Here is a 120530-nt window from a genome sequence, read left to right as displayed (position 1 = left end):
AGTTGGGAAGGGCAGTTATGCCCAGCCTCTCACCCCTGATGTACATAGAGTGGCCTTGGGTCTGAAACATTTCCTTGCAAAGAGGAACCCGTGTTGGGCAGATCTCTTTGGGAATATATTTTCCTGTTCTGAACTTGATGTGAGCTTTGCTTATGTGCGTGTGCTGTATGGCACCTGCCAACCCTACTGCTATGTCCACTCCCAACGAGGTGGGGGGACCTTTGCCTGCAGCGTGAGAGGAGTCGTCTCCCTGTGTTGGCTGTGGGCTGAGAGCCGCTAGCCCTAGGGCAGGTGGTGATCTTAACACTGTCTCTTTGTGTGAGCAAAGTGTCGTTCCAGCCAGTGCCAGAATGAGTCATGTCTGTCTTTGTGACTCTGACACCTACACATCACACACTAGCTTGACATCCTGGGATTCTCCTGGTCGTAGACATTGTTAGGCTCTTTGCTAACAGGTGTCACTTGTTTGACATACCAGTTTTATACAAAAACAGAAACTTTTAAAAACTAGGATGGAAATAAGTTGAAGGCAACATATACAAAGGATTGTAATGAGAGGTTTGAAATAAAGCAATGACAGTGGGGATGGACAAAAAATAGATCTTCATATAACAGGATGGAGATGGGATGAACTGAATAGTGCTTATGGTTATGACGTGCACAGCTAAGTGGGTGATGGTATTTTTGATAGAAATATGAGAGGAAAGGCATGTTTTGGGGAGAAGACTATTGAGTTCTGTTATGGGAATATTGAGCAAGATTTGGTACAGGCTGATATAGAAAACAGATGATGTGGTCATCCCAGGTAGTTTTATTCAGTGTAGTAGAAGCATTGGTTTACTTTGGGTATAGTGTGGTGGAGATTTGTGAATAGAGTACAGAGCTAAAGCTGAATGAGCTCTTTGATGTTTGGTTCCCTACTTGATGCTGTACATGAGAGTTCTCATTTCCAGGAGTGCTCAGAGTCCTTATGCCATTTTATAGGACTCTCCAGGTAATGCTGTTTCAAGTTGCAAACCATCCATTTCATTTTCCTAGCTGTCATGGAAAAAAACTATATAAAAACATATATGAGATTGTTATTATTTCTAAGATTCCTTTTTTTTTTTTAGAGACAGAGTCTTACTTTGTTGCCCAAGCTAGAGTGAGTGCCGTGGCGTCGGCCTAGCTCACAGCAACCTCAAACTCCTGGGCTCAAGCAATCCTTCTGCCCTTCTGCCTCAGCCTCCCGAGTAGCTGGGACTACAGGCATGCACCACCATGCCTGGCTAGTTTTTTTTCCTATATATATTAGTTGGCCAATTAATTTCTTTCTATTTATAGTAGAGACGGGTCTTGCTCTTGATCAGGCTAGTTTCAAACTCCTGACCTCGAGCAATCTGCCCGCCTCAGCCTCCCAGAGTGCTAGGATTATAGGCGTGAGCCACCGCGCCCTGCCTAAGATACCTATTTTTAAAAGACTTTTCCATGCTGGGTATGGTGGCTCACGCCTGTAATCTTAGCACGTTGGGAGGCTGAGACAGGAGGATTGCTTGAAGCCAGGAGTTGGAGACCCTACCTCTACAAAAAATGAGCCAGTTGACCCACACTTCTAGTCCCCCTGCTACTTGAGAGGCTGAGGCAGGAGGATCACTTGAGCCCAGGAGTTAGATTGCTGTGAGCTATGATGATGCCACCCACTGTACTATAGCCCTGGTGACAGTGAGACCCTGTCTCAAAACAAAACAAAACAAAAAACAGAACAGATTTTCCCAGATTGTGTCCTGTTACCTCAGGGGACTATATAAAGTTGAGTTCACATCAGTATTTGCAGGATAAGAATCTATTGTGAGAGGAGCCTGAGCTTCGTCTTGAGAAAATTTCATTGATTTAGGACTCCTTCTATTGTAAACTCATCTTAAGATTCCATCTAAGAAAGACACTACGTTTCTATAAAAATGCTTTCCTATCTCATTCTAAGATGCATTACCTATTTCAATTAATTTGGACTAGTTATCCATAGTAGCCTTAGAGAGGTAAATCATTAGACCATAAGATGTTATATGGCAACAGAAGATTAGAATATGGAATCTCTAGATTGCTGAATTTTCTTTTTAACACTAAGAGTTTGACTTTTTTTTTTTTTTTTTAAAGAAACAGGATCTTACTCTTATCTCCCAGGCTGGAGTGCAGTGGTGCATTCATGGTTCACTGCAGCTTCCAAGTCCTGGGCTCAGGTAGTTCTTCTGCCTCAGCATCCCAAGTAGCCACGACTACAGGTGGGTGCCACTGCACCTGGCTGATTAAAAAAATTTTTTGTGGCGATTGAATCTCACTATATTGCCCAGGGTGGGCTCAAACTCAGCATCTGACTTTAATTAATCAAAATTTCCCACAGGCTGATACAGGGAATTTTTGGAGGCAAATAGAATTTGTAGCTGCTTTAAAATTAAACTATAGTGTAAGACCCTGGCAGTTTCTGACATAAGTCATAAACACCCATATATATTTAATTAACTCATTGTATGTCACTATCCTTGTTATATTATTGCTGATTAATCAAATGTAAATGTCTTTTTTAAAAAAATTCAGGATGGATGCAACCTTGAAAGAACTGACTAGTTTAGTAAAAGAAGTCTACCCAGAAGCTAGAAAGAAGGGCACACACTTCAATTTTGCAATCGTTTTTACAGATCTTAAAAGACCTGGCTATCGGTAGGTAACTTCTCACTTTTAATTCCTGTAATCTTTTTGTTTTTCATGTTTTAACTGATGGAGATAACTGCTTTAATGAATCTTGTGAGGGGAATATGGATTTATATTATCATAATCATATCTGATTTAGCTTAATATAGTACTTACATTTTTGAACTGTGTTATATAAGATGATGGAACAAATCCAGTCCCCTATTTACTTCATAGTACCCATTAGTTTTCATTGATCTGTGGATCATTAACAGTTGATTTTCTTTTCTGCAGAGTTAAGGAGATTGGCAGCACCATGTCTGGCCGAAAGGGGACTGATGATTCCATGACCCTGCAGTCGCAGAAGTTCCAAATAGGAGATTATTTGGATATAGCGATTACCCCTCCAAATCGAGCACCACCTCCTTCGGGGCGCATGAGACCCTATTAAATTCTATTTACTATTTCTTGAGTTTATTTTTTGGTCAGTTATGTAAAATAAACTTACATGTTCTTTTTCCTCCTCTGATTATTGCCATTAAGCCTTTAAATTCTAAACAAATTATAATGCATCTATTTAGGAGTTTAGATTTGGATGTGCTATGGTATGAATATTAATAGAAAATCCATGTGTTTCAAGCCTTTCTGTAAACTATGAAGAAAAGTGCTCTTACCATTCTGTGTAAAACTGTATTGTTAAATACATGTGTGTACTCAGCCTGAGTGTGAAAGTTAATGGAGGCATGGAAACAGGGTTTAATCTCATGTTGGAAGAGGGTATGTTTAAGGCCAAAAAGGGCACAGCAAGAAAGCCTTGAGATTGTATGAAATCAAGTGTGACTTTGTCAGATAGACTGTTGCGTGCAATTAGGAAAAGGAGCTGTGAGAATGAGGCGATGTGGCAGCAGAGGTGTTCTGGAATGGTGGAGCTGAGCCAAACTGAAGCACCTGTTAGGAGAGATTGGCCTGCCTTGATCAGGGTACTGTGACATAAAAGGTTACAGAAAAGAACAGGTACCACAGTGAGGGGTTTTCATGTTTTAGAAATGGGGGCAATAGGGCATTTTGAAGGCAGGAACCAGTATAGAGGAAACAGGATTAGAACACAGGGTAAGGGTGGAAAGGTTGGAGAGATGGATTAAAGACAAATCTTAAGACCAAGTGCAAAGAGCCAGGGATGAGGTCAGATTGAGTAGGAGATATTCACACATCCTGCTGTGTGCTGGGGCTGGTGTGCATCCAGTTTGAGAGGCAGTATAGCATAGCAGTTAAGACCTTGGGGCAAAACAGTTACATCCCGATTGTACCAGTAGCTCTGCAACCTTGGACAGATGACTTGGATCAAGTCTTTATTCTGTAAAATGGAGATAACAGTTTGTGGGATTGTGAAGATTATTTGCAAAGGGCTTAGAGTAGTGCCTGACAGATAAGAATAACTACTGGTTAATGGCCATAAAGTGGAGTTCAGTCAAAACTGGAACCCTGGCTTTCATGGAAATACTATACTTCTGTTTTGAAGTTTATAAACAGTATGGCAGTGTGTACTGAGCCTAATTACCTTTAGTCTGTTACAGTAGAGAACTGAAATTGTATATCCCAAAATGAAAAAAATGTGCTAGCAGTAATAAAATTGTACTAGATTTATCTTGTGCATACAAAAGCAGCCATTTAAAATCAAATGATTCTGTGGAATTGGTGTCCCTCTTACCAAGTCAGTAACAGACCAGACTGGATCTTGTGCCTCTGCTGTGCTGTGGTTTACCCCCAACCCTCAAGTGGTTTAATTCATTCAGACTAGATGGATTTGAGTTCTATGTGCCATAAACTTAATTTAAACCTAATTTTCTGGAAATAGCCATTATTTTTCTATTTGTGGGGGTGGGATGGGGAAGGACTATGATTTACTCTGCAGATCGAGGGTGGGAACTTTAATAAAGTACCTCCATAAGCCAGGGTTTCATATGGTGGGAACTCTTAGCAAGGGCTTCCCTGTAATTCCAAGTTATTCTCCCATTAGTTTAAAGTGGTTTTGCTGGTTTGCCAAATTCACCCTTTGCTTGGTTCCAACATGGAATGTTTCCTTTAAAGATTTCAATCTCCCACCAAAAGTATGTGAAAAATACCTAGTGAATTTATTATTGATATAATGCTAAGAATCAAAGGACTTGTACTTAGTCCTTGTTTACCTCTGGCTTTGGTAAATAAGTATGGCTGATAACTGCTGTTTCCTCAGATATAAAATAGAAATAGTCACCATGATAGCATCTTGTTCCGTGCTTTAGTATCTGCCCTGATTGCCTCAATTGCTCATAGTATTTTGAAGTTGACGTTTTCCCTTTGGTATATGTAAGTTATAGTATATGAGATTGCCTTTGTCTTTTCAGTGTTCTCAGTATACAAATACTGGGACAGTTAGACTCTAGTCATGGACTCAGGTGATGTTTCAGGTACCAGTTTTATGCATGTGTGCACATGCAAGCATGTGAGGAACAGATATGAATGGGGAAAGAAAACTATTAAACTGTTAGGCTAGGTTTAAAATTCTCTAAATTTTCAACTTATTAAATAAAGAGTTGAACTCAGTCTCTATTTAATCAAATTCCACTCGTTTTTGTGAAATTGAGAAGACAACACTCTAAAACCAAGTTTATAATTATGATTTTATACAATTATGCTTAGCTGTGTCAAATACAGATGGTCCCTGACTTAACAATGGTTTGACTTCTGATTTTTCAGCTTTGCAGTGGTGTGAAAGCAATATATATTCAGTGTGCTTCTTGACTTAATGATGGGGCTATATCCAGATAATGTCATAAATTGAAAATTATTGAAAAGTAGTAAATGCACTTTTGACTTTGGATATTTTTAGCTAATGATGAGTTTATTCAGACTCATGACGCCATGACAAGTTAAGGAGCATCTGTACTGGGCTAAGGAACAATTTTACCATGTATTATCTCATTTAGCCTTCATGACTGATATATAACTACAGTTTCCATTTATAAGTGAACTTGAGGCCTCGGTTGGTTAAAAAGTCAGCCCAGATAGAGCCATACTTTAAATAATAGTTCAAAAGTGGAGGGGGGCAAGGCATTGAACGGAGGGAACCATAGAGGATGGGTTGAAACATACATTTCCAGAAAGTGTTCTTTCATACTTAGTTTCTTCTATCCTCAAGTCATTAGTTTGGCTTCCACCTACACTACAGTGACATTGCTCTTACAGTGACATTATCCCCTACAATTATAAATTTCTGCCAAGATAAGTAGACCTTTATCCAGTTTTTGTACAAACCAAAAACACCTTTTTTTAAAAAAAAATGATATAGTCAAGGTTTCCACTTTGGTAAGGGCAGCCTTATTGTTCTGGTTTGTCTTTTATTGCTTAGATGCAGGTTACTTTTGCCAACAGCTGTAATTTCCTGGAATCTGCAGTGGAACAAGCTTGAAGGAAGTTACATTTATTTTGTAAGAAAGGATTAATCACTACTAGGCAGCTGTTCTGTGAAGAAAAAGTCATGGATTCTCACCGCCCCCCCCCCCAAGAAATCACTAGGGAGAATAAGCTAAAACCTAAAAGCAGTTTTAATACTGAATACTAAAAAGTAATTTTAATAAGCAAAAATTCTTAGCCTGAGAATGTTATGCAGACCTGATTGTGGAAAGGTGGTTATGACATACCTACCTCATAAAACAGTTGGGTGGTGTCAATGATACAGTGCTTAGGGGAGAGCCTGATGGACAGTGAATTTTCAATAAATGTCAGCTGATTTTAAAAGAAAAGAGAAAAAAAGACATTTCTAGCCCCTTTGTACCTTTGTTCAGAATTTCCTATCCTACCCAGGCCAGCATGCCAGCCCAGTTACAACCAACTGGGAAAATTTCACAGGTAGGATTTGGTGAAATTAGAGCAATTTAAGAATTTAGGTGAACCTCCTGAGGGATTTTCAAAACTTGTGTAAAACCTGAAGAGAGTAATTATTGAAAACTGAATTTGAAGTATTCCTGATTATATTAACTCCCCTCACACTTTCCAATACTTTGGCAGGAAATATGCTAAATTGATGCTTTATATTGTTAGGTCATTAAATATTAAATGTCTGATTTCAGATAAAAAGTAGTTTATTATATCTCAAACAACCAGTACAATCAAAGTATGTACCTAAACTATCGACTGTTTTGCCTTTTTTTTTTTTTTGAGACAGAGTCTCACTTTGTTGCCTAGGCTAGAGTGAGTGCCGTGGCGTCAGCCTAGCTCACAGCAACCTCAATCTCCGGGGCTCAAGCAATCCTCCTGCCTCAGCCTCCCGAGTAGCTAGGACTACAGGCATGTGCCACCGTGCCCGGCTCATTTTTTTTCTATATATATTAGTTGGCCAATTAATTTTCTTTCTATTTAGAGACGGGGTCTCACTCTTGCTCAGGCTGGTTTTGAACTCCTGAACTCAAGCAATCTGCCCGCCTCAGCCTCCCAGAGTGCTGTTTTGCCATCTTAACCGTAGCTTGTTTATGCCAGCAGCAGAGAAGCCTGGAGAGTGAGTGGTGATGAAATCACAAAAGGTGTTTTCCACAGCTTGTTGAGAACTGAATATTTTTCCTCGCAAGTTGTCCAAAACCTGGAAGAAGTGGTAGTCAGTTGGTGTAAGGTCTGGTGAATATGACAAGAGTTTCCAAGTCCAGCTTCAGTAGTTTGAGCAGTGTTGTTTCTGTGACACGTGATCTTTCAAGAGGATTGGCCTGTTTCAACCGACCAGTCTCAGCTGTTTCATTGCAAGCATCCTCATTTTATCCCAACTGGGGGCAGTAGACATCAGCTGTAATCGACTGACCAGGTTTCATGAAGCTGTAGTGGTTAATACCAGCCGAACCACCAAACAGACACCATTAGCTGTTTTGATGAATATTCAGTTTTGGACTGTTTTGGCAGTTCATCTTCATCCAACTATTGTGCCAAACGCTTGTGATTTTTCATCACATGTAACAATATGGTGTAGAAATGGCTCACCTTTATGTTGTGACAGCAAAGAAAGGCAAGCTTCATGACGATTTCTCTTCTGATGTTCATTTAATTCATGTGGTACCTAGCTGTCCAACTTCTTTACTCTGCCCATGTGTTTCAAATGGCCCAATGTTGTTGGAATAGTAACATCCAACCTTGCTGCTTGCTATTTCACACGTCGTAGGTTGAGATGGATTTACGTCCACTATAGCTTTCATCTCATTATCCACCTTGGTCTCAGGGCTCATTTTCAATATTAAAACCACCAGAATGGAACTTCTCACACCATCGACGTACTGTGCGTTCATTAGACACATCCTTCCTGAACACTTTGTTGATATTTGCAGCTGTGTTGCAATGGTTCCACAATGGAACTCATGTTCAAAAATAACGTGAATTTTTGACTTATCTGTGGTTTCACAAAAATTGCTCTAAAAAGAAATTTGAAAGCTAATCACAAGCCAAAATGTGTGTTTAAAAGAATGAGGATGTACCTTCACAAAAAAACAACCAAAAAAAATTGAAGAAGCGTCAAAGTGAAATGTCAGACTTATCAACGTCAAACTTATTACTTAAGGAAATGGGACATTGCATACTTAATAACCTAATATGTACCAGATGACATGGAACTGGCAATACAGAGACCAATCTGCACAGACACAGATACTTCCTCATAAAGTCTTAGTCTAGTTAGGAAAGATGGCAAAAGGTAGAGAAGAGTCACAAGAAAGGAGGATAAATTGCTACTCCAGAGAACACCATATGGTGAGATAATGAAAGGCTTTCTGGAGTTGGCGTTTGCACTTGCCCAACTCCTAAAAGAGGAGTGGGATTTGTATTCCAGATACAGGGTACGGCACGAACAAAAGGAATGACAAATAGTGGAACGCTTCTTACGTACTGACTTTTGGTAGGAGTTCAAGATGAAGAGGTAGGAGTGTCAGATACTATTGCAACAATCTAGGCGAGAATCAGAATAGTGGCAGAGGGTAGAGGGGAGGAATATTCCAGGGATGTGCAGAGACCACCTGGAGGGCATGGCAATCACAAGGCTCAGGCTGGGAAATGGGACACGGGAGAGGAAAGCCGATCATTAAAGCCTCAATTTCCTCACCTGAAAAAGCTTACCTCAATGACCTAACGAATTAAGTAGGTTACAGCTGAGGTAAGTGTAAAGCATTTAGAACCATGCCTGGTACAGTAAGATCTCAATTGTTTGACGTCATCACTAATTCAGCCACTAGATACTTTAAATTGCTAGGTACCAGAGTAATGAACAAAGCAAGCAAACAAACAAGGGCCTTGGCCTTGCCCTCATTGAGCTTGCCGTCCAATGCGGGAGCTAGGTGAACTAGATAAATGTAATAAAATAAATGTATTTTATTACAAACTGTACCAAGTGCTATGAAGGACAAGAATAGGGTGCTGAGAAAGAGAGACGACTTATTTTAAACTGGGAAGATAGATAAAGTTTTTGATAAAATGACATTCAATCTGAGACCTGAAGATAATCAGCCAGGACTCTTAAGGGAAAACTCCAGCTTGCTTAAGCACGAGGAGTTTCTGGATCATTTAATGAACTAGTTGGCATCAGGCCCAGCTGATCATTGGCCTCCAACACAGCTGTTGCCTCAACTGAGAGGGGAGGCTCCCTCTCACGCAGGCTTCCCATCCACGGTGGACGGTGCAGCCGCAGCTCCAGGTGTGCCACTGCAGCTCCAGAAAGGGGGTGCGCTGCTCTTCTCCAGCACTGGCCCAAGGTCCCAGAATGGGCTGGGATCCCACACCCATCTCGGACCGGTATAGTCAGAAATTGTGATGCTACTTGGTGGAGCGTGGATCCGGCCTGTAAGTTGTTAAGGGCAATAGTATAGGGCAGATAGAAACACCAGGTGTCCACCACTTAAGGATGAGAGGGAGAGCCAGTGAAGCAGAAAGTAGTATTCTAGGCAGAGAGCAGCGTGTGCAAGGCCTAGAGGCAGAATGGTGGTGTGCCCAGAACCCACGGAGCATGAGGGAAAAGCAAGCTGGGGTCAAACTACACAGGGCCATGTGGACCATATTGAGGATCTTGGGTTTCATTTTAAGAGCAGTGGGAAGACATGCTTGAAAGATCCCAATGTTTGGAGTTTGAGAAGCTGGAAGCATCATGGATCTAACAGAAACTAGGATCAGGCTGGGCTTGGTGGCTCACACCTGTAATCCTAGCACTCTGGGAGGCTGGAGGATGGCTCAAGTTCAGGAGTTCGAACCAGCCTGAGCAAGCTCGAAACCCCATCTCTACTAAAAATAGACAGAAATTAATTGGCCAACTAAAAATATATAGAGAAAATTAGCTGGGCATGGTGGTGCACGCCTGTAGTCCCAGTTACTTGGGAGGCTGAGGTAGAAGGATTGCTTGAGCCCAGGAGTTTGAGGTTGCTGTGAGCTAGGCTGACGCCATGGCACCTTAGCCCGGGCAACAGAGTGAGAGTCTGTCTCAAAAAAAAAAAAAGAAAAAGAAAAGAAAAAAAGAAACTAGGATCATAGGAGTAAGGTGGTAAGGGTCAGGGAAAGATGAAGTTTGGACAAATGAATTTCAGGGGTCATCACAAAGCAAGTGCCTACAGGAGCCCCTGTAGGCAATCAGAAATGCTCAAGTTTTTATTGCCCATCTTAAAACCTCCTCTTTGCTCCATAACCCCTGCCAGATGCTGCCCCTTCTCTCTCCTCCCTTCTTTAGCAAAACTAGCCAAAGGAGCTGTCTAAAGCAGTTGTTTTTACTTCTTCACCTATTTTCTCTTCAGCCCACTCCAGACTTCTATCACTAGCACTCCACCCAAGCCAACTGGTGTTGTCAATAACACTGACTTTGCCAAATCCATCGGTCAATTCTCAGTCATCTTTTCACTTGAATTCTCAGCAATACTGACAGAATCATCACTCTCCTTGAAATATTTTTTTCCTACTCCACTGGCCTTTGCTAGATTATTCTGCCTGTCTACATCCTCCAAATCTGGGAGAAGCCCAGGACTCAGTCCCTGGTCCACTCCCTCCCTCCAGTCTCTTCCAGTTCTGGGGACTCACATACACTTATGGTTATACAGTGAAAAGGTGATGTAAATTTTAGAATCATCAGTGCATATAAGGTTGACTTGAGCTTTACTTTGAAAACTATCTTGAAAATAATTTATTTTACATTATATTTAAGAAAATTATACTTACAATACTTACAACTACACAGTAATTCCTGGAACAAGGACTAAATTTTGTTTTGGTAACAATTTTCTGACAGGATTGATAGAGCGTAATGTGACAGGTCATTCATTTGACTCAAGACACAATCTCAGGCTGGGCGTGGTGGCTCATGCCTATAATCCTAGCACTCTGGGAGGTTGAGGCAGGAGGATAGCTCAAGGTCAGAAGTCCAAGACCAGCCTGAGCAAGAACCCCATGTCTACTAAAAATAGAAAGAAATTAGCTGGACATGGTGGTGCATGCCTGCAGTCTGAGCTACTTGGAAGCTACCTGTTAGATTAAGCAGGATTGCTTGAGCCAAGGAGTTTGAGGTTGCTATGAGTTAGGCTGATGCCACGGCACTCTAGCCCAGGTGAGAGTGAGACTGTCTCAAACAAACAACAAAAGAGACAGTCATAAAATGGGTAATCTTTATTGCTTCAAATTTCCCAAAGCTAAGCCTTTGAAGGACTTTGTCATGATACTTATCAGTTTCTTCCCAAATTTTAAACTGGTCTCAACAGAACACTAGATCCTTATTATTTTCCCATTGGCTATAATTTGACAGTTCTTCAACAGCACTGTCATGAACTTAATTACTTTCCAGTTGTGCTTAAACTGGAAGGATCTCAGGCTCTATGGACTGGGCAGTCTGAAACTGCCACGGAGCTGCAGAGAGGCTCCTGGCCACAGCTGACAGTCCACCGGAGTGCCCCTGACCCAGGACAAGCCATCGAAACTTCCACAGAGGGGTGGCCAAGGTGGAGAGCAGAGGCTGAGAGGGCAACAGCCATGGGTGGGAGGAGCTGATGGGAAAGAACAAAGCCAATAGTAAAAAGCTGGGAGAAAAGAGAAGAAAAACACACAAGCTGACAACAGTGAGTCCCCAAGTCCAACTGTCTGGGGCCTCCTCTCACCTCCAACTATAGTCAGTGCATCACCCAGGCCCAGAAATCCCCCTCTTTTCCTAAGTTTAAGCTGTGTTTCTGTCACTTGCAAACAGCAATAGTCGTAAGAGTGTTGAAATAAAAGGTGTAAAAGGCTCTGGGACAATCCTGAGGGGAGACGAGGGAAGGCCGAGCTGGCTGGCAGCAGTGACCGCCTGGCTACGGGAAGGTCAGGGTGGCCTCATCTGAGCAGCAAACAGCAGCATTTATACTTTTAAAGTTATTTGTCCTACTTCCTGATATTATTTAAACCATTCTGTTAAATTAAGCAAAATAATTTAATATCAATGAAACAGTAATAATCCTAAAAACTGAATGAATGAACCACATGTCAACAAGACTGAGGTTAAACCAAATCAAAACATCACAACAAGCATATGGTTACACCAATGTCCATGTTCCTCTCTGAAATGAGTTGGTTTGAAAAAGGGGGAAAGAGGTAGGGGAATGGGAATAACAAAGTGAGTCCAGCCCTGTTTTCATCTCAGCTGTTCAGTTTCTGTAATGGATGAATGCAATAGAAGTTCTGCAACAGATACAAATAAAAAATATCAATTAAGTATAACTAAAAGCCATCAACAAAACAAATGACAACACTGTAGCTATATATTTTTAAATCATTGAGAATAGATACTGGTATCATCAAACTCGGGAGTCATCAAATTTGGGAGTCTGTGATTCAGGGATCACAAAGTCTGTATCAAAAGATAAAGACAGGCTATTAACCTAAGCTGGCAAATGTCAATTAAAAACAAAATGTTTACTACCATTCAAATGTTAATTTTTAAATGTTCTTCTCAAATAAGACACAAACTTTCTTTTTTTTTTTTTTTGAGACAGAGTCTCACTTTGTTGCCCAGGCTAGAGTGAGTGCCGTGGCGTCAGCCTAGCTCACAGCAACCTCAAACTCCTGGGCTCGAGTGATCCTTCTGCCTCAGCCTCCCGGGTAGCTGGGACTACAGGCATGCGCCACCATGCCCGGCTAATTTTTTATATATATATCAGTTGGCCAATTAATTTCTTTCTATTTATAGTAGAGACGGGGTCTCGCTCTTGCTCAGGCTGGTTTTGAACTCCTGACCTTGAGCAATCCGCCCGCCTCGGCCTCCCAAGAGCTAGGATTACAGGCGTGAGCCACCGTGCCCGGCCCACAAACTTTCTTGATAAAGTAACATACTCACCAGTTTTCTTTGTTGCCAACACCTTGGATGTTCTTTCCTTCATATTTGAGGAACCCTTTGTGGGGTGGCACTGCTTTAACTGCTACTGGAGTAGTTAGGTTTGAGTTGTATTTTGATAAAATCTAAAACAAAAAGCAAATTCTTTTTTAGCAAATCACATAAACATAACTTAAATTTGGAAAGTGTTATAAAATGTTTTAAGAAAATTCAGGGACAATTTCAAGATATGGGTTATTTAAAACACTAAGAATTTTTTAAACAATAGTGCACACAGATAGTCAACAGCAATGAGAAGATGGAGATATTAGAAATTTAACTTTGATGTGAAGGACTGATTTCTAAGGCCTAAAATACACTCTGAGGAGTTAGAGGTAAAGAGGAAATGACCCATAAAGGTAATATCACTAAAAATATGAAGAAGCCCCTAGCTTGTGCTCAGCTCAGAAGAGTCTTAGCCAGGTGGTCTTAGAATGGTCCAATAGCTTAGAATTTAGATTTTCTCAATACCAAAACTAGCACATTAGCCCAATAATAAATAAGACAGTTTATAAGCATTTCAAGTACTTACTATAAAAATCTAATTTTGAAAAGAATAGAAAAAATAAAATAAAATAGCCTGGAAAAATAACCTGGAGAATATTTTCTGGAATCGTAGTTACTTCTGGAGGTGTAGGTGTTCTGAGCAGATTCTCATAAGAAGAAATCATGGGAGAAGAGGGATCTGCAAGATTCTCAAAGCACTTGTCTGAATTTAAAATTACAGAAGTACAATCTTTAACTTCCAAATCATCTGATGAACTATTTGTTTTTGATAGTGAATAATTTGTGGATACCTGTTGAATAAAAATAAATCATTACGGTAGTATAAAATAATGTAGTAAATAAAAATTGTTAGTTATTTGATAGTTGTTGGGTGCTGTATGTAGGCCCCCAAATGACCCTCTCTCTCCCCCGACTAAGTTCTAAACAAAATCAAGAAAAAGAAATGGTGTAAGGACAAAATACCATCTTCGTTACTAATGAAGACTGAGTTAGAGCTTGATGTCACAACTAAGCGGATGTGTTGCCTGAGCCCAGATTTGGACGACTCTCCCACCCATCTGAAGCAGCACCACGCTGGCCAGAGGAGTCACCACAAGGATGAGTAGGTTACCTACGCCCTCAGCAGGCAGGCGCCCTCCAGAGAAAGGGAAGCAGATCTGAGGCAAGCTCAACTTGCAGTTTATTCATGCTAAATGGACTAACTGGGTAAGTCACCCATCTCCCTGCAGTCAAGGTTAATAGGGAGGATGGGAGTGTCGCATGAGCAGGCCACCTTCCATGTAAACTGAAACCTGAGAAGTAGATTAATTGTAAATGACAAGTACCAGCAGGCAGATGACCTGAAACTTCAATTGATAAACAACACTGTTTGTCTACAGCTGCACTGTCTAATATAGCAGCTACAAGCCACATGAGGCTACTCACATGTAAATTTAAATTAATTAAAATTAAATAAAATTAAAAAATCATTTCCTCAGATACACTAACCACATTTTAAGTGTCCAGTAACTACATTTGATTAGTGGCTACTATATAAGTGCAGATTATAGAATATTTCCATCATTACAGGAAATTCTATTGGAGACCTTAATATAGTATTGGTTGTCTACACTATTGGTCATCTTAAATGTTCCTACAGACTTTAAAGAGGGATAGGTTTTGATTTGATTAAATTGGTCCATTAATTTGGGGGAGGGCATATAATCACCTTAAATCTATTACCCAGAGATAACTACATATTGGTGTCTTTCTATACATTCCTTTTCCTTAAAATATGTGTGTATATATGTGTGTGTGTACATATGTACATGTCATTTCCATGATTAAATATTACTTGAAAACATACTTTTTATGTTCTCATCTGTTTTTCAAAATATGTGAAGTAACACCAGATCTCACAGCTATGCCTTATTGCACTTCGCTTCTCTATCACTTGACATTTATATTGTTCCCCATGTTTTGCTCTTACAAATAATGCTATTCCTTCCTCTATAACTTCCCTGTTACAAATCTTTGTCCAAAGTTATTTTAGAACAAATTCTGAGACATGGTTAAAGGGTATGAAAAAAATTGTGAAGCTCTTGATCTATGCTGCCAAATTACCCTCAAAATATATTCCTAAAGTCTTCATTAGTGTAAGTCATTAAAACAGACCAAGTCTGGAAGCAATACTGTATCTGAGTTGTTAGGAGCAAGATTAGAGTTTTCAATTTTACAGAAAGTTACCAAAGCTGTGCTGTTCTTTGTAGAAGGAATTTTCAAACCAGGAGTGCAGAATGTAGGTGCCAAGGGGGAATTTGTATACTTGACATCTAGAAGACACATACAATGGTCATGAAAATAAAGATGAGACTATAGCTGAAATAAGATTTTAACTTTTAAGTTATAAGCTTTGTCAATGTAATTTTTATCCTTTATTTATTTATTGTTTAGAGACAAAGTCTCACCCTGTTGCCCAGGCAGAAGGGCAATGGCACGATCACAACTTACTGCAACCTTGAACTCTTGGTCTCAAGTGATCCTTCTTGCTTCAACCTTCTGAGTTGCTAGGACTACAGGCATGTGCCACCATGCCCAACTAATTAAAAAAATTTTTCTTAGAGATGCAGTCTTGCAGTGTTGCCCAGGCTGATCTCAAACTCCTGGCCTCAAGCAATCCTCTCACTTCAGTCTCCCAAAGTACTGGGATTATAGGCATAAGCCACCAGAATTGATAACATGAGTCCTTGGTTTAGAAAAAAAAAAAACAAAAAACACAACAACAACAACAAAAAACTACATTATACGCCAAGTGTAATTTTAGCATTTTGAGGCCAAGGCAGGAGGATGGCTTGAGGCCAGGAATTTGAGACCAGCCTGAGCAAAAGTGAGACCCCACCTCTACCAAAAACAGAAAAGTTAGTTGAGTGTGGTAGCATGTGCCTGTAGTCCCAGTTACTTGGGAGGAGGCTGAGGCAGGAGGATCTCTTGAGCCCACAAATTGGAGGATGCAGGGACCTATGATGACACCACTATACTCTACCTGGGGTGACAGAATGAGAGACAGTCTCCAAAAAAATTTAAAAAAGGAGAAAACTATTAGAATGTCTAAGGTGACATTTTTGTACCTCTAAGGTATACTATTTTTGTACAAAGATAGTCTAGCAAGAATATAACTTGAGAAGTAATTTGATTTTTATACTTACCACTTTCTTCCAACCGCTGGATTATGGGGCCAGGAGTAGCAAAGTAATTATCATTGGTCATGGATTCTGTTTCTATGGCCTTCTCACTGGTGTGATTCATAGTAAAATTATAAGATTAAAAAAATTAATCTTGCTATATATCATCAAGTTTAGACTAACATTCAATCCTGTTTTATGAAATAGCAGTCTCATGAAACAAATATTTTTTTAAAATATGTAATTCATGGCTCAAAAAGATTAGGAACCATTTTCTATTGATAGTCTTTTTTTTTTTTTTTTTTGAGACAGAGTCTCGCTTTGTTTTCCCAGGCTAGAGTGAGTGCCGTGGCGTCAGCCTAGCTCACAGCAACCTCAAACTCCTGGGCTCAAGCAATCCTCCTGCCTCAGCCTCCCAAGTAGCTGGGACTACAGGCATGTGCCACCATGCCCGGCTAATTTTTTTCTATATATATTAGTTGGCCAATTAATTTCTTTCTGTTTATAGTAGAGACGGGGTCTCACTCTTGCTCAGGCTGGTTTCGAACTCCTGACCTTGAGCAATCCACCCGCCTCAGCCTCCCAGAGTGCTAGGATTACAGGCAAGAACCACCGCACCTGGCTTATTGATAGTCTTGATTTAGAGATGTGGGTTAAGAAAATGTGACTTACAGGACAGTCATTAAATTCAACTCAGTCAAAAGTAAACATTGTGGCCAGGTGAGGCAGATCACACCTGTAATCCCAGCACTTTGGGAGGCCAAGGCAGGAGGATCACTTGAGGCTAGGAATTTGAGGTTACAGTGAACTATAATTGCACCACTGCTTTCCAGCCTGGACAAAGTAAGACCCTGTCTCAAAAAAAAAAATAAAAAATAAAAAAAATAAAAAAGGGAACTGTACAGCTCATTGCTTCAAAATCCTGAAGTGGAATTTTATAAGCAGTATACAGTTATAGATTAAGAATTAAGAATTTAAGATTAAGATTAAGAATTAAGAACTTAAGAATTTTTAGACTAAAAAATTGATCCTGTAATTACATAGATGTCTGGAATATAGTAATAAAGAGAAGTATCACTGAATACTACAAGACAGTTCAGGATTGATTTTCACTTATAAATTTCCAGTTTTGAATTGAAACATAATGACCATGCTGTCCTTAACACCTTAAACATTTTTAAAAAGTGTGTATACGATATGGCACATATACAAAAGAATATATACACAAAGTATAAATTTTTAAGAAAATTAACACCTCCAGATCCACTCTCTAGCTTAAAAAAGAGAATATTATAATACTAGTACCTGTGTAGTTCTTTATGGAATCGTCCCAGCTAGATACCCCTCTCTGCTGCATAGAGGTTAATTTCTTCCTAGATTTGCTTGGTATTTGTAACTACTTATCTATGTATTCTTAATATTAATATAATTTTTGCTTGTTTTTGAACTTCAGAAATATAAATAAAATCAGAGTGTTTTATATATATACCATTACACACTGATCATTTGCCTCGAATTCATTCTTTTAAGTAAAATTTCATAGACTTTTACATACACTGCCAATTTTCCGCAAGAGCGAGACCCCATCTCTACTATAAAATAGAAAGAAATTAATTGGCCAACTAATATATATAGAAAAAATTTGAGACAGAGTGGGCGGATTGCTCGAGGTCAGGAGTTTGAAACCAGCCTGAGCAAGAGCGAGACCCCATCTCTACTATAAAATAGAAAGAAATTAATTGGCCAACTAATATATATAGAAAAAATTAGCCAGGCATGGTGGCACATGCCTGTAGTCCCAGCTACTACGGGAGGCTGGGGCAGGAGGATTGCTTGAGCCCAGGAGTTTGAGGTTGCTGTGAGCTAGGCTAACGCCATGGCACTCACTGTAGCCTGGGCAACAAAGCGAGACTGTCTCAAAAAAAAAAAAAAGTATGTATTATGTGACATATATACATATTCATTTATTTATTTATTTATTTAGCTACAGAGTCTTGTTAACTCCTGACCTCGAGCAATCCGCCCGCCTCAGCCTCCCAGAGTGCTAGGATTACAGGCGTGAGCCACCGCGCCCGGCCATTGTTTTATATGTCATAAAAACTTTTCCTACCCTTCGTCTCAAGTGCTGGCCCCGCCACCTTGGAAACCCCAGCGCCATGAAAGATGTATTTTAATTAAAAGACATGGAGAAGATTGCTCCCAAAGAGAAAGGCATTACAACTATGTCAGTAAAAGAAGTCCTTCAAAGTTTAGTTGATGATGGTATGGTTGACTGTGAGAGGATTGGAACTTCTAATTATTATTGGGCTTTTCCAAGTAAAGCTCTTCATGCAAGGAAATGTAAGTTGGAGGTTCTGGAATCTCAGTTGTCTAAGGGAAGCCAAAAGCATGAAAACCTACAGAAAAGCATTGAAAAAGCTAAAATTGGTCGACAAGAGATGGAAGAGCGAACTAGGCTAGCAAAAGAACTTTCTTCATTTCGAGACCAAAGGGAACAGCTAAAGGCAGAAGTAGAAAAATACAAAGAATGTGACCCGCAAGTTGTAGAAGAAATACGTCAAGCAAATAAAGTAGCCAAAGAAGCTGCTAACAGATGGACTGACCGAAGCACCTCACATGGTATTATAACATAAAAGAATTACAACTTGGAGTACTCCACCTGGGAAACCAGAGTCTACCATGGACACAAAAGAATATCTCGGCAGCTGGTTCTATCACAGAAATTTCAATGAACATCAGGAAGAATGACATAACCCATCATAGCGTCTTCCAACTCAAGCAAACAGGGTGGGGCTGATTCACACAAGTACCACCTACCATCACCAGAATAAACTTGGGGACTTAACTCACTACACATTGTTGAGAAGAGGTGAAGACAGCAGGTCAGAGGTAACCTGAGACCTGCTAGAATACTCCATAGGCAACTCATAACCAGCACTCCTCTCCCTGGCACATTCAGGGATTGATCTTCAGGCACCTGGAGACAGGCCCATAAATCAGGTCAGCTCCCCTAGGTCTTGACTGAGAGGCCAGATGAGAAGGAATCAGTGAAAGAACTCTAGAAACGAAAAATCAGAGTGAAAGGACATCCCCAAAAGAAAACAAAAACTCCTTACCAATGGATACCAACCAAAATGAAAAGATTTAAACGACAGATGAAGAATTCTGAATGTGGATCATAAGGAAGCTCAATGAAAAACAAGAGAAAATAGAAACTCAACACAAACCATACAAATAATGCAGGAAATGAATGGAAAATTTAAGTAAAGCAAATTATTAAAAAAATCAAACAACTTCTAAAAATGAAAAATTCATTCAAAGAAATACAAAACACAGTGGAAAACTTTAAGAATATTCTAGATCAGGCAGAATAAAGAATCTCAGAGCTTGAAGAAAACACTTTTGAGTTAAGTCAGTCAAAGAGAAGAACCTGGCCGGGCGTGGTGGCTCACGCCTGTAATCCTAGCATTCTGGGAGGCCGAGGCGGGCGGATTGCTCAGGGTCAGGAGTTCGAGGCCAGCCTGAGCAAGAGTGAGACCCCCATCTCTACTAAAAATAGAAAGAAATTAATTGGACAACTAAATATATATAGAAAAAATTGGCCGAGCATGGTGGCACGTTCCTGTAGTCCCAGCTACTCAGCAAGCTGAGGCAGCAGGATTGCTTGAGCCCAGGAGTTTGAGGTTGCTGTGAGCTAGGCTGATGCCACAGCACTGTAGCCCAGGCAACAGAGTGAAACTCTGTCTCCAAAAAAAAAAAAAAAAAAAAGAGGAGGAGTAGGGGGACGGGGAGGAGAAGAAAAGACTAATAGCTAATAAATATGAGAAAATGAGGAGAAGGAGAGGAGGAGTAGGAGGAGAAGAAAAGACTAATAGCTAGTAAACATGAAAAAATGCTCAACATATCTAATCATCAGAGAAATGCAAATCAAAACCACAATAAGGCCGGGCGCGGTGGCTCATGCCTGTAATCCTAGCTCTTTGGGAGGCCGAGGCGGGTGGATTGCTCGAGATCAGGAGTTCGAAACCAGCCTGAGCAAGAATAAGACCCCGTCTCTACTATAAACAGAAAGAAATTAATTGGCCAACTAGTATATATAGAAAAACTTAGCCGGGCATGGTGGCGCATGCCTGTAGTCCCAGCTACTTGGGAGGCTGAGGCAGGAGGATTGCTTGAGCCCAGGAGTTTGAGGTTGCTGTGAGCTAGGCTGACACCACGGCACTCACTCTAGCCTGGGAAAACAAAGCGAGACTCTGTCTAAGAAAAAAAAAAAAAAAACAAAAAACAAAAACGGCCGGGCTCAGTGGCTCACGCTTGTAATCCTAGCACTCTGGGAGGCTGAGGCGGGCGGATTGCTCAAGGTCAGGAGTTCAAAACCAGCCTGAGCAAGACCCCGTCTCTACTATAAAAATAGAAAGAAATTAATTGGCCAACTAATATATATATATATATATATGAAATTAGCCGGGCATGGTGGCTCGTGCCTGTAGTCCCAGCAACTCGGGAGGCTGAGGCAGGAGGATTGCTTGAGCCCAGGAGTTTGAGGTTGCTGTGAGCTAGGCTGACACCAGGGCACTCACTCTAGCCTAGGCAAGAAAGCGAGACTCTGTCTCAAAAAAAAAAAAAAAAAAAAAAAGAATGGAAAAACAAACATCACAAGTACTCACTATTAAATTGGAACCAAATGATCCACACTAATGTGCACATATGGTAGTAAAATTCAATGGAAATCAGGCAAGTTGGAGTGGGGACAAGGGGATGGGTAAATTCACACCTAACGGGTACAATACACACTATCTGGGTGATGGACACACTTACAACTTTGACTCAAACTATACAAAAATAATTCATGTAACTTAAACATTTGTACTCCTATAATATTCTGAAATTTAAAAAAAAATTACAAAAACAAAACAAAAAAAACTTTTCCTGCTTGGTCATTGTTCAAATCATACAAAATTTTGTATATAATCAAATCTATCCATATTCTTCATTATGATTTCTGGCTTCCGTGTCATACCATAATTTTACTAGTTTTCTACTGTTAGATATTTTGGTTATTTCCATTCTTCCCTTATTAAAAATAAGGCTATAATAAATGTGCCAAAATGTTTATTGAGTTTTCCTAGAAATAAAATGACTAGGTAAAAGGTTTTGAACATTCAAAGAGCAACCCTTTCCACGAAGCATTCCCAACAGCAGTATATGATTTTATTGTATTCTCCTAACAGTTAAATATATTCTTGCACTATTTTAATAGAGAAAACTTTTTTCACATTTATTAGTTATTCATATTTAACTTCTATGAGCTGTCTATTCATGTCCATTGTCTAGTTAACTTTTGGAGTGTTAGCAGTTCCTTACTAATATGTGTAGCAGCTGTTTGAATGGCATTATACTTGGCATATTGGTTCTATGTATTTTCTTGATTGTTTTTTATCCGTTATACAGTTTATGATCCATTTTATATTCCTGAGTGGAATATATTGTTAAGATGTCTAATAGTGTCAAATTAATTTATAGGTTTCTTGCAATTATAAATATACTGGTAGTTACAGTGTACTTTTTATTGTTTAAATGGATAATTTATCTACATTTTCTCCTACTTTTAAAATAATTTGTCTGTCTTTTTTTTTTTTTTTTTTTTTTTTTGAGACAGAGTCTCGCTTTTGTTGCCCAGGCTAGAGTGAGTGCCGTGGCGTCAGCCTAGCTCACAGCAACCTCAAACTCCTGGGCTCGAGCGATCCTTCTGCCTCAGCCTCCCTGGTAGCTGGGACTACAGGCATGAGCCACCATGCCCGGCTAATTTTTTATATATATATCAGTTGGCCAATTGATTTCTTTCTATTTATAGTAGAGACGGGGTCTCGCTCTTGCTCAGGCTGGTTTTGAACTCCTGACCTTGAGCAATCCACCCGCCTCGGCCTCCCAAGAGCTAGGATTACAGGCGTGAGCCACAGCGCCCGGCTTGTCTTTTTGATTTGTCTATAATTTTTTTTTTTTTTTGAGACAGAGTGTTATTCTGTTGCCCGGGCTAGAGTGCCGTGGCATCAGCCTAGCTCACAGCAACCTCAGACTCCTAGGCTCAAGCAATCCTCCTGCCTCAGCCTCCTGAAGTAGCTGGGACTACAGGTGCAAGCCACCACTTTCGGCTAAATTTTTCTGTTTTAGTAGAGATGGGGTCTTGCTCTTGCTCAGGCTGGTACTGAACTCCTGAGGTCAAGCGATCTACCTGCCTCAGCCTCCAGAGTGCTAGGATTACAGGTGTGAGCCACGGCCTCTGGCTGTTGGTCTATCTATAATTTATTTTGACATGAGGTAAAGATTACTTGCTTTTTTTCTAAACAGTTAACCAATTGTTTTAGTATAATTTACTGAATAATGTTCACTTCAAAATACCTTAAGTATATATTATTAGAGTCTGTTTCTGAGCTATTCTGTACAGTTTTATACCGTTTGACTTCCTGGAGTTTTAGGTATTTTAATATCTAGTAGATCAAGTCCCTTATTACTGTTACTTTTCATTATTTTCTTAGCTATCCTTACTTTTCATTCTTCCAAATAAATTTTAGAATCATTTTATCAAATAACCTTTTCTGTACCCTATGGGGAGAAAAAAACCTGTGGAAGCTTTGTAATTGTATGATATCTATAAACATCTTAATAATAGTCATTCCATTGAGGAATATGATACCCTTCTTCATCCTAATTTCTCCTGTATATGACTCAGAAATGTTCCTTGACTGGTGTGGGCATTTTACTTTTTTATTGAAAATTTGAATGATTTTTTTTCACTATAATTACCAACTAGTTATTAATAAAATATAGGAAAGTTAAAATATTTATACAACTATATAAAATATATCTTATATCAGCCTTTCTTGAATTTTATTATTTCTAGAAGTTTTTCATGTGATTTTCTTGAGTTGCCTAGGTATAAAACTTGGCCTAGAAATATAACACAGAAATACTTATTTCTGTTTCCTATCTCATTACACTGGCCAGAGCGTCAAGAATGATGCTAAATAATAATGGTGACAGATAACTTCACTATGATATTAGAAATTCATAATGTTTATTATGTTAAGAAAGTATCCTTCTATTTAGAGTATGACCAAGCATTTTAAATGAAGAATAGGTGTCAAATTTGATTAAATTCTTCAGTAGCATCTATTTAAATTAACTTCTTTTTCTTAATGAATCACAGAAATAATGTATTTTATGAGTTCCCAAATATTAAACTATCCTTGGATAGTTTCTAAGCTTAACTTGCAAGTTAGCCATTACATAATACTTTTAATATGCTATTGAATTCAATTTTAAATATTTTTTTTTTTTTTTTTTTTTGAGACAGAGTCTCGCTTTGTTGCCCAGGCTAGAGTGAGTGCCGTGGCGTCAGCCTAGCTCACAGCAACCTCAAACTCCTGGGCTCAAGGGATCCTGCTGCCTCAGCCTCCCGAGTAGCTGGGACTACAGGCATGAGCCACCATGCCCGGCTAATTTTTTATATATATATCAGTTGGCCAATTAATTTCTTTCTATTTATAGTAGAGACGGGGTCTCGCTCTTGCTCAGGCTGGTTTTGAACTCCTGACCTTGAGCAATCCGCCCGCCTCGGCCTCCCAAGAGCTAGGATTACAGGCGTGAGCCACCGCGCCCGGCTAATTTTAAATATTTTAATTAGGACTTTTACATAAATTAGATTGGGCCATAGTTTCCTTTTGTGGGCCTTGTCAGTATTTATATCAAGGTTATATCAACCTCATTAACTAAAGAGTTTTGCCTCGTTCTAGTTTTAGAAAAAGAACTTTGTTTTTGAGCACTGTGTTCTAATAAAACTTTATTTTAAAAAATAGGCCGGGCACGGTGGCTCACGCCTGCAATCCTAGCACTCTGGGAGGCCAAGGTGGGCGGATTGCTCCAGGTCAGGAGTTCAAAACCAGCCTGAGCAAGAGCGAGACCCTCCCCCCTCTCTACTATAAATAGAAAGAAATTAATTGGCCAACTAATATATATAGAAAAAATTAGCTGGGCATGGTGGCGCATGCCTGTAGTCCCAGTTACTCGGGAGGCTGAGGCAGCAGGATTGCTTGAGCCCAGGAGTTTGAGGTTGCTGTGAGCTAGGCTGACGCCACGGCACTCACTCTAGCCTGGGCAACAAAGTGAGACTCTGTCTCAAAAAAAAAAAAAAAATAGGCAGAAGGCTGGAGTTGGCCTGTGGCTGTAGTTTGTAGACCCCTTTTCATTATTTCATTATTTTTATATCATTTTTTTTATCACAATCTTAAAGCAGTTTATAATTTTTAAAAATTATAAATTAAAAATTAAAAATCTATTATATCATTATTTTTATAATAACTTGCTCTTAAAGAAGTTTATAATATTTAATCCATTATATCTCACTGACTGTGTGGTAAACAGGATAGATATGGTTATACTCATTTTACTGGTGAGAAAATGGAACACGGAGCTTTTATGAATTTGAAGGTTCCTAGGCCAGTTATTCGTACGTGCACTAAAACATACGTCACCTTCTCAGAAAAAGAACATTACAGGCAAGGTGAGATGCTGCACACCTGTAGTCCCAGCTATTTGGGAAACTGAGGTGGGAGGATCACTAAATCCCAAGAGTTCAAGGCCATAGTGCCCTATGATCATATCTGTGAATAGCTTCTGCACTCTAGCCTAGGCAACAGAGACCTCACCTCTTTTAAAAAAAAAAAAAAACAGAAACAAAAAACTTTTCATATAAGATGAAACTTACATGTTCTGAAATTTTGAAAGGATTCATCCAGAAAACCATCTGTGCTCAGAGCTTTTGGAAGCTGGTTCTCTGATAACTTTTTTGGTTTTCTTATCTGATTATTGGTCTATCTAGGTTTTCTACTTAAAGTCAATTCTGATTATTTTGTATTGTTTTCCAAAACTTTCATTTATCTAAAATTTTTAAATTTCCTAATACTACACCCTATAGTATTGTCTTATAGCTTAAAAAATAGCCCTTAGTTCCTAATTTTGTCATTTGCATGTACGTTTAAATGAGAACCAGTTCTTAGATCAATTGTACTCTTCTAAAAATCTTTTGCATTAACATTTTTATCTTTAGTATTTATTTCCTCCCCCTTTCTCCAGAATTGTGGATTTTTCTCCCCTCTTTGAGATGAATGCTTATTTTCCTTTAATAATATAGTTTTTAAAGATAAGGATTTATCTTATTTATTTATTTAGATAGGTCTTGCTTCATCACCCAGGCTGGAGTGCAGTGGCATCATCATAGCTCATTGCAACCTCTAACTCCTATTTTGAAGCGATCCTCTTGTCTCACCCCTCCCCCCCACCCCCAGTAGCTGGGACTGTAAATGTGAGCACCCAACCAAGTCTTTATCTTTAGATACTTCTTGGCTATTTTGATAAGTGGTATTTTCTTTTTTGTTATTTTCCCTCAGACCTTGAAGAAATGAAATAAGTGGAATTTTCAGTGTAGCTCTTATGGCATTAATTACCATTTAAAAATTTACATGGTAATCACCCTCAAATCTCTTTTGTCTAGCACTGAATTCGTCACTGAGCTTCAAACTCATATTAAAATACCTAAGCTTAAGAGATAGTAAAAATGTCTACATGCACCTCAAAATCAACATGTAAAAACATAACCTTTTCCTCCAAGCTGTGGACATTCTTGTTTCTCCCAGCATCATCTCAAAAAACAAAACAGAAATCTGGAGTTTATCCTTGCTCTTCTCTTCCCAAGTCTGCATATCAAATCAATCACAAATTCTTACTAATTTTATTTCTTTAATTTTATCCACTTTTCTCTATTCCTACAAATACCATCTTTAGTCAGGCCCTTAGCACTCCTATATCCTCTCACCTGAGGAAACCAATAGCTTACACTTTACAGATAGAATTGACAATTCAGGGAGGTTTGAAATATAAAGTATCTGAAAACTTTCTAGGGGAAAGATATTGTCATAAACCTTATATTTCTTCTAGGAAAAAAAATCAATAAATGAAGTATTTAGAAAGCTAGATTAAATGAGCCTTTTAAGAAAGCTGCTTACCTTTTCTTATTCTTCACGTTTTTAAGTCCCATTGTATAATCTTCATTTAAACATATAGTATATTCAGAGATACCAAAGTGCTCTAATTTAGGAGTTACACACTCAAAATCATCCATCTTTAGTGCACATTTTGGAGTTTTTAGTAATTTAACTGGTGATTCTCTGGTAGCTGGAGTTATAATTTTGGGCTCTTCCTTCTGGTCATTTATTGCCTGCTGAGGTTTTGGTAGAACTTGGGATATCATGTACCGCTCAAGTCCAAAATCTGAAAGTTGCGGACTACGTGGAGACTTCTCAGAAACAGAATTGCTAGCAACAGTAGGATCACACAGATCATCCTTCGCGTCAGGCTTTTGAAAAATTTCACACTTAGACAACTCTGGGTTAGAGTCAATGACTTCTTGCTCACACACTAGGAGGAAAAATCAAAGAAGTAATATTCTGGTCAAACATGAAAACAGAAAATCTCATGTTTACAAAAAAATCCCTAGAAAATAGCTTCATCTGAAATTTCCCAAATCAGCAAAAGGCCTGATTCTGTAAAAACTTTTATCTCAATTTTCCCTTCAGTAAATGTCTGACACATACCTCCTGTCCACTCATATTCCACTTTGATTGTACATTACAGAAGGAAAGCAAACTAAAGCGTTAAAAGATGAAAAATTAGTATTCACAAATCAAGGTCCATTTTCCTTACTGCCTCAGTGAATGTAATTTTACCAGTCTATCTTAATGTTTTCTTTAAGTATTTTATCATTTTGTTTCATTTTATGACATTAATTACAGTGTGGAATTAACTATGTTCCAGATTTAACACCCCATATACTCATAATTTTTAGATTTTTAACTGTCAGATGCCTAAGTTAGAAGGGCATCTAGCAGGAAAACACTGCTATCCAAAGATAAATTTTTATCCTAAGTCAGTCTGGAACACCCTATCAAAAGCCTAACTGAAAAAATAACAGAACATTTGAAAGATAAGTAGTTTCTCCACCTTTAACAGGTTTTATACTTTGATTTCATGGTTTTTAGCCCTTGGAAGAGTTTCTGATTCGCCTAATTCTGTTTTGGCACTGTGCTTTCTGTTTATTTTGAGGAATGCTACAAGAATTTCCAAAAAACTACTGATGTATTTATATAGCACTATCACTGATGAGATTAATAAACTAAAATCATTACCATTATCACTACTCCATAGGGAGATATTATTATCCCCATCTCAGAAGTGAGGAAAATGCAATTTAGAGAAATTATCCAAGGTCACACATGTAGTAACTGGCAAAGCTAGTCTTTGAATTCATAGCTCTTTTATACCAAAGCCAACTGAATTCTTCCTATTATACCATATGGGCTGTTTAATATACCTTCCACACACAACCTCAATACAGACTTGTTCAATTTAATTAATACTTATGTGCAAAGAGCATTTCCACGATAGAAATGAAGATACTGAAGCATACTGAAGTTAGTCATTCAGAGGTACAGGCATAACAACAGCAGTACTTAATATTGGTGATTGACATGCCAGGCACTGCTCTAAGAAAATTTTATCTCAATGAATTCTTATATAATCTCATGAGGTAGATATATTAAACATCTCCAGTTTATAGATGGAAAAGTGAAGCACAAAGTTAGGTAACTTGCCAAAGATAACACAGCTAATAAGTGATGGAATACAGATTTGAACTCAGGCATTTTGGTCCAAATTCTAAACCACTGTGCTATATTTACCCTTCATTAAAATTTTAGAACTAAAAAGGACTTTATCTACTTATACAGCCAAAATCTCTCGTTCTACAGAAAAGGAAAATGAGAACAAGAAAAATGAAATAGATGCCTTAAGGTCTCTCAGTTATTTATGGACAGAGCTGACTACAAACCACCTATCATGTAAGTATCATGTAAGTCATGTAGATTTATTTTGTACCTTTCCTTTTATTTATTTTTGAGATAGGGTCTTGCTCCTGTTGCCTGGGCTAGAGTGCAGTGGTGTCATCATAGTTTACTGCAAGCTGAAACGATCCTCCTGCCTCAGCCTCCTAAGTAGTTGGGACTACAGGTGCATGCCACCATGCCCAGCTAAATTTTTCATTTTTTGTAGAGACAGGGGTTTGCTATGTTGCTCAGGCTGGTCTCATTCCTGGTCTCAAGCGCTACTCCCACCTTGATCTCCCAAAGTGCTGGGATTACAAGTGTGAGCTACTGCACCCAGCCTACTGTCTCATTTAAATAGCTCAAAGAACTTTGATCTAGCACTGTTAGTTCTCATCTAGCATGTTGGAAAGGAGAGTAAAGACTTTCTTTATATTGTACCACTAATCTGGATTGCATCCAGCTCACAGTGAGGGTCAAATAAATATTTATTATATGGTCAGATAATGGCAGTGAAAACTCAAAATCATGGCCAAGCTTACAGTTGTTTTAGTTAATCATGCTGCTTTCTTTAATATTAAAACAAATGCTGTAAAATGAAAGTTATTCAAACCTGAATTTTTCTTGACACGTGGATTATATCCATACTTCTGGAAAACCTCTTTTATTTTTATAATATCCATTGAATTTTTCTGCATCAATATTTTTGTTGCCTTTATGAAACCAATGCTTTCTTGACTTTCCAATCTTGCTTTATCAAGAAGAATATTAACATCATCCTTTGATGAGGAAAGAAAGTACATTATGATTTCTCTAACTTCTGACTAAGTCTATTTAGATTTAAAAAATTACCACAGAAAAATGATAAATTAATATTGTAGGAGTGATACCTTTAGAGTCTGGACTTCTGAATGAAGGTCATGTAAAATTCTCACTGGATAATCTTCAAAATCTTCAATATGAATATTGAAAGGTAAAAAGTCCAATAAATGTGAGGAAAAGGAAGAAAAAGAATAGAAAATTTAGTATATAGTCATGTGCCACATAATGACATTTTGGTCAAGGATGGACTACATATACGATGGTGGTCCCATAGGATAATATCACATTTTAACTGTACCTTTTCTATGTTTAGATATGTCTACACAATAACTTACCAATGTGTTACAACTGCCTATAGTATTCAGTACAGTAGCATAATAGGCTATACCATATAGTCTAGGTGTGTAATAGGCTGTACCACCTAGGTTTGTGTAAATGCTCTATGATGTTTGCACAAGGATGAAACTGCCTGTTTATCCCATGTTAAGGGACACATGACTATTTAACATAAAATAAACAAATCATAGTATATTGCTTGAACTTTATAAAGTGAACACACTTAAATAACCAACCCTCAGCTAAAGAAACAGGAAAGGAGGGAGAATAGAACATTATGAGAACTCTAAAAGCCCTTCTGTAGTCTCTCCTTATCACCAAAGGTAAATGTTACCCCGATTTCCAACACCACAAAGTAGTTTTACTTGTTTATGAACTTTATTTAATGGATTCACACAGTATTACTCATTTGTGATTGGGTTCTTGCACTCAATATTCTTTGTGACATTCCTCCATGTTCATAATCTAATCCATCCATGCTCATTACTGTACAGTATTCCACTGTATGATATAAACTTTATTCTGTTATTGATGGGCTTTGGATTGTGTCTGGAACTATTATGAGTACCCTTGCTTTGAACTTTCTAAAGCATGTCTTTGATACCAATGTGTTCACATTTCTGTATGCTGGAGACCTAGACTTTAAAAAGTGCTAGATTACAGGTATGCATGTGTTCAACTTTCATAGATACTCCCAAACACTTTTCCAACAGGGTTGTTACAATTTATACTCCCACTAGCAGTGTATGAGAACTCCATTTGTCCCACATCTTTGCAAACACTTAGTATTTTTCTCTTTTTCATTTTAGTTATCCTGGTGGGTATACCACTGTTCTGCATTGGGATTTTTTTTTCCAATGAGAAAATTACTATTTCATTTTGGAAAGTAGGCAGTAGGCCAGTCTCAGAACTTAAGGAATTGCTTCCTGGTGTTGTGGCCTTGTTGACTTTGAGTACTACTCTGAAGCGTACTGTCTTGCTCAGTGAGTGGCACTCACCCATTGTGACAATGTTGCTCATCTGAAGCAGGGGGGCAAAGCACAGGCATGTTCTTGTGGATGTAGTGGAGATAGTCCCTTAGATGACAATGCTTCTCTGCATCTTGATCTAGATCCCACATCAGACAGGATCTACCCTTGGATGGAGACTTGACCAGGGAAGGGCATTTCTTATCAATACAGGTGCCCTCCATGTCTTCTTTGAGCATCATGAAGCCTAGAGTGATGTTCTTCTAGTACTCTGGGAGATTCTTCTTGCCAGTTTCTCCCAGCAGGACCCTACTCTTGCTTTCAAAGATGGTTGGCTGCTTTTAGTAGGAATGTTCAATCTGAACATCCGCAATTTTTCCAGCTGCCGGAAAAAGAGCAGCAGTGGTCAGGTTTCCTTATCGACTGCCCGCATCAGGATTTAAATTGCATTTCCTTGATATCTTTTCATAAGCTTAATGGCCATTTGAAGATAATTTTTTTTTGCAGCATCAATTTAAGACTTTTGCATTTTTCTACTGTATTGTCTGCCTTTTTCTTAGTAATTTGTAGATATTCTTTATACATTTTGATACAAGATACAAGTCTTTTATCAGACACATACACAGCAAAATCTTCTTTCATTCTATAGTTTGCTTTTTCATTCTCTTAATTTTGAGAAACATAATTTCTTTTTTTTTTTTTTTTTATTTGTGGACGAGGTTCTGGGGCCCCAAGAGCAGGGGCCCCGGAAGTCGCCCAATTTCTTAATTTTAATGTAGTTCTACTTATAAAGTTTTCCTTTATAACAAGCACTTTTTGGTTCATACTTTAAAAATCCTTACCAATGAAAATACATATGTATTCCTTATGTTTTCTTCTAAGAGCTTTATGCTTTTTACCTTTTGCATTTAGAGCTACAACCATCTGGAACTGATTTTTGTGTATGGCATGAGGTAAGGATCAAGATCAACTCTTTTTTTCTATATAGATGTCCAACTGACCTAGCACCACTTACTGAAAAGACATCCTTTACCCAATGCACTGTCACCTTTGTTGTTAATCAGTTGGTTGTACATACAATGTAGAAGTAGTTTTTAAAAGGATTATATTTCTTTTCTAAAACACATCTCCTTTGAAAATCTCCTTCTCCTTCTACCTATTGAAAATTAACCAGTTTTCATTAGGGAGATGCAAATCAAAACCACAATAAGATTCCACTTGTACTCACTAGAATAACTATAATAAAAAATATAAACAAACAAATGTTGGTGAGATGTGGAGAAATTGCAACCCTCATTCATTGCTGGTACAAATATAAAATGGTGCAGCCATTTCAAAAAACAATTTGGCAGCTCCTCAAAAAGTTAAACATGGGGTTCTGTGTGACTTAGCAATTCTACCTCTATGTATATGCCAAGAGAATTGAAAACACTTTCACACAAAAACTTGCACATGAATGTATACAGCAATCCTATTTATAATAGCCAAAAAGTAGAAATCCAAATGTCTATCAACTAGTGAATAAAGAGAATATGGTATGTCCATACAATGGACTATTACTCAGAAATAAAATGATGTAATGACACATGCTACAAGATGGATGAACACTGAAACATTACACTAAGTGAATAAGTCAATCACAAAAAACAACATATCGTATGATTCAATTTAAACAAAATTACCAGAATTTGCCAGAATAGGCAAATCTATAGAGATAGAAAGCAGATTGGTGGTTGGGTAGAGCTGCTGTGGTGAATGGGGTTATGGGGAGTGACTGAATGGGCACAGGGATTTCTTTTCAGAGTGATGAAAATCTAAACTTCTTGTTATTATGATTGATTGTACAACTCTGTTAATATCCTAAAAACCACTTAATTGTATCCTTTAAATAGTGATTTTTATGGTATGTGAATTGTGAATTACATCTGGAAGATGTTTATTTTTTTGAGACAGGGTCTTGCTCTATCACCCAGGCTAGAGTGTAGTGATTTCATCATAGCTCACTCCAACCTCAAACAATCCTCTTGCCTCAGCCTCCTAAGTAGCTGGGACTACAGGCCTGCACTAACATGCCCAGGTAATTTGTCTATTTTTTGTAGAGATGGGGGTTACACTATATTGCCCATTCTGGTCTCGAACTTTCTGGCCTCAAGTGATTCTCCCACCTCGGCCTCCCAAAGTGTTGAGATTACAGATGTGTGCCACTGCGCCCACCATCAAAGATGTTTAGAAGTCAGTCAATTTAACAATTCATAATGTGATCATAAAAGGTGAAACTGTGATCATCTTTGCTGATTAGTACAATTCCATATTTTCTATAATACATATGGGCCAGGAACTATTCCAACTTTTTCTTGTAAAAACAAAAGAAAATGCAGAGTTTGCACAGAGGTAATATGTTGGTAAGAAGATAACTTAGCACAAGCTTTGTGGAAAGCAATTCAGCATATATACCAAGAATCCAAAAATGTTAATGCAATTTTGTGTCAGTTTTTATTATCAACCACATAAACAAAATCAAAGAAAAACAAAAGGCCGGGCGTGGTGGCTCACGCCTGTAATCCTAGCACTTTGGGAGGCCGAGGCGGGCGGATTGCTCAAGGTCAGGAGTTGGAAACCAGCCTGAGCGAGACCCCGTCTCTACCAAAAATAGAAAGAAATTAATTGACCAACTAAAAATATATATACAAAAAAATAGCCGGGCATGGTGGCGTGTGCCTGTAGTCCCAGCTACTCGGGAGGCTGAGGCAGTAGGATCGCTGAGCCCCGGAGTTTGAGGTTGCTGTGAGCCAGGCTAATGCCACGGCACTCACTCTAGCCTGGGCAACAAAGTGAGACTCTGTCTCAAAATAAAAAAAAGAAAAACAAAAAAGCCATAAAATAAGAATGGTAGAAAAATTACTAAAATGTTAATAGTGATATCTTTGGATAGTAGAGTTATAGAGACTATTTTCTTCTATTTTTTCATATCTCAAATTTCCTACAGAGCACAATAAAATAAACATTTTCAAATGGTTGGAGAACTATTCATAATAAAATCAAAGTAAAAGGAGTCAGCAGGGTGCAATATTTTAAGATGCATTATGGTTATGACATTCATGAAGTAAATCTTAAAATCTGAACTTCTTTTGCAAAATCTTAAAAAAAATCTCTAATACAAAGGTGAATGGCGATGAATTTTACTTTATTTAAAAAAAAACCCAGCAATATTGAGTACCAGTATTTGTGCTGGCAATATGGTTTATTGGGAAAATACAGGTGTTTACTGCAACTGTGGACCATTAAGGTGAGACGAGTCACTAGACATGTAAAGTATAAAGAACAATGCTAAATAGCTGCATTTTAAAAGGAACTGGTTAATTTTGTTCACATGGTATTTGATTAACAGGCACACAATATTACATGTGACGTGAAAGCATGCCATATATAAATCAGTGTATACATTGCGGACTCAATTTGTCAACTTAGACTTTTTATTCACAAGTGCCGCTGTTTTTCTTCGCAGCACGACGGTGCTACTTTCACTACTTGAGAAGAGCAATGTGGTCGTTTTAGGGAACTAAAAACAGACACAAAGGCACACTTGAGGGGCCCTAAGAATAAATCATAAAAAAGGTGACACTCGCAGCTCCTGGAGCTATGTTAACGACAAACGTGGAGCATCTGTATACACGCGCCACCCCACCCGGTACCCCCTTTGACGCCCTTGTCACCACCGTCAATTGACGCCCACTCCGGCAAGTCCCTTCCGTTCCCCCCGGCTGCCCTTCCGGCCCGCCGCGCCCGAGGGACCCGCGCAGCGCGCCCAGCCCCGCCAGCCGAACTCACCGCTTTCCTCTCTGTCCAGCGCTCGCTGCAGCCGGGCCGTCTCGCGGTCTAGGGTGCTGGCCAGAGACCGCAGCTTCCCGCAGAAGCTCCGGATCGGGTCCATTGGTGAGCACAGCGGAACCGGACTCCAGGCGCCAGCGGGCCGCACCACTCGCCTCAGAGCCTCCCGCCACTAATTTGAATCTCTCGGCGTCCAGGCCTCTTCAGTTCTGCGCAGGCGCTAGCAGTCCTCTCGCGAGGGAGCGAAGTCTCGCGCGAGGTCGCCGGGAGGCGCCGCGAGGCCGGTGCGACCGGGCGGTAGCGTCTGCTGGGAGACTACCGTGTGGAACGCGCTGGTGAGTTGCTGGGCCTGTCCCGGGCTCTGGAGGCCCCTCCGCCTATCGGCCTCAGCTGGGCGCCCCACTTCCTTAGGAGGGAAGCTTGGCGCGTTCTCGGGGATGCCCGCAGGCGCCGGGAGGAGGGTGGCGCGTGAGCGGGGTCGCGCGTGGCTGCGCGCTCTCCGGGCCCGGCCGTGCCCAGCGGCGTCTCCGGCTTCTGGCCCCTCTCCTCGCAGGCACCATGTTCCTGACCGCCCTCCTCCGCCGTAACCGCATTCCTGGCAGGCAGTGGATCGGGAAGCACCGGCGGCCGCGGTTCGTGTCGCTGCGCGCGAAGCAGAACATGATCCGGCGCCTGGAGATCGAGGCGGAGAACCACTACTGGCTGAGCATGCCCTACATGACGGCCGAGCAGGAGTACGGCCACGCCGCGGTGCGCAGGGCCGAGACCTTCGAGGCCATCAAGGCGGCCACCACTTCCAAGTTCCCCCCGCACAAATTCGTCGCAGACCAGCTCAACCACCTCAATGTCACCAAGAAATGGTCCTAACCCTGAGCCGTCACCCCTCGATTTTGGAGATCACGGGGGAGCTGCCCTGCCTTGACCTGGTCCTGGAACTGAAAAACTGGTTCCTATGAAAGCGTGAGCCTTTGGACCAGTTTTATTAAAACAAACGTGAGCATGGTGGGCTGCATATCCAATATCTGGGGCTCTACATTCCCTGATACCTAAAAGTCTAGTCACTGCCCTATTTCTTGTTTCTTTAGCATGATAGGAAGATAGGGATTTCCTGAGTCACAGATGATATAAAATGTATTTTGAATGGAGACTGCAATAAAGCCGCGGACTATGATTTGGGTTCTTTGCTTAAGTATGAGATACTTGATGGGGGTTTTATCATGCAACTTTAGTTGACTTACCTTCTGTCAAGGGTAATTGCCTAAACTTAAATGGAAATAGCTTTTTCAGTTAAACATACTCCTATAAAATCACATTTTCTTCTGGGATTTCACTACTGAAAGTGGACATTTAAGTGAAGTAAAAGATATTTACCTGTAGGTGTATGTTTTTAAAAAACAGCTTTTTGGCAGGGTGCAGTGGTGCCTGCCAGTAGTCCCGGCAGAGGCAGGGGAGGGTCACTTGAGCCCAGGAGTTGGGAGTCTAGCCTGGGCAACATAGCAAAACCCTGTCTCTTAAAATACATACAGCTCTTTTGAAATATACCATGTAATTCATCAATTGAAGATGTTTGTTTTTAAAAATAACCTCCTAAGTATAATAAAAATAGTCAAGTACTTTGTCTTACCAAATACTTACGTCTAGGTGCATATAGCACCCTGTAGAGTTGGGAGTATTTTATACGTGAGGAAACACTTAAGCAACTTGTCCAAAGTCACATCCAGTAATGAAAGGGACTTGAATTTGAATTGCTGTATGAGACAGAATTCTTGTTAACTACCATACGTATGTTTAATAGCAAAATACATAGAAGAAAATCAGTTTTATTATGCATGAGATAATTTCCCATTAATGAGACAATCTTCATACATATTTTTTCGTTTAGTCTCCTTATATACTTTTTTTTTTGAGACAGTCTTGCTTTATTGCCCAGGCTAGAGTGAGTGCCATGGCGTCAGCCTAGCTCACAGCAACCTCAAACTCCTGGGCTCAAGCAATCCTGCTGTCTCAGCCTCCCAAGTAGCTGGGACTACAGGCATGCACCACCATGCCCGGCTAATTTTTTCTATGTTAGCTGGCCAATTAATTTCTTTCTATTTATAGTAGAGACGGGGTCTCACTCTTGCTCAGAGCTGGTTTCGAACTCCTGACCTTGAGCAATCCGCCCACCTTGGCCTCCCAGAGTGCTAGGATTACAGGCGTGAGCCACCTCGCCCGGCCTCCTTATATACTTTTTGAAAATGTACAGGTTATAGGCTGGGCCTGGTGCCTCACGCCTGTAATCCTAACACTCTGGGAGGCCGAGGTGGGTGGATTATTTGAGTTCAGGAGTTCAAGACCAGCCTGAGCAAGAGTGAGCCCCATCTCTACTAAAAAAAGACAGAAATTAGCTGGACAACTAAAAATATATAGAAAAAATTAGTCAGTCATGATGGCATGTGCCTGTAGTCCCAGCTACTCAGGAGGCTGAGGCAGAAGGATTGCTTGAGCCCAGGAGAGGAGGTTGCTGTGAGCAAGGCTGACGCCACGGCACTCTAGCCCAGGCAACAGAATGAGACTCTGTCTCAAAAAAAGTCTGAAAATGTACAGGTTATAGATAAATAGAATTGAGAGCCAGAATCTGATGCCAAATGGCTTTGCAGAAGGATAGTACAAATTTCATCTAATGTTAGATGATTCACAATTTAATATCTGTAATTTGTATAGGCTGTGGTGAAGGCACATTAATTTTGTTTTATTATTTATTACACTTAAAGTGCCTGACAATAGGCATTTCATCGTTGAATGTTTATCCAAACTGAACTTGTAAATTAATGTGTCATATTCTTGTCCAATAAATTCACTGGAAAATTACCTGGATGAAACTCTACCATTTGCTTTTCTTTGTTGAAACTGACCTGTTAAATATTGCTGGAGAAAATCACCTAATTAAGGTTAGTAGTTTCTGTTTAAATTCATGACCACAAACCCCAAATTGGAAGTCAATACAACAGAAATGTATTTTCCCACAGTTCTAGAGGCTAGAAGTACAAGATCAAGGTGTTGGCAGGGTTTTCTCTGAAGGCTATAGGAAGGATCTGCTACAGACCTCTCTGCTTTCAGAGGGCTGTCTTCACATGGTTGTTCTTCTGTGTGTGCACGCGTCTGGTGTCAATCTGTTTCCAAATTTCCTCTTCTTAAAATGTCATCAGCCATATTGGATTTGGGCGCACCCCAACAGCCTCATTTTGGCTTAACACTTTAAAGACCTTAACTCCAAATACGGTTGCATTCTGAGGTACTGGAGGTTAGGACTTCAACATATTATAGGAGTTTGGGCAACGAAATTCAGCCCATAACACCATGTTTCTCTAACTGGTGTGATTTTCTATACAATGAGATAGCCCTTACCTTTCCCTCTCCAGAAGCCTTCTACCTCCAGGCCCTCTTCCATTGTTACCCCCAGCTAGTGACCTAGCCTCACATTTCACTGATAAAATCTAAGCCCATCACTATGGATTCCCTTCACAGCAGCAAATCTGTATGTATATGTCCTCGTCTTCTCTCCTTTTTTAAAATCAAGGATGCGTCCCCCAAATGCTATGCCTGGGTTGCAGTTTAAAATCATGAACTGAACAGTTAAGTTTACCTCTTCTCCCTCTTTTTTTTTTTTTTATTTCGGCATATTATGGGGGTACAGATTTTAAGGTTTCAATAAATGCCCATTTCCCCCCTCCCCCTCTTCTCCCTCTTAAAGCCTTAGTGAGATGATAGTAAAAATATTTAAAATTTTTTAACCTTAAAGAAGAAAAGAGAAAACTGTAGACAAGAGATTACAATCAATATTTTGGAAGAAAAAAGTGGATAAAGAACTGAGGCCAGGCGTGCTGGCTAATGCCTATGTAATCCCAGCTACTTGGGAGGCTGAGGCAGAACTGCTTGAGCCCAGGAGTTTGAGATTGCAGTGAGCTATTATGATACCACTGCACTGTAGCCCAGGTGACTTGAGACTCTGCCTCAAAAACAAACACATAAGGGATGTATGATATAAAAATGGAAAGGAAGTTACAAGCTAAATATCTATAGAAAGGAGGCAAAGAGCCCCCCAAAAAAGCTCAAATGGGAGGTACCTGGATGATGAATGCCAGCAAAGCTAATAAGTAAACAAGAATGAGAAAGACGCAGAATTAAAGAATATAGAACAGCAGTAATGAGTGCCAACACAACTGTGTTGAAGTTGCCCAGAAGTCAACAGGTCCAGGTTAGAGCAGAAAGATGGATTTAGGAAGGGAGGTCTCCAGGAACATATTAATATTAGAAATTATGTGTTTGAGCTCATGGAGAATGCTGTAGATAGCCCTGTGGCAGAAATGTTAGAGCTTTTGGAAAAAAATGTTATTAGATATGTGGAAAATCAGGCTGATGAAAAGGTAAGAATGCTTAACAGGAGGAAAACAATACATTGTATTACAAAGTGATAGTAGCACACTTTTGTACAATTGAACAATACTTGCATAGCCAGAACATTATAAACACTATTGATATGATTTTTAAAATTGTGATAGTTGGCTGGGTGTGGTGGCTCAGACCTATAATTTTGGGAGGCTGAAGTGGGAAGATCATTTGAGGCCAGGAGTTCGAGATCAGCCTGGGCAACATGGGGCCATATCTCTACAAAAACTTTTAAAAAATTTGCCAGGCATGGTAGTGCATGCCTCTAGTCCCAGCTACTCAGGAGGCTGAGGCAGAATGATCATCTGAACCCAGGAGATTGAGGTTACAGTGAGCTATGATGATACCACTGCACTCTAGCCTAGGCAATACAGCGAGACCCTAGCTCAAAAAAAAAAAAAAAAATTATGATAGTTATGTTGAGATGGGGGAGAGAAAGTGAAGGAGGTTGCATAGGACTGTTTAGGAGAATCTACCATTACCATGGTGGAAAATTCATAAATAAGGTCTAAAATAGATAAATCAGGAAATGGAATGAAAAAAATTATGTTGGAATTTCCATTTATGTATTTATGACAAACAAAGCTTACTCACTGAAAACAAAAATCCTGGTATATATATTTTTTAAATGGGGTCTCACTCTGTAACCCAGACTGGAGTACAGTGGCATGATCAGTGCAGCCTTGAATTCCTGAGCTTGAGGAATCTTCTGGACTCAACCTCACAAGTGGCAGGGACTATAAGGCACGTGTTACCACACCCAGCTAATTTTTAAAAATATTTTTTGTAGAGACAGGGATCTTTCTATATTGCTCAGGCTGGTCTCAATTATCCTGCCAAGGCATTGGGATTACAGGTGTGAGCCACTGCACCCAGCCTGGTACAGATTTTTAAATTAACTTTATTGAAGTATAATTTATACATTTACCAAATCCGCTTATATAGTACAGTTCAATGAGATTTCACACATGTATATACCCATGTAACCATCACTACAATCCAGGTATAGAATATTTCCACCTTTCAAGAAGGTTCCCTGTGCTTTGTCTAGTCAATCACCAGCCTCTCTCCAACCTCACCACCTACCAAAAACAAGAAAAACAAGTAAGGAAAAAAAATCAGAAAACCTGGTCCTGGGCACCATTGATTTGGTTTTTGTGGGGAAGGAGATGTAGAAATTGACTAGTTGGCTCTAAACTTTATACGAAAGTTCGAAAGACTTACTACTAAAACAACTTTTAAAAAGAAAAAACAAAGTTGGAGAACTTATACTACAAAATTTCAAGACTTAACGTAAAGGTACGGTAATCAAGAGAGTGGTGTTGGCATAAAGACAGACAAATAAATCAACTGAATAAAATGGAGAGTCCAGAAACAGACCCAACATATATAGTCTATTCATTTTTAACAGATGTACACCAGTAATTCAGTGGAGAAAGGATAGTCTTCAAACAAAAAAGTACTGAAACACATGGTTATTCATAAGCAAAAAATGAACTTTGATCTGTACTTCATACTATATACAAAAAGTAACTCAAAATGGATGATATACTAAATGTAAAAGCTAAAACTAAAACTTCTAGTGGAAAACATAGGGAAAAATCTTTATGACCTTGGTGTCCGTGTGTGGACTCTTCAGCTCACAGCGTGGGTGGGAGAAAAAATTCTCACACCTGGAGTGGAACAGTTTTAGGAAAGAAAGTTTATTTTACTTCCCAAAGGTGGGAAGGGTACGACACAAAAGAAGGAAAGTGTTGGTGTGGGGGACAGGAGGTTTGGGGTTTTTATTTGGAGGCAAAGAGAAAGGAAACAAGTGCAGCCACCTGATAGTAAAAATGGCTGTGAAACCGCTGCATGTACTGTTTTTTTTTTTCCTCTGGGAGACTGGCTTATCAGTCCTTGAAATCTGGTGCCGAGGGAGTTCGAACCCCTGCTGTCCACTGAGAGCTCTTCAAGGCTGTGAAAACGAAACTCTTAGAAATAACAAATTAGGCTTGAAGATGAGTTGAGCCCCAGGTGTTTAATCAAACAAAACAAAGAGCACTGTTGGGGCCGGGCGCGGTGGCTCACGCCTGTAATCCTAGCTCTCTGGGAGGCGGGCGGATTGCTCGAGGTCAGGAGTTCGAAACTAGCCTGAGCAAGAGTGAGACCCCGTCTCTACTATAAATAGAAAGAAACTAATTGGCCAACTGATATATATATAAAAAATTAGCCGGGCATGGTGGCACATGCCTGTAGTCCCAGCTACTCGGGAGGCTAAGACAGAAGGATCGCTCGAGCCCAGGAGTTTGAGGTTGCTGTGAGCTAGGCTGACGCCACGGCACTCACACTAGCCTGGGCAACAAAGCGAGACTCTGTCTCAAAAAAAAAAAAAAAAAAAAAGAGCACTGTTGGGCATGTATCAAAAGATAGGAAATCAGTATATTGAAGAGATATCTGTATTCTCATATTTATTACTGAACTATTGACAATAGCCAAAATATGGAATAAACAAACCTATGTGTTCATCAAGAGATGAATGGATAAAGAAAATGCAGTATATATACACAATGTAATGTTATTCAGCCATAAAAAATGAAATGCTGTCATTTGCACAACATGGATAAAATTGGAGGTCATCATGTTAAGAGAAATAAGCCAGGCACAGAAAGACAAACAGCGCATGTTCTCACTCATGTGGGAGCTAAAAGTATCTAAATAGCACAGTATTTCAATAGGTACAAAAATACTGGCTACTCAGAAGGTAGTGAGTTATAAGAATTCATTGTTTGCAGTCTGGTACAGTTTCAACTCCTCGTTCTACTGTTTCCTGCTTCTCACTACTGCACTTGACTAGTCTTAAAAAAAAGACCCCACCAAATGTCACATATATATACAAATATTATATACCAATACAAAAATTTAAAAATACATCAATAAGCCAGATGCAGTGGTGCATATCTGCAGTCCCAGCTACTCAGGAGGCTGAGACAGGAGGATCACTTGACACCAGGAATTCGAGCCCAGACTGGGCAACATAGCAAGACCCCATTTCTGGAAAAAAAAATCTTTATCACAGTCTACTTTGACTATATAATACTGTATTACTTTTATTGTAACTGTGTAGTTCCATTTACCAACCCCATCTTTTGTGCTACTGTAGAGTTTTTTGTTTGTTTTCTTTGAGACTGGGTCTCACTGTCACCTGGCTAGAGTGCAGTGGCATCATGATAGCTCAGTGCAGCCTTAAATTTGTGGCCTCAAGCAATTTTCCTGCCTCGATCTCCTTAACAGCTGGGACTTGTGCCATTGCTTTAATGCAGACACAGCTTGGAGGTACTGTGTTTTGTTTCAAGACCACGATAAAGCAAATATTACAATAAAGCAAGTCACATGAATTTTTTGGTTTCCCAGTTCATATAAAAGTTATGTTTATACTATAGTCTATTAAGTGTGTAATTGTGTCTAAAAGAGAAAGCATTATGTCTAAAAAGGAAGTGTAAATACCTAATTTAAAAAATATTTTAGTGCTAAAAAATGCTAATGATCATCTGAGCCTTCAGTGAGTCATAATCTTTTTGCTGGCGGAAGGTCTTGCTATGATATTGATAAGCTGCTGACTGATCAGGATGGTGGTAGCTGAAGGCTGGGGTAGCTGCAGCAATGTCTTAAAATAAGACGACGAAGTTTGCCACATTGATCGACTCTTCCTTTCACAAAAGGTTTCTTATAGCATGTGATGCTGTTTGACAGCATTTTACCCACAGTAGAACTTCCTTCAAAATTGGAGTCAATCCTCTCAAATCCTGCTGCTGCTTTGTCACCTTAGTTTATGTAACATTCTAAATGCTTTGTTGTCATTTCAACAATGTTCAACAATCTCTTTAGGAGGCATAGATTCCATCTCAAGAAACCACTTTCTTTGCTCCTCCATGAAAAGCAACTCATCTTATACAAGTTTGATTATGAGATTGCAGCAATTCAGTCCCATCTTCAGGCTCCACTTCTAATTCTAGTTCTCTTGCCGTTTCCACCACATCTGCAGTTACTTACTCCACTGAAGTCCTGAACCCTTCAAAGTCATCATGTGGGTTAGAATCTTCTTCTTCCAAACTCCTGTTAAAATTGGTATTTTGACCTCCTCCCATGAGTCACGGAAGTTTTTAATGCCATCTAGAAGGGTGAAACCTTTGCAGAAGGTTTTCAATTTACTTTGCCTTGATCCATGAGAGGAATCACACTCCATGGCAGCTACAGCCTTATGAAATGTACTTTTTTTTTGAGACAGCGTCTTTGTTGCCCTGGCTAGAGTGCTGTGGCGTCAGCCTAGCTCACAGCAACTTCGAACTCCTGGGCTCAAGCCTTCTGCCTCAGCCTCCCGAGTAGCTGGAACTACAGGTAGGCACTATCATGACCAGCTTATTTTTTGTATTTTTTTGGTAGAGATAGGGTCTCACTCTTGCTCAGGCTGGTCTCAAACTCCTGAGCTCAATGAAATGTACTTCTTAAATAATATGACTTGGAACGTCAAAATGACTTGATTCATAGACTGAAGAATTGATGTTGTATTGAACCGAGTTAGGGTCTTCCTCTGGATTAGGCTTTGGCTTAAGAGGATATTGTGGCTGGTTTCATTTTATGTCCAAATCACTAAACCTTTCTCCATATCGTCAATAAGGCTGTTTCACTTTCTTAACATTCATGTGTTCACTGGAATTGCACTTTGTTATGTTTTGAGACGATCTTGCACTGTTGTCTGGGCTAGGGCTAGAGTGCAGTGGTGTCATTATAGCTCACTGCAACCTCAAACTCCTGGGCTAAACTGATCCTCCTGTCACAGCTGCCTCTTAAGTGGCTAGTACTACTGGCATGTGCCACCATGCCTGGCTAACTTTTTTATTTTTGTAGAGATGAGCTCTTGCTATGTTGCTCAGGCTGGTCTTGAACTCCTGGCATCAAGTGATTCTCCTGCCTCAGCCTTCTAACATTCTAGGATTATAGGCATAAGCTACTGCACCCAGCCTGCAGTTGCACTTTTAATTTCCTCCAAGAACTTTTCATCTGCATTTACAACTTGGTTATGTTTAGCACAGGAGGCTCATCTTCTGGCTTACCTTGGCTTTCAACATGCCTTCCTCACTAAGTTTCATCATTTTTAGCTTTTGATTTGGAGATGTGATTTTTCTTTTCACTTGAACACTTAGAGGCCATTGTAGGGTTATTAATTGGCCTAATTTCAATACTGTTGTGACAAGGAATAGGGAGGCCTGAGGAGAGGGAGAGAGAGGAGGGAATGGCTGGTCGGTGGAGCAGTCAGAACACATACAATATTGATCGATTAAGTTTGCTATCTTATAAGGGTATGATTTGTGGCCTCTCAAAACAATTATAGTAACATCAAAAATCACTGATCACCATAACAGATTTTAAAATATTGTATTACCAAATATTTTGAGATAAACATGAACTGAGTATATGCTATTGGAATGATGGTGCCAAGAGACTTGCTCAACGCAGGGTTGCCACAAACTTTCAATTTGTAAAAAATGCAGTACTTGTAAAGCACAAAAACAGAGCAAAATAAAATAAGGTATGCCTGTAAATAAATCTCACAATACAGTATTATAATTTTTGATTTAAAAAAATCACATCTTTTTAAAAAATTAAAATAACTCTATATATTTATTTACATATTTACCATCATGATCTTCCTTTTTCTAGATCTGCAGAACACACTTTATTATTTCCAGTCTAGATATTTCTCATAAGCTCCAGACCGAAACATCCTACTATTTGACATCTTCACCTGGATGTAATTTCACAGTTGCAATGTTCAAAACCAAACTCAATTCCACCCTCCAATAAACTATTTCCTCACTATCCTTCTCTATTGTATACACTCACATTTTCTTATGTCTAACTGTTCAAGCAAGAAACTTCCTCATAGTATTTTTCTTACTTGCTGCCTTATGTTAAAAAAAAAGTTTTGTTGGAAATGGAAGAGGCTTCAGAGCAGCTCTCTGTCCTGTCTTGTTATTAATATTTTTCCCTCTACGTGCTTTACCTTGAAAATGGATAATCTGCCCATGTGGAAGTAATCTGCAGGAGCAAGATGATAAAGAGCATACATGTTATTAAATGTTTTACAGTAACTCTACTTTTAATCACAATTTTATTTTTATCCTCTGTTCAATAAGTTACCCCTCACTGAAATCAGAACGCTCCTTTGCAGGGCCAGTGCAAGTTCTGAAAACCTCAGGGCATGAGGGTGTGACTCTGGTTGGGCATGACCTTCACACTTGCAGGATGCTTTTGTTGACTGTTCTTCCTTTATGATGACAACTGAAGTTTGTTGTCTAAGATGCACATGTTACTTTGTGTTTATCTTGATGCTATAGGAATTTTATTGAGCTCATTGCTGTGGTGATGAAATTTCATTATTTAAAAAGGGAGATGACAACTTCATGGTCTTTTCTTATAACCTCTTGATCAACTGTTTAAGTGATCCAAAATACACAGTATAAAAGTATTACATGTTCATCGAGAGAGTGTGAAGTGAGAGTCCTATGCCTCCCCACTTTCCCTCCTTGTCTCCAAGGTAAGGATCATTGATCATCTGGTGTCTATTCTTCCACTCTTCCATACATAAAAAATTATATATCTGTGTATATTACATATATTTTTAAAAACTGGGATCATATTATGTACTTTATTGTGCAACTGCTTTTGTTTTTCAACTTGTTATTTTATTATTATCATTATTATTAATTTTGAGACAGAGTCTCACTTTGTTGCCTGGGCTAGAGTGCCATGGCGTCAGCCTAGCTCACAGCAACCTCAAACTTCTGGGCTCGAGCGATCCTCCTGCCTCAGCCTCCTGAGTAGCTGGGACTACAGGCATGTAGCCACTATGCCTGGATAATTTTTTCTGTATCTTTTTAGCTGTCCAATTAACTTCTATTTTTTTGGTAGAGACGAGGTCTCGCTCTTGCTCAGGCTGGTCTTGAACTCCTGAGCTCAAACCATCCACCCGCCTCAGCCTCCCAGAGTGCTAGGATTACAGGCGTGAGCCACCACGCCTGGCCACAACTTGTTATTTTAATTATAGACTTCACAGGAAGTTGCCCAAAATGAAAAAAAAAGTATAGAGAGGTGCAAGGTACCTTTTACCCAGTTTCCCCAACAGTAACATCTAGTACAAATGTAGTAGAGAGCTTATTCAGAGTTAACATTTTATATGTCCTCGTGTGTTTGTGTGTGTGTAGTTCTGTGCAATTCTGTCCAATGTGTAGAATCATGTGCCCACCACAGCCAAGATTCGGAACTATTCCTTTATCATGGGGCTTCCTCCTAACTCTATAACTACATGCCCAAATCCCCTCAGCTCTGGCAACTTCTCATCTATATTCTTCATCTCTATACTTTTATTTCAGGAATGTCATACAAATAATTTATATTGGCTTTTCTCATTTAGCATTATTGCCTTGAGATTCCTCCGAATTGCTGCATGTATCAATAATTTGAACTTGCTTTTGTTTACTCAACAATAGTAGATCATGGACAACATTCCTTGTGGGTCTTTAATAGATATATCTTCTTTTTCTTAAAAGATACATGGTATTGCATATAATGCACATATCCATTAATTATTTAACATCTTTTAATGATGCACATTTGTTGTGGCATCTAAGAATACAATTGGCCCTGTGTATCTGTGGGTTCTCCATCTGCAGAGATAAGCAACCATGGATCAAAAATGTTTGGTGGGGGATCCTCAGGCACAGTGTCTAAAAAAAAACTTAGGGGATAAAACAATACGACAGTAAAAAATACATATAAAAACATAGTATAACAACTATTTATATTAATGTAATGTTTATATTGTATTAGGTATTATAAGTAATCCAGAGATAATTTAAAGTATACAGGAGAATGTACACAGGTTATATGCAAATACTACACCATTTTATATCACAGACTTGGGCACCTATGGATTTTGGTATCCAAGCAGAGTCCTGAAACCAATCCCCTGTGGATACCAAGGAATGACTATATTAAAAATGTAACACTATTCACATCTACTTTAACACTGGCAAACACTTCTAAAAATGTAGAAAAGTTAGATACAGGTATTTTAATGAAGGACCTACGCTTAATCAGCATATAGACAGACAGCACTGCTGAATAACAACACACCTATGGAACAATGGTTCCAACATATACATTCTGGCATGAACCTTACTCCTCCCTTACTGCACTCTGCCCTCCCCTCCAACCCATGACACAAACATGGGCGCCAGTCCAGGAAATGCTGTAAAAACTGCATTTCCAAAGGTGATTTCTAGAAGACAATAATGGTTTTTTTTTTTTTTTTTTTTTTTTTTTTGAGACAGAGTCTCGCTTTGTTGCCCAGGCTAGAGTGAGTGCCGTGGCGTCAGCCTAGCTCACAGCAACCTCAAACTCCTGAGCTCAAGCGATCTTCCTGCCTCAGCCTCCCAAGTAGCTGGGACTACAGGCATGCGCCACCATGCCCGGCTAATTTTTTCTATATATATTAGTTGGCCAATTAATTTCTTTCTATTTTTTTATAGTAGAGACGGGGTCTTGCTCAGGCTGGTTTCAAACTCCTGACCTTGAACAATCCGCCTGCCTCGGCCTCCCAGAGTGCTAGGATTACAGGTGTGAGCCACCGCGCCCGGCCACAATAATGGTTTTATCCAGTGAATTTTAATAAAAGGATTAGGGCCGGGCGCGGTGGCTCACGCCTGTAATCCTAGCTCTCTGGGAGGCCGAGGCGGGCGGATTGCTCGAGGTCAGGAGTTCGAAACCAGCCTGAGCAAGAGTGAGACCCCGTCTCTATTTATAAAAAAAAAAAATAAAAAAAAAAATAAAAGGATTAGAAAACAAGTACTTTTTCTCATTTTACTTTAGCATACATTGACAACTTCTCCACATCTAGAAGGGCTACATATGACAAACGAAGACCAACTTTCTTTAAAAGGTTGAAGGAAAAGCTCATAGTTCGTAAATCTTCCAGATAGAGGGTTGTCACTGCCAGTGGCTGAATGAGGTAAATCATGGCCAACATTTCCCGATCCCTGTACCAAGAACGCCTAGGGGCCCGTTGTGGTCTTGAGTTCTCTCACTGGCCACCTAGGCACCTTCTTGGCATTTCAACATGGAGGTCCTGGGATCTCCATACACCCCTATGTGTGTGTCCCATGTGGGTCCATTGGTGGGAAGGCAGAACTGACTGTGGCTCTGTTCCCACCACTCGCCCATCATCTGGAGTAGGTGCTCAAGGAACAGGCTGAGTTGGAACACACAGGTATGGGACACAGTCATTGAAAAACCATGGGATCATACTATAAACAGTACACAGACTCCTGAAATTTGGTATTTTCACCTAACGTCTTCAAGATCTTTCCTTTCCCATGGAGATACTTCAATTTTTATGAATACAGCTACACAAAACCTTCTTTAAATGGCTTCATTGTGGTCTCTGGAATAGAGAGTAACATAATTTAGCCAATTTCTTATTGATGGGCATTGATTTTCCTTGCTTATTGCTTTTTTAAAAGTCTCTCAAACACCTAGCCTTACATGTTGATCTCTGTATAAATTCCTTACAGTGGGTAGCTAGTACATCAGTGATGTATGGTGAAAACTTACACACATTGTGCCAAACTGCTTGCTTTAGTAAAGTTAGGGCATTTTATACCCCCACCCAAAATGCTCTTTTGCCCACATTCTCAGCAATCATCTTAAGTAAAAATAATCATACTGCTGTTTTAGTTTACACTTCTTTGATTAATAATGAAGCTAAGCATCTTTTTACATGTTGTATTATTGATCATTCTTATTTCTTTTGTGACTTTCTTCTTCTTGTTCTATCTTATTTTTTTATTAGAGCTAGTTTTCTTCTTAAATTTTCACGTACTCAAGTGTTTTACTATTACCAGTATTATGCTTGCTTTGAAATACTTTTCTTGTCCCACCATAAAATTCTTTCCCCATGTTTTCTATCAGTACCTTTCTGTACTCAGATTTTAATATTTAAGTCCATGTGCTACCTGAAATGTGTTTTGGTGCTAAGATGTGAACAATAGAGGCAGCTTTATTTTTTCCCAAATTGCCAGCACAGTGGTCAAGCAACCTATGTCAAACACCCTATCTTTTCTCCAGTGACACAAAATTCCCAAGATACCAGTTTTCTCCCTAAAAAGTAACACATGCACATGGTAAGAAAATAAAACAGTGCAAAAAGGCATATGGTGAAATAGAACATATTACTGACTCTTAACATTTCTTTTTTTTTTTTTTTTTGAGACAGAGTCTTGCTTTGTTACCCAGGCTAGAGTGAGTGGTGCCGTGGTGTCAGCCTAGCTCACAGCAACCTCAAACTCCTTGACTCAAGCAATCCTTCTGCCTCAGCCTCCCGAGTAGCTGGGACTACAGGCATGCACCACCATGTCTGGCTAATTTTTTCCATATATATTAGTTGGCCAATTAATTTCTTTCTATTTATAGTAGAGACATGGTCTTGCTCAGGCTGGTTTTGAACTCCTGACCTTGAGCAATCCGCCTGCCTCGGCCTCCCAGAGTGCTAGGATTACAGGTGTGATCCACCGCGCCCGGCCTTAATGTTCCTTTCTAGAAGTAATCCTATTAATAGTTCACTGTGTATCCTTTCAGATACTCCATTACCTGTGTGACCATAAATGGAGGTGGGACACTGATGTTGTTTCTAGTCTTTTATTGCTTCAAACAGTACTGCAATGAATATCCTTCTATATATTGCTCACAGTGCAGATGTATAAATAAAATTCCTAAAAGTAGACCTAACAGATTAAAAAAATGGGCATTTGAAAACTTCCCAGATATCACCAAACTGCTCTTCATAGAAAGTATGCTGATACAGACTATCACTAAAACATCTGTGAGTTTGAATAATCTTTTTCAAATTTAGGATAACCAGGTAGGCTCTGGTGTTCACTTTTCTTTCATTGAGAACTTGGGCAACACCAGAAGAAAAAATTCTAATGAACATGAAATTCATTGCTACAATTATTTTTTGACCTTCAGTGATCATTTTGTTTGGTTCTTCCAAAAATAAACAATCCTCAAAAATTTACAATAATGTGAGTGGAATTGAAAGTGTGTATAATATATGGCGAAATGAAATAAATGACAGAAGTCTGGTGATCTAGGCAGCACAGAGGATGTTAACCAAGTTTGGAGGCCAAGCGGAAGGATGAAGTTGGAAATCCTGGAAGAAATTACCTTCTGTGGAGAATGGGAAGGGAGAAAACGGTCTCGGGCGAAGAACAGCATATGAGAATTACAGAATAGAAACATAACTTACATCCTCCCTAGTAGGTGAAAGGCAATGATATGGAGGGGTCAAAGAGTGAAGTCAACATCACAGGACTGTTAAATCACCCATAAAGATCTATGACACAAGAAACTAAATGTTAGTTCTCATCTCTGTATATTCCAGAAGACAGGAGTAAGAAAAACACATAGAAGAAGCCAACATCGTTCTTTACTGTGCCAGAGTGGCTCCAAAAAGCCAGCCTGTAAGAAATTAGGCCAATGCGACATCTGTCAAAACAGCCCTCTGGGCCATTTAGTAACTATTCCTCCTTACCACCCCAAACACTGTTTGAATTTGGGGAGATGGGGTAGATGCTTCATCTCTACTGGCTTCTTGGTTCCTGCAAATATTTCAGAACTTACTAGTCTGAAAACTGTGAATGGTAGCTAAACCGCAGAGCTACCTTGTTGTATTCAGCAGCCTCAGTATCAAAACCTTGCCTCTTTGGAAAGGTGGAACACAGTTGCCATAAAAGAATTCTACACAAGATAAAATCTACTGTTCAGCATTTTAATGACCACAATTCAACAAACAACTTACAATGATTTGAAGGTACTCAAGATTCTAAAGTGACTTCTGAAATTAAATTATGTTCAGTAAAAGATAAGTTAAACTCTTTAGGTTTTGAATAAACCTAAATAAACTACCATTTTGTTGTACTGAAATACCTACCTTAGATGTGGTTTCCCTAAATTATTAACCAATCTCTTTCTCTAACTAAACACTATTTTACCAGATTTTCAAATTGATAAAAGTAATAGTTATTCTTTGATTTGGTAAATACCAGTTTATAACATCAACAAAAACTTCAAATACAAGACTTTATTTATTAATAAAGTAATTCGTTATGATTTTTGAAAAAAAAGTTTTAAAATATTCTCCATACATATTACTGTAGGTTAGGCCACCCAAAAGACAAAGCAAAGAGTTAACATTGAGTCATTGTCTAGGATGATACAAATGACAACAAATACAAGGCTTATGGTACTTGTTGAGTAAAGACAACAAAAGTAAACAGTACTTCAAATGTGTTTATATAAAAGCATATTAAAGATCACTTTAAAATAGTGTCCATCTTTTCTTTTAAATGGGCATACTCATCTGCAATCGTGTACAAATATAATAAACTGGACTAATAGCTTTCTTAATCTGTTAATCTTTAATTAACAAATACAATTCCTTCCTGCTTTATGCAACCCAACAATATAGAATGAAGTCATTAGAAAAATATGGAACTTTCTGAATCTATATTACATTTTTAATTTAAATTGGAAAATACAGTTTAGATCATATGAAACAAACAGATTTCAGATTTACATATCTATCTAACAGATTATTAGACATGGTCTTTATTTTGGCTGAAATGCAAAAATATGATTAATTTATTAATAGATTAGTTAAAAATACTTTCCATTGATAGCAGTGCTAGTCCCTACAACAAAATTTTGTAAGCAAAACTTATTTGTAAGTTACTATCTATTCAATGCCCCAAATATGCAGATCCAAACACTAAGCCCTTAATATACATTTGCTTTAAAGATAACTGAATGGAGATCTCACGCCTGATAATCTTTAAACAATCCTGTAAACATAGTCACAATCCGCTTTCTAATAGACATAAAATTCAAGTAAACATTGCATATTTGATATAAACCAACCTAACAGTTAAACTCACTTATGACACATTAGATCATACCACTAAGCATGTAAAAAAGTTTTAAAAATATCATTCTCATGTAAAGATGAAACTAAACTTTGTAAACGTGTTCATTTTTAATAGCTAATATACTGCAGCTGCTCTTTGGTTTGGCATAGTCTCAGGTACTGAATATTCAAGTAAATTTATACACAGGTAAACCAAGTCTCCTTACTAATTTGTTTTTAATGGCAATGGCAAGACCTGAAATTCAATTTTATTTTCCTTAGGTGTTATCGCAAATGTTCAAGTGTTTAAAGGACCAAAGATAGTATTTATAAATTTTGATAGGGCTTCATTTTGACCTTTTCTCCCCAAATAGTTGATAGCAATAATCAATACCAGTTGAAATACCAAAGAGGCAGCCTTTCCCCATACCCATGCCACTTGTTGGCCCTTGCTGAATGGTCATTAATATGTATGAATAAATTCAGCTAAATAATATTTAGAATGTGGTAAAATGTTGGCCATAAATGAAATCAAAGATAATTAATTAAAAGGCTTTAACTGAAAATTTCTGAAAAGGTGTTTACTATGCTATTGAAGATGATGTTAAATAACAGAAATTATAAGAATTGAGAGAGATTACAATACCACAAAAGTGCCTGAATCAGAAAATTATGTTTCCTCAGTTGGTAGCCAGTGCATGCATATCTTTTGATCTAAATGTAGAAATACTCACAAAAAGTACCAGAACATTTCTGAAAGTAGTCAAGTATGTTTAAACATTTACTATTTCCTTATAATATGCATACCGTCAAAGTGAAGTTATATTTTTGCTTGGTAATTGATATATCTTAACTTTCATTCTAGTTTCCTAGAATCAAGATGATTAATACGACTAAGGAGGTGAAATGAAGGTAGAAGAATCCATATTACAGTTTTCCAAACTATGTTTTCAAAGCTAACTCATTCCTTTGTTTCAAAGGGAAAAAAAGATTCTTCCTTTTAAAATCTAATATTATGATAGCCAATGGAAATTAGACAAATCTTACAAATTGTAAACCTACAATAGCAACTATAGAATTTGTTACATTAGATCATCATAAAGGTATCCCTAGCATATTGCTTGGAGTATAGAAGTTTGCAAAATTGGGCATCACAGAATGTTGGAAGTCATCCAGTCCAACTCATTCACAACACCCCTGCCCTGCAGTCCCATTTTACATATAAGGAGACTATAACCTTTGATACTCATAGATGCCGGTGAGATTTAGCTCTACCCCTCTAGTGGAAGCAAGGAATCATTCTGGGGGGGGGTGTGTGTGACTAAATAGTATAAATAAACATTTCTACACTGTTTATCTTTTATGGGATACTGTACTTATCTTTAAAATTAATGCAATAATTTCTGTCACTTAGGTTAGATTTTAAAAAGAAAAAAGGAGAAATGTATCTAGTCAGATTTAAGATTATGCATTGAGGAGTGGAACCCACTTTTCAGAGACTGGGGAATTTAAAATGACTAGTTAGGTTAGAATTTCTTCCTGAGAGTCATGTTGTTCTAAATAGTTTTTTTTCCTAGTTTGAACTGCATTTTAAGTCACTATCTACGCTGTTATAGGATTATTGGAAAAATTTTCAAAGTAATTTTTAGTCATCACCTAAAATGAAATTTGAAAGTCAACTTAACAGCATGTTTTATTCTAAATACCTTTAGGACTTGAAATATTTTTAAACAGCTTATGCTGCCTCTACTGTCTTTGCTTTTCTTCTAGGTACTCCCACCTCTTCCTACTGTGTCCAATATTTCTATAGCACATGTAACTTTGTGTTTCTCTGCCCATATAGATACACAGCTGAAAGTTCAACAAAAAAGTTATTAAAAAGCAGAGATAACTCAAAATATTTCTTATACTGCCACATGTCTTTTAAACCTTGGGCACACACTATATTACATGGTTGTATTAATGCTTAAAACTAAGCCTTCGATGAATTATACCAATGAGTTCTATGTTCTCAATGATTATATATATATAGTTTTTTTTTTTTTTTTTTTTGAGACAGAGTCTCACTCTATTGCCCAGGCTAGATCTAGTGCCATGGCATCAGCCTAGCTCACAGCAACCTCAAACTCCTGGGCTCAAGCAATCCTGCTGCCTCAGCCTCCTGAGTAGCTGTGACTACAGGCATGTGCCACCGTGCCCGCCTAATTTTTTCTGCATGTATTTTTTGTTGTTCAGCTAATTTCTTTCTATTCTTAGTAGAGACGGGGGTCTTCCTCTTGCTTAGGCTGGTCTCGAACTCCTAACCTTGAGCAATCTTCCCACCTCAGCCTCCCAGAGTGCTAGGATTACAGGCATGAGCCACCATGCCCGGCCAATGATTATATTTATATATCTGAATCCTTCTGAGTGTTATTTTATAGCCAAACAAAAAAACTTTATTAAAAATGTTGAAAAGTATAAAAAAGTAATTATAAATCAGCAATGCCCAATATAAAAAAGCAGTTATTTTCTTATCCTTATACAGAACAAGCAACAGTAATTCAGATATTATTCACTTTCAGCCACCATTTGCCCTAGATATACTTTACTTAAGACAAGTTTTTAGCTTGTGTTTTTGGAGTGAAAATTTACACAGATACTAAGAAACAACTCTAATAAGGTAACTCAGGTATCAAAAAATAATACATATGCCATGTTAATATGTGATGACAGCTCATATTACAGCATCTCATAACAGGTGAGTGTTATTTCCAGAGTAAAATTAAGTTACTTTGTAGCTGTAAGTCAATGTTGTACAAATGAACACTTAAGATTAAGGCATCGTTCTGCTCTGGAGTAGTGCTTCTGTGAATCCAGCGAACTGTACAAAGGCTTCCTTTTTAAAAAATATATCTTCTGTTATACTGCAATTATTTCAATCCATTGATCATTTTCTTACAAGTGAAATCGAAAATATCAGTCCATAATATGTTTTTATACACCTATAAAAACAAACAATTAAATTATTAGTTAAAATTAAATTTTTTATTCCTGAAATATTTATTAAATGTATCTGTGGGCTAAGGTATAAAGCTGCTAATAGAACAAGACAGGAAATAAATTCTTTAATACTACTAATATTATAGTAAAAAAGATTTTTATTGGCAGTAAATGAGAGGATATCACTGACTTTCTTTCCCTGAAGCAATCAAGAGAATAATTTAAAAGAGGGAGATTCTGAACAGTACTCCCTGACTGCCAATTTGGATATTATTTGAGAAGATATTTTATCTACCTATACCTGTTCTAAGATTGGTGCAGGATGTGGGAAAGTTCCCACAGCAGAGGAACTGGAGCTACGATTCTCAACAATCACAAGCATCAGCCATTATTCTGCCCACATTAAGAAGAAATGTAGACTGAGGACCTGTCTAGGGACAGTGCTACTGCACAGCTCCAGCTCTTGGTAGCAGGGACCTGGCCCTCAATCCCCACATGCAGGTCCTGTAGCTCCTCTCCAGGCTGCAGCCCATTCTGCCCAATGTAATCCCTATCCCCAGTACCTGTGCCCTGACTTTGTGCTGGGTCTAAGGCTCTGGCTATAACCCTGGATACGGGTTCTATGTCCTCTGCAAGGACCTGACTGCTCATGACAAACCTGTGGGCGAGGAAGCAGACACTCCCCTGAGTTAACACTCCAGATGAGATTCCTTTGGAAAAACGACCTGCTGCCACATGGTCACTTACTACACTGCAATGCTCTGTTGTTGTATCTTTTACAAACCAAGTAACATCAATGAACTTAAGTCTTTTTATCAGCCTTTAATTTTAGTCACTCTTCTCTGGATCAAAAGTCACCTTTTTCTCTTAATAAGGTACTCTTTACTGAAATGGTTAGCTGTCTACATACCAGTCTGAAACAATTTTTATTAGTTTTGTCATTAATTTACTGATAAATGTTTACTAACATTGTGCTGGAAGTGGTAAGAAAAATGAGATTGTGGCAGATGTTATCTTCTAGTCTCTCCTATACTGCCTAAATTTGCTGAAATAACCGAAAAGAGTGAAAAAAGATAGAAATGCAAATTGTTTTGAGTTATGAAATATGCAAATAAACTGCATTTGTTCAAGGAAATTACCTTTATACTGTCTTACCTTGCTCTTATTCAAATGGTTAGTTATGAACAAGTGGTACTCAATTTTCTATTGCCACTGAAACATGGTTATGTGTCCCTGTAAGCACATAATTATATATGACATGATGGAAAAAAAGTATTAAGTTTCTGGCTAAATGGTGAAATTGATTACAGTAAAAACAACTATTATGTGAGCACTAAAGAGGCTTATGGTGCTAACCATTTGTCTTCTTGTAGAACCCAAAAGTAAGTAAAGAGCATTAAGAGCCAAAATTCTGGTTTTATGCTCATCCTTATGAAAATATCCATTAGGTTTAAAGATGACAGGCAGCAATAATTAAGAAGTACACAAATTAGGCCAGGCACAGTGGCTTACACTTGTAATCCTAGCACTTTGGGAGGCCGAGGGCAGGAGACTCACTTGAGCCCAGGAGTTTGAGGTTGGAATAAGCTATGATGATGTCATTGCAATCCAGTCTGGGCATCAGAGTGAAACCCAGAGTCAAAAAAAAAAAAAAAAAAAGAAATAAGAAATACACAAAATGAACTTTCTCCTTCATCTTTTTTTTTTTTAAGAGATGAGGTTTCACTATGTTGCCTAGACTGGTCTAAAACTCCTGGGATTTCCCTTAATCTTATACAAAGGGTGTAATTATCCTAAATACACTAATTTAAGAGAACGTTTTAAGTGTTACTAAAAGTCAATAAAACAAACAACAAAAAAATCAGAAATTCTAACAGCAAACTTTTAGGGTACTTCCTGGAGTTAGTACAAATTTATTTGAATGTTCCAAACCATTTTTCAACAATCCAAGAGGATAATGACAATGCTATTATTATTATCAATAGGAACCACCTCAGATATGTTTTAGGGTATAACACCTAAAACAGAGTTAAGTGGCCAGACCATATTGTAAACCCAGGTCCAATTAAAAATCCCACTTCAATTTTATTGACTATTCTATACTATATCCACAACTCACAATATTTGGCTGGGTGAAAAAAAAAAAAGAACCCAGCTAAACAGAACAAAAAACAACATTAGCCACTACACTCTCCTCACTCTCCCCCATTCTCCATAAAAGCTACCAGTAAACATGAACATTTCATATGTATTTTATTTAAAAGTTTCACACATTTTAGCAGTTTAAAATATTACATTTTCATTTTTCCAAATTTATTACATCTGGTGATTTTCATTTGAACTAGACAAAGCAGTGTTTTCAGGTGTGAACTATTACCTGATCTGACGATGTCTTCTTCAGCTCCATTCTCTAGCCACTGAGATTCACTGTCCAACAAGCGGTTTTTTGATTCACTAAGTGGTTTGACAGGAAAAGGTTGATTTGAGCCAATACTAAAAGGAAGAGCAAGCAATTTAGAAAATAGTTTAATGCTCAATTAGGGGTATTTAATAAATTAATAAGCAGCAAATTAGTACTCCTTCTCTTAAACATGTGAGGGCAACTCATGAGATCTCAGCACTCTGAAAAAACTCTTCAAAAGAAATCTTCAAAAGAAAATTATGCCTGCAACCCCCCGATTAAATGGCTCTCTAGACCCAAGAATCTGTATTCCAATACTGCCAATGAAAACAGTTAGACAAAAGAAAAAAAGCTCCAGAGGCCAGTCTGAAATGTTTTTAACATATGTTAATCAAGAGCCATAAGGTAGTACAAGGACAGGTGAGGATCTATGTCTGTGGCCAGTACAAAAAAATTACCTGTCATTTCCCAAGTTTTCTGCTTTCTACCTCTGCAGTTTAGATCTAAGGGGAAAAAATGATTCAGTGATTTAGCGTAGACTTATATTTCTAGCTAAGAGATCCAGGGAGGGAGGGAATGAAGGAAGGAAACAAGGAGGAAAAGGGAACTAATATTTGCTGGGTCCCTATCATGGGTCAGACACTGGGCTAGGCACCTTTTATACCAGGTTATCTCAACCCTCACAATTACCTTTGGAGGAAGGAATCATCATCTATATAAAGGTAAAAACTGAGTCTCATAGTTTAAGTGACTTGTTCAGAACCATAACATATTAGAACTCAATTAGGCTCTAGATTCCAGGGCCTATGTTCTTCCAATATTAATATACTGTCTTGGAACTTAAAATCTCTCTGCCCCTATAATTTATTTCTATAATAAATATATTTTGATTGTTTTACTTTGATAGAAGTATCTCCAGCTTCTTCAAAATTTCATTTAAAATGAACTATTTCACTGAACTTAACAGTTTGCTTGCCATGGAAATATTTTATGAGAAAATGTTCTCTAAGATGAATTAATGAAAACAAATTTGTAGTTTTGAAATTTCATTATTACTTTGACGTGGTAGTTAAAATTTATCAAAGTAAAATAGTGACTAGTACAATAATTTCTTTGAAAAAATATAACTTAAATAAACGAATATAATCAAATCTTGAAAGAATATTTTAGATGCTTCCTAGTTTGTCCAGGTATTTCCAATTTTATGTGATTATACTGGCTTATTATGACTGCCCTGGTTTAACTTTTTTTTTTTTTTAATTTTAAAAATAGGGAACATTTCACGGATTTGCATGTCATCCTTGTGCAGGGGGCATGCTAAATCTTCTCTGTATCATTCCAATTTTAGTATGTGTGCTGCCAAAGTGAGCACTGGTTTAACTATCAATAACCAAGCATTCTCTTTCCTATTCTCAGGTGTTCTAGTCTGGATGATAAAAAGATATGGTTATCCTAAGCATACTGGCACATCAACCCTCAGTTAAAAAAATTTTAAATAGAATTTCCCTTTATCTATACTGTCTTACTGAATTACTACTGCATTTATCCATAAGATATGTACACATAACACATATATACAGTTTGCTTTACAACGAATACTAAAAAGCTTAATGAGAAGAAGCACACCTTTTGGCATACTCATTTTGGTTTGTAACAGAAGCTTGTTCTGGATCCATTCCCACAAGGCGAGTTGGAAAACTGCAACCATCACCCAAGCTGCATAATGAAAAATATCAGTAATAATTTAAATTATATTAAGTTAAAGTGGTCAAATTTAACACTAGTCTTTTAGAGGCATGGTATAAAGAAATTACCAAACCTTGTCATTTCAGGGAATAATTCCTAAGATTTCTAATTTTGGAGATGTAAGCCCTTTTCTTTTATAATTTAAATGCACTTAGAAACAATGTTTTCCATGCCTATTAATATTATGATGCCTAGTATAGTACCTCAAACATAGGTTCTCAAATATTTGGGTAACTGACCTGTCTATCACAATCATTTATGACATAATTCAGGCTCAAACTGAAATTCAAATGTAAGTTCCACATATTTATTCATTCAACAGCATTCATCAAATGAATATTTACTGAAGGTCTGGGTACTATTTTAAGCATTAGGGGTATGACAGTGAATAAAAGGAAAGAAAATCTATGCCTTCAAGAAGCTTACAGTCCTTGCCCATGTTACTGACTTGCAAAAAAAAAAAAAAAAAAAAAAGAAGCTTACAGTCTAAAAAAAATGCAGTTGTGCCTTACTTTCACATTCTAAACACATCAAAGTTGTACAGAACATGGACTTTCTCTACCAGCCAAAATGGAATAACTGGCACACTTGACATGCCATCATAGACAGTCAGAAACTGAACATTATAAAATAACTGTTTCCAAAACAGGCAGCAAAAGACTGTAGTCTCAGAAAAAAACAAAAGCAAAACAAATGAGTCTCAACTTCCTGCCAGGATCTTATCACCAAGAGGGAAAACCAAGCAGGGCAGGGTAGTTTCACTGAATTGAGGTGCCAGAGATAGGAGTTTTGAGAAGCTGAGGTGGCCTGAATGTACAGGACAGAGCTTTGAGAGAGTAAGATATGCAGAGAAATGGCTACAGAAATCTGCACAGTGCCGTAACTGGAGTATTTTGATGAATACTAAGCTGCACACGTGAATCCAGGTCAAGAACAACTGCGAAGCACAAGGTGAACAATTGACAGAGATCCCACTGCACTGGGAGGCATTCAAATGTGACCAGCCAGAGTGGAGAGCTCTCACTGAATACATGAATTTTGTAGAAACTCCATCTTTACTGTAAGAGTAAACTAGCTCTAGAGAAAAGGCTACTCTGTATCCAACCTAATAAAGCTTAAAACAAGCCTCCAAAAGACTAAGCTGAAACATAAGAAACTTAACTTTCTGCCAAAACAAAATTCAAACTTCTTTAAAGGGAGACAATAAAATTTAGATAGTCAGCAAAAAAGGATTCAAAATATCCACCATTCCATCAAAAATTACTAGACGTGAAAAGTAGCAGCAAATGTAATCCACATAGCTAAGAAAAATAAGTCAAAGAAAAGAATCAGAAAATTAGCAATTTCAGTGAAATTAGCAAAACAAGGCTTTGATACAGTGAGTATAAGTATGTCCATGGAGTAAAAGAAAAAAATGAATATAATGAAAAGAGAACTGTAAAATATTTAAAAAAAAAAAAAAAAGACCTGAAAAATACAACAACTGAAATAAAACATTCACTGGATGGGCTTACCAGCAGATTAGACACTGCAGAAGAGATCAGTGAACCTGTAGACATAGCAGTATAAACTAACCAAAATGAAGCAAAGAGAGAAAAAGATAGTGGAAGAGGAGAAGAACAGAATAGCAATGAACTGTGGGTCACTATCAAGCAATTTAACATATGTGTACCCCAGAGTACCAGAAGCTTCAGTGAGAGGAGGGGGGTGGAAAGAGGGGAGTAGGCAGAAAAAACAATGGAAGACATAACTCATAAAAATTATTTAAATCTGATAAAAATGATAAATTCACAGATCAAAGAAGCTTAATGAACTCCTGGCAGGATAAACACCAAGGAACATCCCATCAAGCTTTACCTGATCTAATAAAAAAACAAAAAAGTGTAAAATATTTTATAGGATCAAGATATTCTGCGTTTTCATTCTCAAGGTCCATAAGAATGTCATTATGTACTATATTCTCTAAATCTTAAGACATTTTTAATCAGAGAGACAGAGATTACTACAGATTATCTGAGACCTACATTTAATAAATTACCTTGAAAATACTGGAAGTAGCCAATATTTCTTTTCATCACCAAAGACTTGTCTCCAATTTTTACTGCATCCAAGAGAGAAACCATTTCCATCAGGTCCATATGAAAATGTGGGTGCACGAAATGATTCTGTTAAATATAAACATATAAGTTAATTAATCTATTTAAAAATTGTAAGAGGGATTAAAAGTACCAATTTTCTTGTTTACATCTTTTTTTTTTTAGACAGAGTCTCACTCTGTTGCCTGGGCTAGAGTGCCTTGGCATCAGCCTAGCTCACAGCAACCTCAAACTCCTGAGCTCAAGCAATCCTACTGCCTCAGCCTCCCGAGTAGCTGGGACTACAGGCATATGGCACCATGTCCGGCTAATTTTTTTATACATATATATTTTAGTTGTCCAGCTAACATCTTTCTACTTTTTTTAGTAGAGACGGGGTATCGTTCTTGCTCAGGCTGGTCTTGAACTCCTGAGCTCAAACAATCCTCCCACCTCGGCCTCCCAGAGTGATAGGATTACATGTGTGAGCCACCATGCCCAGCCTCTTGTTTATATCTTTAATGTAGAAAACTGTAAATATAATTTAAAATGAAGAATATATTTGTATCAATTAACAGATAAATTTCTGAAACTTATTTGGAAAAAAACAGTACATTTACCATTTCATCAACCTTACATCAAAATAATTATCTAATACTTCTGGAAATCTACTGTAGTGTGTTCAATGTATTTTTTTTTAAAAAAACATTCTAACTGTTATAACTTCATTATTTATCAACTTCCCACTATGTTCCTGATGGCGTAGTACCTCGTATTTGGGATTCAAAGATAAATTAGATGAAATTCCTACCAAAGAATCTATATAGTCTAGCAAAATAACCATGTGATAAGTGCTAAAATACTCATGCTACACTGGGAGCACAGGTGAAGGAATGAAGTAAAGGAATATGATTTTGTCTACAAAGAGACATGTGTGTGTCTTCGCGGTAGGGAAAGGTGAAAGATGGAGGTGGTGGTATTTGAGCATGATCCTGAACAATGAATAACAGGTGTGGAAGCAGACAGTGATTACAGATTATTTCAAGCTTGATTGTAAAGTGACATGGAGTTAAGGTCTAAACAAAGACATAGGTTTCATAAGAAAAGTTTTGTTTCTTTATTTAAAAACAGAATGCAGCCAGGCATGGTGGCTCACATGTGTAATCCCAGCACTTTGATAGGCTTAGAGGGGAGGATTGCTCGAGCCCAGGAGCTTGAGACCCAAGTGGGCAACATATTGAGACCCTGTCTTTACAAAAAATTTAAAAAATTAGCTAGTCATGGTGGCACTGTAGTCTAGCTTCTCAGGAGGCTGAGGCAGGAGCATCACTTGAGCCCAGGAGTTCAAGGCTGCAGTGAGCAATAATAGTGCCATTGCACTGTAGCCTGGGCAATAGAGTGAGACCCTATCTCAAAAAATAACAAACAAAACAACACCAGAATGCACTTCAGCATATTTTAAAAGCTAAAGATAAGAAGCCAGGGCATTGGGAAAGGATGATAATACAGAAAAGTAGAAACTGAAGGAAAAGATCCTAGAAGAGACAGGAATGCATACTAAGGAGCTCCTCAGAGTCAGAGGACAGGTGAAAGGGATGGGTGTGAAAGGAGAAATGTTTGCACAAGGCTATAAAGATGGGAAGATGAGAATTTACTTGTAACTTTTTCTAGTTTTTCTATGAAAGACTCACAAAATGAATAAGGAGATATGGAGAATAGTGAAAATGTGGAATAACCACTGTGAGTAACAGGTGAGGAATCTGACCAGAAACATGTGACCTTACTGCCAAACAGAGTTGAGGGCCTCATGAGGTCTGAGACCTTGAATCTGTAGTTGTAACGATCCCTCCAGGAGGAAGACCCCCTTCACCAGCCCCACTGTACATGTGGATAAAGCGGATGGCCCAGGAGAAGGATTAGCAAAGGAATTTCGGGAGAAAGCCTAGGTGCAGAAGATGCAAGTCTACTGTCAAGAGTTGTTCAAGTCATTTACCATAGGATCTAGAATGGACATGGATGAGATACGAAACCAGAATCGAAAGAATTAAACTTGGGAGAAAAGTGTTAGAGAACTGGGTGGGCAACAGGAAGAAGAGTAGAAGTGATATGGCAGAATAAAATACCCTCTATTTAGCAGTGGAGAACTAGTAAAAGACCATGGGTGTGGGAGACGAGGCTATAAAGAAAGTGGTGTGCTAACGCAATGTTTTTTTAAAGTGTGGGTTAAAATACCTTAATAGGCCATACAATCAATTTAGTGACTTACAATCAGCATTTCCTTTTAAGGAACTAGAAAAGAAAATATCACAGTACATTGGACATAGTAGAGATCAATGATGTTTTGTAAAACTTTTGCTTACTTTATTTATATAATTTTATAAATGTGCACATGTTCTAGGTCATGATATAAAATGATGCATTTTTTACTGTGGTCACTGGCAGAAAAAGTTTGTTCAAAGAGAACAGTAGGTTCCCTGGAAGTGCCAATCTCTTAAGAGCTGGGCATGAAACAATCAAAGCAGACCTGGTGAGAACTGTGGCAAACTCCAGCACTCATGCCCCACCTAAAGCAGGCCATTGCCGCTTAGCTCCACTGACTAACACCAGCTGGGGGACAGGGGCTCATACTGCCAGATTTTTATCGTTTTAAAAAGAAGAAATCTGGTTTTCTACGTGAAATGTCTCTCATAGATTTTAGCTGTTGTGGGAGGTCTTAACGGATAGATTTTGCATGTAAACTGCCTTTTAGTAATCTCCGATGAAAGGTAAGATGGCAGGAGACTCTGTGAAGAGGACAAGCAAAGCAGTTAATAGGGATAAGGAATTTTATTTACATGGAAAATGGATGAAGGCATGATGGAAGTGGACAGCTCAGCAGCAGAGAGTATGCTGAGGAAGAAGGGCAGAGCAATCTTTACAGTGGAAGCCACCATCATCAACACGACTCAGCAGCACACATTAAATTGATACAAATACAAAAGTATTTACATGTCTCCCTAAAATCTCTTCATCTTTATGTTAAAAACTGTTTCTTTCCAATTTTCCTGGCAGATACATGGCTTTAGATGGCATGGTTTTTAATTTTCTTACAAAACATTATAATAACATATCTCTGTTTTATATGGTGGTACATCAGCAGATATATAAATACTTCAAGTAAAACAGCAATGATTCTCACATGCTAACAGCTCAGTGTAAGCAATGCCACCAACTGTGTTTAGTAAATATTTGTGCAATTACTTGAATATCTTACTGAATTTCACCCCTAGTTTCATTTTAAAAGTGAGCAAAAAGAAAAAAGGGAAATAAATGCTGATATTAGTGATACAATAGATAAGTTTCACTGGCAACTGACACAAAGATGGAAATAACAAAGCATGTGAAAAGCACTATTCCTTAGCCTCAATCATGGAACATATGCCAGTCAAATGCATAACGGGGGGCGGAGGGGGGGAGTAAAGAATATACATAAAATATACCATTATGTTGTAGCTAAAAGATAAGATATAATTAGAAGGATTAGAAAATTCTTTTGCTATCTGAGAATGAACCTCCTTAAAGCATGCAAATCTACTTTCATTGCTTCTTTTAAATGTTGGCTCTTCCTGTGGTTTTTCATTTTTTAAATTTTGTTTTATTGATATGTAATGTTTTACATATTTATGGGATACATGTATTTGTTATATACATACAACATGTAATAATCAAGCTGGGGTATTTGGAGTATCCATCATCTTTTAGTATTTATCATTTCTGTGTTGGGAACATTTCAAGTCCTCTCTTCCAGTGACTTTGAAATATACAATACATAGCTGCTAACTACAGTCACCCTACTGTGATATTGAATATTATAACTCTCTCCCCCTCCCTCCCTTCCTTCCTTTTTTTTTTTTTTTTTTCCTTCCTTCCTTCTTGAGATGAGGTCTTGCTGTGTTGCCCTGGCTAGGGTATAGTAGCATCCTCATAGCTCACTGTAACCCCAAGCTTCTGGACTCAAGCAATCCTCCCAAGTAGCTGAGACTACAGGTGTGAGCCATCACACCTGGCTAATTTTTGTTATTTTTTGGAGAGACGAAATGTCACTGGGTTGTTCAGGCCTGTCTCAAACTCCTGACCTCAAGCAATCATCCCACCTTGGCCTCCAAAAGTGCTGGGAACTACTGTGAGCAGCCAGTAGACTACTGTGGACAGCCAGTGAACTACTTACTGTGCTCAGCCAGAACTTATTTCTTCTACCTAATCAACTTCTCTTCATCTCCCCACCCATACGCCCTTCTCAGCTTCTGGTATCTTATCATTCTATCAAAAATGATGGTTAGGGTCCGGCATGGTGGTGCACGCCTGTAGTCCCAGAACTCTGGGAGGCAGAGACAGAGGATCACTTGAGCTCAGGAGTTTGAGACCAGCCTGAGCAAGAGTGAGACCCCATCTCTACCAAAAACAGAAAAATTAGTCGGGCATGGTGGTGTTCGCCTATGGTCCCAGCAACTTGGGAGGCTGAAGCAGGAGGATTGCTTAAGCCCAGGAGTCTGAGGTTACAGTGAGCTACAATGACATCACTGCACTTTAGCTTGGGTAATGGACTGAGACACTTTCTCTAAAAAAAACTCCAAAACAAACAAACAAACAAACAAAACCAAAACAGTAACAACAAAACTATGGTTAGATGTCAACAAGTAGGTGATAATGGCTTAATGGAATTTGTGTTGGTCAGGCCAAGGGCCTCTTCTATTCTTGTCAAGGGGAATGCTAATCTTCTCTCCTTTCATATAATACCACAGATGGGTTTTTGAAAAGACACTGTATAAATGCAGGAAACAACTTTTATTAAAATTTATAAAATACAGTCAGTTCCCTTTTATATGTAATACATTATTGAAAACATATATAAAAGTCAATCTCACTTCTCAACCTTCAAAATGATAAACCTTTACATTTACTATATACCCACTGTTCCCATCCAGTCACAGTTAATTTTAATACAGAATTTTAAAATATTTCAATATCATCTGACCCTTGTCCTTCTCCAGATTTCACATTCATTTGTGGTCATTTTCCTAAATAACTGTAATTTATTTTATTTTACTTACCTATTGTTGTTCTATTTTTTCCAACTAACCAACAGTGGTAGCTGAAAAGTGAGAGGATGCTGATGAAGAACATTGCAGACACAAAGAAAAGAAAAAGTACGTGGAATTTTGCACGTGTATCTGCCAATTCATTCTGAGGAAGGAAATAAAAAGTTTATTTTCAGAATTGTCAACCTCTAAAATATAATTTTTAATTTAGTTCTGCCTAAAGATTGCTGAATATACTAAAATTTTGCCAGATATGAAGAAGAATAAAATAAATTGGGATGACAAAGCAACAACTACAAAAGCAAACAACTGGTATTAATGAAGCAGCTTGCTTATTTAAGAGGTCAGGAAGACTCATTTAAAAAATTTCTTTTAAACATTTAAAAATTTTAGCCATACTTTCAGTAATAAAGTGAAAAAAATGAACAATTCTACCCAATAATTTCATTTGCACTTTATGTATATTAAAACTTTCCCCAATATCTAAGATATATATAATATGAGCTCCCCCTGAGCTATGCTAAAACATTTGCTTGTTTTAATTAGACATGCTGCTAACCAAAACCTAACTGTGATATATTAATTTTATTTTTGAACTTCTCCAATCTTTATTTTCAGAACACCACTGAAAGGTGCCATGCCCTCAAGCTGCTTCAATTTTTACTGTTTTCACCCCTGCTTCATTTCTACAGAGACTTTGTAGGTAATTAGCAATTTTGACAAATTTACCACAAGATATTAATGAATGAAAACAGTTTCTCTGTTATTCCTTCTTATGGCTATATGCATTTTAACAACAGCAAATTCTTCACCTAGGACCTAGAAGAAATTATCTTTTTTTCAAAAAGTTTTTCTTCGTACTCACTGGTTATAGCATAGTATCTATTAATAGCAGGAAGAGAAAGCCTTTAACTGCTCTTAAAATAAAACCATATAGGTAAATCACATATTCTACCAGAACAAGAGGCTATCCTGCTTGATTTAAAAACGTGTTTACAGACTAAAAGGAGGTCATTAGCATTAGATATTCTGACATTTATGTTTTTCTCCTTTTTTCCAGAGGAACCATGATATCTTTTAAACACATCAAGTGATTCTTCTATTTCACCATCTTCTGAAGCAAATTTTTATTATACATATTCACTATAAATATCACAAAATAGATCATGAGAATGTCATGGCAATGATGTATTTTACCTTTGGACAACTCTCTGTAGATTTCCTGCGGCAAAGCTTGTGCAAATAGAGACAATATATTAAGAAACCAATTTTTACACAAAATTATCCTAACCACTAGTTTTATAAATCCTTTATGTTTTGAAGAACACTAAGATGGTCATCTCTAACTTTTTCTCAAGAAACACAAAAGAGAAAACAGACAAGAACATTGAGCTCTTCCAGCACATTTCAGGTACTCTTAAAATACACACTTTTCCACTCAGTTCTTAAAACAGAGACGTGTCTACAAAAGAATAAAATATTTTTAGCCAATACTTAAAAAAAAACAACTTCTGATGAGTAGTTTCCATAAATCAGATCTGCCAACTTCTTACCTCCTTCGTCCCTACCTCAAGGCTGTGTCCACACGTGTCCCCTCCCACCTACTCTAGCTTGGCCATCAGAGCCATCTTCCACACATCAGATCATGACCCTCCTCTGAGCCCCACTTGACTCCAAGAAAAGCCACAGTCCTTCCAATACTCTCCAAGGCCCTCTGCCATTCGGTCTCCCTCCTGGACTTCCCTGCAGTTCCCTCTCACTGGTTCTATCCCAGCCCCGTAGCCTCCCCACTATTACCCAGTCACAGCAGGGACACCTACCAGGTTCCCTGGGCTTGAAATTCTCTTCTCTCAGATAGCCACTAATTCCTTTCAAGTTTTTTCTCAAATCCGACTTTCTAAATGAGACCTACCCTGACCACTCTCTTTAATACTCCCACCTGCCCCACCATACCACCCCTGCGCACTTAAATCTCCTACCTGCTCAGTATTTATTACCTGTCTCCCCTTCTTAAAAGTAAGCTCTACAAAAGACAAGGCTCTGTCCATTTGCTCACTGATATATTCCAAGTCCCTAGAACACTGCCTGCCACAGAAAGGTGCTATAATAAGTATTTCTTGAATGAAGAAAAAGGTAGATTTTAGTTTTCTTACTTGGGATGAATCTAAAAAGGTTATTTAATTAATAAATATTACATGCCAAGACTGATGAGTTTTCTGATAGAGAAATGTGAAATTACATAAATTAGATTTCGTTTACCTGGCAATGAATCTCTGTTTTATGTAGAGCCACTGAGTATGGTGAGCAGGATGTAAACTAAACAACAGGCACAGCTAATTGCAGACATCAGAGGCCAAAATCCATGAGGCTGAGACGCACACAGGTAGAGGCGCTCTCTTCTGCTATGTGCAATGGCACTGTAAGTGCTAGCATCCTCTGGTTTTAAATACCCAAACTTTAAAAATCTAATGATGTTTTAAGGAAAATCCTTCTAAAATGTATTAAATATTTCCTGGAAATATAATTGTACTTCATGACTCAGGGCTTTAATTATGGTCTTCCCAACTATGATTATGAGTAGTAAGTTACAGTGGAAAGTACCTGGATGTTGGAATAGACAAACTGAAATTTAAATTCTGGCTTCCTATGCTATTAAGTATGTGACCTTGAGGTAGCTGCATAACCTCTCCAACATGTTTCCAACTCTGAAAACTGGAATAATGGCAGCCCCTTCTGTATTAACATTTTTTCTTACTTTTTATATTCCTGTTGCTCTGGCATGTGGGGCCTCACCGACTAGGAAGAGACTATTCTTCCCAGGGTTAGCCAATCCTGGAAAGCGCAAACCCCTCACCCAGGAGCATACTTTTCACATGCAAACTAACCAATCCAGAGCTCAAACTCAGAACCACCTCCTCTATCAGGTTCTTCTACCCCAGGAGGCAATGGCCCTCTGCCCTAATCACACCAGAGCCAGACATCTAGAGATAGCCCCTATCCCCCAGAATCTGCAGAATTATTTAAACTAGCCAATCCTTAATCTGTTTACCCTGCCTTTCCTACAGAAACCACAATAAAAGCTCAGGCCCTCGTGCCTACTGCAAACCCAGCCCCTGCTCTGAGGACCATGAGTAATAAACTATCTTTTCAGTGGCCAGCAGTTTCCCACAGTCCCCTGATCTGTTGGCCTCATCATACCTGAATAACAAAACTTCCATTTTTTAAAAATTTCAAAATATTATGGGGGTACAAACATGTGGTTACATATATTGCCTTTTGCACTGTCCACGCCAGAGCTACAAGCATGCCCATCCCTCAAACAGTGCTCACCTCACCCATCTGTTGTGAATTTACCCATCCCCTCCTTCCTCCTTCCACCTGCCTGGCACCTGATGAATATTACTTCCATACGTGCAAATAAGTGTTGATCTGTTAGTACCAATTTGATGGTGAGTACATGTGGTGTTTGTTTTTCCATTCTTGTGATCGTTTACTTTGAAGAATGGGCTCTATCTAGCTTGATCCAGAATAATACAAGAAGTGCTAGTTCACCCTTGTTTTTTATGGCTGAGTAGACCTCCATGGTATACATATACTGCATTTTATTAATCCACTCATGGATTGATTCAGGGCACTTGGATTGTTTCCACATCTTTGCAATATGAATTGTGCTGCTATTAACATTCGAGTGCAGGTGTCTTTATAATAGAATATCTTTTTTCCTTTTGGTAAATACCCCGTAGTGGGACTGCTGTATTAAATGGTAGTTCTACTTTTAGTTCTTTGAGGTATCTCCATATTACTTTCCATAGAGGGTGTACTAATTTGCAGTCCCATGAGCAGTGTATAAGTATTCCTATCTCTCCGCATCCATGCCAAAATCTATTGTTTTGGGACAACGGTCTTCACAGGGATTTTAGGAAGAGAAAATGTGAAAGTTTTTTTCAATAATAATTTTCTTCACAGGGATTTTAGGAAGAGAAAATGTGAAAGTTTTTTTCAATAATAATTTTGCCCTTAAAATCAGAGATTGATACTGATGGAAAATGGCTGAGGTTGGAAAAAAAAAAAATACAAAATCAGAGATTGAAATGTAAAAATGAAAACAGTAAAAGTGCCAGAAGAAAATATGGAAGAATATTTATATAAATTTATACTGAATAGATAACAGCCAGAAATTATATATAAAAAGAACTCCTTTCAAAATGTTAAAACTTTGCCTGGGCACAGTGACTCACACCTGTAATCCTAGCTCTCTGGGAGGCCGAGGCAGGAGGATCACTTGAGCTCAGAAGTTTGATACCAGCCTGAGCAAGAGTGAGACCCCTCTCTACTAAAAAGGAAAAGAAAAAGAAAAAAAAATACATAAGAAAACAAAACCCAGCTAGGCGTTGCAGTGCACCTGTAGTCCCAGCTATCCAGGAGGCTGAGGCAGAAGGATCGCTTACAGCCTAGGAGTTGGAGCTTGTAGTGAGCTACAATGACATTACTGCACTCTACCAAGGGCAATGGAATGAGGCTCTGTCTCAAAAATAAAAAAGAAAAAGAAACCATTAAAACTGTGGTTTGACAAAAATGAAATAAACAAAACAGGGTTAGAAGATATAAACAGAAAATGGGGAAAAAACAATTGTAGCCTGTGACAGAAAGAGGATTAATATCTTTAGAAGTGCCTCATGTATCCTGGATATGAGATGCAGGCATTGCAAATATCTTCTCAAAGTCTGGAGCTTGCCTTTTTACTCTAAAAGATGCTTTTTTATAATAAGAAGATCTTAATTTTAATGAAGTCCAACTTATTAATCTTTTCTTTTATGGTTAATGATTCCTCTGTTCAATTTAAGAAATTCTCATCCATTCCGAGGTCAAGAATAAAGATTAGTATCTTTAAATAAGAAAGACTTTCATACGTAAATACAAAAACCTACTGGAAAAAATTGGGCAAAGAACACAAAGAACATGTTCACAAAAAAACATGCCAATGGCTATGTGTTTATAAGCATATGGAAAGTAAAATAAGTAAGATATTCTATTTTGTCCATAAATTGTCAGGCACTATACTTAAGAAAGGGAGAAAATAAAGACAGGGGAAATCAGAAGATGGACAGTCTAAACTAGCAGTCCAGTCCAGCCGGGCACAGTGGCTCACGCCTATAATCCTAGCACTCTGGGAGGCCGAGGCGGGTGGATCGCTCAAGGTCAGGAGTTCGAAACCAGCCTGAGCAAGAGCGAGACCCCATCTCTACTAAAAATAGAAAGTAATTAATAGGCTAAATAAAAATATATAGAAAAAACCAGCTGGGCATGGTGGCGCATGCCTGTAGTCCCAGCTACTTGGGAGGCTGAGGCAGAAGGATTGCCTGAGCCCAAGAGTTTGAGGTTGCTGTGAGCTAGGCTGACTCCATGGCACTCTAGCCTGGGCAACAGAGTGAGACTCTGTCTCAAAAAAATTAAAAAAAATAAATAAATAAAATAAACCAACAGTCCCCTTTTTGACATCAGGGACCAATTTCACAGAAGACAATTTTACCATGGATGGCGGGGGTGGGAGGGTTGGGGTAGGGGTCAGGCCGGGCAGTGATATGAGTGACGGGAAGCGACTGTAAATACAGATGAAGCTCTGCTCGCTCGCCCACCACTCACGAACAGGCGGGGCTCTGTGGTCTGTTTCCTAAAAGGCCACGGACTGGTACCAGTCTGTGGGGTTGGGGACCAAAGGTCTAAACCATGTCCATAGGCTGAGTGTGGTGGCTCATGCCTGTAATCCTGGCACTTTAGGAGGCTGAGGTGGGAGGATCACTTGAGGCCAGGAGTTCAAGACCAGCCTGAGCAAGAGTGAGACCCCACCTCCACCAAAAATAGAAAAATTAGCTGGGTGTGGTGGTTCGCATCTATAGTCCCAGCTACTCAGGAGGTTGAGGCAGGAGGATCATTTAAGTCCAGGACTTGGAGGTTGCAGTGAGTTGTGATGATATCACTGCACTCTAGCCTAGGCAACAGAACAAGATCCTGTCTTTAAAGAAAACAAACCAAAAAACCTCCCATGTCCGTGATATTAGGAGAAGGAATGATCTTAGGCACAACTGGAAAAAACAAAATCAAAACATCTATTGAATGCTTTCCATATATCAAGTATTTTCACCCCTTAATTTAATCTTCACATCAATCCTGTAAGTATTACTCCAAATTTTAAAGATAAAAGAACAAAAAAAATCTAAAGTTTAAGTATCTTGACAGTGGCTATTCTTTCATTCAGCCAATATTTGCTGAATACCTACTATGTGCCAGCCAATATTCTAAGTGATTGAGATACACCAATAAATAAAAGAGGCAAAAATTCTCACTCTCAGGGAGCTCAGATTATGGCAAATAATACATACATGGCATTTACAATGTAAACAGAGCTCACATTCTTTTCTAGTATACCACCTTGATAAACCGAAAGTTTTGTAAGGGAATAACAATAATTCAAAGATGACATTAATTTTTCTAGCCTGGCAATCAACAGATTTATAGATTTTGTTCCCATTAAATCAAATAAACACAGAAAGAACAGTGAAAAGAAAATGAGACATGCTGATTTTTATGGCTTCATCATGTCTGATGTAGTAAGTAGTAAGTGGAAACTGGGGACTAGGACTCAGCCAGGACCAGAACTGGGCTGAGAACAGCTATTATGAACACCACAGGGGCCCACGAAACCATCCAGGAACACATTAGAGAGAGCCAAGAGTGAGGCAGCCAAGAACTGAGCCTGTTTCTTTAAGAGGGATCATGGAGGGGGAAAAAGGCAAGCGGTAAATAGTATACTTAAAGAGAGCGTTTAAATGAAGGAGTTTTCATTTATTTTAAATTTATTTCTAAATTGTACCAAAATGGTACATGCACAGAAAAAATAAATTAATGTTAAAAAGCTATTATGAGAAACATTTTCAAGAGGCAGTTACTTTTAAAACTTTGGTAGTCTTTCTTCCTAAAATACTACTTCCATACCTAAAAATTTTCAAACTATATTATCTGTTTTGAATATAGTAATTCTAAACAGTAATTTGTCCATGGTACATAAAATTCAAAAGAGAACTACAAAGCACATCTCCCTTTCTAACTGCCCTTTCCAGAGGCAATCACTGTCCAGAATTTTTAAATGTATTCTTCCAGAGAAGACATATACAAATATATACTTGTATATATTTGTTGTTTTGCTATAGAAATGGTAGTATACCACAACCATTCTTTTGTGCCTTGTTTCTTTCACATGATAGATAACTGACCTCAAAGATCACTTCACATCATTTGTCATAAAGAACTTCCCTTCTTTCTTAAGCTGTACTGCATTCCTTTCTATAGATATATTACAGCTTCCCCAGACCCTTTAGACATCTGATTGGTTTCTATCACTTGCCTTTAAAAATGTGCTATAAAACTTATAGAAACAGGAAATACATTAGTGGTTGCATAGGGCTGAGAATGTCACATTTCTTACTGTAAAACTACAATAAGTAAGTCTCACCAACTCTAAGCAACGCAATTACTTCTCTAAAATTGGTATGTCTTTGTTAGAGTGTGGCTAAAAATAATTTGGATCACTAAAAGAAGCTCACTATTTCCTGCTTAATCTATATTTATTTACAAATAAATGTGTAATGAAGGTAATTATAGCCATATCTACCCTCTGATCCATTATAAATTCTAACTAGTAAAATTAAAACAAAGCATATCTACTTATAATAAAGAATCAAGTAATTCTTTAAGAACATGGCATCTTAAAAAAGTCTTAAATACATGTTTTAAGATAGAAAAAAGACTTACCGTCCAAAATTTTATAAAGTACTCTAAAACCGTTACTGCCACGAAAAGGCAATATAATAGGGAATACAATAAAAACAGCAGGAAGAATTTGTAATTAGAAAATCCCACACAGTTATTCACCCTGGAAGAATAAAGAAAGTCATACTATAAAAATAAGACAAGTCACAAATCCACAGAAACAGAATATAGAATGGAGGTTGCCAAGGACTGTGGCAGGTGAGTGGGAGTTGGGGGAAGGGAGGTGTTTAATGAGAAGAGAGTTTCAGTTTTGCAAGATGAAAAAGTTCTGAAGATTGTACAGCAATATAAACATAAATAACACTACTGAACTGCACACTTAAAAATGGTTAAGATAGTAAATTTTATGTTGTGTGTTTTTTACCATAATTAAAACATCAGAAAACTTAATCATTATTACTTAGAAATGGGTCATTTGGGAATTGAGAGTAGTGCTATAACTGTGGATGTGTATTTTTAATAAATTCTATAAGGAAGGCTGGGTGTGATGGCTCACATCTGTAATCCCAGCACTGTGGAAGACCAAAGCAGAAGGATAGCTTGGGCCCAGGAGTTTGAGACCAGCCTGGGCAACACAGCGAGAGACTAACCCTATAAAACCCCTCAAAATTAGCTGGGTATGGTGGTGCGCACCTATAGTCCCAGCTACTTGATAGGCTGAGGCAGGATGAGGCAGGAGGATCGCCTGAGCCCAGGAGTTTGAGGTTGCAGTGAGCTATGATGATGCCACTGCACTCCAGCCTGGGCAACAGAGCGAGGCCCTGTCTCAAGGGAAAAAAAAATTCTATAAGGAATGTGGAATTTTAATGTCAATTCTTAATAAATTGTTATTTGGGTTAATAATATCATAAGATATTTTAAAAAGAAAACACTTAATATAAATATGTACATATTTAGGCATATAAATAGATCAATCTTAGTATCTATGAGTAATTAAATTGACCTTCAAAATTTAGGAATACTGAAGCAAGTTACTCTAAATTTACTCCTTCCCACCTCCCTACCCCCTTACCACAATTTTCTCTGTTTTTTATACATACCAAGGACAGTGATGATCCATCTTAAGAATACATCTAAGAAACAAATAAACATAAGAAAAATTTGCCTAAATTTAATTTCCCATAATTTTTTTTTTGACTTAAAATTTTCCCTTTACAACTACACCTTAAGAGAATCAACCCAGAAACATTAGGTTAGAGAAAACTTCTGATACTTCCACAAGTATTTTCGTAGGTAAGAGGTCATTATGTTTTACACTGCAAATTCAGCTAAGCATATTTAGTTGCATCTGACAACATCAAATGACATTTTAATATTGAGAACTGATGCACAATAATTGGTACGTTAGATAGGTCTAGCTAACAAATTAGCTAAAGGAAATACAGATGATCCCTATGTTATTTTAAACATGTGCATGTCATAAAAATAAAACTTGAGAAGCAAGTCAAAACATTAACAATGATGGGCTTGGAGATGGTTATTTTTTCCACATGTTTTATAAAATTTAACCCCATGAATAAGTACTACTGGATTTTTATAATAAGGAATAACACTATAAAACTCAATATTTGCCTCCCTACAAAATATACATATTCTATATTTATAGAAAGTTAGACTATGGATTATCTCAAATAATAAAACAAATGAGTAATCTAATACCCAGAAAGTTAAGTAGCTTCTAGCTAAAAATCAAGGATTAGTTGGGATTCCCAACTAGTGATCTTTCCTTCAACATATTACTTTCTCACATGCACACATAGACTTAAGTTCTTTTCAAATTTTTCTAGGAGAAATGTCACAGAGAGTAACTTAAAACAATAATGAAATTACTTTGGTGGTTTTTTTAGGTTTTAATATCAGTATTAGTAAAAATAAGGAAACTATCAATATGGCCTTTTTAATCCAGCAAATAAAGTTATCTTTCTCAAGGGGGTTATTAATACTTGCTCATCAATATTATATCAAGGACAAGCAAAAGAAAGCATATCTAAAGAAAATTCTATCAACTGGTATAGAAATTATCAATAAAGATTACTTCTAGGTATATTCTAGTTCATGTAACTATTTCTGTTAGCCCTGTGTGCATAGCAAATAATGGGAAAAGATGAAGTGTTTTGCTAAGTATAAAGCATATAAAATATTTCTTCCCTTTCTATTCTCCCATCACTAACTTCCAGTGCTAGGTTTAAATGGAAGCAAATGAGTAACACTTACATGTCACAAGCTGAGCAGTGATGCGCCCGATCAGGTTTAATCAACTGACATTTTTCACAATATCTGATAGCTGTATGAAAGAAGTAAAAGGAAGATCTTGAAGGACGTACAAGTTTAACTAATTTGACTATAAAACTTGCCTTTATTTTTCTAATAAACAACTTTGGGTAATTGACAATTAATAATTTTCAAACAATACCAAAATGTACTGGAGAGCTTCTCAAATCAAAACGTATCAAAACGTAAAGAAATAGAACATCAGAAATGTAGTTTGCCTAGCAATTTTCAGATGAAAAAGTAGATCTAAAGCAAATAAATGATTTACACAAGGTCAAACACCAAGATGAGTAGCAGAACTGGATCAGAACTTAGATTTACTAAGTTCTAAATCTAGTGTTTTTTCTATCATACCAGAGTGCCTATACTAACATCAAAATTTATCTTTATACTTTAAGACATCCTATGGGATTTTGTGTGTGGAATTCTGAAATGCCTTTATTTAAAAAAAACCAAAACACTACACCTTTTACCTGCCATCCCTACCCTGGAAAAACAGCAAAATTGAGAATGCACTTGCTAAAAAAACTCTCTGAATTGTTTCTCACTAAATTCTAATGTATGGTACTGTTGCCTAATACATACTTTCATTTGTTAAAAAGACACTGAACACCTACTAGGTGTCAGATATTGTTCTAGGCAAAAATCTCTGCTTTTTCATAGAGCTTTCATTCTACTGGAGGAGCTAGGGAGTAATAAAAAGTTAACAAAATAAATAGTATATTAGACAGCAGTGGTGGCAAGATAGCAGGGAAGTGGAATTGAGCATTGTAATTTTAGAAAACTGATATAGAAAGAAATGAGTTAGTGAGATATCCCAAGATAGCTACACAGCTATCTGGGAAAACCAGGATTCTAATCAGAGGGAACAGACCTGAGGTTAGGACATGCTTGGCTTATTCAAGTAATAGAGATGTTCATCACAGCACTGTTCTTACTAAAACACTAGAAATAACTTGAATTATGGAAACAGTTAAGCATTTTATGGTATATTCACACAGTGAAATACTATGGAGACTTTAATAAGAATTTTTCATACAAAATACATTTATATCCTGTTAAAGAAAAGACAGCAGACCCAAAATGGAGTCACTCATGCCAAGGGTCTATATCACCAAACTGAACCTAAGTTGTTTACTTGTAAGAGCTGACCTTTTGAGAGATCAGGAGAAAGATGATACCCAAATCTCATTAAGCCAACAAAGCCAATAGAACCAATAAAGCCCACATCCTCTGTTCAACTCATCAGAGCTCATTTCTGTTTTGCAGACTAGATGCTGCTTGGTTTACAAATCATTAATAAAAGCCAATTAGGCTTTCCAAGGTCACTCACACCTGTAATCCTAACACTCAGGAGGCAAGATGATTGCCAGGCTTGCTCAAGACCAGCCTGAGCAAGAGCAAGACCCCATCTCTACAAAAAATAGAAAAATTAGCTTGGTGTGGTGGCACACATCTGTAGTCCCAACTACTAGACAGACTGAGGCAGGAGGATCGCCTGAGGCCATGAAGTTTGAGGTTTTAGTGAGCTACAATGATGCCACTGCATCCTAGCCTAGGGTACAGAGAGAGAGTCTGTCTCAAAAAAAAAAAAGCCAATTAAATCTTTAAAACTCAATTTTTTGAAATTTTGGGTTTTGACAACCCTAACGTGGAAACATGCAAATATACTAAATGGAAGAAAAAAGCAAATCATACGATAGTTTGAATATGTAGTGAGTTTCCATCTATAAAAGGAAAAGTGTATTTCTTTCTTTTACATGTACAGCCATATACCATATCCCAATAAAATGCATACATCTTCCAGAATGAATTACTATACATAACACAGAGACAAAGTATACTTTGAAGCAATGTTAGAAACTAGAGGCCGGGCGCAGTGGCTCATGCTTGTAATCCCAGCACTATGGGAGGCCGAGGCGGGTGGATCGCTCAAGGCCAGGAGTTTGAAACCAGCCTGAGCTAAGAGCCAGAGCCCATCTCTACTAAAAATAGAAAGAGATTAATTGGCCAACTAAAAATATATAGGCCGGGCATGGTGGTGCATGCCTGTAGTCCCAGCTACTCGGGAGGCTGAGGCAGGAGGATTGCTTGAGCCCAGGAGTTTGAGGTTGCTGTGAGCTAGGCTAACGCCACGGCACTCACTGTAGCTTAGGCAACAAAGCGAGACTCTGTCAAGAAAGGGGAGGGGAGGGGAGGAGAGGAGAGAGGAGAGAGGAGAGAGGAGAGAGGAGAGAGGAGAGAGGAGAGAGGAGAGAGGAGAGAGGAGAGAGGAGAGAGGAGAGAGGAGAGAGGAGAGAGGAGGAAGGGAGGAAGGGAGGAAGGGAGGAAGGGAGGAAGGGAGGAAGGGAGGAAGGGAGGAAGGGAGGAAGGGAGGAAGGGAGGAAGGGAGGAAGGGAGGAAGGGAGGAAGGGAGGAAGGGAGGAAGGGAGGAAGGGAGGAAGGGAGGAAGGGAGGAAGGGAGGAAGGGAGGAAGGGAGGAAGGGAGGAAGGGAGGAAGGGAGGAAGGAAGGAAGGAAGGAAGGAAGGAAGGAAGGAAGGAAGGAAGGAAGGAAGGAACTAGAGCCGACAGCTCTATCCAGATAAGCAAACTTGTATTGGTTAATATTTATCCACTCTAATTGTTAAAATATGTTAATTGCATATCAGTTTTGCAATAGTCAGGTATAAAACATTTCTGCTAGGATACACAAGAAAAGGTGGTAGCTTCTGGGGAATGGTGCCACAGATGATGGGTAGATTCAATCTTTACTTGGTGCTCCTAAAAAATTTTTTTAAATCATGAGGATGTAATACTTTTTAATTTAAATGAAAATTTTAGGACAAAGGGAATTTAAATAAATGTCTACTTATTAAATAAATAAGTTATATTTTATTGAAGGCCTTCTTATAATACCTTGCCTGGAGACCTCAAATGTGTGGTCTCAAGCAATCTTCCCACCTTGGATTCCCAAGTGCTAGAATCTAGGTTTGAGCCAATACACCCAGCTAGGAAGTGATTTTTAAAGTCTACTCTGAACTTGATTCTTACCTTGTAGATCACAAATCACTACCTTATAATTATTTGTGCTCCTCTGAACTTCTTAACTTTAGTCTTAAGTCCCTGGCAGTTGGGAATTTCTCACATTGTCCCTACACAGTGTCTCACAAATTAGGCACTCAGAAAGTCTTGCTGAATCAGTCTATTCGTGGGTGTTCTGTGTTGGCTATTTATCCATTTTCTGATCTCCTTAATCTTGTCTCTTTCATTGATTTTCCTCATAATGGAGTCTGACTTTATTTTTTGTCATAAATAATATTTATCACTGATAGTAGTAGTATCATAATGATAATAACCGATTTGAGAATCTGATATGTTCTAGAAGATTTAGTTTTAATACAGTAATCCTTGTACTTGGTATTATTTGCATTTACAGATGAGGAAATTGATGATCTTGGAAAGTAAGGTAGTGACCTTACCTAGTGACCCCACTAGGCACTACAGAGGTAAAACCATACAATGTAGAAAAAGTAGAGCTATAAAGGACTTTAGAGATTTCCTAGTTAAATCTCTCCACTTTACAGATTAAAAACACTAAAACTTAGAGAGAGAAAGAACTTTGTCCAAGGTTATATGGCTACATGAGTGGTAAGGCCAAGAGTCTTATTTTCCCTTTCCTCTACATCTCTTCTCAACATTCTGACACTACAGAATCTGAAATTATTAAACAACTAGGCCCTGAGATGAAATTAAACCAAACATGCCATGTATGAAGATGAGGCTCAATGACTGAATAGACTGAACTGAAGTAAAAGCAGGAATCAAAGGAAACTTGTTTCTAGTCTAGGGCAGTGAGAGGAATGATGACGCCAAGGACAGAGAGCTGGATTTGGGTAGGGGTATGGTGTTTTTCATTCATTCATTTGAGAAATATATTTTTTTTCTTTACAAGGTAGTCAAATAAATAACACATCTGACAAATATTTACAGTTTCTATTATGTGACAAATGCAGCTAGATCACAGGCCACTCTGTAGGCATGCAATCCTTGTATGCAGCTGCAACACTAGCCCTCTGCCTGACACACAAGAAAGGGTTTGGAATGTGAGTACTAGTATAATATCCTTGAATCTGTTCTAATCCTATTAAGAAGGTAACTCTTTTCTGATAACTATTAAAGAAAATCAAATTATGAGACTCAATAAACTAAAGCTCACAAGAGTGCGGTGTTAGAATTCCATGGTTAAAAATAACAGCTGACTCTGGGAGGCTGAGGCGGGAGGATTGCTCGAGGTCAGGAGTTCAAAACCAGCCTGAGCAAGAGCAAGACCCCGTCTCTACTATAAATAGAAAGAAATTAATTGGCCAACTGATATATATATGTAAAAAATTAGCCGGGCATGGTGGCACATGCCTGTAGTCCCAGCTACTCGGGAGGCTGAGGCAGTAGGATCTCTTGAGCCCAGGAGTTTGAGGTTGCTGTGAGCTAGGCTGACGCCACGGCACTCACTCTAGCCTGGTCAACAAAGTGAAACTCTGTCTCAAAAAAAAAAAAAAATAAAATAACAGCTGAAAGGACAGTACAGAAAGAAGAACGGGGCAAGGCACCCTTGTGAAGTTAAGAAATAGGAGAATACAAAAAATGTGGGAGGAAGAAAAAAAATCATTCAAGGACATAAAAACAGAACCAGAGCAGAAAAACACAAAGAGGGAAGCTCTTCAAGAAGTCAGAATGACAAAAAGCCACTGAACATAGTTAGGGAGAATGAAAACCTGATAGCTGGAATTTGCTAGAAGGAAGTGAAGCCCTGGGTATATATAGAACACTTAAAAAATAATCTATAACCAAAGAGAAAAGAAAATAGAATGATAGTTAAACCAGCATCAGAACCAAATTTTTGTTGTTCTTTTTAAAAGGAGACATACTTTGAAATACACCTGAAAGCAGAGGGAAGAAACTGGTCGGAATTATTAAGTGAAGAGCAAGATTTTTAGGAGCAAACTGGGAAAGAAAAGAAGAAAAAGGTCATGAATCTCTGTAAATATAAGAAAAGACGAGAATGAAGATATCAAGAGGTAAGAGACAGACTGAGAAAAGTCAGGGTCTGCAAAGGCCACACATTTGAGACTAGGCTGAACAACACAGAGACACCCCATCTCTACAAAAAATACAAAAATAAGTAAGGTGTGTGGTGCACGCTTGTAGTCCCAGCTACTTAGGAGGCTGTGGCAGGAGGATCACTTGAGCCCAGAAGTATGAGGTTACAGTGAGCTATGACAATGCAACTGCACTCTAGCAAATAAGTGACAAAGCAAGACCCTGTCTCCAAATAAATAAAATTACTTCTTGGTAAAATAAATAGAAATATAGAAATGAGTTGAAAAGAGATGGACACTGAATTAAAACTCTAAACTGGATTTAGGGAGGAGAAAATAATCATTCCAGGCAGAGAAAAAGATAAAATAAACAATCAAAAAATGGTAGAAAAGGACTGGGTGATTTAGCACAATTTAAAACACAGGATGCCCAGGGAAACAGGGTAAGATAAAGCTTGAAGACAGAGGTTGGTGAGATCCAGATTATGGAGGGGAGAAGGTATAGAAGGACTCATTTTTGTTTTCTGAATATGTCCACAAGGTTCAAAAAAGCACAAAAGAAATTCAGTGTAAAGTTCCTCCCATCTCTGTACTCTAGCCCCAATTCCCTCTGTGAAGGCAGCTCTATTACTCTTAGAAAGAAGATACTAACCACTGATATCTGAAAGGCTTGCTTTCTTCAATATGCATTTCTGTAATTTTGTTTTTGAAAGAATATATAGGTATTACTCCTATGATAAGAAAAAGGAAGAAAACCCACAAGGGTTGGAATTCTAAGCAGTAGAAATGCAGTATAAAATGGTGCAAGAGTGCAAACTCCGCCTGGAGTCAGAAGACAAGACATGCGTAAACCTGAGACCTGGCCACTAAGAGACTTGGGCCACCTCATTTCTTTAAAATGGGCACAAGTGCAGCACCTCTCTCAGAGTTGTGATGAGGACTGAATAATCACAAGTAAAATGCTTAGCATAATTTTCAATAGATGATGATTATTATTCAGATTAGAGGAAACCCATTATAATTAATGAAAACTAGTAAAGCTTTACAGGTAAAGTTTTCACATCATTGGCTCTTTACTTTTTGGGGCGGAAAAAATCGGAAGATCTTGCTATGAATGGCCTACTTTTAAAACTACATGTACCCAAAACTCTGCATATGATCTTAGGGGTTCATCTCTGAAATCTTAGACTTTGGGTTAAAAAGACCTAATTCACGCCAGGCGTGGTGGCTCACGCCTGTAATCCTAGCACTCTGGGAGGCTGAGGTGGGTGGACTGCTCGAGGCCAGGAGTTCGAAACCAGCCTGAGCAAGAGAAACCCCTTTCTATAAATAGAAAGAAATTAATTGGCCAACTAATATATATAGAAAAAATGGCACATGCCTGTAGTCCCAGCTACTCAGCAAGCTGAGGCAGCAGGATTGCTAGGCTGACGCCATGGCACTCGCTCTAGCCTGGGCAACAAAGCGAGACTCTGTCTCAAAAAAAAAAAAAAAGACCTAATCCACAGAACTATAATTGCTAACAATTATTATAAACCAGATCTTTCAGAATTCAATATAAAAAAGGATTATTTTAAATTGGCTATCATTTACTGAAAATGAAATTTATGAAAAATGTATTATTACATGCCAATATCTATACTAAGTACTTTAAGTTATAATCTCATTTAATACTTCCACTAACTCTATGATGTAAATATTATTATCCTTATTTTAAAATGAGGAAACTAGGGCTTAGAAAGCTTAAGTGACTTGCACTGCACACAAGTAATGGAAGAGTTGGAGTTTAATCTGTAATCTATATTTTCATTATACATCAAAATATATTTAGTTATGCAAAAAGGACAGTATTAAGTGCATCAAAAATTAAAAAGTTGGTCAAATATCTCCCCTAACGTCTTACAGACACTTTAAATTTTCATGAGTTACACCTTGTACCTAGCTACACAAAGGTAAAACTCCTATTTTCCCCTTGGAGGAGGCTAGTAGGTTCTAGAGTCAACACCTGGATATAAATCCTAGTTTTGTTCACATACTACCTGCATGACCTTGAACAGATTACTTAACCTCACTGTGTCTCAGTTTCCTCATCTATAAAATGAGACTGTAGTCTACACCTCACAGGGTTAAGTTTAAATAAGTTCATATATGTAAAGCACTTAGAACAGAGTAACTGTTAAACAGCTGTTATCTAGCATTTGAACCAATTAATATGGTATATAATACATAATTTAAAACAATTTCCTATATTTAAATGACCAGCTTGGCCACTCATAGACCCTTTCCTGTCATAAGGCTCAAAGCTAAGAAAAGGAAACTGCTGTTGTGCATTTCACTGGAGGCAGTGGCAACGAGGAAGCACCACGAGCTCTGGAGCCAGGCAAACCTCAGCTCACAGCCTGACTCGTGGAATACTAGCCTTAGAAACTTAAACGAGTTTCTTACCCTTTGTGTCTTTTACTTCTCCCCATTCTGAGTGTATTCTTGGATTTTTTTTTTAATTACTCAGAGATGAAACACACTACTCAAACTCAAACTAGAATTTCTAAATGATGGATTGCTAAGAATAATATTTGAAATTTTTAGCCATGAAGGTTGAGCTGGTGGGTGGGGACAGGCACAGAAAAGAGATTCATATTATAGTGAGCCCCTTAAGAATCTATGTTGACATATATGTGTATCTATGTATCTGAAATACCACAGAAAAAACAGAAAATAGGAAAATCTTCTTCCTACAGATGTTATCTGTGGCATTTATAGTATCCATTTAATATACCCTGGTAGAAATAAACATATTTTAAAACTCCTTTGGGCAGGAAAGCTTCAGATTTGTTTTTCTTACTTCTTGAAGCTGATGTGGTATGGATAGGTAAGGCTCTTGCTGCTCTTCTCAAAATGTCTTGTTGTCTTTCCTGGCTGAATTCCTTTTCATAACGTTCCTTTTCAGAATTGGACAAGTGGAACTACAAAAAAAGAAAAAAACTATTAAATTAAAAAATTTTCAATCCCATGATATTAATTATCATGCGCAGGAAAACAGATTTATTTAGAACAGGATATCCCAAAAAAAAAAAAATCCCAAAATATTTTCCTTTTCTGAAGGCAAAACTTGTCTTCAAATTTAAGTAGATAAATCAAGTAAATTTTAACAAAAACTACATACTTTTGGCAGATTAAAAACATCTGCCCTCTAAATTAATGCTGACAAAGAATATAAACTAAATATTTTTGCATCTTTATTTTTAAAGATAAAATTAAATTCCTCTGGCCGGGCGCGGTGGCTCACGCCTGTAATCCTAGCTCTTGGGAGGCCGAGGCGGGCGGATTGCTCAAGGTCAGGAGTTCAAAACCAGCCTGAGCAAGAGCGAGACCCCGTCTCTACTATAAAAAATAGAAAGAAATTAATTGGCCAACTGATATATATACATAAAAAAAATTAGCCGGGCATGGTGGCGCATGCCTGTAGTCCCAGCTACTCGGGAGGCTGAGGCAGAAGGATCGCTCGAGCCCAGGAGTTTGAGGTTGCTGTGAGCTAGGCTGACGCCACGGCACTCACTCTAGCCTGGACAACAAAGCGAGACTCTGTCTCAAAAAAAAAAAAAAAAAAAAAAAAATTAAATTCCTCCACAAAAAAGGCAAAATATATATTTTTCATTAGTAAAAATTTTGTTGTTTAAAAGTTACTGTTGGTCAGGTGCGCTGGCTCATGCCTGTAATCCTAGCACTTTGGGAGGCTGAGGCAGGAGGATCACTTGAGCCTAGGCGTGAGACCAGTCTGAGCAAGAGCAAGACCCTGTCTCTACTAAAAACAGAAAAACTAGCTGGGCATCATGACAAGTGCCTGTAGTACCAGCTACTCCTGAGGCTGAGGTAGAAGGATCACCTGAGCCCTGGGAGTTTAAGGCTGCAGTGAGCTATGATGACATCACTGCACTCTACCCAGGGCAATGGAGTAAGAATTTGTCTCAAAAAAAAGAAAAAAAGGAAATTAAACCCACTCTCACTTTTCCTCCCCTTAAAAAACAGTTACTGTCAAGAGATGTTTAATTTTTAATTTTTTTTTGAGACAGAGTCTCACTTGTTGCCAGGCTAGAGTGAGTGCTGTGGCATCAGCCTAGCTCACAGCAACCTCAATCTCCTGGGCTCAAGCAATCCTACTGCCTCAGCCTCCAGAGTAGCTGGGACTACAGGCATGCACCTCCATGCCCGGCTAATTTTTTTTTCTATATATATTAGTTGGCCAATTAATTTCCTTTTTTTTTTGAGACAGAGTCTCGCTTTGTGGCCCAGGCTAGAGTGAGTGCTGTGGCGTCAGCCTAGCTCACAGCAACCTCAATCTCCTGGGCTTAAGCAATCCTACTACCTCAGCCTCCTGAGTAGCTGGGACTACAGGCATGCACCACCATGCCCGGCTAATTTTTTCTATATATATTAGTTGGCCAATTAATTTATTTTTTTATTTATAGTACAGACAGGGTCTTGCTCTTGCTCAGGCTGTTTCGAACTCCTGACCTGGAGCAATCCACCTGCCTCAGCCTCCCAGAGTGCTAGGATTACAGGCGTGAGCCACCACGCCAGCCTAATTTTGAATTTTTAGAAGGATATCTAAAGACTTGCTTTAGGTAACAGGGTAAAATCACATGCACGAGATCCCACTGTTTTCTGGCCACATCTCAATGAGGTCAACAAGTCATTCTTTGACCATCTTTAGCTTTTAAAAGCTAACCAATTGCTCCAGAATTGTCAAAGATTGTCAAGACAAGCATAGTTGCCCTTTCTCAAGGAGAGATTTCTTGGCCGGTACAGTGGCTCACGCCTGTAATCCTAGCTCTCTGGGAGGCTGAGGCGGGCGGATTGCTCAAGGTCAGGAGTTCAAAACCAGCCTGAGCAAGAGCGAGACCCCGTCTCTACTATAAATAGAAAGAAATTAATTGGCCAACTAATATATATACAAAAAATTAGCTGGGCATGGTGGCGCATGCCTGTAGTCCCAGCTACTTGGGAGGCTGAGGCAGGAGGATCCCTTGAGCCCAGGAGTTTGAGGTTGCTGTGAGCTAGGCTGACGCCACGGCACTCACTCTAGCCTGGGCAACAAAGCGGACTCTGTCTCAAAAAAAAAAAAAAAAAAGGGAGAGATTTCTTAATAGAGCTGTTTATTTTCATTGCTTAGTGTTTATTTCCATGGTGTGGCCAGCCTCTGGTTCATTTCTTTTTTTTTTTTTTTTTTTTTTGAGACAGAGTCTCGCTTTGTTGCCCAGGCTAGAGTGAGTGCCGTGGCGTCAGCCTAGCTCACAGCAACCTCAAACTAACTCCTGGGCTCAAGGAATCCTGCTGCCTCAGCCTCCTGAGTAGCTGGGACTACAGGCATGCGCCACCATGCCCGGCTAATTTTTTCTATATATATTAGTTGGCCAATTAATTTCTTTCTATTTATAGTAGAGATGGGGTCTCGCTCTTGCTCAGGCTGGTTTCAAACTCCTGACCTTGAGCAATCCGCCCGCCTCGGCCTCCCAGAGTGCTAGGATTACAGGCGTGAGCCACCGCACCCGGCCTGGTTCATTTCTTTAATAGTATTTTCCTTACAAAGTACTTGTTCAGTTTCTCTTCTTTTCATATGCCATCCAAACATTTCGAGGACCCTCATTTTATGTAACCAGGAACTCTAAGCTTCTATCAGTCTTTATTTGGTTTATTTATTTATTTAGAGACAGGGTCTCAACTCTGTCACCCTGGCTGGAGTGCAGTGGTGTGATCACAGCTCACTATACCTTCAAACTTCTGGGCTCAGAAGTTCTAGCTATTCTACTGTCTCAGCCTCCCAAGTAGCTGGAAATATAGGTGCATGTCACCCTGCACAGCTAATTTTTAAATTTTTATAGAGACAGGGTCTCACTATATTGCCTAGGCTGGTCTTGAACTCCTGGCCTCAAGTAACGCCCCTGCCTTGGCCTCTCAAAGTGCTGAGATTACAGGGGTAAACCATGTGCCTGGCCAAGATCATTCATATTCTCTCTCTCTCTCTTTTTTTGTTTTTGGAGACAGGATCTCGTTCTGTTGCCTGGGCTAGAGTGTAGTGGTGTCATCATAGCTCACTTTTGCCTCAGTCTTCTGAGTAGCTGGGACTACAGGAGCCATTATGCCCAACTAATTTTTCTGTTTTTTGTAGAGATGTGGTCTCATTATTGCCTAGGCTGGTCTCAAACTCCTGGGCTCCACCCATATTCCTGCCTCTGACTCCCAAAATGCTAGGATTCCACAGCACCTGGCCTCATTCTCTATTAAGAGAATTTTAACTTGTTAGAAAATCCTTCCCTGACATGATACGTCTCTTACAGATTCATAGTAGAGTATAAGAAGCACATTGTATGATGTTAAATATATATATGTGGATGGGAGATATTCTGATCAAATTTTATAATATCCTTGTAAAACCTCAACAAATTTCCCTGGGCTCTCTATTCGGGGCCTGTGGCAGTATTCCAGACTTCAGCCTGGTCTCTCTTCTATTACTCAACATCGTTACTTTTCCTTATAAAATTATGAAAAGCTGGCCAGGTGCGGTGGCTCACGTCTGCAATTCCTAGCACTCTGGGAGTTCGAGGCGGGCGGATTGCTTGAGGTCAGAAGTTCGAGACCAGCCTGAGCAAGAGTGAGACCCCGTCACTACTATAAATAGAAAGAAATTAATTTACCAACTAAAAATATATAGAAAAAAATTAGCCAGGCATAGTAGGGCATGCCTGTAGTCCCAGCTACGTGGGAGGCTAAGGCAGAAGGATTGATTGAGCCCAGGAGTTTGAGGTTACTGTGAGCTAGGCTGATGCCATAGCACTCTAGCCTGGGCAACAGAGTAAGACTCTGTCCAAAAAAAAAAAAATTATGAAAAGCTTATACAAAATAAAAATTTCAAGAGACACCAGAATTTTAAGACGAGGAATGCAATAAAATCAAAATTAAAATAGGTTTGAATTTGAATTAGTACTAAAAGTCTAATTTTCATTCAAAAATACTGAACAGAATTCAAACTACGAAATGCATTACCTTAAATTCATAGTTCTATTTAAATATATAGTAAATACCAATTAAGAGCTAGGCACTGTCCCAGATATTAGGGATCCAAAGATGAATAAAAGCAATCTTTGCCTTCAAAAAGTACATTCCTACAATCTAGTAGGGAAGATAGCCATGTAAACAAAGAATTACAAAATACAAATCAGCATATTAAGTACAACATTAATAACATATTATAAGATATGATAAAACCTCCCTTAGCAGGCAGTGGGAGCTATCAGTAAAAGTTTCTTGAAGGCAATGATACCTAAGTTTTGAAAGATAAATAGGAATCTTCCGGGAAGGCAGACAAGGAAAGAAAACAGCCATGAGCATGAGCTTTATCTTGCAGCTGACTGGCAACTTCTGTAGAATTATAGCCAGAGATGTGACAGGACCACATTTTCTTTTCAAGAAAGATGATATTTGGTGGTGTGAGATGCCAGCCAGCTACTCCCAGGCTGCCTGCGCCTCATCATTCCTTCATATCCATATCAACATGCCTGTTACACACTAGGTCTCAATCAAAGCAATGGGGATAGAGGAGTAAACAACAAAGATTTTCTTCCAAAAAGCCTGGTGGAAGAGATACCTAAGAGACATCTTAAATGCCACTTCCTCAGAGAACATTTCTTTGACCACACTATCCAGGTTTTTTCCTCCCACCAAAGTAGCTTTTTCCTCTGTTATGCTCTATCACATTACTAAGCTCTTCTTCTACATTTATCTAAATTTTCTAAATTAATGTTATTTGTTAGTTTACAGTTTATCATCTGTTTCTCCCTTTAAAATATAAAGACAATGTCTGTCTTGTTCTTTTTATTCTCTGAGCCTAGCAAAGTCTGACATTCAACGGGTGCTTAATCAGTACTTAATGACTGAAAAAACTCTTTATTCATAACTTGCCTTCCTTAAAATATTATAGATTTTGTTTTTTAGACCCAAACAATTTCCCTAGACCTGATTCCCAAGTGTTGCTCTAACCTCTGGGCTAACAGAGGTCCTTCTAAGACAATTATATTAGCATCGATCTCACAGCTTTGTTACTGCTTATATGGGGCTATCTCGCTCAGCACATTGTGTGCCTAGTGAGAAAGAATCTTAAATTCTTGTTCTTGGTTGTTACTAGAGTTTAGCTTAGCTAGCCCTTGAAGATTTAATAATTCATTTGGTAGTTCTTGAACACCCACTATGTTACAGATAGTGGGGGGAGGGATATAGTGGAGAACACAATGGAAATATTTCTGTCCTCACAAAATTCACAATTTTATAAGGTGATGCATATCAGTAAACAGGCAATTACAGCACCAGATGGTAAGTTCTATGACAGGGTAAATGGAGTGTGGCATAGCAGCCATTAGATACAGGCTTGGGCAGTCAGATGAACTTAGGGGAGAATGAAGGGTGAAGTGGATATATACATAGGCTTAACTCTGGATGCTAAATGGATGCAATATGTCAAAACAACAACCAAAAAAGAAAAAAAATAACAATTAGATGGTACTTATTATGTGCTAGGCATTTTTTCTACACAGTTCACACACACTACTAAATATATATATTATTAATTGGTCCAATCCTTATAGCAATCCCATTGGATGCATACTAATATCCCCCTCACCTTACAGAGGAGGGATCAGCTAAGGAAAGTCTTCAAAGTCACACAGTCAGTAAGATACAGAGGTAAGAGTTGAACCTGGGCAGTTTGGGTCCAGAATCTGTGTTCTTAACCTCTACACTACACTGTTTTCTCAAAAGTACTACCACTTGTTTTTCTTATTCTATTTCTTATTTCCTGTAATAAGAACTATTTATTTTTTACATGTTAATGTTTTCAATAGCCATCACTACTAATAATTGATTAAATAAAATTAGGTCCTTTTTTTTTTTTTTGAGACAGAGTCTCGCTTTGTTGCCCAGGCAGAGTGAGTGCCATGGCGTCAGCCTAGCTCACAGCAACCTCAAACTCCTGGCTCAAGCAATCCTCCTGCCTCAGCCTCCCAAGTAGCTGGGACTACAGGCATTTGCCACCATGCCCGGCTAATTTTTTGTATATATATTAGTTGGCCAATTAATTTCTTTCTATTTATAGTAGAGCCGGGGTCTCGCTCTTGCTCAGGCTGGTTTCGAACTCCTGACCTCGAGCAATCCGCCCGCCTCGGCCTCCCAGAGAGCTAGGATTACAGGCGTGAACCACCTCACCCGGCCTAAAATTAGGTCCTTTTCAAATTAGAGATTAAGAAATGAATAATAGTTTGTAGCATTAAAGGTTAAATAATTATTATCAAATGCCTGAAGGAGATATTTAAGAAACACTAAGTTTGACTTATGGTTTAGTTTACCTCTTAAAACAAAAGCTTCAAATAGCAAAAGTGAGCCAAAGATTGTGTGGCATTATTTACTAATGTTGAATGTACACACAATGCAGTACATGATATAGCAGTTCTATTCCTAGACATCAACTCCAGAAGAAATACACATATATTCCCCCAAGAGACATGCACTAGAATGTTTACAGCAGCCTTGTTTGTAAGAGCCCTAAACTGGAAGCTACCCAAATGTTCATCAATAGCAGACCCAGTAAATAAATTGTATTACATACCACAGTTGAATATTAAACAATAAAGAGAATGAATGATCTACAATCATAGTAATAACATGGATGAATCCCACAAATAGAATGTGAATGAAAGAAGCCAAACACACAAGCATATATAACTATGACAACTACCTGACTGACTATACTAGTATATGACTCCATTTATATAAAATACAAAAACAAGCAAAACTAATCTGTGCTGTCAGAAGGCAGAAGAGTGGTTTTCCATGAAGTGGGTGGATGGAAGAAAGCATGAGGGTGCTTATGAGGAGATGGTGATGCTGTTTTATGAACCAGGTGGTGGTTACACAGTTGTGTTCAGATTGTGCAACTTCGTTAGGTGTACACTGATGACATACATACTTTTTTGCAAATATGTTCTCCATTAAAAAGAAGTTATTATTTTTAAACATATGGACTACAATTTTTAATGAATTTTGATGAATTTTAACACAAAGGGGAATAACTATATCATCATCATCATCTAATATTAATGTGGCAGGTACAATAACATGTTCAGTTTTACCTGGACAAACTCCCTTAATCCTCATAAACATCCTACAGACACAGGTACAATTGTTAACTCCATTTTTTGATGAGAAAACTGAAGCTTGGAGAAATTAAGTAATGTTTTAGAGCAGAAAATCAAACTCAGACAATCCTAAACCTGGAGAATACATTCTTAGCCAACTTGCTATACTAAATTTTCAGTGAAGAAGGAATTCAGCTGGCTACTGGAAGGCAAGAGACACACTGGTAGTAAAACTTATTTCACACAAATATTAACCTGTATTATTTTCCAAATAGAACCTCCAATTAGAAGAAACACTAGTCATATTAAAGTACAGAAAGCAATAGCCTAGACAGTGGGTTTTGCATAATCAAAACACTTTCATTACTTGCAGCATATTTGTTCATGCCTCAGAAAATATAAATGTTAAGAGGGTGCCTAAAAATAAACTCTACTTCTCTAAGTCAATTCTGTCCCTTAAGACTTTTCACTCCAGTAATATAAATATATGTTTAATTTAAGAAAACACAGCATGGCAGAAAAGTAGTAAACTCTTCTGTACAGTTAAACGTTTACTATTCTATGTCAGTGGACCCTATCTGAGAATAGGCTGATGATTCACGTTCACAGTACAGAGTTACCAGGCAATTTTATGAATGGAAACAGAACAAATGCATTATGTAAAGTTGTAACAAAGGTAACACAAGGGAAAATAATTCCATAATCAGTTAAAGCATTTGGTAATTTACCAACATTAAATTTACCTCTTTGGAAGGGGAAGCGGGAGATGTGAAAATTGTCATCCAATAGGACCATACAAACATAACAAAGAACAGATGGAAAGCCACAAGGTAAACAACGGTCTTTCCTGGTAAATAAAAACAAATAACATTTCATTGAATCCAGGTGAAAACAGGAAAAAGCATTACATTAAAACACAATATATGGGTCAAGAAGCCTAATCCAATAAAAAATTTAATTAAAACCTATTGAAACATCAAGTATATAAATTTTATCTACACAATGTAACATTACTAGATATGAAGAAATATTCTGTTCCTACATTTAAGGATTATCAGCCTGGTTTATAAGTAAAAATGAAATTTGAAATGAATTTTCATTTTATTAAGTTGGTGAAGATTTAAGCTAAAACACTTTCTTTATTTACTATATTTCAAGTTTTCCCTAAAAGTTAATTTTAAATGACCTAAAAATTATTTAAAACAGAATCCATCACTAAGAACATTAAATCGAAGGAACTGTAAACTGAAAGTAAATAAAAAGTTATCATCACCATGAATAATGAATAAATCTGAATAACTCAATCCATGTGTTGTTCAAAAAAGTACCTAAATTTCATTCCCCTGTTCAACACAGGCTAAAAAAGAAAAAATTTCTAGGTATTCTGAATTTCTACCATAACTGTTTCACAAGTGTAACATTCCAACATCTTTATCTCCAAACTTAATTCACTTTAACCTTTTTGTTCTGTTCTGTAGTTTTTCTATTTGAAAGAAGTAGGAGTGGTTTCCACAAGAAGCAAGAATTATCTACCAGGTGCTTAAACTCTTTTAGTTTGGAATGCAGAACCACAAACCCAGTGAGGATACTAAAATTCAGATAAGCATCAAAGTCTGAAATTCTACTCATTTTTAAAGTTCAGATCAAATGTTACTTCTTCCACTAAAGGTTACTTTTTACTCCTTCAAATTGCACTCTCTAAATAATTTGCTTAGATTTCAATTAAAGCACTTATTTCAGTAAAGTTAGTTGCTTAATACTGACAAGCTAAAACATGCAAAACACAACAGTATCTGGCACACAATAAATCCTCAATAAATACTGGCTATTATTATTTTTCTTATTATTATTATTATTATTACAGTCCTATCCAGGCATCTTAATTCTTCTCAAAATTTGGTTCTTTTTGTGCATTCCCTATTTCAGTGTTTTTCAAGTTTAAGAAGTGATAGTTTTCACCGATCTATAGTGAAGTAAGAAACATTAAGAACAATGTAGTGAAGCTTTTATCAAGTTAATGTGTATTCAATCTGAAGTACTGTCCTTCCTTTGGTTTGAGGTTATGTTTCTGTATATTTTTCGTTAAAATGTTTGTTCTTTTTAAATAAAATAGTATCATAAAAAATTGACAACCCTATTGGAATCCAACATTTTCTTTTGAAACTGCACCGGTCCATTCCTGATCTCGGAGAATGGAAATTGTTACACAGTTGACCAATGCAGAACCTCTAGTGATTTCTCTTATCTCACAGCTAATCAGCAGATACTACTTCTAAATCTAGTTCTTAAAATTTCTTTCAAAATGAACTCATTAATTTCACTGCCAGTGCAGAGTTCAAAAATTGTTGCCTATCTCACTTGGATTGCTGCAAAAGCCAACTGGTCTTCTTGCTTCCAATCCATCTCACTAGCCAGTGTGAAATGTGTTGCTCATAGTTTCTTTTCCCACTTGGTTCTGAAATTCCTGGAAAATAACTCCACCTGCATGACCAATGCATCCTAATAAAACTCTGAGATCTCCCAGTCACCGATTAGACTGGAGCTACTCAAATTACTACTCCCACCTACTGAAAGTCTGCTAGAAGGCATGTAAATGTATGCCTTATTTCTAACCCTCTCAGTAGTCTTGTAAGGTATTCTTCTAGTTTCCACATGTAAACACTGAGGCTCAGAGAATTTAATATCTTGCCCAATGCCACTTAGTTACTAAAGTGAAAAGGCCAGAATTCAAATCCCTATCTGCTTGATAAAAATCCAAGTTCTTTTTCACTGTGCTACCTCAAACTCTGTTTTCCTCCTCTTTTTTAACCATCATCTTAATGGTCATATTCCACTTGTGAACCAACATCTGATGCCAAGATAAAATCCAAACCATAATTTTCTTTTATTTTCAAATGTACTCTTTTCACTTCCACTAATATTGTCATTCATATTGAATATTCTTGGCTTCTTAAAATTTGCATACTCTATCCTGTCAGCTTTCTCCAAGTTGAACCCCATGGTCTACCCAATGGACTCAGTACCATTTCTTCATTTGTTTTTCCTTTGGAAAAGCATGTAGCAGTTTAGTCACCCACTGAAATCATTTATCGACTCTTTGATGTTATCTTCATTTAGTTCACTTCCTTTGTGTATATTTTTGCCTAACCCCCATATTCAATCAAAGCTTGTCATTCCTCATCTATATACTATCGTATAGTGTTGAGATAAATGGTAACCTTGAGGTACTTTAAACTTCTTAATCATTTGTTTATAACTAAGAATAGAATGAATATAAAACAATATATTCTTCAAATACTTTTTAAACACTTAATATATTTTTAGAATATTTCTGATCTCCATGAGAACAAAACAAAATGGTTTTGCTTAAAAATATATTAATTCCCAGTTAAATAAAAAAATAGATGAAATAAAATAAAGCAGTTAGCAGAAGGCCTAGGATACAGTAAGTTTTTAACAGATGGGAATGATTAAATTATAATGAGTAAAGAATAGAAAATAGTGCTTTTCATCAAGTTCAAATTAATTTGATTGTTAATAGACAATCTTCTGGTCACATACATATGCTATAAACCATTGGTTACAAGTAATGTGTAACATAAAATCTTAGTTAACTAAGCAAATTAAACCAAAGCTGAAAGAAAAACCTGAAACCTATAAATCAAAATCTGTGTTCAAATATCACCTGTAACTGAATTAAAAACCAGGAAAGCAAACAAAAAATCTTTATCAAAAGAGTCTTTGAAAGACATGGTAAAAATACCCCCAAGAAATAATGATAAAAGTTTAAAGTCCTCTTCTAAGAACTTCTGAAATTCTCTGCTTTCCGTATCTGTGCTTTCAACATACAGGAAATCATTTTTTTTTGAGACAGAGTCTCGCTCTGTTGCCTGGGCTAGAGTGCTGTGGAGTCAGCCTAGCTCACAGCAACCTCAAACTCCTGGGCTCAAGTGATCCTTCTGCCTCAGCCTCCCAAGTAGCAGGGACTACAGGCATGTGGCACCATGCCCAGCTAATTTTTTCTATATTATTTTAGTTGGCCAATTAATTTTTTTCTATTTTTTTAGTAGAGACGGGGTCTCACTCTTGTTCAGGCTGGTTTTGAACTCCTGACCTCGAGCGAGCGATCCTCGCACCTCGGCCTCCCAGAGTGCTAGGATTACAGGCATAAGCCACCGGGCCCTGCCCAGGAAATCATTTTGATTTAAAGAAAGAAAAATAAACATATCAAGATTGAGTCTATTCAGTTTCACTGTTTTCTAAAAGAAAAAAGAAAAAAAATAACTTAAAAAAATTGAGTCTAGGCCGGGCGCTGTGGCTCACGCCTGTAATCCTAGCTCTTGGGAGGCCGAGGCGGGCGGATTGCTCAAGGTCAGGAGTTCAAAAACCAGCCTGAGCAAGAGCGAGACCCCGTCTCTACTATAAATAGAAAGAAATTAATTGGCCAACTGATATATATATAAAAAAAATTAGCCGGGCATGGTGGCGCATGCCTGTAGTCCCAGCTACTCGGGAGGCTGAGGCAGAAGGATCACTCAAGCCCAGGAGTTTGAGGTTGCTGTGAGCTAGGCTGACGCCACGGCACTCACTCTAGCCTGGACAACAAAGTGAGACTCTGTCTCAAAAAAAAAAAAAAAAAAAAAAAAAAAAAAAAAAAAAAAAAAAAAAAAAAAAAAAAAAAAAAAAAAAAAATTGAGTCTACATGTATTCTGTTACTGAGAAATTATTAATAGATTTAAAGGCAACTTGAGATTTATATGTTTAATGCCTAATTATCTCCAAAAATAAGAATAACTACTTATTAAAAATTTCTAACTATTCAACTGTTTTAGAAAGCCTCTGGATCTTCATATGTCAAATCAAATTTTATTTTTGAAATTTGATCTGAATAGACTTCTAAAATTTTCTTTATTTTAGTGAAATTTTGAGAAATGATTTTTTCCTCAAGGTATTGTCTCTGATTAGTTGTTATAAAAACTTTAATTCCCTTAAGCTAGTAATACAATTTATAAATTTATAGTCTGGTTATTTATTAAATACCTATGCATAGTAAAGTACTATTTTAACAAATGCTTAAATAAGAGAAATATAAAATTTAGACATTAAAATTTAAACAGCAAAATCCCCTCCTCAAGCTAGCGAGGACTGATATTTAAAATATAAGAGTTCTGAAGAACATACAAAACAGAAATATTTATATAAATATACACTAAGCAGTTTGGGTACTGAGTGCCTTAGAAAATAATGGTTACTTCAATTTATATAAATAACACAAAATGAGAATATACAGAATGTCAGGGAATAAGCCCAATACTTGATCTCCTTTTAATTACACAGATTTTAAAGACATGGGTTTTCTTTCTGAAAAACAAAAACATGTATTCATCACTAAATAAAAAGTATATAGGTTGCAATTAAGATACCATAAGCATTTTACTTTGAGACTAAAAGTGTCTTACCATTTTCTTCATTTCCAGAAATAGTAACTAAAATAGAAGAAAAAATAGTGAATAAATATACTTTAAACATTTTGTATACAAGTTTTATTTCAGGTTTAATATTCATCTTAATATCATTTTCATAAAAATAAAATTTGGTTATAAAATGTAAACACTAATACCAAGTCAGAATTATACTCAAAAAACCCCCAAAGCATTTAAATGCTAAAATTCAAATTCTTTATCATTAACACTACAATTGCAGTAAATTTTTTCAGATCTTTGCTAATTTTAAGTGTATCAACATGGTTACAGTTGTGATATTTCCTTAAGCTTGTTCCTTGATATATGCAGAATGAATCCAACTGTTTTCTACAGCACCATAACTTATTTGTTAGTCTGTGATGTATCTTACCAACCTCCTTGTGTAAGCTATAATTAAGGCAAATTTATTTTTATATAGAAAAAAGTAGAGGAACTTATCTTTCTGATTTTTAGAGTGCTTTTTCTCTGAACACTCAAATATTCAAGAAAATTAAGATGAAGCACAGAAAAGATAATTCCGTATCAACCTCTCTTACATTTTCTTCCATGTTGTATTACTATCCTGATGAATACAGCCAACAACCACGTCAGTCTCTCAAGCCTGAAACCCTGGGAATTGCTACTTACTCCTTCTTTCTGGAAAGGTCAATGACCTCTAGGTTCCGTTGACTCTACTACCTAAGTCTCTTTCAAATCTGTCACCTCTGCTTCAATCCCTCCACTGCTTTCCTCAAACGTGAAAGCTTAAAGTATTTTCCCATTTATCAGTTCACACACCCTCACCACCAGCAAACCTGATGAATACTCTTCAACACCTCTGAATCACTTTTAGAATAAAGTCCACGGCCCACAGTGGCTTATGCTTGTAATCCCAGCACTTTGGGAGGCCAAGGTGGAAGGATCAGTTGAGGCCAGGAGTTCAAGACCAGCCTAGGCAACATAGTGAGACTCTGTATCTACAAAAATTTTAAAAATTAGCCAGGCGTGGTGGCAAGTCTGTAGTACTAGTTACTTGGGGGGCTGAGGTGGGACGATCACTTGAGCCCAGGAGTTCAAGGTTGCAGTGAACTATGATGGCACCACTGCACTCCAGCCTGGGCAACAGAGCAAGATGGTCTCCAAATATAAAAAATAATAAAATAATTTTTAAAAAGTCCAAAATCTTCAGGGTAGCAAACACTACAGGTCATCTGTAATCTACAATCTGTCTGCCTCTCCAGTTTCTTCCGTCATTTGTCCATAGCACTGGTCTCATTATACTGAACAAATTGCAATTTCCTGAATGAATCTAGCAGTTTCACATGTGCTCATCCTTCAAGGCCCAGTTTGAATACTACCTCCTTTGTAAAGCCTTCCTGAATCTCTTTTTAGGCAGAGCAGCTCCTTTATATCAGCTCTGCTCATCTTCCAACTGTACCACACCATCTCATTTTTTTTTACAATTACTTGTTGACATGTCTCTCTTACCCTACTGGACTACACGCACCTTGAAGTGTGGAATCATGTCTTATAACAACAACAACCCTGAAAGTTATCATTAGTTCCATTTTACAGATAAGTAAACTAAGGCTCAAAATCATTAAATGACTTTCCTAAGATCACAGAGCTAGTATATGTGGCATAGATGGGATTTGAACTAAAGTCTCTTCAGACTTGTATTGTTTCCTATAGTGTCTCTCATCTTATTTATTGTTTTAGTCCCAAAGCCTGTAATACAGTTGCAATGCTTAAGAAATGTTTATTGATTCAATATCCACTTTTGATGACAATCTCTTGATAAAATAGGAATACATGGAAAATTCCTTAATAAACCAAAATACATTAACTTCAATCCCCAAAACAGCATAATTCAATAAGGTAACACTCTAGAAATCCCCACTAAAGTTAGGAACAAGATGAACAAGAAGTTTATAAATACTTTTTGGCCTCACACAGCATTTCTCATTTACCTTAGTGTACACTAAAAAGATTATAATTTGCTATGTGTGCTATGATGTGAAAATGATTGGGAAGTACTATATTAGCTACACAATTATAAAACAAAAATATATTAGTAGCATAAAAAATTAAAAAGGAGGCCAGGCATGGTGGCTCACACCTATGATTCTAGCACTCTGGGAGGCCAAGGCAGGAGGAAGATCACTTGAGTCCAGGAGTTTGAGGTTGCAGTGAGCTATGATGATGGCACTCTAGCTGGGGTGACAGAGCAAGACTCTATCTGAATAATTAATTAATTAGTTAATTAAATTAAAATTAAAAAGAAGCCAAATGTATCACTATTTGTAGATCATATAACTATGTTCCTTCATAGTCAAAGAAGATGAACTGAAAAACTATTATAAACAAGAGGTAATAGTGTACAAAACTGATTTATAAGAATTAGCTTTCATTATGTAGAAGTCACAACTGGTGAAAATTTTTATTTACAAAGCTATCTAACAAATAAAATTCATAGGAAAAAATGAGCAGATCAATTTAATGCTTTAGAAGGACACATAATAAAATTTGGACAAATGGAAAGGCTTATGATGGGTCATCATTCAAATGTCAATTCTCCCTAAGTTAAACTATAAATTTAGTGTAATTTCAATAAAAATACTTTTTTAAAACTAGACAGATTCTAAAATTCATCTACAAAAAATATGGCCAGGCTTAGTAGCTCACACCTATAATCCTAGCACTTTGAGAAGCTGAAGCAGGACTGCCTGAGGCCAGAAATTCAAGACCAGTCTGAGCGAGGGCCATCGCTACAAGCGAGAACCAGGAACCATCTCTACAAGAAACGGAAAAATTAGCTGGGTGTGGTGGTGCATGCCTGTAGTCTCACCTACTTGCAAGGCTGAGGCAGGAGTATCACTTGAACCCTGGAGTTTGAGGTTGCAATGAGCTATAAAGAGGCCACTCACTGCACTCTAGCCCAGGTGACAGTGAGACTCTGTCTCAAAAAAAATAAAATAAAAATTCATTTGCAAAAAATAAAATTCATCTGCATGAAGAAGTAGGAAAATTTTGAAAGAGGGATATAATGAAGTAGGACTAGTCATACCAAATACTAAAGAATATTAGTTTTAAACACCAATTATTAAAATAGTTGTACTGGCTCATGAACAACAGATTAATGGAAAATCACTGAAAGCCCCCAAATGAACCCAAATTCATATGAGAATTCAGTATATGATAAATAAAGGATATCAAATCACTGTGGTTAAGAGTCAAGAAACAGCATTGGAACAAATAGTTAGCTACCTAAAAAAGAGATGCCACTGAGATGTACAACATAGACCAAATTTCAAATGTAACAAAGATTCAAATTAAAAGAAAATCATGTTAAGTTGTACATAAAACCAGGGAACAATTTAAGTATATATAGTTTTGGAGCAGGGTAGGTCTTTTAGGGTATGACACAAAACCTAGAAGTCATAAAGAAAAGACTGATACGTTTGTTTGATTATATAAAAACATAAGTGTCTGGAGGAAAAAATACTGCAAGAAAGTAAAAACTAACAATAAACGAGGCAAAAAAAAGTTCACAATTCTTACTACAGACTAAGAACTAATTTCCTTAATATTTAAAGAATGCCTAGAGGCCTGTAATCCTAGCACTCTGGGAGGCCCAGGCGGGTGGATTGCTTGAGGTCAGGAGTTCGAAACTAGCCTGAGCAAGAGCGAGATCTCATCTCTACTATAAATAGAAAGAAATTAATTGGCCAACTAATATATAGAGAAAAAATTAGCCGGGCATGGTGGCGCATGCCTGTAGTCCCAGCTACTTGGGAGGCTGAGGCAGGAGGATCGCCTGAGCCCAGGAGATTGAGGTTGCTGTGAGCTAGGCTGACTCCACGGCACTCACTCTAGCCTGGGCAACAAAGTGAGACTCTGTCTCAAAAAAAAAAAAGGAATGCCTATAAATCAATAAATTGATTGATTGATTGATTGAGTCAGAGTCTCATTCTGTTGCCTGGGCTAGAATGCCGTGGCATCAATCTAGCTATTGTCTAACGAAAATAGCCTTTTCATGAGGCTTTTTTAGTCTGTGCCCATTGGTGTTTTCAGGTTGCCAGCTTCTCTAGCACCTCTAGCATATGTCTGGGACATATGAGGCAAAAAAAAAAAAAAAGAAATCCAGGGGAACTCACCACTATGGCATTTCTCAGGTCTCAAGGTCCCTAGCTAAGCTGGCTTCTTCTCTCCACCTTTCAGAGTCTTCTTATGTTTGTTTTATGTAAATTATCTAGAGTTTTTAGTTGTACTTAGCAAGAATAGGAAGAAGAGTATCTATTCCATCTTGTCCCAGAATGGAAGTCCTAGCTTGTCCTTTTACTGCTGAGAAGCATTCTATTGTATGTTGGTATCATAACTTGTTTATCCATTCATCAGTTCATAGACATTTGAATTGCTTTCAATTCAAATAAAATTAAGAATTAGAATAAGATTAAGAATTAGAATATCCCATATTGCTCACCCAACAATCTCAAGCTAATGAGACTAATAATACCCAGTAATATAACTACTTAAAAGTTTAAATAAGTTTTTTCATATATTCTTTGTCCATTCTCTAAGAATTGTGTTGTATCTACACTTTGAAAGCATAAAGCATAGATCCATTACAAACTTATTACCTTGTCCTTAATCTCTCATTTAGTCTTGGGTCTACAAGAAAATAAATATTTAACATTTATACTGGAGTTTTAAGTTGTATCTCTTAATCAATTTGGTTGTCTGAAACACAATGTCATTCTCCAGCAAACTGATTTTGCTATGGATACTATTCCAGTTGCTGTTTTTACACAGTGATTTGGGGTGATTCTAGAAATCACTATCCATTAGTACACAAAGACAATCTTTTCTTTTCTTTTTTTTTTTTTTTTAGCACTGCACAATATTCCATTGTGTGGGTGTTCCAGTTATACAATCAGGTTTCTATTGATGGACATCTGGGTTGTTTCCAATCTTTTACTGTCACCATGTGGCAATAAATAACCCTGTGCATGTGTTTATTCATTGAAGTTTATCTTTAGTATAGATTCCTAAGAGTAGAATTACTGGACCAAAAGTAAATCTGTCTGCCATGTTCTTAGCTTTTCCCCAAATCTCTGATATAGAGGTTATACCATTTTATACTCCTACCAGCAATGCCTGTTTCTCTGCAGTCTCCTCAATAAAGTTTTCAACCGTTTGGTAATGCAGGGTAATTTCACCTTGTGTTTACCTTCTAAGTGAGTATAAGCATCTTTTCTTATGTTTATGAGCCATTTTCTTTTTTTTCTGTGAACTATCTGCTTATGTTATTTACCTACTTTTCTCTGTAGAGCTTGGCAATTCTGAGCTATCTTTAGAGGCTTTTCTCACCCTCTCATTATAAGATTATCTAACCAAATTTTCTTCTAGTACTTGAATATTTTCGTCTTTTACATTTATATTTGGCCCATTCTGAAATGGTCAATTTCAGGGGAGGAAATGAATGTATCAGATAAGCCTGAAATATGTTGTGGTGCCAGAAAAAAAGGAAATACTAAAAGATGATGGGGACACATCAAAGGACATAGAAACCAGATTGAAGGGGCTCCTATTGGCCAAATCTAGGACTATTTGAGCAACAAAATAATGTTAGACTATAACTCATAAATTAGAATCATGATTATATGCTGATATAAATGAATGAATCAATAAATAAGTAAATAAGAGGACAATAAGCTCTTCCATACAGAATACTAACTAATGTAGGAAAAAAAAGATGGAATTAGAAAATCACTACTTGTCAACTAGTATAATCATAACTGTTTTAAGCAAGAATCTGAAATACATGCTAAAAAGAGTAAGTGAAAATAATAAGTAACAGAGTATTTATTTACAGAGTTTCACAGTGCTTCTCCAGGTTGGGTTCCCTGGAATCAGATGCTGACACAGAGAATAGGCACAATATATTTACTAGGGATCAACACCTGTGAAAGGAAGCATAACTGGACCTAGGGAGAAATCTAACTGCAATGTAGGCCTAACCTCTGCAACTGGCTGAGCGCTCTGGAGTGAGTAGTCCTGCCCCATCTCACTCAAGCACTGCATGCAAGCTGTATCAGGAAATGTATGACCTTGGGTGAGGTGAATCATGCTAAAAGTCATGCTGCCAGATGGAAGCTGTCTTCTGACCACACTAGCCACAGTTGAGCAACAAGTCCTTCCTCAAAGAGGAATCCGTGGGTGTGGTGGGCTACTGGAACGCTTACTAATTCCAAAGAAAAAGTGGACCTTTTTCTTGAATGGAGCAACACGGCAAATACCATCTCAAGTGCTGATCGAAGTTAACAGTCCCCCAAATGGTACAATGACACAGCATCAGTTCTGCAATATTCTTGCTGAAAGTGTATAGGCATACCTCGTTTTATTGTGCTTTGAAGATACTGTGTTTTTTACATAGTGAAGGTCTGTGGCAACCCTGCATGCAACAAGTCTACCATGACTATTTTTCCAACACCATGTGCTCATTTAGTGTCTCTGCGTCACATTTCAGTAATTCTCAACAATGTTTCAGACTTTTCTATTAATTTATACCTGTTATGGTGATCTGTGATCAACAATCTTTGATATGACTATTGTAATTGTTTTTGGGCACTACAAACCGTGTCCATATGAGATGCTAAACTTAATCAATAAACGTTATGTGTGTTCTGACTGCTCCTGACCAACCGTTTCCCAGTCTCTCTCCCTCTCCTTGGGCCTCTCAGTTCCCCTAGACACAACAATATTGGAATTATGACAACTAATAATCCTACAATAGCCTCTTAGTGTTCAAGTGAAAGGAAGAGTTACATGTCTGTCTCATTAAATCAAAAGCTAGAAACGGGCCGGGCGTGGTGGCTCACGCTTGTAATCCTAGCACTTTGGGAGGCCGAGGCGGGTGGATTCCTCAAGGTCAGGAGTTCGAAACCAGCCTGAGCGAGACCCCGTCTCTACCAAAAATAGAAATAAATTAATTGACCAACTAAAAATATATATACAAAAAATTAGCCGGGCATGGTGGCGCATGCCTGTAGTCCCAGCTACTTGGGAGGCTGAGGCAGTAGGATCGCTGAGCCCCGGAGATTGAGGTTGCTGTGAGCCAGGCTGACGCCACAGCACTCACTCTAGCCTGGGCAACAAAGTGAGACTCTGTCTCAAAAAAAAAAAAAAAGCTAGAAATGATTAAGCAGTGAGGAAGACATGTAAAAAGCCAAGAAAGGACCAGACACTGTGGCTCACTCCTGTAATCCTAACATGCTGGGAGGCCAAGGTGGGAGGATCCCTTGAGTTCAGGAGTTCAAGACAAGCCTGAAGAAGAGTAAGACCCTGTCTCTACAAAAACAGAAAAATTAGTCGGGTGTGGCAACACGTACCTGTAGTCACCAGCTATTTGGGAGGCTGAGGCAAGAAAATAGCTTGAGCCCAGGAGTTTGAGGTTGCAATGAGCTATGATGATGCCGCTGTACTCTGCCCAGGGCAACAAAGTGAGACTGTCTCAAAAAGGGAAAGGAGGGGAAAGGAGGGGAAAGGAGGGGAAAGGAGGGGAGGGGAGGGGAGGGGAGGGGAGGGGAGGGGAGGGGAGGGGAGGGGAGGGGAGGGAAGGGAAGCCAAAAGCTAGGCCTCTTGTGCCAAACAGGTTAGCCAATTAGTAAATGCAAAGGAAAAGTTTTTGAAGGAAATTAAAAGTGTTAATTCAGTGAATATATGAATGACAAGAAAGTGAAACAGCCCTACTGTTGATATGGAAAAAAGTCTGAATAGTCTGGATGGAAGACCAAACCAGCCACAACATTCCCTTATGTCAAAGCCTGATCCAGAGCAAGGCCCTAAATCTCTTCAATTCTATGAAGGCTGAGAGAGGTGAGAAAGATGCAGAAGAAAAGCCTGAAGATAACAGAGGTTAGTTCATGAAGTTTAAAGAAAGAAGCAATCTCTATAACATATAAATGTAAGGTAAGGCAGTAAGTACTGATGTAATAGCTATAGCTAGGGCAAGTTATCCAGAAGATCAAGCTAAGATAATTGATGAAGGTGACTACACTAACCAACAGACTTCCAATGTAGACAAAACAGCCTTCTATGTTAAGAGATGCCATCTAGGACTTTCACAGCTCAAGAGAAGTCAATGCCTGGCTTCAAAGCTTCAAAGGACAGGTTGACTCTTTTGTTAGGGGCTAATGTAGCTGATGACTTTCAATTGAAGCCAATGCTTAATTACTATTCCAAAAATTTTAGGACCCTTAAGACTTATGCTAAATGTACTATGCCTATGCTCTATAAATGGAACAAGAAAGCCTGTATGACAGCACATCTATTGATAGCATGGTTTACTGAATATTTTAAGCTCACTGTTGAGACCTATTGCTCAGAAAATAAGATTCCTTTCAAAATATTACTGCCCACAGACAATGCATTTAATCGCCCAAGAGCTCTGATGGAAATGTACAAAGAGATGAATGTTTGTTTCATGCCTGCTAACACAACATACATTCTGGATATGGATAAATTGAAAACCTCTGGAAAGGACTCACCCTAGAGGCCATTAAGGACATTCAAGTTCTATGAAAGGAGGTCAAAATAACAACATTAACAGGAATTTAGAAGATGCTGATACCAGCCCTCATGGATGACTTTCAGGGTATTTAGACTTCATTCAATGGAGAAAGTAACTACAGATGTGGTGGAAATGGCAAGACAATCAGAATTAGAAGTAGAGCCTGAAGTTCAGAATGGAACTGAATTGCTGCAATGTCATGATAAAACAGAACAGATGAGGAGTTGCTTCTTATGAATGAGCAAAGAAAGTGGTTTCTTGAGACAGAGATTTCCTCCTGGTAAAGATGCTATGAATATTGTTGAAATGACAACAAAGGATTTAGAATATTAATATTACATAAACTTAGTTGAAAAAGCACCACCAGGGTTCAGAGGATTGCCTCCAATTATGAAAGAAGTGCTACAGTGAAAAGAACGCTATCAAACAGAATCACATGCTACAGAGAAATCCTTTGTGAAAAGAAGAGTTAATAGATGTGGCCAACTTGTTATCTTAAGAAACTGTCACCGCCACTCCAACCTTCAGCAACCACCAACCTGATCAGTGAGCAGCCATTAACACTCAGGCAAGACCCTCCACCAGCAAAAAGATTATAACTTGCTAAAAGCTCAGATGATAGTCAGCATTTTTTAGCAATAAAGATTTTAAAAATTTAGGTATATACATTTCTTTTTTAGACATAATGCTATTGTATACCTAGCAATAGCATTGCTCTTGTACTATAGTATAGTGTGAACATAACTTTCATATGCACTGGCAAACAAAAAAACTTGTGTGACTCATTTTATTTGGATATTTGGTTTCTCGTGGTGGTCTAGAACCAAACCCACAATTTCTCTGAAATATGCCTATATATTCTGAATTGAATCATAATAGACAAACCAAAATTGAGGGACATTTTACAAAATAAACCTGTACTCTTAAAAAATGTCATGGTCATGAAAAACAAAGACTGAAGAACTGGCCTGGCGTGGTAGCTCACTCCTGTAATCCTAGCACTCTGGGAGGCCTAGGCGGGCTGATCGCTCAAGGTCAGGAGTTTGAAACCAGCCTGAGCAAGAGCGATACCCCCATCTCTACTATAAAATAGAAAGAAATTAATTGGCCAACTAATATATATAGAAAAAAAATGAGCCAGGCATGGTGGCGCATGCCTGTAGTCCCAGCTACTTGGGAGGCTGAGGCAGTAGGATTGCTTGAGCCCAGGAGTTTGAGGTTGCTGTGAGCTAGGCTGATGCCATGGCACTCACTGTAGCCTGAGCAACAAAGCAAGACTCTGTCTCAAAAAAAAAAAAAAAAGACTGAAGAACTCTTCCAGATTAAAGGGCACTAAAACAACATGACAATTGCAGTGTGTGATCCTAGAATGGATTGTGGAATACAACAAGGAATTGCAGGAACAACTGAAGTTTGAATAGGCCTACAGATTAAAAAATAGTATTTAATCAATAGTAATTTCCTTATTTTTATAACTGTACTTTGGTTATATGAGAGAATGTTCTTGTTATTAGGAAATAAAATTGAGGTAATTTATATTATTTATATTATCTCTCCAACATTACAGAGAGAATGAATGAAAAGCACATATGGCAAGTAATAACATTTGGGAAATGTGATTATATAAGGTTATATGATAATTCTTTCTATTTTTTTCACAAGTCTGAAATTATTTTAAAATAAAAAGTTAAAAATATAAGAAAAAAGATTTTATCTATCTATAGTTTATAAATACAGTGTGAGATATGGATCTGAGTTTATCTCTTACCAAATATGTATCCAGTTGCCCCATCTTTTCCTCTGTGATTTAAGGTGCTATCTTTACCATATTTTACATTTCTATAATTACTGTCTATTTTTGGACATTCTATTCTGTTCCAGTAGTCAATATGTCTATCCATGTTCTTCTTTCTCTTTACTAGTAAGCCTTCATGGGACACTTTCAGCTTCCAAAGCTGTCTTCTCCCCTAAAGAGGTTCTTTCTCAAGGCTGCCATCCCTAGTCATTAACACTTTCCAAGTCCGTCCCTCCCTCCCTCCTTCCTTCCTTCCTTCTTTCCTACCTTCCTTCCTTTCTTTAGACAGAGTCTGGCTTTGTTGCCCAAGCTAAACTGAGTGCCTTGGCGTCAGCCTATCTCACAGCAACCTCAAACTCCTGGGCTCAAGCGATCCTTCTGCCTCAGCCTCCCAAGTAGCTGGGACTACAGGCATGCACCACCATGCCTGGCTAATTTTTTCTATGTATATTAGTTAGCCAACTAATTTCTTTCTATTTATAGTAGAGACGGGGTCTCCCTCTTGCTCAGGCTGGTATGGAACTCCTGACCTCAAGCGATCCTCCGGCCTGGGCCTCCCAGAGTGCTAGGATTATAGGCATGAGCCACAGCGCTGGGCCTCCAAGTCCCTTTTCTTTTGACCTTTCAGTTACCATGCTCTGATCCACCAGATTTCAAATCTGTTTTCAGTGTTTCCAACTCAGGATGGGGTTCTTGAGGATGAGCAGAGACCCTGATGTATTCTGTTCTCTTCTGCACAGGCCCTTCCTCTTAGCTCTAGTGTAATTACTAGAGCTCATGTGGCTATTCTCTGATGTCTACCTCTCCACTCACATATGAACTGAGGTTTTAAAAATTCTCTATGCCCTGGCCGGGCGCAGTGGCTCACGCCTGTAATCCTAGCACTCTGGGAGGCTGTTTCATCTGCCCCATCGTGACACCTACTATCCCAGAGGTGACTGGAAAGGTGCGGGCAGCCCCACCAACAAGGTCGGCTCCCCCTGTCAGGTCCCAGCCATCCTGTGCATGCTGCAAGCTGAGGCTTTGAGGGGAAAATAACACATCCCCTGAAAACAAGCCCTAGGGTGTCTTCTTGAGGAAAAATAAATATAAGACCCTGTCTTATTTTCAGGGAAACACGGTAATATCCCAAATTTAACCTATATAAAAATAGGGGGCCGGGCGCGGTGGCTCACGCCTGTAATCCTAGCTCTCTGGGAGGCCGAGGCGGGCGGATTGCTCAAGGTCAGGAGTTCAAAACCAGCCTGAGCAAGAGCGAGACCCTGTCTCTATTATAAATAGAAAGAAATTAATTGGCCAACTGATATATATATATAAAATTAGCCGGGCATGGTGGCACATGCCTGTAGTCCCAGCTACTTGGGAGGCTGAGGCAGAAGGATCGCTCGAGCCCAGGAGTCTGAGGTTGCTGTGAGCTAGGCTGACGCCATGGCACTCACTCTAGCCTGGACAACAAAGCGAGACTCTGTCTCAAAAAAAAAAAAAAAAAAAAAAAAATAGGGGAGAAGTTTTGTCTTATTTGCATCACATTGCTCCAAACACAAGACTTGACTAGTTATAGTTAAAACAAGTATGACAAAAGGCCTTCAAACAGAGCTCATAAATTATCAAATATTTTAACAGACAAAATGTATAGTGGAAAGAGAGAAACATGTAGAGTTATACAGATGTGGATTTTAATTTTGGCTCTATGTACTAATTGTATGACCCTGAAAGAGATCTTTAACCTCTGAGTCTTCTTTTTTATCTATAAAATAATGCTAATAATCTCCCTCTAATAGAGTTCGAATTAAAAAGACATACTACGAGTGAAGTGCCTTATAAGACACACACATAGCAAGTATACACTAAATAACAGCTATTATAATTAACATTTCCTCCTGAATTCAAGACAGTTTCCTCACCTGCCTAATGAACCAATTATCTGAAAGCAACAGAGGCAACTGTGAGATTTCCAGTAATACTTCCTTGCCAGAATCTCTCGGGTACTACCTAAAAAGGTTCAGAAGTCAAGAGAAAATTGTTTAATGGGAAGGAAAAAAAAGAAAAAGAGAGAGACAATAACTGTTTAGCAAGGGAAGACAAGTGACTTTACCTACTTATTTGTTGCTGGTAGTTGAGTTCTTTCATATGAGGAACAAAAGACAAGTATAAAGCTATTTATTATCCCTCATATTTATCAGTCACCACTGCTTTCACCAGAGGTACAGTTCCTTCAGTCTGACCTCTCTCCACCCCTACCCCAACACCACTACTGGAGCTTTGTTACCAAAGGTCAACAATTATCTCACTCAAAAAGAATTTAAATAGATGTTTCATGAAAACAGGATTCCATGGCAAAAAATTTCAGAAAAATACCAGGCTACACAAAGTTACATATTTAGTTAAAATAGGGGTGCTTAAAACTTGTTATATGCAAATGAGCACTATGAATATTACAGAAGGAGAGTACTACATGAAGCCCAAATGCATGTGGCTATGGGCATTTATACATTTTTGTAGTCCCCATGTCGCATACACTACCTCAAACACCATAAGCATCCAATGTTTTTTAAATGACTAAATTAATACGCAGATGTTTTTAAGGCCCTGAGAGTATCTGCATTTGAAATTAATTGTGAGTTATCTACTATGTGAAAACATCCCAATTTTTTCTCCTCTACTAGCATGGGAACAGGCAGCTATATAATTAATTCAATTAATTCAACAAATACCTATTGAAAACATATTATGCCAGGCTCTGTTTTAGGTTCTGGAAATACAGTCATGAACATACTACTGAGGAGAGACACAAATAACTACATGTCATGTGGTAATAACTGCTATGAGGGGGGAAAAAAAAGCAAAGGAGATAATGAAAGAGGAAGTACGTGTTTTATAGAGGGTGGACAGGAATGCCTCTCTGATAGGCGACTATTTGAACAGCAATCTAGACAAAGTGAGAGAGCTAGTAGCCATGGGAAATTTGGGAGGAAAGCATTCCAAGCAGAAAGAACAGGAAGTAAAGGGGGGTGGAGAACACCATACCTGGCCTGATACATGAAAAGCAAGGTAGCCTGCTGGCTGAAACAGAACTAGCACAGGAGCATGTAGGGCCTTATAATTTATACCAAGGGTCCTCAAACTTCTTGAACAGGGGGTCAGATCACTGTCCCTCAGATCATTGAAGGGCCGTTGGAGTGTGGCGCACATTCCACACATGGGCACTGTGGGCCCAGGATAAGTCGGCTGCTAAGCAGGACAGGCAGCAGCGGCAGGCGGGATAAATGTCCTCCGTGGGCCTCAGTTTGAGGACACCTGATTTATACAAACAACTTTGAATTTCACCACTGGAGGGTTCTGAGCAAAGGAGTAAATAGTCCTGACTTGGGTTTTAACAGATTCATTAGCTGTCTGGGGACTGGGGGAAAAATATGCTGTAAGGGGAAAGAACGAAAGTCTCCTTATTAAGAGGCTATTGCATGAAGAAAAAAATCAGTGTATCTCACATCCAATGATATACACTATTAATATTTTGGTGTGTTTGGTACTATTTCCTTCAGGAATTGATGATAAACCTTCCATGCAATCAGTTTAAAAAGTTTCCCTGAAGACTTCACATTTAATAAGTTTGTGTTTGCTGTTTATATGTGGTTCAATTAATATGCTGTATTTAAAATTTTTTAATTTATATTTATATTTTTTATTTCAAAATATTAAGGGAGTACAAATGTTTTGTTACATGGATACACTGTATAATGCTGAAGCCAGAGCTTTCACAGTGTGCATGTCACCTGAACAGTGTTCACTGTACCCAACAGGTAAGTTTTTATCCCTCACTCCTTCTTAGTTTCCAATGTCCTTTATGTGTCTTTGTGCTCACATGTAGTATGTTAATAAAAATTAACTCTTCCTCAGATTACAATAGGTGGTTCAAAGGTCACTGTTCAAAGGTTACATTAGTTAGTATAATGAAACATTGGAAAGAACAAAAAAGTAAAAATGCTTTAGAACAGATTTTTTTTTAATCTTTATTTCCAAGACCTATGGATCTCTATTTAAAGAAATCTATTCTCCATAAAATTACAGTCACCTTTATGTTTGACCTATCATTTCAGTTATTTAAGTGTAGGTGCCCATCTGCTCAAGCATAGTGCTGTATACATCAGCAATGCCTAACTGCGTGGCTTATACGCTTTCAGAAACAGCGTCAGTCAGGTATTAATCGTCTTAAAGCCCCATATGATGATGATGTGGTAAGCTTCCTCTCTTAGACAACACACCGTCTCACACCTCTTTCTACACAGACTAGATTTCTTTAAGATAGAGATAAAAAAAGAAGAAGAGTGGAAAGGAAATTATGTCAGAGAAGTAATGAGGGGAAGAGCACACAGTGCCTTAAAAGCCATGGCAAGACTTGGATATCCTGCTGAACAAGACAGGAAGCCAGCCAAAGTTTTGAAAACAGTGACAAGATCTCGTGTTAATTTGAAAAGGATCATTCTGGCTACTTCCTGGAAAACAGATGGGTAAAGGCGGGGTGGAGTGGAGAACAAGACAAGTTCTAAGGCTACTACAGTGACATAGGTGATAATGTGGCAACAAAGGACCTCACAACTCACTGATTTTAAACAACAAACCATTTATTATTTCCTACAATTGTGTGGATCAGCATTTTCTGCAAGATAGCGGTCAAGTCCCAAAGAAGGTTAAGTTTACATGGTAGAAAATATAAAAGATCTTTTTGTTGATTCAGGTTTAGGGATTTTTTTTTTATGCATATTTATAGAGTTCTCTCAGACCAGTTTGCTATCTGGTAACAACATAAATAATACCAAGACAGATGAACTCACTTGTAGTCATGAGGAAAAAACTTTTTATTTAAAAAAGGGGGGAAAAAGACAAGACAAAGGCAACTACAGAATTAAAATTAAGAGGTCTGCAGAGCACTACAGCTTTCAGTTGCCTTGTTTGTTTTTGTTGACACAGAGTCTAACTCTGCTGCCCTGGGTAGAGTGCAATGGCATCACTGAAGCTCACTGTAACCTTCAACTCCTGGGCTCAAATGATCCTTCTGCCTCAGCCTCCAGGATAGCTGGGACTACAGGCCCAACGCCCGCCAGGGTTTTTTCCTGTCTTTTTGGTAAAGACGGGATCTCACTCTTGCTCAGGCTAGTCTCAAACTCTTGAGCTCAAGCTCTGGGAGGCCGAGGCGCGAGGACTGCTTGAGGTCAGGAGTTCAAGACCAGCCTGAGCAAGAGTTAGACCTCATCTCTACCAAAAATAGGAAAATTAACTAGGTGAGGTGTTGCACGCCTGTAATCCCAGCTAATCAGGAGGCTGAGCCAGGAGAATCGCTTGAGACCAGGAGCTTGAGGTTGCAGTGAGCTAGGCTGAGGCCACAGCACCCTAGCCAGGTAACAGAACAAGATTCCATCTCAAAAAACAAAAAAAACCCTAGCCATATCAATAATCACATTAAAGGTAAATGTTCACAACATCCCAATTAAAAGGCAGAGATTTTCAGATTAAATTTTTTTTAAAAAGCAAGACCCAAATACATGCTACTTACAATGTGAAACACACTTTAAACATCAGGTTATTAAGTTAGAAGTCTGATTTCCTTAAGTACTGAGTTTGATAGTTGGTATCATTGACATTCCATTTTGACACTTCTTGTGAAACCACGGATAAGTCAAAAAATTGTGTTATTTTTGAATATGAGTACCATCGTGGAACCAATGGAGCACAGCTCCAAATAACAACAAACTGGGAAGTATGTGGCTAACGAACACACAGTACATCTATGGTTGAGAAGTTCCATTCTGGTAATTTTAATCTTGAAAATGAACCATGTGGGCGACCTGACACCAACATTTATAATGATGAGCTGAAAGCTGTAGTGGAAGCAAATCCATCTCAATCCGTGCGTGAATTAGCAGCGAGGTTTGACGCTACTATTCCAACAATATTGGACCATTTGAAACAAACTGGCAAGGTAAAGAAGCTGGATAGATGTATTCCGAATGAATTAAATGAGCATCAGAAGAGAAAGTGTCTCCAAGATTGCCTTTCTTTGATGTCACCCCATAAAGGCAAACCATTTCTTTTTGACAACTGCAAGCGTTTGGCACAATGGTTGGATAAAGATGAAGTGCTAAAACACAGGTCAAAACCGAATATTCATCAGAAAAGGCTAATGGTGTCTGGTGGTCCAGCGCTGGTATTATCCACTACAGCTCCATGAAAACTGGTCAATGGATTACCATGGATATCTACTGCAATCAGTTGGATGAATAATGAGGATGCTTGCAATTAAGCAGCCGAGAATGGTCAACAGAGACAGGCCAATCCTCTTGCAAGACAATACTTGACCACATGTTGCACAAACAACACTGCTTAAACTACAGAACCTGGCCTTAGAAACTCTCTGTTATCCACCATATGCACCAACTGACTATCATTTCTTCCAGGATTTGGACCACTTCTTGCAAGGAAAAATATTTAATTCTCAACAAACTGTGGAAAATGCCTTTTTTATTTCATTGCCACTCACTCTCCAGGCTTCTTTGCTGCTGGTATAAACAAGCAACCATTAAGATGGCAAAACTGTGTTGACAGTTGAGGAGCATACTTAGATTAATTATACTGCTTCTTGTTTGAGATAAACTACGCTTTTGATTCAAAATCAGACATTTCATATTTAATGACCTAATATAAAGATGTAAACAGGTTAGAAGTAAAAAGACAGAGAAAGACATCCCATGCTATAATCAAAGGATAGATTAGTGAGAATGTTATTATCTCCCAAAGTAGATTTCAGAGCAAACCACCGCCAAGGATAATAAAGTTATTTCATAATGATAAAAGGACTGATTCATCAAGAGGACCTAATAATCCTAAACATTTTATGCACCTAATTACAGAGATACAAAATATATGAGACAAACACTGATAGAACCAAGAACTACAAGGAGAAATCAACGAATCTACAATTATAGTCATACCTTTCTCCGTAATTGAGAGAACAAATAGAAAAGCAAGAATATAGAAGACCTGAACACTACCAACTTGCCTTAATTGACATTTATGGAACATTATGAAATAAAAGAAATACCCCACTCAGCAATGAATGGCGAAATTCACTGCTGAATACAAAATACGTTTCTCTCCAGTACACATGGAACACTGCCAAAATAGACCACATTCTGGCCCATAAAACAAGCCTGAATACATTTTAAAGGATTTAAGTCATATAATGTATGTCCTTTGACCGCATGAAATTAAATTTAAAATTAGCAACAGAAATATATCTGGAAATTTCCCAAATAAATGGAAACTAACTAGCATACTCCTAAAATAACCACTAGGGTCAAAGATTAAATCAAATGTGAAATTAAGGAGCCACTCTGAATGTATTCTGGTTCTGTTACCTGCCAAATAAAAAATAAACTTCATTTATTTATTTATTTTTTACATTCCAGAGAGAGTGGAATGGATCACTCTCCACTAGCAGAGAAAGATCAAAAAATAAAATTTAATTTAAAAAAGAAAAGAGAAAAAATAACTAAATTTTAAAAAGTGAAATTAGAAGAGGCCAGGCGTGGTGGCTCACGCCTGTAATCCTAGCACTCTAGGAGGCCGAGGCGGGTGGATTGCTCGAGGTCAGGAGTTTGAAACCAGCCTGAGCAAGAGCAAGACCCTGTCTCTACTAAAAATAGAAAGAAATTAATTGGCCAACTAATATATATATAAAAATATATAAAATTAGCCAGGCATGGTGGAACATGCCTGTAGTCCCAGCTACTCGGGAGGCTAAGGCAGGAGGATCGCTTGAGCCCAGGAGTTTGAGGTTGCTGTGAGCTAGGCTGACGCCATGGCACTCACTCTAGCCTGGGCACCAAAGTGAGACTCTGTCTCAAAAAAAAAAAAAAAAAGTGAAATTAGAAAATAATTTGAATTGAATAAAAATGGAAACACAACAGATCAAAATCGATGAGATACGACTAAAGCAGTATTTAGGGGTAAATTTATAGGACTACATATCTAAGAAATGGCTCAAATTAATGACCTCTGTTTCCACATTAAGAAACTTTATAAAGAGTATATTAAACCAAAAGTAAAAAAGAAAGCAAATAAAGATCACACAAGAAACCAATTAAAAAGATAAAAACAATGGAGAAGGATCAATGAAATAAAAAGCTGGTTCTGGCCGGGCGCAGTGGCTCACGCCTGTAATCCTAGCTCTTGAGAGGCCGAGGCGGGCGGATTGCTCAAGATCAGGAGTTCAAAACCAGCCTGAGCAAGAGTGAGACCCCGTCTCTACTATAAATAGAAAGAAATTAATTGGCCAACTGATATATATATAAAAAATTAGCCGGGCATGGTGGCGCATGCCTGTAGTCCCAGCTACTTGGGAGGCTGAGGCAGAAGGATCGCTCGAGCCTAGGAGTTTGAGGTTGCTGTGAGCTAGGCTGACGCCACGGCACTCACTCTAGCCTGGGCAACAAAGTGAGACTCTGTCAAAAAATAAAAAAAATAAATAAAAAGCTGGTTCTTTTGAGATCAAAAGCAGTGTGCTCAATGATGGTGTTGAAGCTATCTTGTCTCACTCTAAATTTGAGAAAGTTATGAAGCAGAAACAAGGAAGTATTAGATATAGAGTGAGAGTTTAGAGTCTGCTCTACATATTATTAATAAATCAAAAGATAAAAGGGGCCGGGCGCTGTGGCTCACGCCTGTAATCCTAGCTCTTGGGAGGCCAAGGCGGGCGGATTGCTCAAGGTCAGGAGTTCAAAACCAGCCTGAGCAAGAGCGAGACCCCGTCTCTACTATAAATAGAAAGAAATTAATTGGCCAACTGATATATATATAAAAAATTAGCCGGGCATGGTGGCGCATGCCTGTAGTCCCAGCTACCCGGGAGGCTGAGGCAGCAGGATCACTCGAGCCCAGGAGTCTGAGGTTGCTGTGAGCTAGGCTGACGCCACGGCACTCACTCTAGCCTGGGCAACAAAGTGAGACTCTGTCTCAAAAAAAAAAAAAAAAAAAAAAGATAAAAGGTATATCCTTCGACAAATCACATAGTTTTTCTGAGCAATAGTTTCCTCTGAAGTACACTAAAAGTACTGAATTAGACCTCTAAAATCTCTTTAAATTCTAAGATTCTCTACAAGCCAAAGATGACATACACGTCTACTGCTAACATCTCAAAATGACCTGAACAAGGTGTTCTGATAAAACCCTGGGAACCTGAATTAGCACTTTCCTCAAAAATAACCATCTTGACCAAAGAGAAAAAGTTGTTCAATCTACCCATAACTAAATTAGTATTTTTAAAATATCAGCCTTGGGGAGAAATCAAAGGGGAATTTCAGTCTAATTTAAAATCAATGACCAATATTACTAATGACTTAATCTTCACTTCTCTGTTTAACAACCCTGTGAAATGGTCATCACTTCTTAGATGTATCACTTCTTAATTTTTTCCTCATATGATTTCCAGTGAGGCTGATTTTATGTATGTATATATGTGTGTGTATAATTATTAAAAAATTAATAAGTTATAGAGGTTGGGATGGAATGAGGGCCTCTTGGTCATATAACAATTTGTTCAAGTATCATCTTGTAATTGCCTTAAAAAAAAACAAAACAAAAAAAAAAACAATTTGTTCAAGTGACTTAGAGTCTACTGTGAGCCAGGCATTCACATTGTCTGAGATATTTTAGGCACCTTTTGCTGCTGCTGTCTTTTAGGAGAAAATTACCTTATATAAACACATCATACATAGGACTGAAATCTGCCCTATATGACCAGATCTTGGTAATCAAGTAGACTGTGCAGTAATTAATTTTAACAGCATGCACTGTAGAGCCAAATCCCTTGAGTTCTAACTCTGATTATACTATTTACTGGCTCTATAACCCTGGCAAATTACTTAACCTTATGGGGATTATTATGAAGATTAAATGAATTCATATATACATGTAAAGATATACTTATGATCTTCCTCTCCTTCTAGTTTGCTAAAAATATCAGAAGCTAAGAATATTCTATAAAAAGTATTAAAACAGTACTTTAATAAAACTCACACTTCCCACAATTTAAAGTTCTCCTATAAAGTAATATATAATATTTATATATTTCAGTGGAAGAGTTAGTACTTATGAAAACAAATATATATGTAATTTAAGGAATAGTTTTAATGAGTAAATGTACTTTTACCATCAACTATTATATAGTCCACTGACACTGTAGACCTCCCAAATTCTCTCTAGTTAAAATCAGACAATTTAGAAGTAAATATAGCCTCTATGTAAGACCTTTCACCATTGAATATTTTAAAATTCTGCCAAGCATTGGGTCATAGTTGTTGCAAAATGGTTTTTTTGGTTTTTTTTTTGAGATAGAGTCTCACTTTGGTGCCCAGGCTAGAGTGAGTGCCATGGCGTCAGCCTAGCTCACAGCAACCTCAAACTCCTGGGCTCAAGCAATCCTGCTGCCTCAGCCTCCCAAGTAGCTGGGACTACAAGCATGCGCCACCATTCCCAGCTAATTTTTTCTATATATATTAGTTGGCCAATTGATTTCTTTCTATTTATAGCAGAGACAGGTTTCACTCTTGCTCAGGCTGGTTTCAAACTCCTGACCTGGAGCAATCCGCCAGCCTGGGCCTCCCAGAGTGCTAGGATTACAGGCGTGAGCCACCTCCAGCGGCCCACAATGTTTTAACTTTATAAAATCCTAGGGTATAATCTCTACAGCATGGGCCCAAAGCCTAATTACTCTCCAAAAATGCCAACCACTTTAACCCCACCACCCCATTATTGACCAAACAATTAGAGTTCCATTGATATTCACAGCTCACTAAAAGTTATATGGAAGAGAGGGGAAGAAGTAGGTCACATTCTAATAGTCATCAAAAATCGTGTGACCTAACCAAAGGATCTATTTACTTAGAGTCTCACTTCCTACACCTGTAGTGATACCTATGCTCAGGGATACTGGGAGAATTAAAGGACAGGGTGAATGAAATGTCTCGTCTGTCCCAGCTAGCATACAGCACTTCTCAATTCATGTTCATTTTCTTTCTTTATTTGAAGGCATGGAAGAAATGAGGAACAATTTAAGACTTTTTACAGCATTGATCTAACCTTTTGATATTTTCGACAAAAATCATCTATAGGTTAAGCTGTGCAGTCTCAATATACATTTTTACTGTTCCTTCAGAGGCTTTACTTCAAAACTACTATGGGAATTAGAACAGAGTAGAAATAATATTCTGACAGAATTAAATAACAATGATATCTTGATGACCACCTTTTAAAAAATGCCACTTTTTGACTAAATATTCACTTCAGAGTAAATAAGGACAAACAAAGGAGATATCATGGTAAGTTGATAAGAATCCTACTACACTAACACTTCCTGCAAGTAGCCTCAAGTAATATCTAAATCTAGTCTATTTTAATTGACTCAAACATCATTTTTAGCAAACATTTTGGTATCCAAAAGGATGAGACTAAACAATTACACATGCAAAAGATTAACTCTAATATTATTTGGAAAAGTATTCCACAACTAATTTATTCTGGGCCTACCTGCAGGGATAGTTTTCCTCAAAATTAAACATTCTGTGGGTACAAAATAATTTTCATAAGGGTAGATATTTTAATTAATAAACCTACCCTTCAATTTTCTGAGCCAAAGCATTCTCTTCCATGTACAGAACTCAGGTTTTAACTAAATACTTGGTTGAGAGCTATATAAACCCAGAGACACAACTAAAGTCTTGATTTTGCTACTTCCAGGAGTGGGTGGTACTGCTTCTTTTCATTCATATAATTATTAATAGTATCTAGCTCATGTGAATCTTTTTTCAAAGAATATTAATAGAAGTCATTCAGATAACTGTGGACTCAGTCTGACGACTAAGACTAGATCATTCTGGGATACCAAGGAATTGCTTTTGCAATCTCCACCTCCCATTTGGTCCTGTATTTTCACAAAAATTGACATAAGCAGCAGATGTATGCAGAACAACCGCGGAAGGCATAAATGTAAAACAGCCACATACTCCAAGACTGTGAACAATTTAATTAAGGCAAAGCAATCTTGGAGCAATTAACTGTTCGATATCACGAACACAACAGGCGCGCCCAGACCATGTTCTGATCAGTGACAACACATTTCCTTCCCTCTTAAAGGCGAGCTATTCAAACTAGGTTAACTCCTTGAAGAGCACTGCAGTGCTATTCCTTTTTTTCCAGGGAATCAGGTGAGAACCGGGTCTGAGAACTAATCAGGTAAACGGAAGTCACGAAAATAAAACAAGACCCCCAAATGTGAAGGCATAAGAAATATAAACCTCCACGATAATCAGCCAAGAAAAAGAAAGTCAGGCTTTGTACCATCCCACCCTTTCTCTCCGCCTCAGAGCAACGTTCTGTGTAAGCGCTGGGTTCCGACTTGAAATGAATGAACTCTGAAGCGAGCGCCGCCAACGATCCATCGTGAGCGGGCGCCCCCGCAGCCCCGCGGCCGCCCCGCCTCCAGCCGGCCGCCACAAGACACGCCTCCCTTCCCCCACCCCGCAGCCGCCCGCAGGTAACAGGCGCTGCTTCTCGCGCTGTCTGGACAGAATCTAGAAGGAACAGATATCTTTTCTTTAAAACGAAAAAAAAAAAACAAAAACGAACGCAAGCAAAAAAAAAGGCCTAACACACATACACGCCACAGGCTTCTACGAAGCTCGGCTCCTCCTGTTCGAAGAAAACGCTTTTCTGAACATTCCTTCAGCGAAGGATGAGGAGCCGCCCGGTCGCCGCAGAAACCAGGAAGCTCCCGGGGCCCCGGCGGGCCCAAACCCGCGCGGCGGGAAGCCCGAGGCCGCCCGCAGGCCGCGCCGCGGCTGGGACAAAGCAGCCGGTGCGGCGGGCCCGGCCCCTCCGACCGCGGCCGCCCCCGGGGCCTGCCTCCCGCCGCGCCGCGGCCCTCGCGCGGTACTCACACACGCACAGCTCCACCACGTACGCGTAGTAGGACCACACGGCCACGAAGGCGATGAAGACCACCGGCACCCAGCCCACGATGCGCTGGCAGCAGCGCCACAGCGTCCAGGGCGCCATGTTCTGCCGCCGGCGGCCGAGCCCAGTGGCGCCCGACGGCTTTGGGCAGCGCCAGACTACCCGCTGCAGCGACGGCGACTCGAGCGGCTCCTCGTCCAGCTCCTCCGCCTCGTAGGCCGGGCTCGGGCTCCTGGGAGCGAGAGCCGGAGGCGCCGCCGTGACTCCTCCCTCCGCGGCGCCCGGCCAGGTCCCGCCCCCACCCCGCATCCCGCCGTCCCCCTCCCCACCCGGTCGCCCCCGCCGAGGGCCGCCGCCGCTCGCCGCACCGTCGGGGGCGGGGCTTCCGCTGTCGGGGGCGGGGCCTGGGGCGGGGCCGCGGCTCGGGACCGCCCACGGGGCGTGGTGAGACTGGGAGCAGGCTAGCTGGTGAGCGGGGGAGGATGGGGAAGGAGGAGAGGCGCCGTCGCTGGGGCGTCAGGGCCTCCACCGAGGCGGA

General features: G+C 38.4%; 4 protein-coding genes and 2 non-coding genes across 11 annotated transcripts in view; 2 read left to right on the top strand and 4 right to left on the bottom strand.

Annotated features, from left to right (window-relative positions):
• Positions 1-3382, top strand: part of SAP18 (Sin3A associated protein 18) — an 8998-nt gene extending 5616 nt beyond the window's left edge. Inside the window, exons 3-4 of the mRNA XM_012778680.3 lie at positions 2572-2694; positions 2959-3382. Coding sequence (XP_012634134.2) covers positions 2572-2694; positions 2959-3115 — 280 coding nt within the window. The 3' untranslated portion in view covers positions 3116-3382. The remainder of the gene's footprint in view (positions 1-2571; positions 2695-2958) is intronic.
• Positions 3383-12155: 8773 nt separating this feature from the next.
• Positions 12156-34228, bottom strand: SKA3 (spindle and kinetochore associated complex subunit 3). 2 transcript variants are annotated; one of them, XM_012778682.3, is made up of 9 exons: positions 34097-34228; positions 29033-29094; positions 28756-28921; positions 26271-26682; positions 16234-16319; positions 15275-15360; positions 13636-13839; positions 13007-13128; positions 12156-12351 (listed from the first exon to the last, which is right to left on the bottom strand). In XM_012778682.3, coding segments are annotated over exons 1-9 (1242 nt in total). In that variant the 5' UTR covers positions 34200-34228; the 3' UTR covers positions 12156-12350. The 2 variants fall into 2 exon arrangements, with proteins under 2 accessions (XP_012634136.2, XP_075865673.1); XM_076009558.1 differs by having other exon boundaries at positions 13666-13839.
• Positions 34229-34292: 64 nt separating this feature from the next.
• MRPL57 (mitochondrial ribosomal protein L57) lies at positions 34293-35267 on the top strand. The gene is made up of 2 exons (XM_012778683.3): positions 34293-34431; positions 34650-35267. Exon 2 carries the CDS (start codon positions 34655-34657, stop codon positions 34961-34963), a length of 309 nt encoding a protein of 102 aa, XP_012634137.1. The 5' UTR covers positions 34293-34431; positions 34650-34654; the 3' UTR covers positions 34964-35267.
• Positions 35268-50376: 15109 nt separating this feature from the next.
• ZDHHC20 (zDHHC palmitoyltransferase 20) lies at positions 50377-120274 on the bottom strand. Of its 5 annotated transcripts, XM_076009553.1 has the most exons (14): positions 119977-120273; positions 96618-96644; positions 91902-92005; positions 83820-83940; positions 75845-75914; positions 74671-74703; positions 73613-73733; positions 67001-67036; positions 65816-65948; positions 60689-60815; positions 58531-58620; positions 56881-56996; positions 55659-55736; positions 50377-54505 (listed from the first exon to the last, which is right to left on the bottom strand). In XM_076009553.1, the coding sequence occupies exons 1-13, from the start codon at positions 120092-120094 to the stop codon at positions 55699-55701; spliced, it is 1134 nt and encodes a 377-aa protein (XP_075865668.1). In that variant the 5' UTR covers positions 120095-120273; the 3' UTR covers positions 50377-54505; positions 55659-55698. The 5 variants fall into 5 exon arrangements, with proteins under 5 accessions (XP_075865668.1, XP_075865669.1, XP_075865670.1 ...); XM_076009554.1 differs by lacking the exon at positions 55659-55736; XM_076009555.1 differs by lacking the exon at positions 67001-67036 and having other exon boundaries at positions 119977-120270.
• Positions 58169-58276, bottom strand: LOC142875279 (U6 spliceosomal RNA). Its single transcript, XR_012922675.1, has one exon. It is a non-coding gene; the product is annotated as a U6 spliceosomal RNA (small nuclear RNA).
• Positions 65376-65501, bottom strand: LOC142875342 (U6atac minor spliceosomal RNA). Its single transcript, XR_012922727.1, has one exon. It is a non-coding gene; the product is annotated as a U6atac minor spliceosomal RNA (small nuclear RNA).
• Positions 120275-120530: the final 256 nt, after the last annotated feature.

This window comes from Microcebus murinus, chromosome 13 (genome assembly GCF_040939455.1).
Source record: "Microcebus murinus isolate Inina chromosome 13, M.murinus_Inina_mat1.0, whole genome shotgun sequence".
In the NCBI taxonomy this organism is placed as follows: domain Eukaryota; kingdom Metazoa; phylum Chordata; class Mammalia; order Primates; family Cheirogaleidae; genus Microcebus; species Microcebus murinus.
This window is presented reverse-complemented; position numbering and strand designations above follow the sequence as displayed.

What these genes read in the sequence shown, in the direction of transcription:
- SKA3 (XM_012778682.3), bottom strand. Translation starts at nt 34,199, where the DNA reads ATGGACCCGATCCGGAGCTTCTGCGGGAAGCTGCGGTCTCTGGCCAGC. An exon ending in CCAGCGGTTGGAAGAAAGTG is followed by an intron (nt 15,361 to 16,233) that starts GTAAGTATAAAA and finishes TGTGTCTTCTAG; the next exon opens with ATGTCAAGTATACAAATTCC. An exon ending in CAAAGAACAGCACAGCTTTG is followed by an intron (nt 13,840 to 15,274) that starts GTAACTTTCTGT and finishes TTTATTCAACAG; the next exon opens with GTATCCACAAATTATTCACT.
- MRPL57 (XM_012778683.3), top strand. Translation starts at nt 34,655, where the DNA reads ATGTTCCTGACCGCCCTCCTCCGCCGTAACCGCATTCCTGGCAGGCAG.
- ZDHHC20 (XM_076009553.1), bottom strand. Translation starts at nt 120,094, where the DNA reads ATGGCGCCCTGGACGCTGTGGCGCTGCTGCCAGCGCATCGTGGGCTGG. An exon ending in TTCTGGAAATGAAGAAAATG is followed by an intron (nt 92,006 to 96,617) that starts GTAAGACACTTT and finishes TTTATTTACCAG; the next exon opens with GAAAGACCGTTGTTTACCTT. An exon ending in ACTTTATAAAATTTTGGACG is followed by an intron (nt 67,037 to 73,612) that starts GTAAGTCTTTTT and finishes TATTTGCACAAG; the next exon opens with CTTTGCCGCAGGAAATCTAC.